Source organism: Gymnodraco acuticeps, unplaced genomic scaffold (genome assembly GCF_902827175.1).
Source record: "Gymnodraco acuticeps unplaced genomic scaffold, fGymAcu1.1, whole genome shotgun sequence".
Lineage (NCBI taxonomy): Eukaryota > Metazoa > Chordata > Actinopteri > Perciformes > Bathydraconidae > Gymnodraco > Gymnodraco acuticeps.
Window position 1 is genome coordinate 1385134 of NW_022990027.1, and position 144179 is coordinate 1529312.

A 144179-nucleotide genomic window follows, 5' to 3' on the forward strand; every position below is an offset into this window, starting at 1 on the left:
CAAGGGAGTAGCCAAACAGTAAATTGCTTTTCTCCCCGAAAGCTAAAGGGTAGGAAACAAGGCAGTGCCTGGGAACAACTGACTCATGATACAAGTGGTTACCAAATGTATCTTTGTAAACCAGTCAGCCTGTGTGGAAATCTCTGTGAAAGGCGAGCATTGATGGGTCGAATCCAGGTATGCCTCCTGTGTCCTATTTTATTTGGTAGCAGGAAATGAGCAGAATAGTGACAGTTGTTTCTGTCCTCCCGATCCAGTTTGGTGATCATCAACTTGTTTACTAGTGGAAAAAGGCAACACCTTTCCCTTGAAAGGACACAAGGCATTCCAGAAAGCAAGCTGTGGAAGTCTATATAAACAGAATGCTAGAAAGCAGGCAAGCAATCAATGGATCTTAGGCTAGAAAGCCCTCATGTTTTCAAGAGGGGCTGGATTCAAATGAAGCACTCTTCTACAGCGACCAATGACTCTCTCAGGCAAGAGTGGTCAACCGAAGGGAGGGCTCCAAGAATGAGGGATTACCTTCAGCTTCTTTGGTGTTGCCCAGTAACGGAGCCTACACACGGCGGCGTGCGTTGCCGCTTGGCGGTGGGCGTGTCTTGAGCTTGGGGAGTTAACGCGAGCAACGCGACCAACAACCAATCACATGAATGTCCCGCCCCGGACATACAAAGCAAAGCATTCATGCTACATCCATGCTGGCTAAATATACTGTCTATGCTTGCTAGCTGTCCATTCAAACGAAGTACACTGGATATAAACTCCCCAAACAGGCGAAAACCTACCAGTTTCACCCACTGTCTCTGCCACCTCCCCCCATGCCTGGCTCCTCCGGTTTGTATCCCTGTATGTAAAGAGGGACTGGTCATATAGTACCGGGTGAATCCCTACCGCCCGTCATTTTCTCCTCCATTTTTTGACATATGGGAAATAACTGCGGTCTGGCTCTCCCAACATACACACGGTTTGATTGGCTAGCGCTTGTACTGTCAGATTTGCATACGCAGGATTTGATTGGCTGACGCCTCTGTCGAGGCGGCAAAAGTAGAACATTGCTCTACTTTTGCAGCGAGCACCGCGAGAGAAGCTACGCTTTGCTCCCACAATGCAGTTCGGCGAATCGTGACGTCACCCCATTCAAAGTGAATGGGCAGAAGCGTTGAAGCGGCAACGCACGCCGCCGTGTGTAGGGGCCGTAAGATATGCAAGAAAGGCTTTCGACAGGTGAAATGAGCCCTATGGTGGATAGAGGAAGCCAGTACAGTATATGCACACTTCAGGAACTTTTGTCTGTAAAGCCCCTGACACACCAACCCGATTTTGGGAGTCAGAGGCCGTCAGAGGCAGTCGCCCTACTCAGGTTGGTGTGTCCCGCACCGTCGTCTCTCTACGGCACATTTTCACACCTCCCACGGCCGATTCAACATGTTGAATCGGTAAACAGTCAGCCTAAGAAAGTCGGCCAAAGAAATCACTCTGATTGGCTGTTCAGCTTAGCGAATCAGTGCATGAGAAGCGAAGCGGAAGTGAGGGACCAAAACAAACGATTAAGAAGGCACACACAGACGGCTAATCTTTATCATTTTCTTCCCACCCGGACGCAAGAGTTTCTTTTTTATGTTTACATGTTTTCGATCGACGAGAGAGAGTGAAAATGGAACCCAGACACTATTTGTTGTTTGTTTATATTACACGGTCTGTTCTTCTTCTCTCGGTGTATAGTCTGTCTTCCGGTTGTTGCCTCTTTTGAATGACGAATACACACTACCGCTGCCTGCTGGTAAGAACAGTTATTGCCACTCGTCGACTGAAGTCTTTGCTGTGTGTTCGTAGGCGGGCGGCGTAGGCGGGCGGCGTAGGCGGGCAGCGTAGCCGACGCAGGCGACATAGCGGACGTAAAAGTCGGGACGCCTTCGGTACGCGTTCTTTGGTCTCAGGTTGGTGTGTAGCGGCCTCACAAGAAAGGAGCACTTGAATGAATTATCTTTAGGCAGTGATTTTGGTGAACATTCCTGCATTTGTTTCCTAGCTGGCAAAATTAACCAATAAGTACTAAGGCAGAAAAACTATCTGACATGATTCCCATTATAGAATTCATAATCCGGCTAAGTATCAGCCTCATTACTTTCTGTTTACCAACAAACGATTAAGAGAGCCATGCATATTTTATAGGGTGAGAATCTTAAGCCAGGAGTGCTGCAAAGGCAGGATACAAATGCAATTACTATTTACCCAAAAAAATAACAAGGGTCCTCTGCGGATAGCACAATCTAGACCGAAAACATCTCACATAGTAAGACACTACATTATCATTACCAAGACAGTTGGTAATAAGTTGCCAATACTGTACAATTTACCTCCCGCTCTGACGGTGTACACCCCACTAGCAGGGCCGTATCCAGGATTTCCTAAATACCGAGATCCAAACATGCTAGGGGGTTCGGCGGATACCCCCCGAGATTTTGGGGATTTTCATGATCTAGTTAGGTGCTTTTGAAGTCCTGTGCAGGGTCACACATTGGATAATATATTGATTTCAACCCATGTCAGTGAGCTGACAATGTCAGCATCAATAATTTTTGAAAGTGTAATGCATAAGAATCAGTTGATTGTTACTATTAATGATCTGGACATGCAGAAGAGGCTAAAATGATCACAACACATTGTCAACATTCACTTTCCATGTCTCTCTCCTTTCCATAACCTGCAGCCTCTCTTCCATCTTCTTGAGTCTCTCTGTCTTCTTCCTGTTCATTACTCTCTCTATCCTCTACTCTTTCTCTTTGTTCAATCTCTCCCTCGTTGTTCACTTTTTGCTCCTCCTCACTTGTCGCTCCTGCCAGTGAATTAAAAGCAATTCAAACATTTAGTTTATTTCACTTGTTTGTTTGCATTCTTTTTTTAATTTAAATCTGTTTTGTTTGATTCTCAAAAGAGAACAAATATGTAAGAAAATGGTGTTTTATACAATTGTATGTTATTATGACATCATAACTGCAATAGATGTATGTTGTTTTAAAATGATGCCTATTGTAAATGAACACTATTGTTATAGATGTATAGATAGATAAATAGATAGATAAATAGATGGGGTTATTAAGCGTACATTATTTTTGTTATGTTTCTCTCTCTCTCTCTCTCTCTCTCTCTCTCTCTCTCTCTCTCTCTCTCTCTCTCTCTCTCTTCTCTCTCCTCTCCTCTCTCTCTCTCCTTCTCATCTCTCTCTCTCTCCTCTCCGCTCATCTCTCCTCTCTCTCTCTCTCTCTCTCTCTCTCTCTCCTCTCTCTCTCTCCTCCTCCTCACTCTCTCTCTCTCTCTCTCGATCTCGCTCTCTATCTCTCTCTGATGGTTTGGGATTGGACCGGTGAGTAATACGCGAGAGCGAATCGTTTAAAGTTTTAAAACAACTTTTCAAACGCATTGTTACAATTCATTTTCTCTGGGGATAGTGTAATGTCTTTGTGGCATCACTTCACCACTGTTTTATTTTTTTTTTTGTTTTTTTGTTTTTTTTTTTTTGTTTTTGGTGGTGTTGGTTTGGTTGCACTGGTGAATTGTTTGTCTAATTGTTTATCTAGGCGGCTGCAGGCTGCAGTCAACGCCGCCCGGAATGGGCTGTTCCGTGGCAAGCGGCGCTGTGTTAGAGAAGCGGACTCGCCAACACGCCATCAAGCTCTCTCCACCTGTCGATGTGTCGGTGGAGGAGTGTGGTCTGGCTGTGGGGGCTGTGGTGGGATATGGCAGAGTTAAATCTGCCTCCCGCATGAACGGTTATTTTTTTAGACTGCACGGAGAAAGCTAACCAGCTGGTGGAGAGCGGGCTAGTGATTAAAGGGACGCTGTTACCCGTGCTACCCCTGGTCACTCCAGCTAAAAAAGTAATCATCTCTAATGTACCCCCGTTTCTGAGAAACGAGTTGTTGGAGAGAGAGCTAGCTCGACACGGGCAGCTTGCGTCTCCCATTAAGTTGATCCCCCTGGGCTGCAAATCCCCGCACCTCAAGCACGTTGTGTCTTTTAGGAGACAGGTGCTTATGGTCCTGAAAAAGGATGAAGGGGAACTAAATCTGGCTCTCAAGTTTAAAATTGATGATTTTGTGTATACTGTCCATGTTACGTCTGACATTTTGAAATGTTATGGTTGTGGAGCGGCAGGACACCTGATTCGCGCGTGCCCGGAGAGGGCGGGTGACGCGCCCGTGGTGTCCGCGCTCGCAGCCGGCCCCGACGGTGCCCGCGGCGGAGCCGCTACCGGTTGCCTTGTCCACGGCTGGGCCGCCGGTGCAGGGGTCCGCGCCCGCGGCGGGGCCGCTGCCGGGTGCTTTGTCCACGGCCGGGCCTGCGCCTGCAGCGGAAACGCCGGTGGTGGAACCGCAGGTCAGTCGGTCCGTGGCAGAGCCAACGGTTCCACGCGTGGAAAGCACACAGGCAGCCGGTACACACAGTATCACACACACAGACACTCAGGTCACACAGAAAGCAGATAGTGAGCACACTGCAGCGAGAGTGGCTGAGTCTGTTCTGGAGGATGTGGTAATGGATGAGGATTTGTTAAGGTTACCTGTTAAAAGGAAAAACGAACAAGTGAGCAAAGGAAGTGTGGCTCAGAAAGGGAAGGTGTCAAAGAAGGAGTCGATGTGTTCCTCCTCTCAGCCAGAGGGAGTCTCAGAGGACTCAGAGGACAGTGACAGCGAGTCATTCTTTGACATCGTTGAGGTAGCAAAGGGAGAGGAGTATTCTTTCCAGAGGATCAGATCCTTTCTGGCGGAAACTAAGGGGTGGAGGGGGGTGAAGTTAGATGACTTTTTTGCAGATTTGCAGATCTTCCACAATACTGCCAGGGTTCTCATGCGGCGCAAAGAAGCCTTAGGGGAACCTTTCTTTCAGCGGCCCAGAGAAGGCTCGGTTAAAGAAGATACTTCAGAGGATTAGAGAGGAAACTGCAAAGAATGATGAATAAGTACATCTTGGTTTTATTTTTTATTTTTTATTTTTCTTCAGCCAGGTTTTTGATTTTGTTAGGATGCAACTATAATTTCATTATGAGTGACATAAAGCTGGGCTCTTTAAACATTAACGGTGCTCGAGGGGATGCTAAGAGAGCATCTTTATTTACTTTATTAGGGAACAAGAGTTTAAATGTAACGTTTCTCCAGGAAACTCACAGCACTGCTGAGAACGAGAGTGACTGGAGGAGGGAATGGGGGGGGGAGGGCTTCTTCAGCCATAAGCGCAGCAATAGTGGAGGGGTTGCCATTCTCTTTGCGAGGGGCTTTACACCCTTCTCCTGTACGGTCGATGAGGTCATCCCAGGACACTTGCTCAAAATAATGCTGAATTTGAAAAAGTTAAAATATGTTTTATAAATATTTATGCTCCCAGTGTGGGCGCGGAGAGGCTTTTGTTTTTTGATAAACTAAAACACACTCTTAGCACCTGTGATAGTGGGGAGTATCTGTTCCTGGGGGGGTGACTTCAACTGCACAGAGAACCCTGTGCTGGATAGGAACCACCAGGAACCACATGCGGCCTCGAAGAGTGCCTTAATGAGACTAACAGAAAGCTTTGAGCTGTGTGATGTTTGGAGGCACTTCCATCCGGGCCAGCGGCAGTACACGTGGGTGCACTCTAGGGATAACCTGTTGTCTCTGGCTAGGCTGGATCGTGTCTATGTTTTTAATCATCACATTAATGTAAGCAGAAGCTGCTCCATCAGTCCAGTGGGAATCTCTGACCATTCCCTTGTACAAGTCTCAGTTTTTATTAATCATGTTAAGTGTAATAGTGCGTATTGGCACTTTAATGCTTCTCTGTTGGCCGACAACCATTTAAAAAATGTTTTTAAATTCTTTTGGGAAAACTACCGTTTATCTAAGAGAGAGTACAATTCTCTTCAGCAGTGGTGGGATGTAGGTAAAGTGAAGATCAAGCAGCTTTGCCAACAGTACACTTTCAATGTCACAAAGGACATGGCTAGATCTCTGAGAGCTCTGGAGAGAGAAGTGGTGGAGCTGCAGGGATTGGCAGACTCCACAGGAGAGCGAGAACATGTTGAAGTTTTCAAAAGTAAAAGCTCAGCTCTGTCTGACCTGCTGGGGTTTTTCTGCTCAGGGTGCTCTGGTCAGATCCCGGTTTTCAGAACATCGTGAAAATGGATGCTCCCTCTCACTTGTTCTTTGGTCTCGAGCGTAAGAATGGTCAGAGGAGGCTGATGCACTCCCTGCGATCCAATGCTGGGCAGCTGCTTCAGGAGTCCGCCGACATTCGTCAGTGTGCTGTGGAGTTCTACAAAGAGCTCTACAGAACAGAGTTCCAGGCCGAGCCAGAGGTGGCGCAGTCGTTCTATGGGGGCCTTCCTAACGTCCCTGAGGAGGACCATGCTGAGCTGGAGGCGGAGCTCTCTGCCCAGGAGTTGCAGGAGGCCCTGCAGAGCATGCAGAGTGGGAAGGCTCCTGGCATAGACGGCCTGCCTGCAGACTTCTATAAGGCTCTCTGGCCAGTTATAGGTGACGACCTGCTGAGTGTGCTCAGAGACAGTCTAAGTAACGGGAGGTTGCCTCTGAGTTGCAGGAGAGCTGTGCTCACTCTCCTCCCTAAGAAAGGAGACCTGCAGGAGATTAAGAACTGGCGTCCTGTGTCTCTACTCTGTACCGACTACAAGCTGCTTTCCAAAGTGTTAGCGACGAGGCTGAGGAAAGTGATGGAGCATGTCATTCACGTAGACCAGACATACTGTGTACCCAGCAGGTTGATAACTGACAACGTGACTTTAATTCGAGATGTTTTGGACCTCTCCGGTTCATTGGGCTGTGAGCTTGGTCTGATTTCTCTAGACCAAGAAAAGGCTTTTGACCGAGTTGAACACCAGTACTTGTGGCAGACGCTGGAAGCTTTTGGGTTCAGCTCTGGTCTCATAGCCAAGATCCAGGTCTTGTACAGGGACATTGAGAGTGTACTGAAGATAAACGGTAGTTTGTGTGCTCCTTTTGAAGCTCAGAGAGGAGTCCGACAGGGCTGCTCTTTGTCCGGGATGCTCTACTCCCTGGCCATAGAGCCTTTTTTACACCGGTTAAGGTCAAAGTTACAGGGTTTCTCTTTTCCTGGCTGTAGGGATGTTTTTAAATTGTCTGCGTATGCGGATGACATAATGGTCTTTGTTAAAAAAACAAGATGACATCAATGTTTTAACTGAAACTGTGAGCAATTTTTGCAAAATCTCATCTGCTCGAGTCAACTGGGGGAAAAGTGAGGCCTTAGCAGTAGGAGAGGGCAGTATTGACAGCTTGGTGTTACCTGGGGGCTTTGGTTGGAAAAGGGCAGGGTTAAAGTACCTGGGTATTTATCTTGGTGATGACACATTTTGTTTGAAGAACTGGGACGGGCTTATAGAGAAAGTGGAAGGCCGGTTAAAGAAGTGGAAGTGGATCCTTCCCAAACTTTCTTTTAAAGGGAGAATCCTTATTTTAAACAACCTTGTTTCCTCCATGCTGGCTCACCGGCTGGCGTGCACCGACCCACCCGTAAACCTGCTGTCCAGGGTGCAGGCTCTCATGGTGGACTTCTTCTGGGACCGCATGCACTGGGTCCCTCAGAGCGTCCTGTTCCTGCCAAAGGAGGAGGGGGGACATGGCCTGGTTCACCTGGCAAGCAGAGGGGCGGCCTTCAGGCTCCGGTTCGTCCAGAGGTTCCTGACTGGACCTGCTGACCTGGTCTGGAGACCCGTAGCTCGGGCCTTATTGGAGCGCTGTGGTGGGCTGGGTCTGGCTGAGTCGCTGTTCCTAATGGACCTGAAGGATTACGCCTGAACAATCTCTCGGGTTTCTATGGAGGTCTCTTCAAGGTGTGGGGACTACTCAAAAAAGAGAGACCAGAGTGCCGTGGCTCACTGTTCTGGCTCCTCAGAGAGCCGGTGGTCCGTGGATCTCGTTTTGTGTGTGGAGTAGGGCCTTCTCTACAACAGAGACTCTGTGAGGAGAGGATCCTCACGCTGGGCCAGGTGGTGGAGGTGTGTGGCCCCGGTCTGGACAACGCTGCAGGCCTGGCCTCACATCTGAGCCTCAGGTCAGTCCGGGTGGTCGGCCTCCTGCTGCAGAGCTGGAAACAGCAGCTCAGCCAGTCAGAGCTGGCGCTGATCGCTGCTCACTGTAACGGACTGAAGTCTCCAAATGACAATGACTCTTTTCCAGAGATGCAATGTTTTCCTGATCTCAGTTGTGAGGGTTTTTTGTTAAAGTTGGACAATGTTACTGATTTTAAGTTTAGCACCATGTCCAACAAAACATTTTATTATTTGGTGACAAAGGTTCTGAATCAGAGCAGACTCCAAGAGCGAGTGGACACCCGGTGGAGAGCCCACCTGGGCCTGACGGAGGCTCAGAGGCCTGAGTGGAGAGCGCTCTACAAGCCTCCGCTGACTAAGAGGGGTGGGGACCTCCAGTGGAGGATTCTCCACGCTGCGGTAGCTGTTAATGCGTTTGTTTCTGTGATCAACCCTACAGTGTCTGACGCCTGTCCTTTCTGTGAACAGAGGGAAACCATTTTTCATTGTTTTACAGAATGTGGTCGACTCCTTTGTCTTTTTCAGTTACTCACTCAGATGTTGATTTTGTTTAATGTGGTTTTTTTCTAAGTCAATGTTCATTTTGGGTTGGAGGTACAGCCAGAAGCAAAAGTGCAAAAGTCAGCTTTTGAATTTGTTGTTGGGGCAGGCTAAAATGGCCATCTACCTCAGCAGGAGGAATAAAGTTGCGGGATCATTGGATACCGATGCAGTTTCGATTTTCAAGCGGATGGTTAAAGCAAGACTGAAAGCGGACTACAGTTACTTTTGTTTAACAAAAAATGTGGGAGAATTTGAGGCCATGTGGTGCTTTAAAAATGCTTTGTGTTCTGTGGAGAATGAGGATCTTATTTTCAGTCGTTGTCTGAACTGACAATGTGTCTGTTTGGTTATTTGCTTTGTGAATAAAAGTGGTTTGAAAAATCAAAAAAAAAAAAAAAATCTCTCTCTCTCTCTCTCTCTCTCTCGTCTCTTGTCTCTTCCTTACCAAAGCTGAGCTTCGACAAACGTAGTCTTTTCATTATATCTGAGTCAGTGTAAAAAGAAAACAACACAATGTTATATCTTCAATGTTTTACTCAAATTGAAATGAAAGAAAACCATTAAAATGTTTGTTAAAAGGTAATCCTTCTGACATTGGATGAACGTAATTAACTTTAGCTCTCTAGCTAGTTTATTCACGCAATTTAAACCAAAGTATAGCCTATAGCTGCAATATAAGTTAGTGTGCATGTTGTCGGACGTCCACTGACTAACATAGAACGTTCACACAGGATCTGCTGGTCATATGACGTCCTGATGAACAGAAACACAAGCAGCCGCTGGACTCAGATCTCTAGATACCTCATCACTCCTTCGTTGCTCCGGTTCAAGTCCGGGCTGCGATGGTTTGTTGATTCATGTCGTCTTCTTCTGTTTGCTTTAACAGAGGCTACGTAGTTATGCAGCGCCCCCATGGTCAGTAAATGGAAGTACTACAAAGAACCCCGTTTAGTGCAATTATTTCACAAGTTTTGTATACACAGCTCGGAAGATATTACCGAGGTCCGGACCTCGGTGACCTCAATGGTAGATACGGCCGTGCCCACTAGGCATTTTAATTTGAAAAAAAAATATTGCTTCAGAGCTTTAGGGGGAATATTATAATTAAACTGACATTACTCACAATGAATTAGTCACTTCTGAAGATGAACAACACTGTGAGTGTGATGTATACGGCATACACAGGAGATATTTGACATTCATGCAGCAAAGCAAGCAACCCAACTCTGAGGCACTGTGAAATAAAAAGTCAGTGCAGAATAAAAGCTTTGTGTTTTCCTCCTGTTTTTTTTATCAATCAAGCCCAAATTACCACCAAACTTTCATCCATCACTTTAGGGGGCAGCTGCATAACAACAAATGCTTGTGGCAGAGAAATGAAAGAAACACATACAATAATAAACTTCAGAGAGGCAATAAAACAAGAATCCATAAAATCTGCTCTTACAAACCCACTATAATAACACCTCCGGACTATTATCACGAAACACAGAGTGAAGCAAACAGTTTTATTGCAGTGTTTTTGGTAGCTTCAAGATAAAACCAATAATAGATTCCTAGATAATTATACAACTGTTCGCCCCTTGCTTTGCTGTATACAAGCAGCTGAATCAAGAAGGTAAAGATACAATATTTTAATTGGCTTGTCACCAAAATGAGAATAGCTGGTCCACCTTAAAAGTAAGCCGTTATTGTTACTAGTTTTGGGTGTAACTCCTTAATTTAAACAGCAAAAAGCAAGGATGCATGATGTCTTAATTTTTGCAATGAAGCTCATCTTTACATCAGAAGCGCCCTATTTTAAATGTACAGCCATCATGTCTTAAGTGGAGATCGATTATACAGTTTTGTTTTCTGAAAAGAAGCATGGCTTGATTACGATGGGCCGAACAGGCAAACACAAAGATGAGTTTAGGGGAGAATAGGAGCTAAGGAAAGGCATTAAGGAGTAGAGGGGGAGACAAATGAACGTTCATGAGGAAAAGAGAAAGACGGTGGGCAGGTGGCGAGACAAAGAAGTACATCTTTAGCTGGTACACCTTTTAAGGTGAGCATATGAAGTAAGTCTGAGTGAAATTGTTGCTAGCTATGGGCTTACTATTTCACTTCAAGCTACAAAAAGCAAGGATAACACCGGAGGCTTGGGTCTTGAGGCGTACATTTAACCACCGACAACTAAACTGTAGGCACACGCTACAATGCCACGTTCACAGCCATCTGATGAGCCATCTTTTGTATTTGGAAGAACACTTAAGACAAAATACCCCTAAACAAGGGCAAAGGCCTCAATTTTTTTGCTAACCTGGAAATGCCCATCAACTGTAGTCACCATCTTTCTGCGCTCTGATGCATATTCCACCAGTAGAGACCAAAAGATCCCATCACTACAGCATCTGTATTTTTGACTGGACTGAAAATCATACCGTCTGTCTGGGTATCTAAATACTTCAGTGTTCATCCAAACCAGGGGTGCCCAATACGTCGATCGCAAAGGTAGTGTGGGTAGATCGCATGGCATTGAAAAAAAAATAAAAAAGAAATATATGTTTTAAGTTAGCCATCCTTACTATGGCATTTGCCACTTGATTGACGTACAGGTAAGCCAGTCTGAGATCTCATCTTTTCTAACACGCAGTTCACCACGCATGGGCTGCAAATCACCGACGATATTACCTAGTTCACCTAGTACTGAGTTGTATTGTGCCATACGGGTTCATGCAATTATGAGGGGGCCTCACCTCCTCATCTGAAGCGCAAATGCAGCGCACTATTAAGCGCTTATGCAGTGCAATTAGTGTAGTTTATCCGCCGTTTAGTCCACTAGCACCCCCTCCAGCTCGCGACACAGATTGGGCAGGCCCTGTTGGTAGATCACATGGGCTCGGTCATTTTACCATTTTAAAATAGCTCCCAAGCTGAAAAAGTGTGGGCATCCCTGACAAACCATACATGTAGCGGTGGCACCAACCCCAAGAGAAAAGGTGATGAAACATCCCCCCAGAGCTGCAGTTCTCTTAAAAGAGAACTGCAGTTTCCATAGGAACAGATCTAAAATAAATTAGATATAACGAGCCGAAGGATGCTTGATGAGCCATCATTCAGGAATGGCCCTCGAAATTCCAACAAGACGCGCCAAATCCTCTCGAAGGCTCCCTCTTTCTCATTTCCTTTTCTTGAATTGCTTGTGTTTCCTCCTGCATCTCTCTATTCTCCTCTTCCCCAGATGCTGGTTTAAAGTAGACTTTTTGCAATGAAACTCATCTTTACAACATAAGGGCCCTATTTATCTTCTGATCAGCCAGCATGTCTGAAGTGAAGATCGATGATACAGTCTCGCCTTCTGAGAAGTAGAATGGAATAATTAGGACGGGCCGAAGAAGCAGACACAAAGATGAGTTTAAGGGAGCTTAGGAAATAAGGGAAGGCGTAGGGGAGAACATTAAAGAGATGAAGGGAAGGTGAGGACACAGACAAATTGAACATTCAGGGGGAAAAGAGAAAGACGGTGGGCAGACCGGGAGACGAAGAGATGGAGGAGGGAAATGTTTTGATCGGTGACCCTGCCTGGAGGCTCTAGTCCACACACCATTAAGGCTAATTTGCATAATGTTCCTCCTGGCCTCATTAAAGATGAGCAGAGGTGCTAGCAACATTCTGCCAGGTAATACATGTGATGGCATCTCCTCCTCTTTCCCTCACCCCCTCCCTCCCCTTATTCCATCATCACGCTTCATCTTCACTCCTCAGCCCTCCCACCCTCCGCTCCGACCTTCGCTCACTCTGCGTATCAAAAACGCATAAGAGAGATATCAGGAAACATCTGACAGTCTGCAACCCGGTCCACCTCTCATCCATCATACATAAATGCTCCTCACCCCCGCCATCTCCGAGCCTCCACCCCCCCACTCATTTGTTGGTATATGTTCTGCCTCTCTTCCTCTCCCCTCTGGCGTATATCTGCTTGCTCTGAGCTAAGGCATGACTGCACGTCAGCAGCAGTTCAGCAAAGTACACATATTTCAAGCAGGAAATGAATGGATTTACCTTGCTCTCCACCTCTCCTTAGAATCAACGGAGAATGACAGCAGCTTTGTCGCCAGTGTAAAATGCAACTGAATGAATAGCATGCGGATAAATTAAGGTTTTTTCCTGTAAAAATGAATTTTAGACACCAGATGTGAGCACCAAGCCATACAAATCAATGGTCCCCAGGAGGAGGAATTCAAAGTCACATCAAATACCATCAATCACACCCCCTTCCTTTATTTGCTTTAGTCTCTTGACTTAGAGAATAATACCTGCTGTGGCAATCAATATATTTCTTCACAACTAATGTCACTCCCTGTTCTGCTCTTACCCACACTCCTCCTCACTTGTTGAAAGGCTAGATAGCACAGCAGCGTTTCTTTCTTATTTTCTGTTCACACACTCCATTTGTTTTTACATCTTTGTATCATTCTTCATCTCTGGTCCCTTTTTGCTTCCCCCTCTCTTCTTGTTCTTTCTGCCTCCCTCTATGTCTCTGACAGCTGTTGTTGCTTTGCTGTATGTAGCCTACGCCTTGTCTCGGCATGAATTCATTTAGCTGCCATTGGATGCCTCTCCACAGCCCCTGCCCAGAGCTCATCTAAAGGAGGGAACCCATTAAACGGCATAATTCATAACACAGAAAGCAGCTGTACAGATGGAGGAGTAATGTGCTTTAATGTTGTCAACTGTGAGTAGACAAATAGCTGGTCATTAACATCCATATCAATGCAAGGGGAAAAAGTAGATGCTCCAGTCTTTTAATTTACATAGGATATGTTACAGTAAGCGCCGCGTTTTTGACATCAAAATATTCCCTGTAAAAAACGACACATTCTGTGGGATTTATGCTGCAATGTAGGGTCTTATTTTGCTCCCACTGCCTACGTATGCAAATTCTACTCAACTTTTAAACCTTTTATCCAACTTCCCTGGATTCTCTGGCTCTCATGCTTTCCATCAGCATATTTCAGGAGTCACCTATCCAGCTTTGTGTGCCATATGTTCTGAAATCTGCATGGCTGTTTTTAGAATCAATCCTGCTTTCTCCTCCACCATTTTCTCTCCATTTCCCATGCTTTTTTTCCTTCCTTACAACATAATACTGGACAGACTGGAAAACTGGTCAGTCCTTTTTATGGCATAGTGATGAACCAGTTTGAAGCCAAATTAGATAACAGGAACTACTTTTATTGTATTTAACATTACATTTAAAAACATAAAAATATGAACTCTGTAATTTCGCAATGGAGGGTATACGTTTTACATAGTGGGGTTCCTCAAGGCTCTGTCCTCAGGCCTCTTCTGTTTAACATCTACATGCTCCCATTATAAAAAAATAAAAAAATATTGTTATTCAGACGTGGGTACCATATAATGTACATACACATCACCTAGTGACTGTGAAAAATGTGTCATGTGTCAACATGTTAGTGTCCACTCTTAGCACTCTCTATGTGTCTATATTCATTGGGCTACTGTAACATTGTCTTCACAGATTGTTTACAAAAATGTTGATCAAATGGCTGCAGCTGATTCAGAATGCTATTTCAAATAGTCCTCAAGACCTGAAATGTAATCACAGGTCTTGAAGACTATTTGAAATAACATTCTTTTCAGATAAATTGGATCAAAATACTACTCTTTACACGTATAAAGCACCAAAGCATGTTACAGCATAGAGTCAAAATGTAACTTTGAGAAGCCTTCAGTTTTTAAGCACCAGAAGTCCGTAACTAACACAAAACTCAATAGGGTCCTCTCCAACCCATATTCCTTTAAAATTAAGACTTTTCTGTTGGCCACTACAGTTTATTAAAATAAATTTCGGACGATTTAAGTCTTGCACTATACCTTTATAGCTTTTCCTAATGCCTTTTTATGTCTCAAGTAAGGCACTTGGAATAGCCTTGTTGCTGAAAGGCTCTGAACAAATAAACTTGCCTAGCATTGCCTTTGTCCTTGCTCTGCCGTATTGGTGGTGCGAGCATTAATAGTATGGTCACTTCCTCTCCAAGCCAAGTCATCAGATAATGTGTCTTCATATCCTCTCTCTCATACAGGTCCACTCATACATATTAATTGGAAATCAAATTGGAGAAGCTCCTCCATCCCCCCGTCACTGTTGCGGTGGTATTAATGGAAAGCCATTAACCTGTTAACGACCATACTTTAATGTTCAATTAAGTTATATTATATATGCATTTATTCTATTTGAGTCGCAGAGTTTAAACATCACAGCAAAACACAAAAAGAGAGGCCTCAAACATGCAGAAAATGCAGATAATGTTAATGGTACGTTTTTCTCTTGGGTGTGTATACGCAGCAGTGTGTGATGCATTAGTGTAGTGCTTCCCAAAGCCAAACACTACTTTTTCCATCCTGCAGGCTGAAAGTAAATGAAGCCATTCTCAGATGAGATTTGTCCCTAGCTGCTGTTGTCATCGCTTCAAACTGCTGGGTCATTACTGCACCACAAGCAGCTTGGCTTAATGTATTTTGACTTAACACTAATGACTGACTGCATCTGTCCCTGCGGGGTCGAGAGCGGCCGAGAGCACTAGGAAAAGTCTCTCTAAGTCTTATTTGCAACAATTAAGGCGGAAATTCTCTTCTTATCCGTTTTGTTAAAGTATTTTCAGAAGGATGTTGGGGTTTCATATGAGCGTTACAAAGAAAAGAGAGACACAGAGATAGGAGCCTCCTCGCTTTTCTTCCTTTCTTCCATGCACCTCCCTTCCTCTTTCACCCCACTTTTTGCCCACTATATGCACTGTTTTGGATAACCCATGCATATTTAACATAGCAGCATCTTCAAAGCTATGAACTTATTCATTAGCATTTAGAGTGCTAATGAAAGCATGCAGAGTGCTAGCACCCTTGCTGTTTCCTTACACCTCCTCTTTACTCCTCTCATCCAACCACACGCTTCACATAACACTTTTTTTACAGCATCGCTACCCCCAACCAGTCTGAGCCCCACCTGCCTCCCCTTTTTAGTGTATTCGGCCCAGGATTTATTTACAAAAGAAGACCTAAAACAGATGAATGTATTGGAGACCTATCAGTTCTTTTTTTCTTCTCTTCATTGACAACCACTTTCAACCAAAGGTTGCTCTATCAATATGTCACCCTTCTCTTTCTTTATTAAATGATTTTTTCTCTCATCTTATGATAGCCTGACTAGAGGGAGGGGGTTGCATAGAGTTCCCAAGGGTCATGAAGGTGTGTTGTTCAATCCTTCACATGACCTCATTCTCTGTATCTCGCTGAAATCACTCCCTCTTAACTTCAAGCTACACACTCACAGAATAGACAGGAAGCAGATAGATGTCCGGCTAATTGGACGGAAAACATTGTCTCCCTCTCCCATTCAGTTAATGAATGAAGCGAAAAGAGGGCTCCTTTTTCTCACATTGGCCTTTTCCTAGCCTATGGCCTCCGTTTTGGTCCATCCCCTTATACAGTCTCTCCTGTGATGGCCGTTTCTGAAGAGGAAAGATTTTGATGCCGAGGCTATATGCATTCAACAGGGTTCGGATCCACCTTGGTCACAGATGTATCGCTCTCCCACACAAATATACAAGAGCCCATGCAGCTACCCTGATTGACAGAGAGCAAGAGAGAGAAAGAGAAGCAATAAGGGAGAAACTGGAGGAAGTGATGAGGGAGGAGGAGGAGGAGGAGGAGGAGGAGGAGGAGGAGGAGGAGGAGGAGGAGGAGGAGGAGGAGGAGGAGGAGGAGGAGGAGGAGGAGGAGGAGGAGGAGGAGGGAGAAAAGAGAAAAGACAGACGCTGGAGATAGTGGGTATTTTGGAGAAAAGAGGGGTCTGGAATGAGAGAGTTAATCTGCAGAGGAACAGATTGGCTTCCTATCCTTCCATCCCTGTCCTTCAAAGCAAAGCACAAATTCAGCACTCTGAGACACACATGCTGTCTCGCTACACACACATGCACACACACAATACTAAAAAAGTCCACCCCACACTCAAGCAGGCAGTGCATACCGTGCACATGCAAAATTTACACGGAGACTAATAGCAAATGAAGGTAATCCAATTCCATCACACGCATGAACAGGTATGGTTGTATAGGCTGCAAGCTGCTCTACTTCATTCAATGGCCCATTGCTGCTCTCAATATTTGCCACTAAGACACTTGGGGTGACCAGGGAATGGGGTTGGCGACTTAAAAGATATGGGTCAATAAAACACAAGGGACATTTTAGTTCAATAGGAAATTGATTTCCCGGCAGCCAGAATGTGCTTTGACCTTCACAAACCTTCACAGACCCTTTTCCCGTGACTTTATGGGGAATGGACAACATTTCGTCTCTTGTTGGTTCCACACAAATCCCACTGCTGCAGCCATGACCTCTCAGCATTTCACAGTACATTAGTCACTAATCTGGACTCATCACCAAATGGAAGAGCTCAATTGGTTTCACTGTAGTGAAAACTATGGGAATGTGTGTGAGTCCCATGGACACGTTTTTTTTAAGCAACTTGTTTTTAATATACAGTATCTGCATTCAATACTAACTTCATTGTAAGTGGTCAGCCATTCCTTCACTAGATTTGAATGAACTTCACAGGAAACAATGTTGCATTTGCAAGTTTCTGCAAATGCAAAGTAAATATTTCTGCTGCTTCAGATTAAAATTGCTCCCTCGGGATCGATTTATAGTGATGCAGCAAGAGGAAAGTATTTTTTAATTATGTGATTATATCTCATTATACGAAGGCAATCTTCAAAATGCTTACATAAAAAAAGTTATTTTCTGCATTTTCACATCAATGGATTTTTGTTTGCAACGGAACAATGTAAAAAGGAGGAGAAGACATTATTTTTGAGAAAGTACTTTATCAAATCGACATTGAATGTTTGGCTTCAATGTAAACTGTTTTTGTTGTGTTTCTGATAAAGTTATTGTTCAAGGAGTGTTTTCTATAGTATGGCAATTACCACCAGTTACCAGAGGTGTTAACTTGTTAAGCCCTGAGCCTATTTTTCCAACACATCCTCACTCCCAGGTCGGCCTATGTTGACGTTATGTCAAGTTCCCTGTGTCGGCTTTTTCCAACGCAAGGGGCGGCGGCCGTGTCTGCTTTTTCCAACGCAAGGGGGGGGGGCCCTTACCTTACATTTTCAACTTTCCGGGATGTCCATAGGCTTCTATATAGCTCTCTAAACGTATGTTGTAGACGACTTGAGATCGCGAGCAAATGCTACCCGTAGATCCATTCTCACAGCGTTTATCAACCTTTTTCTTACTCCATATCAAGCCACACTTATTGTTTTTATTTCTTTATTTTAATTGAATAATGTAGGACTTTTGTTGCCGTCAGTTATGGGGAGAGTAGGGGCTCAGAATACTGAAATCTGTATTGTTTAATCGTTTTTTCCTTCAGAGGACTTGACATAACGTCAACATAGGCCGACCTGGGAGTGAGGATGTGTTGGTTTTTCAGGTCTCAGGCTCGAAAATGACATTCCCGTCCAAAACAATAAAATTACTTATAGTGAAAACCACCCTTGAATAATGGGATAGTAGACTAAAAGCTTTAGGAATCCAAACTACAACATATAATAAGTACCCTGTATCAAGATTGATGCAAAACAAGTGAAGTTTGACCTTTTTAGAGAGATTTAGAAAAATAAACCCACTTTTGGGGTCATTTGGGTGCATTTTCCATATCTCTGGCCCCCCTCGTTCGATTTTGATGATTGACATCTCTTTTTAAACCGTTAGAGCCAATAGAATCGAGGGGAAGTTCCTAAAATCCATCTAAACATTACCCATTGGTGAATGAGTGCTGCGCTGCCAGAATGCCCTGGAACCGGAAGCAGTGATACACTCTGATGTCTATCATGAGCAGCTAATATGAAATCTCCGTTTTTGACATAAAAATGGAATGATGGATTATCAATATTTTTTTCAAAGTGACAGACACATTGGATTAACCTATGGATTAACCTTCAGCAGCGTTTTTATCGTTTTAATGCCATTGAACACAACTTTTGATCAGAATAACAGCTAAAGTGAGACGATCTCCCGTGAATGCTCCGTAAAACTACGTGTTGTGATGTCTGTGTTTGCTTCTCCTGTCACGAGTCCTGATCATTCAGTGATGATACTAACACATATAGAATCTGTGGAATCTCAGCTTTAATCCGATATCTTGTATGTGCAGTTACGATAAGTAATAAGGGTATTTTTACCTTGAGTTCTGTGCTATGTGCGTTAGCATTATTTCGCTCAGGGGTCATTTAGATGCTTCTTATGAGACTTGTGTTTTGTTTTGGTAAAAATGGTTCGTATTGTCAGTTCGGTGAGATTCTTCCCGTAGGACACATTAATAGTTTTTAAAATATTAAGAAGCCCTGAGACACAGTTTCGTGAAGAAAAACAAACCCGCAACCCCCTCTACCGGGGGCTCTCAGGCTTAAAGCTGGAGCCGGTGTTACCGTTTAACTGGTATCACTGGGAACTGGTGATATTCTATAACGATAGGAAGATGTGTCAGGGGCGTGTACTTTGAGGAGCCATTGTCGAATAACCAGGAAATACACATTTTTATCGCTTCTTCTGTCGTTTACATTCATCTTTTGGTATTTGAACACTTTGATGATGCACATTCAGTAGGCCTACCAGTGAGTGTGTGAGGTTGTGGTTGCGATGCCGATATCCGGACGCGTAGCGAGGACTACAAAATGACAATGAGGTGACTGGGGATGTCTGTTCAAAAACATTGCAAGCTTGAATAAATTATTTAAACCAGTTATTTTTGCCAGACTTATTACTGAATATCGTTCTTAATGTGATACCAAGTCCATCTGAGACCTGTGTACACCTTCAGACAGCCTACAAGTGAAGCACACGTTGTTTACTCACAGTTTTGAAAGCAGCGTGGAGAAGTCTTCAGCTGTGAAGCTGTGATCCGCCCAGTTTAAACTGTGATACAACTTATGTGGCTATCTACCAGCGATTGTGTTTAATATGAAAGACTACACACATGTATCCCTTATCAAAACGGTATTCTACACTTTGCCGCACTTATCCAGATAAGATGTGACTATTTACTAGTTTTGCAAAGATACATAGCAGCAGACATGTCATTGCTGCATCCAGGGATATTTAGACTTTAAAATGCTGCTTGGTCATTAACTTTGGTCTCCGCAAACAATATTATGAATCCTCTATTCAAAAATATAATTCAGTGTCCATCGACATGAAAATAACAAAAAAGTTCATGCTGGACTCAAACCCGAGTCCCAACAGCAAAAATCACTCGAGTCCTGCGCATTGTGAGTGAGCCACAAATCAATACGACATAGTAGACCACCACAGCTAAATTTCTTTCCTTAACATTGTTAAAGGATTCCGAAAAATACAACCCTGTCATTTATAATGTGAGCGAATTAATGTACACTTTAAGCCATATAATATAAATATGATAGAAGGCATATTTGCTTTTAAATAGTATACTGACTGAGGTCTGTATCAAGCCTCATTAAGACCCACCAAGATCAGATATCCTAGTTTATCAGCCTTCGAGCCTACATTATGTTGTGATAAGTGGTCATTTTACATATAAATGTATTCCAGTGCACACATTAAGTTATATAAATATAAAATATGCAAATCAGGCCATGTGTTTCGTTATGTAGTATAATCATCACCGACAGATGGAAAGACAACAATAACAAGGAATTCATATTAATATTACCAAGTTACACAGAAATAGATACAAAAGATAAGAAAAAAGACCACAAAGATAAAAGCATAAACGTTAAGATAGAAACGAAAACATGTTCACAGCAGAATAACAATTATGAATATGTGTTTGTAGTTCTCAACATATGTGAGTATCCTCGTCATTCGGTTTGTGTCGCTGCATAAGTCACATCTTATCTGGATAAGTGCTGCAAAGTGCAGAATACCGTTTTGATAAGGGATACATGTGTGTAGTCTTTAATATTAAACATGATCGCTGGTAGATAGCCACATAAGTATCACAGTTTAAACTGGGCGGATCACAGCTCCACAGCTGAAGACTTCTCCACGCTGCTTTCAAAATGTGAGTAAACAACGTGTGCTTCACTTGTAGGCTGTCTGAAGGTATACACAGGTCTCAGATGGACTTTATCACATTAAGAACGATATTCAGTAATAAGGCAGGCAAAAATAACTGCTTTAAATTATTTATTCAAGCGTGCAATGTTTTGAACAGACATCCCCAGTCACCTCGTTGTCATTTTGTAGTCCTCGCTGTACGCGTCCGGATATCGGCATCGCAACCACAACCTCACACACTCACTGGTAAATGACAGAAGAAGCGATCAAAATGTGTATTTACTGGTTATTCGACAATGGCTCCTCAAAGTACACGCCCCTGACACATCTTCCTACCGTTATAGAATATCACCAGTTCCCAGTGACACCAGTTAAACGGTAACACCGGCAGCATGTTAGCTTAGCATAGCATGAACTGAAAACAGTTGGGAAAATGCAGTGGCGAACCGTGTCTATCACAACTGGACCCTTCTGTAGACACACACACCCGCCTCCGCCGCAACCCAAATGCTCATCTGGCTCTCTCCAATGTTTTCAAAACTACAATCATTGCACAAGCTCAATATCTTAACACGTTGGGTAACATATTTTCTCGTGGCTCGTCTATTTGCATGTATTTTCTTCGGGCTGGTCATATATTCCGGACCACTTTCTCCTTAGTTTGTATTCAGAAAGATAAAGGATATGTCCAGCAGCAGTACGCTACAGCATTCGTCAGTTGGAACAGGTAGGCTATGTGAAATGGACTTCCCATTGTGTGTGTATTTGTAAATGCAGTATGTGCACTTGTTTCTGACCTAGTAGCGGTGGGCATGTCCACCAGTATTACAACCCAGTCTCACGGCATTTCGTGTTATAGTCACAACATTGAATCTATTGATTCGTTTTCACCGACATGATTTTCCCCTTTTTTTCGTGTCACACAGAACGATTTAAAAAGTAATGTATTTCTATTGGTAGTGTGTTTCGTGCCTTCAGCACGTCTTTTTGTCCGGTTGGGTCTTGGAAGACCGGAAGCTGTGGGGTTCATAAAAACATTTTCTTACTCAATATCAAGCCACGATTATTATTATTATTATTATTTTAAATCTTATAATGTCGGACTTTTTTTGCCGTCCGTGAGGAAAAGAAATGGGGCTCAGAGCCTCAGAATACTGAAATCTGTATTTTTTAAATATGTTTTTCCTTCTAATTTGTTATTATTTTCTAAATAACACAGTTATTTACTCAACAATAACACACAATTATCCTTGTTTTTATTTATTTGTTTAATTCTATAATCTCGGGCTTTTTTGGCATCCGTCAGGAACTGAATTTCAAAATAAAATAACCGGAAACAGATACACACCCACTGAACTGATTACCCAAGATCCTCAGCTATGGTTTGAGCTCGGCGATTCGATTGTTTAGCCGCAATGCACGTTGGTGTTAATGTGATATGAAAACTGAAATTATTATTTTTTTAAAAAATGCTTTATTTATAATACCTGGAGGGAGAATGCCGTTTTGAGTGTTGCTGTAAACAGTTCTGCCATATGATCGAAGCAGAGAGATGTGTGCAACAGAAGAAGACAAGCATGAGGTTTCACTGGCGAGCAAGTGTGAATTTTGCTTGTGATTTGACTAGGAGTCATGTTCCGGTGAATGATGAAGTGTTTTTTGTCCTGCTTACTCGAAATGTTTGTTGTGAATGGGCACTTGTTGGTGAGACTTCATACTTGCACCTTTTATTGACTTTCGCTCTTTCTCCTTTTGTCTCTTATTCAATCACCTTTCCATCATTTTCTCTCTCTCCCGCTTTCCTGTACTTCCACTGCAGGTATCGAGTCAGTCTGACTGCACCAGGCGCCGATTGAGATCATTAGAGCTGTTGATTTAATGAGCTCATAGCACCCAGTGCAGCTGCGGCAGTAAAGGTTTGGGCTGCCGACAACACACACACACACACACACACACACACACACACACACACACACACACACACACACACACACACACACACACACACACACACACAAGCGGACGTCTAAATTGATTGGACCAGCGCTGATTTCCCTAGGCAAATATGCCATGCGTGGTTGCTTTCATGGGAAGAAGCTGTCAACTCCATCCCCTGCAATGTATACGGCAAGACATGAGCCGTGATATTGAACCCTATGTGTGTGCGAGTGAGTGTAACGGGGAGAGAGGAATAAAGGGGCAGAGAGGTTTTTCAAACTAGCCTCACAGGTTTCGGAGGGATTTCATGATTAGAAAATGTAATTACTTTGCAACCAATTTCTTTTTTCTTAATGAAGTTTTCCTCTGCTGGGTGTACACTCCTCTCTCAGGTCACTGTATAATAATTAGTCCACTGTCTAAAATGTTGAAGTCAACAATTTCAACGCTGTATTTTTATTCTCATTCCCCTTAACTTTTACCAAAAATACTACCCCCATATTCAGCTTAAACTTTTAATTTGAAAGGATTTTAATGAAAGTGATTTACCGAGGGACAATGGTCAGTAAGATTGACAGCTCAAGGTTCTGTTAATCATTTATTTCCCTTTACCGTTTGTTAGCTTGTCTGATCTCATTTGGGCTGACCCTGTTAGCCGTGCAGAACGTTAATTTGCTTTGATTGATCCTAAACGCTTGTTAGCAAAGGCAGAACATTAATACAGATACGACAGGCTTGATATTCAAAAGGATGAGTTGTGTGAGGCAGTTGGTAACGTATCAATTATCAGTTGTTGTTAAAACATTTTTACTAGAAATGTTCAGCTTCTATAATGAAGGAATGTCAAATAAAATATACTAAATAAAAAAAATACTAATTGTTATGTTCCTTGTAATAGCAGATGGTGGAGAGACTAAAAGGTTTTATGTAAATAAGAAGACGTGTTTATCCTCTTCAGTAAAGCAATTAGGAATACACACTGCTCATTTGTTTATCGTAATTAAACCAAGGTGTCATAATTAATGACCACAGAATAAACACAGTAGAGAATGCAGTTTCTAGTGAATGGGTTGTGAAGTGCAGGCACATTGATGTTTCACAGGTTTCGAATAGGTCTTCCTCACAGAGGACATTTTGACATATCACGGTAGCAAAAGAACACGTGTTAATAATATAATACGTGAGCTGTTTTGGGGTCCTATTGTGCATGCATTTCCACTGTCATGGCTCACTGGGACATTTAAACAGAATAAAGACAGTATCCATGTTTTAAGTAATGCCTGGGCCTTTACTAATATGACAAGTTAAAATGTATGTGGAAAATGTCATTGATGCAGTTGCATAAGGGCTTATTTAGTGTGTCTCAGTTTAATGTGTATGTCTCTGTATGTATGACATAAGCAAATGAGCTAACCAGTGAGAACAATAACTTACAGATTTTTATTTTACAACTGTAGTTAATGATATTATTTCTCAAATGAGCTAAAGAAAAATAGATGTAATGCTTATTTAAAAACAAGAACCATGAAAGCAGTTATTACATAAGAAATGCTTACAAGTATGAATTCATAATGTATCACTTTGGACCTGGCAGTCATTGCACCCCTGAAATATTAACTACAGAAATGTATATCGTGGCATTGTTACGTAAATTAGCTGCATTAACCTTGTATTAACAATAGCCAACACCAATAGCACATGATCTTGTGATCATATGTCTTCATATGATTCCTTAAATTTATAAAATGGCCCGTTAACAAAAAGTCACAAACCAGTAATCTTTAGAAAAAACGGTTTTATCCATACAAGTTTTCTATAGTTAGATTTATTTATTACACAATATGTTATTTTTTCATGACTTCTTATAATGAAAAACATCAGCGCAGTGAGCCTTAGTAACAGTAACGTATTAGGTTTGAACTGACAGGAGACAGATACTTTGGTTTTAACATTGAGACACTGAATTACCACTTCCTCAGTGACTTCCTATAAATCAGGAAGTGAGCAGTTAAAACACTTTTTAAGGATTCTACCACTGTTTGATGAATTCTCAATCCTGTCACACAAAACAATCTATTTAGAAAGTTGGCTGATTTATCTTTTAATTCCCTTTCATGCATTGTTAGGCAACCCTAGCTATGCATTTCCTCTCCGTCATCCTTCTCTTGTATGTGTGCAGCTAGACAATGGATACAAAAGCCCCCTGAATGTGGTCGTATTGTACAACTCTGTGTCCTCTATGAGTTCACAGGTATTCACAATATTTCCATTTCCCTAGAGGGAATTAATCAGGCCATTATAATTTGTTCCCAGAAATGTGTCATGTCTGTGTGCGCCGATGCTCGATGTTCTGGAACTGCTGCACAAGTATCGACTCCATCAATCAGTATTACCACGGTAACGTTGTGAGAGCTCCACTTCCCCCGCGGCCAGTGGAGGGGAAAGGCAAGGTAGGATATGAGGGAGAGGGAGGTAGAGACAGAGACAGAAAAAGAGAGAGAGAGCACCTGAATGGCAACAAAAAGGATGAAGGAAGCATGTTAATTCACCACACCACTAATGTTTTATGTTCGTACAATGCATATTGGATAATTGGAATTATCTGATTGAGTAAGTTCACCCTGCGTTAAAGGCCCTGTCACACTGTCCCGAAATTGACACCCGATGGACACACGATAAAGGAAATGTTCAAATTCGGCTGTGATCGTAGCAACATCGGGCCATTCGTGAGGGCATCTAAGCCATCGTATGACCGCCGGTGGAGTTTCTCAGGCTCCGGCAGCAACGTCGTGAGCGGCAACTTCGTAAGGCACTCGTGAGGGCATCTTGTCAAATCGTGTCATCTTCGTGTTATCATCGGTGCATTCACCCTCACTCTGATCGGGGTGAATGCCCGATGGCACCGATGATAACAAGATGCCCTCACGATGGCCTTACGAAGGGCAAAATTGACACACGAATTCAACACGAAAATTAACCTTCGCAAGGTCCTTCGGCAATTTTTTGGCATGCCAAAGATTTTGCCACCGCTCACGAAGTTGCTGCCGGAGCCTGAGAAACTCCACCAGCGATCATACGAAGGCTTAAGATGCCCTCACGAATGGCCCGATGTTGCTACGATCACAGCCGAATTTGAACATTTCCTTTATCGTGTGTCCATCGGGTTGTTTTATTGCACAACAAAATCATGTAAATATATTATGTAAATAACCCAATTTGTGTTCTGTGAAACTAAAAAGGATATAATATATTATTTTGAAGGACAGTTGACAGGAAGTTGTTGTTGTTATGGAAACAACATTACGGAGAGAACGTAATATTTTCTACATATAACGACGGATAAAGTAAAGAACAAAGTCTGAAGATATCAGTACAGTATCATAGTACTGTAACATAATTGTTTTTGGTACTTTCATTGCAGTTGTATGTCTAAAATGTAATGTAAATGTTGCCTTCGTGTGTGGTTCGGGGTCATCTTCGTGCGAAATTCACAATTCCATATTCGTGTGTCCATCGGGTGTCAATTTCGGGACAGTGTGACAGGGCCTTAACAGCCTGCTTGGGTGTACGCAGCTGAATGATATAAATATTAAACGTGACCAACTGCAATGCTTTAACAGAATCTGGTAACTGCCAATGGTTGTTTCCATGGTGTAGTTCACTGACAACCATACAATAGTGCTGTAGCTTTTTGAGGCTTTCCTCATACCAGGGGCGGTTCTGGGGGGGGGGCTAACACTGACTTTGGCCCTGAAAATGAAAAGTTTATGATTAAACGATTTCTTGGCTGACGGAATAGGCGGAACTAACGTTATTTGTCATTCTAGTCGGACTCATTAGAGTGTAAAAACAGTAACTATACTGTAAGTACGCTGACGATACCCAATTAATGCTGTCCTTTCCCCGCTCAGAGACCCAGGTCGTCCCATGCATCTCTGCTTGTCTCGCTGACATCTCTCAGTGGATGTCTGCTCACCACCTCAAGCTCAACCTTGACAAGACTGAACTGCTTTTCCTTTTGTTCCTTTTGATTGTCCCACTCTTGACCTAACAATCAACATCGGCCCCTCTTATATACTAATAAAGGACTGGCTTATCTAAAGCCAGTTGAGTAGTACTTGAAATGTTTGGCTCTATGAAACCTGATGTACTTATATGATTCTGTTTTCTTCAAGGTTGTATCTTCCTGGTCGAATGCACTTATTGTAAGTTGCTTTGGATAAAAGCGTCAGCTAAATGCAATATAATGTATATGAAATAAATATGTGTATCAATAACTGTATTGCATTGTTTTCTTATGCGCAATTACTTCATACTGTCTTTGTCTTTTTCGTCCTGCATTTATTGTGCCCCTCTTAGAAAATAACTGGCCCCAGCCTGGCCCCCCCAGTCAAATTGGTCTAGAACCGCCACTGCCTAATACACATTTATTTCAATATAGTTTCAATATAAAAACTAGAAGGGAAATCAAACACACTCTCCATTTTCCTTTGATTTATTTACAATTATTTCTACCCTTTATTAAAGATGTATGTCTGATGATGATTGAGGAGATTCAAAGCAGGGCGAAATGTTTCCTTATAGGACTAAGAATACCTTCTCTTCTTCTTCTAAATACAATGTAAAATCTATTTTTAAAAGGCACTCCTCTTCTCTGCCAGACCTGCTAAACCAATTATTTGGGAAAATAATTAGACCACATGTCAATACCTCATCCCAATTAAGGTAGAGTAGGAATCAGACATGCACCGAGTCCGGACTGCGGTGCTTCCTATTGATTCTCCACTAATGCCAGGCATTTGTCTGAGGCTGGTGTACTTCCACTGTCTGTCACTCCGTCAACAAGTGCTGTAATCAAGTGTGCAGATAGAGCCAGAAACAAGCCACGAACATCACAAACAATTACTTTTTTCTGTGTGTGACATGAAGATTGATCACTTCTGCACAAGAAAGATTGCATGGAAGGAGATGGGAGGACCATTTTCATATCCAGCAATTGTCTTTGTCGCTGAAGAATAGGACATAAGCATGCCCAATTGGTCTGGTGTGGTTTTTTCTTTTTATAGTTAAGTGTTTCAAAAGGCTAATGGACTGAAAAATCCCATTGGGGAAATGTTTAATACAAATCAGAGTCTTACTTTCTCTACATAGTTTTAAGAGGACAGACTAGCCAAACAGAAAATAAAATTCACTACTGTTATATTGTCAATTACCCAAAAAATATGATTACACTTGTCTAACTTGTCTAGTCGAGCTGTAACTACTATTAACGACACAGAGGCCATATCCTTTTATTTATTTAAAAGGCTAACACCAATATAAATCTGATTTTAACTTTACTTCTTGATTTGTAACTATTAAACTAATATATAACTATTTTCAGGCAAAAAAAACACAAGAAATGCTAAAATATTAAATCCGGCTGACTTGCCAAATTAATATAAACATAGTGTTACACTTTTTTAAAGTAATTAACTATTGAAATACATTTTCTTTCTTATATACAATGAATTCAACTTTGTGTTGCCCCTAGGGGGCCGAACAATATCATAATAAACTGACAATACAAAACAAACTCCACAAAGCTACCTTACATGTATGAGTTTGATGCAGCTAATTTCCCATCTAGCAGACAATGAGCAACATTTGAAGTACCATTTGTATAAAAAATCTATAAGCCTAATATTTATTGACCGTTTAGATATTTCTTGGTCTCAGTCATTGTTTGAAATATCTGGCTCTTTTTGTGGATTTGTGCACATATGTGTTCAAGGACTTGAACCATAGGGTTGCCGGTTCAAGTCCCCGAACAGACCTAATTATGGAGTGTGGACTGCCACTTGCAGCTTCAGGTTCCGCAGGCCGACTCGGCTCAGGCTAGCACCTTCTTCAGGCATAACCCTCCCTGTCACTCCCACTGTTCCTCCTTCAGAGGAGTACCTGAGGGAGCTCCATGCATGCTGGAGAGACACCAGGGCCCTCTCCCACTCTGCTGCCATGCAGGATCCGGCGAGGGTGGGCCTGGGTTGCTTGCCATCCATTGAGCCTGCCATCGCCTCCCCGATTCTGGCTCCTGATGCCCTCGGCCTCAGTGCAGGGTCACAGACGAGCTGCTCTGTAAGGCCTACGACACAGCGGCACGCACAGGTCGTAACGGGAACTCCCTCTCCCATCTGATGCTGGCTGTCTCTACCTCTCTGCAGCAGGCTCCGGCTGAGCCTTCTTTGCTGGGTCTCAGTGATGCATCACTGTAACGGCCCGTCCACACGGCGGCGTGCGCCCCCCCCCCCCCCCCCCACACACACACACACACACACACACACACACACACACACACACACACACACACACACACACACACACACACACACACACACACACACACACACACACACTTCTCCCTGGACACTGTGCAATAGCTGCCCTACTCCTAGTACTATGGGTTATTGCTGTGCTGTGCATCTACATGTGTATGATAAATAAAGAGGGTTTATAATTCTAATATCCAACAACATCCTCTTACGTTTTACTGTCAATCAGGTTTTCCCTAGAGAGCTATCTAAGGCAGGTTGACAATACCCTGCTTTTCCACAGTTTGACATATTTTGTTTCTTTGTCACCTCGGAAACAACATGGTTTTTGTAGTTTTGCCTCCAGCAGAATCACATACACAAGTACTTGACAACCTAGTGGCTCAAATATAGGAGTAACACACTGAGCTTTACTATTTCTTCTTTCTCCTCACTCAAACTGGAGTGGAACCAACAGATATTGATGTTATAGCCTCATTATACTCTTAACATTGACTTCTATTAAAAACCCACAGACAGAAACATCACGTTATGACCTATGACTATGACATATTTAAGAATAGAAAGTGAGGAAAAAGCATATTTCCTTCTTTCTGTTATATGGCGTCCGTCTGATGATTAGGATATTTTAAAACTCAAACAACAAGCTTTGTGATTGTTATTCCTCCTCTAAGCACCATAGACTACTTAGCCATTGTTACTAAAGCTATTCTGAGACTCATTTGCATTAATCAGGAGTTTAAAAAAGATTGCATGGCACTTATTACACATGGGGCACTGCAGGCAAACACTCACAAAGCACACACAAACACTGAATACTCTATGATATAAGCTGGTAAAATATGCAAAAATCTAACGCGGTCTTGCACACAGAGAATGCAAATCCAAAAAGATGGTTAAAAACTGAAGTGTTGTAATGAAAGCCTGACCAACCATTTATTTTTTAGCTAACCCTTATCATTTTCAACAAAGCTGAGGAACATTTACCATTCTGCATTTAGACATCCATCATTCATGGGTTGTATAACCTTTTACTTCCTACAGTTCTATAAGTGTGTTGAGTGCTTCAGCCAGTCGTCTTTTTGTCTCAGAAATGTTTCTGCTCAATTGGAATCACCGGAAATGTAATTTACCATAAGCTCGTAATCTTCAACAATTCATTTTAAGTCAGAAATGTGTTACAGGCTCCCTTCATGTGGTGGAATCAATAAGTAGGGAAAGAGATTTTCACTAAAGAAATAACCTTACCTTGGTCTAATAAATGAGCTTAACCCTAATCCATGATTGTGTCAATGGCAGGATTTACCACTTAGTTTCTAAACAAGCACTTGGACAACACTCCGTGTGTGGTTTGCAATGAATCTTCTGTAAATATCACCAGTGCTGATTAATTCCTTAGTGTGTACAAAAGCATGGGGGCTTGTACCTTTTCTTCAGGAAATAATTGGCTGTAGCTGTCTGTAAATACATGGTTTAAATCATAACCCTCCTTATCAGCTGTTTGCCAGTCCTGCACTGTGTGAGAGGAAGGGGGAGCATGCAAAGCTAAAGCCTTTTTTCACATTGAAAATGATAAATGTCATAACAAACCTAGACACTTTAAAGAGTAAATCCTGGTAATAATTGTAGTGGAAATGTATTCGCCCATTATCTAGAGTGTACACCCGTTCTAAAACTCAAAAAATGTTGCTTGAGATACAAATGGCCATTAGCTTCCAGCTCCCAGGGATATCAAAGCGCTGTAATCCTCGGTGGAGATGTGTCCATCTGTTAATTGTTTTTATTTTACTATCCTGTGTTACTGGATAAGCAAAGGCAACCCGTAATCATCTAATCAGTCTTTGAACCAGGATAAAACAATAGGAATTGGAAGCAAAAACTGATTTTTTTAACACAGGAAAATTATATTAGTTTTTTTCTTTAGTACTCACTCATCTGATCTAATGTACTACAATAAATATGTATTAGTGCCTCTCAATCCCCACAGCTTTTGGCAAGTCCATTTGGATATAATAAGGATGTAAATAATTGTATAAACAGTAAGCCTCCCTTGATGCTGGAATTGCCATATAGACATGTTTTTCAAAATTAAGCAGACGGACATGTGTTTTATTGAATATAAATCACCTCACTTCTGAGATTAGAGCTGGTTCTTTTTGCATAACATTGAGGTTCACAGTTTGCTATTTTTGATTTTTCAGTCATATCAAATGGCTTTCATCATCAGTTTGAGATAACCCCCTTGTCAGTCGTGGAATTGCCCATGTTCAAATGTCCTTTTTGTCATGCATATATGCTTATAAAGGTTTGAAAGTGTGTCTATGACCTTGGGAAGTTTTGGTATTTCGATTGGAAAATGAATTGGTTTCAGATCATAAGGAAATGTTGGAATTAACAAATTTGCACCGCTGCTGTGTCCAATGGTTGGTTACCATTTATTTTAGTCACATGGTTTAAACTGGTTTGATTTTCACTATACATGCAGACATTTAAAAAAAACGTTAATTTACCTCCATATGTTCCCTATAATGCTTAAAATCACATCTGGGTAATTATGTCCCTTTTACAATAAATTCAAGATGAAGAATAGACCTATACGCAAAACGTTGACATTTTATTTTATCTTGAAGTGTTTCGAAAAATATTTACAGAATAAAAGAAGATTATAAATGGTTGTTTTTAGTAATATGGACACGTTTGCAGTGCAGGAAAGTGAATGGATATCCATGAAATCCCGTGCGTCTCCTGAGGGACCTGTGGGTGCGCTCTGAGGGTGTACACTGCAAAAAACGTTCACCCTTGCAAGGCAATTAATGCAGTATTGAGTGTGAACAGTGTTAGTATGTTGAATTATTAAGAAGTGAACACATCCTTCATTAGGTTACAAAACTGTCACTTCTCTTCTGTGCAAAAATACTAAGACGTTTGTCATTGTTGTCGATGTGTCATTTCCTTTCAAAGGAATCTGCTCAGGTATATGGTTAGGTAGGCTATAACCTGATGCATAAAGACGTTTTTATTAAAGAACCAAAATGTACCTGCAAACAGTGAATAAGTTAGATATATTGCCGCATTGTGGAAGAAAAATATGCTGTTTTGAGATAAACAACAAAATAAATAGACTTTGAGGCTCAACAGTTTTGCAACACGATCATATTTTTTGTAGTGTGGCTACTGCTGAAGTCATTCTCCGTCTGATACAACAGCAGCCAAGGACAAGGAGCATCAGCAGAGAGAGGAAACAGAGGAGAGAGAAAGGTGCCTCCTCTTGCCATTGCGATCACTGTATCGGTGTTGAATCCATGTCGGTGTGCATGCTGCTCTAATAGGAGGCTTTAGGAGTGGCGGGGAAGCGTTGGATTTAACTTCACACACGGACAAATCTATGCTTGGATTTCGGCTCTTTTTTCCTTCGCCAATGCAAAAGGAAATATGCAGCGAAGCTTCACCATTCTCTACACCAGTTTACTGGGGCTGTGCTTTGCATCAAGCTCAAGTTTTCCAAGTAACATCAATATAGGTGAGAATGGCGCACACGTCTCAGCTCTGAAACCTCTGTTTACCCCGTGTCTCTTGTTGTATTGTGTCCAAAATTAACTCCTGCTTCTTTCCTGCTCAACAGGAGGATTGTTCCCAACCGAATCACACGAATATGAGGTTTTTCGGTTCGCCCTCTCTCACCACCAGGACATCCCCAAACTGGTGCCGCAGGTGGATATGGTCTTGTTGGGGAATAGCTTCTCCATGACATATGCCTGTAAGTATTAAGGCTCCCTCACGTGAAGAAGATTACATTTGTTGGCATGTTCAATATGCTGTGTGTTCAGCCTGTTGTTCCGTCCCCTCAATCTGTGTATCGAGTTCGTAAAGAGCGCTTGGAACTCCATGGTTTAAAACCATGCGCATAATATAAACGCATACATTATAGATCTGCACAGATTTGCGTGTGTTATGAGGTTATGATCTTAGTAACTGTTGCGTGCCCACAACATGACTTATTTCCACTGCTTTCCTTTGCATGGTTGCAGCGTGATTTTGAGCGCTTGAGAATCCAAGGGGGTTTAAAACCAACCTCTGCAGCATCAGCATAGATCCTACAGTCATATAACATCAGGTTTTATATGAATTTAAAAAAAGGTTGAAAGTGATCCCTGTGCGCATTTCCTTCTAACCCCCGAGGTAGAAAACAGAGCATGAGCGCAGATCAGGGCTCTCAGGCGATGTGAACAAAGAGGAAAAAAATACTCTAAGTGCATTTTTAATTAGCCACGGATCACAATCTCTTTTTATGGCTAAACATACAATATGAAACCCTGTCTCCCTTAACAAAGATATTCGCACAGGCTTGCACATATTTAATCTTATCTTTCCGATTTGGTATAGCCTATGTATGAATCAGCTCATGACAGACAGATCTGAGTGACCTTAATAAATAATTATGAGTAATTTCAAATGAAATGTATGCCATTCTTGCAGTTGGATGCAATATTACGCTCAACAAGGAAGAAAAACAAAATCATGGCTCTGAGTCCTTGGTCAGAGAGTATACTGTTCTCCTGTGGTTGATAATGTGTGCCATTATGCCAGCCAAACAAAAAGTCCAAGTCAGCTTGACAAAATAAATGCCAGTCGTAATTGTTTCTTCTTTGTTAACCCTGCACTTATCCTTCCTTTGTATTCTGACAAGATTTTGTCCACCTGGAGGCTTTTCAGATCATTTTTCTCAATCCACACTCAACTGAATTTGCCTGTGGCTCATTCACACTCACTATTTTGAAGAAGCACACTTTCAAGAGATACCCTTTGACGACCGTGCTGTCCTGACACTGCCCGGTGTGCGCCTCAGTTATTTGATTGCTCTTTCAGACATTGATTTTAGCAGTGCTTCTTTACAGTTTTCCTGGATTTAAAAACAGGTCTTTATTCCATTTCCACTGGCTTGAATGCATGCAGCTGCAAAGCTGAATAGCTCAAAGAACACACGCAGTTATCTGACACAAAATACAGAAAAAAGGACATTCTGACTCTGACGTAAGAAAAGTCTTAGAACTCATAACCTTTCTTATTCGTCTGGTTTGGTATCTTGAATAATCGCATCTGGTTAGGGACCATAATTAAACATTCATAAAGGTTATTGAATACAGTCACCACACCAGTCAATGCACTCGACTAGTGCACCTCTTTCAAATATTTTAGCCCTAATAGTAAGCAAATACCTAATGTGTATCTACATAATGGCTAAATAAACACAATCATCAGCATATTAATAACATTTGGAACCTAAAGCCACAGGGTAGGTTGTATGGCTTACTGATTATAGGCACTGCAGATGGCTCCCCGATAAATGTGGGTCTATTTGGCCACCAACTTGTAATTGACAGCTCGACAAGTGCTGTCATCCGCGGGGTTGATATTTGTATCTATGTGGTCCTCATGATTTGTCAGTTGCTGGATTTTGCCCACGTTGGTGCCAACAAAACACCTTATTAGTCAGACTATGAAGCCAAGTAAAGATCAGAGGCCTCATTTATAAACAGTGCGTACGCACAAAAGATGGCGTACGCCAGTTTCTACGCACTGTTTGCGATTTATAAAAAACTAACTTGACGGGAAAATGCGCGGTCCTCCACGCAAACTCTGACCCATGCGTACGCACTAAGCACAACAACGGGAGGGAGGAGAAACTGTGACACCGTTGGCAGAAGGAAGAATGGAGAGAAATATGTGGAAATAATACCATAAATAGAATGTTACTTCTCATTTATCATATATGAAGAATTCATTTTCACAAATTGATTAAAGCCAATCTTAAAATGATTTAACGAACGCCTGTTTGAGACTCCTCAGTGCACACAAAAACATAACTTGGAGAAATAAATAAATACGGAAATGTTATTGATCACCCCTCGATTATGTTCTCTTGTTAAGAAATGTATTCTCATAAATGATGCGGTAAACAGGAGGACATAATTACTTTAAACTGACGCCGTTTTGCATTTCTATAGATTGTATAGATACGAGCATGGTTTATACTATCATGTCTAATCATGTTTTATGCCGTTCGCCAATAGCCTACTTGATAAGTCGCTCGTAAAACACAGGAGGTATGGAAACTAAGAACACCATATGTGGTAAATTGTACAGCTAATATAACACAACACATTAGTTGTATTTCCTTTAACTGGTGGATTATGGATATATAGTTGCTGATCGACAGCTGGAACACAAACCACCAAATACAAAAACATAATTCAGATCCAGTCGTCATGACTCCACTCCGGAGGGATTCCCCGATCATTTCTTACAGTTTCTCATCAAGGGGGTGTCTCCTGTCCCCGGTACAAACACACTGCCTGAGGAAGGTTATGTGTATTGTTTTTGTCATTAACCTTTTTCGGACCACTTATTTATTTATTTTGGTGACGATCCGACCTCCATGCTGCTACTCTGGTTCAAACGGCATCCACCAAACAATATGATTTATCTCCACCTCCCCAAAATAACCCAAATCTGACATGGTGTGAGATGTCTTTTTTAGCTGTTCTGTCGTCATTTCCTGCGATCTTCTTCAAAAAGTCAGTCAGAATGAATGAATGGGCGTTTCTTTGACTATTTATAGGCAAATATGGGCGTTACGTGAAGCCCGCAAAAGCTGCGCCGCATTTAGAGTTGATTGTGATTTATAAAGGGAAACAGGCGTAGGATGTGCCGTACGCAAGTCCTGTGCCGGTACGCAATCTTTTTTGAATTGGAAAATGTCTGTGTGTATTTATTTGCTTTGTCCTACGTAAGCAACCTTCCCACGCCAATCCTACGCAAGGCTTTATAAATGAGGCCCCAGAGCTGTCTTCATTACCTGAGCTAACTGGATGTGAGTAAAAGCAGCACATAGTTATAGATGTGGGATTGACTGGTGCTTTTTTGTGCAACCCTGGGTCTTCCTGCAAGGACTTTAATCCATCCATCATGGTGCTCTGTGACCAGATAAAGCTGAGGAGTACAAACCCTCTGCTGCAATGCAAAATACACTAAAGTCTCTTGTTCTTGACGTGTCAATGTTTAGGTTGAAACAGCATTGTGGCAGAAAACTCTACTTCACGGTCTGTTATGCATGTAATAGGTTTTCAGGAAGCCTTAGATCATCCCACAGGCATTGAATCAAGATCGTATCTTGGGTGGTAAAGGGGACAATGTACTCTACAGGGTAAGAAGAGCTAGTTAAAACATTGTAAATACTCTGTTTGGGGATCACGGTGTAATCAGTGTGGCAGTGCTGTTTAAGATAACATATACCGGTATAATATATATAATACAAGGTGAGTGAGAATTCATAGATATCTGTTTGTCAATGATTGATCTAAAGGTCAATCAAGCGCAGGTAGTTCTGGCATCTGCAGGAGGAAGGTTAGTTACAGATGGGTTATTGCTCAGCCACAGCTGTAGTTAGGAGATTGTGAAACCTTAGCACCAGGGATTGGGCCTCCTCTTCTAAACCAAAGTTCTAGAGATGGTTCTCCACATAAAAGTCATTAACGTCTTCTCCTGATTGGCTGTGATCACAAATATGCTTCAGTTGCACAACATCGGCTGCAAGTGGTACAAAATATATCCTTTATTAGATTCATTGTAACTGTCTGCAATATACCTATTTCGGATATTTGGTCTTGGACCGTGATCACATCTTCAGACCCATCTAGATTATGCTGATTAATAGGAAAAACCTTACTGACTCTACAACTTCCGAATGTCCTGGTACCATATCTTCAAAACTCAATAGGACTTTCATTGAATCAAGTCAACCCAACAGCACCAGAATAACAGACAATCAAAGCCATTCAAATATTTAATCTATGGTTAATGAACCATACACAACAGCAACAACAGAGAGTTCCAAAAATCCTCCAAAAACGGTACAAAACAAAAGGTTTTGCTCTTATCTCTTTGAGTGGACAGATATCCATATACTTTACACAAATTGCCCCTCACTTCATATTACTCTCCTACCTGTTAATAAAAAACACATTCAAGAAATTCAACCTGGCTTCATAGCGTGCGTCTTTTTTGCGGAGATGCATTTAAAAGCCACCAAGAGCTGCAGTAAAACATTTGGAAACCCTGACAGTCCCCCAGGCAACCCCACCACCAGCCCCATCCCCATCCCCTCCCTTCCCTCCCCTTCCCCTCAGCCATTTAGGTGCGGGTAGCCAGGCAGAGCTGTGTAATGAAATGTAAACACACCCAAGATGCCCTCATTAATGAGATGGTCCTTTGCTCAGAAGGGAATGTGATGTGAATTTGAGGGTGAGGCTGCGGCTTACGTTTCCAGGGAGGTTGCCGGCGGAAAAAAACATGGCGCAAATAAGCAGGAAGGGATGGGGGGGGGGGAAGGTGGTACATAATAATGTCACTGTCATGCACCTAATGGTGGGACAGAAGCATACATACAACTGGAACAATATGGTGATTTTGACTCAATTGGCTTAAAAGCACCATCCGTTAACTGCTTTTTGTCTTTTATTCAGTCTATTGGTATGGTTGCTAAAACAACTGTTTTAATTACCCACAAAGATATAATACCCATACTTCTGGAAACGTGAGATTGATTGTTTTATCAAGGATCAATGCCGATATTCTGGTTTTACTAGAGCTTAACTGGATCTATCCGCTGTCAGCACTACAGAATACCAAAGGGTTTTCCCAACACCCAGTCACCCCTCCCAGTGTTCTGCACGATGCCATCAAATCTGACATATTTTCTTCAATGTGTCATGCATATCCCTGCTATCCATGGGTATGACGGTGGGCTGTTGGAACAAGCATGTCAGAAAGATTCACAGCTGAGGGAGACGGCAAAAATGAAAGTGACACCTCTTCCTGCTCTGTGTCACTCGATCTGAAAGAGTTTTGTGGATGTGGAGGATATAGAGATTTGTTTCTAAGGGAGAAAAGGGCTCCAGGGCATGCTTATAATGAATCAGATGAGAAAAACAGCCTATTCCTGAGTATCTATTTAGTATACCTGTGCGGAGGAGTGTGTATGTGTGTGTGTGTTTGCATCTGGGTGCCTTTGCTTGCAATTGTGTAGGATGTCTTGAGGGAGTGACAGCTCACCTCCGTAAGCGTGCAGCAGTGTGGGAACGTGCCCGGGGCATTCGGGTCCACAAGTGTGAAAAGCAGCGGGTGAATGGGTCCTTGTGCACGGGGTGAATGGAGCTCCGGATGAGGGTGAAACTCATCAGCTGGCTCTTATGACTAGCAACTTCCTCCAAAAGCAAGCCCTCACACACACACACACACACACACACACACACACACACACACACACACACACACACACACACACACACACACACACACACACACACACACACACACACACACACACACACACACACACACACACACACACACACACACACACACACACACACACACACACACTTGCTGGCACCTGTCTAAAAAGCAGGATAAAAGGGGCAAGAGGTTGAGGGGGTTGATGGACTAGGGCAAAAGTGAAACAGAAAAACAGAGAGGTGAGAAAGGAAAACATAATGGAAAGAGACATTGAATGTTTCATTTTATTTGCCGTCTGCGGAGTCATTGGGGAAGTAATGACGATGGCAGCACTGTCGGCATAATGTGAGACAGGATACTGGAGCTAATTTGCATTTCTCTGTCTTCTTTCTTCCCTTCACATACACAAACCAAGCAATAAACACCTGTATTTTTAGCATTCATCAACATGGATTGTGGCATTTCTTCTATAAGTGTCTTTGTTTTCACATTATCACAGAAAGGCTTGCTGGACTGGCTCCTTTTATGTGTTTCCAGTGGTTAAAAATAACTGCCAGTTTGGAGAATTGTATTCAATGTTCCCCTCAGTTAGATAACCCATTACCATAATCTGGTATTGACTTGGTTTGTAATAGGGACGTCACTGAATCGCTAGCTTCATGTCAAATCCCCCGCAAGCTCACGCCTATATTATCTACTTCTCTCTTTGATATTATACTTGTGTGTGGCAAGATTTAGGCTAAGCTTTAGCTATTTTGGGATATAAATGTGTATTCAGGAAAGTGCACCCAGGAACAAAATATAACATTTCAAACTGGAATTTTAGTACATGTCAGAATGTACAGTATATATGTAAAAAACTGGCATTTGGCTTTGTTTCCAGTTCAGATATGGTGATAATAAACCTTTCACTATAAAAAATTAGTGTAAAAAAGACAATTTTGAATGTCACTGCAGTGTAGGCACAAGTGTTTTCCCGCGTCATGGAGGGTCAATTAAATAAGATTGGAAGACAATCTATGAGGCAGCCATGATCAATTAACTGAGCAGCGAAAAGATGCCTGCTGAGCCAATCAATACAACACAGATGGGAGGAAGGGGGGGCGGCTGGCTTCCCTTTGGCAGACATACGGGACAGATATGAATCACTGTTAAGTGACGGAACAAATGATCGGTGTCCGCAGCACAGAAAGTGTACATGGGACTATTATATAATAAACTCACTGTCAATAATGAGTGTAAACATAACAGCTATAACTATATAAGTATGGCATTGTTATTATTTGATGTAGCCAGGAATATATGCTGATCAAAGTAGTGCTACAGTTCGGTCTGATAGTCTAATCATTTAAATAAATTATTGAGAGTAGTAGAATAAATCCCTGATCAAAACAACATTGGGACCAAAAGATGGGTGTTTGAATATGTTTACTTAGTTTCATTTAGCATTGCAAATCTCAGGTGAAAGTTTATATTGTTATTTTGTTCACTAGCAGGGGCTTCAAGGCATAGTACTGAGACAGACATTGAATATTCAAAGGCAGGTGCAGTGGTTTCTCAACATAATTCCAGGGTATTACAATTACATTTTTGTAGTTTTGTTTTTCAGCAAATTAATTGCTAGTGGAATATTTTTGCCTGCAATCATTTTTTAAAAGTCTCGTAATTCAAACCAAAGATTAAAGTATTAGAGATGGAGTCCGTCTACTGCAAAACCACCTGACTTAAGTTTTCTCATCAGGGTAGTTTCTTGCTCTGAATACTAAATATAAATGTGTATGAGCTAGCGAGACTGCTTTGTAAAGTTCTGCGGTCACACACTTGCACACATACAATAGCTAACAATAAACAGAGCTCGAGTAGATGCATTTAATGTATTATTCAATGCAGCACATCTAATGCTATCACTTCACACAGTAATGAGCAGAAATATGCAATAAAGCTTCGCAGGGGAAAATAAGAAGACAATTGAACTGACTGTGTTTAGCATCGCAATACTTAAAAATACCCAGCCCTCTTTAGGATCTGCCAGAAGAAACCAACAAATAAATATCAGTCCCCTGGAGACTTTACTTTTTTATTACTTATAGTCACCTTTTTTCTTCAAATCATTTACCCCTTCAGGGGCAAACAACACCCGAGAAAGGTGACTCAGCTGGGATGGATGTGTTAAGAAGAAGGTGGTCGGGGGGGTGTAGGTTAAGCTGTAATTTCAGACCCGATGGCTGGTGTCACTGAGGCTCAGGGGTGTTGTATTTTATTGTGTAGCTACCGTGTCAGTTATTGAGGTACAGCAGTGGTGACTGGCTTCCTCAGTGCACGTGTGTTCAGAGGGATTACCGAGTGTCAATGTGTTATTGGAAAAGGCGGACAAATAGCAGATCAGCGCTCCCTCCTGAATCTTCTGGACATGACAGTTATTTGTCGAGGAGGAAACAAAGAGAATGGTGGCCGGAGAAACAAAAAAGACTTGAAACTGACGGTTGTTCTCTAGAGCTACAGGCTGGCAGGTGCTAGTTTGATGAATGAGAAGGCTTGGATTTTCTTTTTCCTCCGGAGCACCAAGGCTAGAGAATGGCCCATAGCATTCAATGTAGATCAGCCAAAACTGCTCCCCAAGCAGCAGGGTGAAAGCGTGTGGGGCAGAAGGGGGATGGACATTGTTTCTGTTTTTTGTGTGCCTTTGTTGCTCTGCAAAAGAAAGGAAGAGGGAATGTGGCAAGGAGTGCAAAAGAAAAACAGCTTATGAAGGAGAAAATATGCAACCTGTCATTTAATCTCCTCTACCTCTAAAACTGTTCATTTGTTACCCCAATGGTGATTTAGTGCCTAGAGGTTCGAATTATTTAGTGTTGGCAAGATAGTCTTTATCACACTTACACTTCTTGCCACATAAACACTACACTTTCCTGATGACACTTTTCCATGTTTCAGCTTGTTCTCCTCATTGTCTTTCTAAGCCTGCTCCAGATCCTTCTCTGTATTCATACAAGCTTACCAAGTATTTTAAACAAATCTGTCGTCGATGGGTTTAATGGCAGCTGGGACGTGGAGGTCTGAGCTGAGACATGTGGGGCTGGCAATTAGAAAACAATGTGTTTGGGGATGAGGACCAGGATTTGTGCTGCGGGGTGGAGGGACGAGCGTCGGATGATGGCAGCTGTCATGTTTTTGCAGAAAAGACAGAAGCTAGTCTCGCTTTTTTTCAGAGCCTATCTCAGGAGCCTCTGTTTACTTTAATGAGGAACAAAGCCTACAAGCATATTTAACACAGAGAAAAAGTGTAACTGCCATTACAGTGACAGCACAAAAACGCTGTTGTGCGTAAATGTTTGTTCTACTAAGCGACTGCCATGACACGAGGCCTGCAACAGTTGTTGAATGTTTTAGCACACTAGAGATGTCTTTGTTTATATCAGGCATCATTGGTAGACAATAAGAAATTGAAAACCATTGGACGTTTAAAGACATTTTTACCACTCATTTCATCATACAGTTCATACTATTGTATCCCTTTATATGTAAGATATTCTTGCTTAACTACGGTCCAAAGGTGGGCAGTAGTAGGCTTTTTATTTATAGATTGTGACTAACCTTTTTCCTTCCTGAGTGCAAGCATATTTTCTTGTCTAGCTGCTCTTTAGTTTAAATCTGTAATTGACTTGATTGTTTTTCAAGGAGAAACCATCTGAAATTCCACTTTGCTTAGAAAAGAACACTACATTCGGTCACTTGCTAAATTGCCTTCGTGTTTTGGAGAGGCTTAAAAGCGACAACACATAGATTTTGCTCCTAAACCCCATGGTTTTTATTTCAACATGAGGCAAAATGGGGGCGTAGTAATCAGCAGCGAATCGCTTCAACACGTGTATTTCGGTGTATTCACGGCATTCATTTCGTTATTATACTGTATTGTTGTTTTATAGCTATTTGTTAATGTATACAACCCAATTTGTGTTCTTTGAAATTGAAAAGGATATTGCATTGTGTGTGTTACTTTCGTTGCAGTTGTATATGTCTTAAGTGTAATTTGGCTTGGCTTCCTATTTTGTATGGACATGCTTTTATTTTGAAGGAGAGTTAGCGCTATTGACAGGAAGTTGTTGTTGCTATGGAAACAATGTGACGGAGATTAACGGAGAAAAGTAATATCTACATATAAAGACGGAGAAAGTAAACGATAACGTTTATGGTTAAGTGTTAGCATCCCCCGAAGAGGCACAAGCTCTTACGTTGATATTGGAGATTTCAATAAATTCAATTAAAAAAAACGGGGGGAAAAAAACGAATATCCAGATAACGAAATTGAAACCCGAATAGTACTCCAACGAAGGAATACTCGGATATTCGGGTACAGCCCTAGAGCACACCAACCCAGTCTCACAAAAAAACGTGTAATAACTACGTTGGTCCACAACTTGGGACGGAGTATTTCTACAAAAACGCCTCTGAAATTGTAAGATCCCTATGTTTTTTTTCACCATTCATTCCAATGGCTGGCGTCTATGTCACGTGATCTTCAAATCTCTCCCTGCAGAAAAAAAAAACATGGCCGAACTTCGTTTTATTCTCGGTGGAAAATGCCTATTTTAAGGTTAGTTTGGCCATTAAAATGCGTTTTGATGTCATTTGATGCGAGAAATATGAGTTGTTATTTCAGATTATGTGTGCAGTGGATGTACATGATCTTTAGTTTGCTAGTTATTACGAAGATTACTTCAGGAAATTGTGTCTACAACGTTTTCATTGTTACCAAGGTGGTTGCTAGGGACGCTGCTATCGATATTATTTCTGTTACGTTGTGTAACTGTTTAATGGTGTTATCTTTATTGCTACCCCCTTCCCCGTCAATGTATAGTGTTGGTCCACAGCGCAAACGTATTAGTTTAACAAAATCTGCATCTAAAATTGTGGCAAAGATACGTTATTTTCCCCTGTGCAATTCTCCATTTACTCAACAATAACACATAATTATCCTTGTGTTTATTTATTTGTTTGATTAATAAACACAAGTTGGAGTCTGTCAGGACCGAGGGTCGGAGCAGCTAATTTGCTTTAGAGAATATTACACCCGGAAGTAAGTATTCTCTCCGCTTCGCTTTACAAACCCCGTGATAGTCCTCAAGCTCTGTGATTGGAGAGTGTGCTCCGAGGGTTATGCCGAGCGTCGAACAGCACTTGAAATGGGATGGAACCACGGCAGACTGTCCAAAACTGGATTTGAACGGGTCCACCCCGTCCCCCCCTCCCCCACCCCGTCCCCAGAACTACACATGCTGGCTATTGTGTTTCGCAACATGTTCTCTATGGCACGTCTCTACTGGGAGTTGTAGTTTTAAAAGACGTTTTCGTATTTCCCATAATAAGAAGTTGCCAGTATTAAACTGTGTACATCCCTGGAGGTTTAGGGAATAGGAACACTCAAATTTAAAACATATAATTAATAAATGGGTGAAAATTGCTTGTGCCCATAATGGGCAGCATTAATATATATACACACATGCCAGCTAAGGTCAGAAGAGCTTTATTTAACAGCTGGTCTTATGTCTGTGACCCCTCCTGTTGTTAATTAATGAGCCTGAAACATGCACTTGTCAAGGTTCAGAGGCACATTTTGCAAATATGGCAGTAGCCATCGATCAGCTTAAGATAAGCTATACTTTATTGATCCCAAGCTGGAAACATTTGCGTTACATCAGCATGTATAACAGTTGTAAATATGCAGTGGTGTTTATTTGTAAATCATTTAGTATAATCACACAAATTCTGTGTTTTATATTTAACAATTCTGTGTTCTTTATTTATTGATTGTTCAATACCTGACAAGGCCGGAGATGAAAAACTTGGGTCGCAGGTTCCTCAACAGTGCATTACAAGACATCTATCAATATGTGTGTATACCACCACCATTAAACTGTCGTATTCTGCACATTTCTTATACTATCTACATACATCTTATAAGAGTATAATACATATGTATAATATCAGTTAAAATAAGTGCTTCAACATAGTTAACATTGCTGGAGGTATGCACAAATATTGATAGATGTCTTGTAATGCACTGTTGAGGAACCTGCGAGTTTTTCATTCATTGCATAACTGCTTAGTTTGTGTATATGATATGTCAATAAACCTTAGAACATTTTGAAAGGGATGTGCAAAATAGTCATTATATACAGTCTTTAATTAACTATTAGTAGAGAATAACGAGTAATGAATATACTTTATAGGGATCCTATTAATATCTAATAATAAAAATAATGAAATTCAATAACATGCTTTAACCACTAGGTGTCCCTTTATATCAGCTGTGCACCTTTATGGTGTAAATACAGCCTATCTACCAATTGGATCAAATATAAAAGTCAGCCGAATTAGTGTTGATACTGCAAGGAGACGTATTGTGTGAAAATAAATGTAAGATGTTGTTTAATTGCTGATATATTTATGATCCACGTCACGTTTTCAGTTTTGGCGGCAGTTCCTCATGTTTGTCTAGAAGTCTTCTCATCAGGGCTCTATAAGAACTACGGCAGATATGTAATATATAATGCAGCCGAACCGTGTATTACAATGCCGTTATGTGATGACTTTCAAAGAGAAAAGCAAGCACACTCGGAATAAAGTATTATTTTATTTTTAAAAAATGTTTTCGGTCTGTTTCCGGTATTTGTTTATGACGATGTGATGTGAGATGTGAGACTGGGTTGGAGAATTGCACAGGGGAAAATAACGTATCTTTGCCACAATTTTAGATGCAGATTTTGTTAAACTAATACGTTGGTGCTGTGGACCAACACTATAAATTGACGGGGAAGGGGGTAGCAATAAAGATAACACCATTAAACAGTTACACAACATAACATAAATAATATCGATAGCAGCGTCCCTAGCAACCACCTTGGTAACAATGAAAACGTTGTATAGACACAATTTCCTGAAGTAATCTTCATAATAACTAGCAAACTAAAGATCATGTGCATCCACTGCACACATAATCTGAAATAACAACTCATATTTCTCGCATCAAATGAGATCAAAACGCATTTTAATGGCCAAACAAACCTTAAAATAGGCATTTGCCACCGAGAATAAAACGAAGTTCGGCCATGTTTCTTTTTTCTGCAGGGAGAAATTTGAAGATCACGTGACATAGACGCCAGGCATTGGAATGAATGGTGAAAAAAAACTTAGGGATCTTACAATTTCAGAGGTGAAATTGCCCACCAGGCTGCGGGTGTGTGTGTGTGCTCCGGCCGAGCTCGGGCCGGGCCTCGCCGTGTCCCGTCGTCCCGCAGACCCCACACAGCAACCAGGAAACAACACCTGCATGCCAGCTCACACTGTGCGCTCCAGCAGCGAGCCTCGCAACGTCCCGCCAACACGGCACCCAGACCCCACACAGCATTCTCATCTGTTTGTCAATACTGGTTTCATGGTTGCTAACGCCATTCGTAACACATAATCACTGATGTTCCGCTGTAACGGTGGTGGACTCATCAGAACAGAGTGGGCGAGCTGACCAATCAGAGCACACTGGGCTCACAGGGAGGGGGGGGGTATTCAGGACAGAGAGTGAATACAAATATCAGTGACCATCAACTGGCGGCCCGCGGGCCACATCCGGCCCGCCAGACATTCTCATCCGGCCCGCAGGACGGGGGTGACTGTGGCGTTAGTGCGTTCACCCCAAGCCCCCAGGAAGTGCGCCGGAGTCTGATGAGAATATTCGTGCTGGTCAAACGGCGGTACTACACTTCCTTTAGGTTGCTGGGCCCGGAAACACTTTTTCCCATTGACTTACATTGGGAAAGAGTGGTCTGTAACTCGTTGGATCATTTTTTTTAAACTAAATAAACTACCCAGTATGAACACTTGTATAGCCCTTATTAAAAACATTCGTTCCTCAAGTTGTAAAAATGTGCTAATAACGTTATTCTGAGAGTTATTTCCCTCGGCATTATGAACGCGCATCTAACCCACGGGACCGCGCTGCCCGGCACGTTCATGTTACGTGTTCGGGGTTGCGTTCCAATAGTCCATTTAGCTTAGGAACCTTCCTAACGGAGTGAAATGACCCGGAAGTACGTCACTGGCAGCCATGATAAGTGCCGTTCCAATTCTCTAAATGAAAGGAAAGGAGGTTTCAAACTTCCTTTATAACCTCCTTTAGCTTAGGAACCACTGGACCTCTCTAACCGAAAGGAGAGGAGAAAATGCTGCCCCACAATGCATTGCAGCCGCAGCATTCACCGTCACTCAACAGTCGGCTGTTCACGGAAACAACCGATTATGACCGAGAAATTATATCATGAAAGTTACGGTGCTTATTAAGCATTTTAAAACGTATGTGGTAAGTTGCCAAAGTGCTTTGTTTTGAACGTTCATCAGTATTATAATCAAAAAGAGAAATATGAACGTTAGTTTTTACTGAAATGATCAAATAAAGTCAACATTTCACAGTGTTTACTGAGCTGTGTGGAGTTTGTTCAACTTTTAAAATATGTTTGAATGGTGATATGCACAGTGATAGATGTTAAGGACTAACGTTTATAATAAATACATTTTTATTGGTTTTAAGATCTTTTCATAGTTCATACAATCATACGTATTGGGATCATTTGTATTAATGTGGACCGGAAGGAGAGGGTGACGAGCATAAGTTTCACTTTCCTTTTTTATTTCAATTCCAACTTTGGTCATGAAGAATATGTTTCTCTGTTGTCCCCGTTCATAAAGCATAAAGCAACAGCGTCAGAGCAGTGCAGAGTCTCTAGATGAGTTTACAGTAGTCCCTCATTCTTATTAAACATCCATGTTGTAGTCCGCTGTATAGAAAACTGTAGTTTCCATAGTTTCCCCACAGCAGCAGACGCACATTCATGACGTCCGCTGGCGCATCATAAACACGTCGGATAGTGAAAGTGCATTCGGATTCTCTAAAGAACCGCAGTCTCTTCTCCTAAGTCCTTTTGAATTTTGAATATCCACTATCCCTTAACCCCGTGACGTTTCACTCAGAGGTCAAGGAATAGGAGATAAGGTTGGAATTTAGGAGCTGATTTTTGGATAATCGGAACGCAACCCAGTACTACATGAGTTTCTCTTTACCCATGGATGCACAATAACAACGGACCACCGCCTTACTGCCAGCCCACGGAGCTCTAATAATGGATATATTGCACATGTTTGCTGTAATTCATCATTTGTAAAATATTATACTACATGGGCTGTATGATGTAAATCTTGTACCGTAAATGTTGTATTAAATAAAGTTAATATTACCGACGTAGATTAACGTCCCTGTAGCTTCTTATTGCACTTGCAATTGTTTTAGTTACTTGTGGGCTACTTAACATGAATAATCACAGTTACTATCCTTTTACTCCATCACATTTCAAAAAGAAATAGGCTATTGTTATTTTAACTCCACCACAGTAATCCATCATCAGCTTTGCTTTTTAGATACAGTTTTAACTCACTATTGATCATAACAGGCGTCAACATATACATTTGTATATATTACTAAGTGGTTTCATGTACAACCCACACAAGTATCATGCTAAATGAAGCTCTGTTGCTTGGATATCACTAGATCCTGATGTCAGCGTAATATAAAAGTACATAACGATTGATGTGTAACTTAGCATAATTTACTAGCTAGCCGCTAGCTGCTAACTGCCGCCTCGTTAATATAAATCCAGTACCATGCTGTCATGAACGCGCGGTGCTGTTACGTGTACGCAAATGCACGTGCTTAATGTGAACGAGCCTTTTGGGCGGCGTGGTCAAAGTTGCGCATGCTCTATGAGTGCACATACGGGTACTTCTCAGGCATGCCGGGTAATCTGTGACGTTTCGCTCTCTCAAAAGTTGGGCCATTTTGTCATCATGCGCCATTGAGCAACTCTCATAGGAATGAATGAGGCCCCGCCTCCCACGCTGTATCCAGTTCTTATTATACATCCATGGTTCACCTCCCACTAATTTTTTTTATACAACGTCTCGTGAGTAATGTGCAGTACCGGAGTCCAACAGAGAGGCAGCAGCTGCGGGACAGTAGACTGCGTACTGCGTAGCCTTCCCTGCCCTGAAGAAGAAGTGTTCCGTTGTGAAGAGTCTGCTTTATGCGCTCCGCAGCACAGCAGTAGCCCCGCTGCGACAGAGTCCAACAGAGAGGCAGGAGCTGCGGGACAGTAGCCTCGAAGTGATCCTTCGTTTGCGTGAATAGTCTGCTAAGCTTTATGCGCTCCGCAGTACCTGAGCGTGCTCCACTAGCACCCCCCCCCCCCCCCCCCAGTTAACAACTTCAAAATTCAGGTTTGTGTAAAAATCGATGGCCAGCGAAAGTGTCTATTGGACAAATGTAGTTGGTGATCCCTGCTACAGTATACATGGATGCTGTATGAGAAACCAATGTGAGTTTGGAAAACTGCACTATATAAATCTATTCTAGTAGACCTTAACAATGGAATTATGATCAGTAGAAATGGCCATGACATGGGACCTCTAATGTTGAAATAGTAATCATTATTTTCATTTGTAACAAAAAGTGCCAAGTTAAGGATTTTCAAATGAACGGATGTGCTGCTTTTATTTAAAGATGTCACCATTGAGAATTTTCTGGAGAAGAATAAACATATTATCAGCATTAACATGAATTGCACTTGCAGCTGTATTGCTGTAGGATAAGTAATGCAACATATCTGGTTGTACTCATAGATTCTGCTCAGGTATTGTTATGAACGCTTCATTTCCCACTGGCTCGGCAGCAATGTGTTAAAGCCAATTGTTAATTTATTCATCAGTATATCTAATGAATTAGAATGCAGGCTGTGTGTTTGCCTCTTCGTGCTCCTCATATCCACCTCCATCACTTGCAGCTGTCAGAGAATAAATGTGTGAGAGGGACCGTCCCTCTGCACCTGTCGACACTGATACCCAGATGGGCAGATAATTGCAAAGGGATGATTGTTAAGGAGATAATTGGAGTTTCCATACCCCCTGACAGGAGTTGGTCTGGGCTGGGTTTCTGACCCACTGCCCAGGTAAGCATTTATTCAGCAGGCGGCGGGGCAACGTATCAAACCAGATTAGAAATGTGGCGAGGAACAGCGAGGAGGAGAGATAATGGCCTAGTGTGAAAGGGTAAGAGAGTAAGAAGAGAGAAATGTGCTCGGCGCTGAGGGGAGTGCTCTTACACCCTCGATTACCCATTTAATGAGGCGATGCCGTGCCATTGTTTTATTACTTAGAGGAAATAGGAGGAATCTAGATTTCGCCGTGTGGTCCCACGGTTTCCCACTGATAGGCTGGCATCTGTTCCCTTTGTTCTCAGCAGTCCCCCTATCATCTCCTCTTACATACACTAATGCTTCTGTTTCTTCTCCTCTCCAGAAAACAAGCTTTGCCTTCTGTCTGCCCTCACCTACATTTTCAAGACACGCTTGCTTTTTGGCTCATCCTTATTAACCTCCCATTACCCCCGCTTCGACTAATGTAATCTCTCATGAGTATCCAATGCTTCCGACATTAATCTAAAATCTGTTTGGCTGGTCAACTGCTCTGATCGCTGCTATTCCCAGCAGTGGGAGTTTAAGAGATTAGAGCCTTCCTGTCTGCCATCTAACTCTTTTTGCTAGTTTTTTTCTTCTTTGTATCTTCACCTCCCTGTCTGTCTTTTTTCTCCCTTTGTTGTGTTATTGTCTCACGCACACACAGTGACATAAACACAATTGTGTTGCTCTTGCACAGTAAATCTCCCTTAAGCTTGAGGAGCTCAAGCTGTTTATACCGGGGAATGTACCTCCCTGGAGAGCAACACTCCATGGAGCATACGGATACTCTAGAGAGGCAGAAAGGCAGTGAAGCAAGGCTCACCTCCTCCTAATAACCTCTCAAACCTGTTTTGCATTGCTTCACTCGGTCGACTACCCCAGATGAAAAAATGTCTTTGCCGTAGATTGACACATTATCATGCAATGACTGCTTTTCAGATCAGATTTAGTTTGTAGGAGATCCCAGATAAACGTGTCCTCACACTAAAACCCTCCTACTCAATTTGGGGAACAGCTCAGTGTGTGGTCGTGCGCGAAATTAGCAGTAAAGTTGTCAAGTGGGAGTTAATGTACAGTGTAGGTTTCAGTTTGTCTATGAAGAAATGCTGCAGCTCCTCAAGGCCCAGACATAATCATTTTAAATGTAACAATGACATATGACGTGACATATTAAATGTTGATATCATGTTGAAAATACACATATGATAATAGCTTACTAATATGTATACTATTACTGCTTCTTCTTCAAAAACGTCTCAATTGTAATATATAAACCATAAAAGGTAACATTTGAGATTCACCTTTTCCTTTCACACCAGTCCTGTGCTTTGTTATTCAACTTGTGACGGGTGTATAACATGATGACCAGGCTTAAACTTGATTTATTTTAACTGCAAACTATTTTGCATTTGCAATACAGGTTTAAATAGTGTTTTCTCTTGTAAGGATGTTACTAGAATCAATACATTGTCACAAAGTGGATGCTAAAAGTCCCAAAATAAGACGGTACTCGTATATCAGTCTGGCCGATGCTTGTATAAAATGTGGTTGTTTAAAGGAGATGGTTCCCTCAGCAATAGAAACTAGAAAAAGAGAAATAATGACGACGTGTTTATCTTCATAACAATAATCCTGCGCAAGCGGTTATATGGGAGTGCATGAGATGTATTGTTTTGTTTTTATAGTTCGTAGAATTTCCCTGGTATTGTTTGCGACTTCTTCATTGTTGGTGTCCTGACATCCCTCTTCTCCTGTCAGCCAGACAGTTTTTGTTTGTCTCAATGGATGCAAATGTGACAGGGTGTGACTCGGATATCAACTTCTTTTGCCCAGCCTCTCATTAACGAAGCTGATTAGCTCTCTGGAAGATGGATGGGACCAGAGGGACCACAACATGCTCTCTGTTTTTATTACACACATCATCTGACAGTTATTAGCCATGGGTGGCTGGGTGGTGGATGGTTGTGTGCGTCTTCTAGTGTCTGGTGTCAGATGTGTTTATCTCCCCTCAAAGTGCTCTGTGGTTGATTGAGTGACCCTTCACCCTTGTGGAGGTGGTGTATATTACCGCCTGATGTGACAGCACCCTCCCTGCTCCTCTCAGCCCTCCCATCTTTCAACGGGAAACTTTAAACTAAATATTAAAAAGATAGTATAGCCTCTGTTAAGCCTTTATTTGAAGGCTGACAGTATCAGATGACGGGAAATGAGGATAGAGGGAGATGGGGGGTGACTCACAACGAAGGTGCCAAACCAGACACATCGAGGGACTCTACAGTTTCACAGACAGCTCCGTAACCATGAGACATGCTAACTGACCACAAGACAGGCAGTTAGTATAAAGTATTTATAGTATTTGTCATGTTGAGCTTTATTCTGAAATCCTCTACTGGTGTAATAACAAAACATCTTTAATATTAAATATTCATCAATAGAATATTCTATTTTCCTCAATAAAACATGGCTGAAACAACTGATTCATGTTTTAAGAATGTGTTCAATAGATTTTTATATCTTAATTATAAAGCATCAAGACTAATTGTCCACAGCCATGTTAGCAGCTCTCTTAGGCTGTACTGCAAGAACAATGCTAAAATGTTGTGATTAACGGGTTCAGTTTATAGTCTTCTATTTACGTACATCACAAGTACAGCTAAGGCTGATGGGGAAGTCATTCGTTTTCACATATTTGACGATGATGAGTGGACATTTTAAACTGCTGACGGTAGGAGTTGGCGATTTAGCCAAAATGTTCTATCATGGTATATGTAAATTGTGAAAGGGATGCCTCTCCCTGCTTCACTTCACTGTCTTCTCCTCCATGTCTGCCTACATCACATCACCTTTTGGGGCAGCCAGATTTGCAAAAGTGTGAAATCACACAAGATGATTTACTGTCTCATGATGATGAGGTCTTTCTGCTTTGCAATGGTGTTCAGAACTGCTTTAAAGTACCTCTTTTTCAGACATTTTTCATTTGATTTTATTGATTCAGTTTTTACTTGAGTTTAAAGAAAATGGATATACTGATGATTTAAAATAATTGATAGCTTCAGAACAGTTGTATTGTGTTCTTTTTGCTACCAGTTTTGACTGAAAAGAAAAAACAAATGTGACCTCCTCAGGCACTCACGTCTGAAATCTGCGGTCTGGTGGTTTAGAGGTGACATTGGATGGACAACATAAACCCTGGTGTAGTAGAGGGATTGAGTCTCACCGAATGAAGGTGGTGTGTGACGTTGGGAGTCAAACTGGCAGGGTTATGCTTAGGTGGGAAAATATCAGAGCTGCATTCAGCTGCTTATCCTTTCTTTACCCAGCCTTGTTCTTCGCTGCCTGAGGGGAAAAAACTACATTTTTGCTTTGTAGTGTCACAGTAACTATACAGAATAGTAAATAGATGAGCTACTTAATTGAATGTTCTTTTTTTGTGGAATCCCTTGATTCCTCAGTAGTTATTCCCTTCAAAAAAAGACTACATTGACCATATTAAAATGTATTATGTTTGTATCTGTTTGATCCTGTAAAGCAGGGGTTCTCAAACTTTTTGTTTATGCGGACCACTATTTATTATCAAGGATTTTCGCGGACCACCTCATATGCAAACCGTAAAAATAAGTACATATATAAACGTAGTGTTAAAACGCCGATATGTTTTTTATATTTAATTATAGTCAATCAAAAGTCATTTGAAGCCTATCTCATACTTTTGTCGCACGTGTGACCGGTGTCTGTCTGCGTTGTGTATGTTTCTCAAAGAGGACGGCGGACAACTTATTTCTTTCTTTTGGTCCTTGACCATATATTCAAATCTGTAGCATACAATCATAGAACACAACGTTTCCTTTTCAAAGGATTTGCGTAATAAAATAGTTTTTCGGGGTTCGGGTATTTGGTTAGATTTTAAATAAACAAAGTCTTGGCTTTCAGAATATGAAACTTTTATTTCCAAATTCACACGATAAATATATTTTTGAAGCTTGTAAAGGCCCTGTCACACTGTCCCAAAATTGACACCCGATGGACACACGATAAAGGAAATGTTAAAATTCGGCTGTGATCGTAGCAACATCGGGCCATTCGTGAGGGCATCTTAAGCCATCATATGACCGCCGGTGGAGTTTCTCAGGCTCCAGCAGCAACTTAGTGAGCGGCAACTTCGTAAGGCACTCGTGAGGGCATCTTGTCAAATCGTGTCATCTTCGTGTTATCATCGGTGCATTCACCCTCACTCTGATCGGGGCGAATGCCCGATGGCACCGATGATAACAAGATGCCCTCACGATGGCCTTACGAAGGGCACAATTGACACACGAATTCAACACGAAAATGAACCTTCGCAAGCTCCTTCGGCAATTTTTTGGCATGCCAAAGATTTTGCCACCGCTCACGAAGTTGCTGCCGGAGCCTGAGAAACTCCACCGGCGGTCATACGATGGCTTAAGATGCCCTCACGAATGGCCCGATGTTGCTACGATCACAGCCGAATTTTAACATTTCCTTTACCGTGTGTCCATCGGGTTGTTTTATTGCACAACAAAATCATGTAAATATATTATGTAAATAACCCAATTTGTGTTCTGTGAAACTAAAAAGGATATAATATATTATGTTGAAGGACAGTTGACAGGAAGTTGTTGTTGTTATGGAAACAACATTACGGAGAAAACGTAATATTTTCTACATATAACGACGGATAAAGTAAAGAACAAAGTCTGAAGATATCAGTACAGTATCATAGTACTGTAACATAATTGTTTTTGGTACTTTCATTGCAGTTGTATGTCTTAAATGTAATGTAAATGTTGCCTTCGTGTGTGGTTCGGGGCCATCTTCGTGCGAAATTCACAATTCCATATTCGTGTGTCCATCGGGAGTCAATTTCGGGACAGTGTGACAGGGCCTTAAAGGGAAGATGACAGGCACCTCCCACTCGCACTCTGCTCTGCTCTTCCGCAGCGCCACTCCCCCTCCCTCCCGCTGATATTATGAATGTAAGGCATGCCATATAGTAATCATAGGCAGGGGCGCTGCCAGGGATTTTGGGCCCCATGAAAAGACCACGCGGTGGTTTTGAAATGCTCCCGATTTCTGAGGTCTCAAGGTTGGCAATATGCTCATCGACCATACCCACCTTTTCTCTTGAAAAACTAGGTCACATACTGTCACCCTTTAGTCCCTCTCTGTTTTCTTTCTCTCCTTTCTTTTCTTTTTGAAAGCCTGACATTGTTAGTCTTTGAGAAATCGTACACACGTAAGTAATAGTATCCCTCCTCACATGCTCTCACTCTCTGCTAGAAAGTGCCGTTTGGAGGCAGAGGCGGGACCAAACCATTACATGTAAATAGAAGGGTGTACAGAGGCTTTGGATAATTAACTTTTGGAAGAAAATAAGTTAAATAAATCATACGTTTAGTGTACATTATCAATATAACATTCTATTAATGTTAATTATTGATGAATGATGAAAGGTTACTTAAACATTTTTTTCTTAATGTTCTAAAATAGTCTGCATTTTTTGCTTAATATTTGGAGTACAAAAACAATGTTGATATCATTAGAAAGCTAGGAATATCCTCTTTCCAACAGTGTATACAACTCAAAATCTATCTTCGGGTCAATGCGACTGATTTCGATAGAGCAAGTCACATATGAGGTGGTCCCCGAAAATCCTTTTTTCCACGGACCACCTGCGCGGACCACAGTTTGAGAACCGCTGCTGTAAAGCACTTTGAATTGCATCACTGTATGAATTGTGCTATACAAATAAATTGCCTTGCCTACATGGTTGAACATGAGCCCTCCAATCAGTGCATTCTCTCCAGCTGAACCCATCTTCCTGCTGCTGTGAAATTCCTTCTGTACCACTGACCTTAATGTTGCACAGGATAATAGCATGCAATTCCTATGGGAAGAACATAGTAGAAGCCTTGTGTTGCTTCTGTGTGTGTTTGTGGAGGCGTATGATGTATATCACATCCTTATTGGAATTGGTGGTTTTCATGCGGTCACAGTAAACCCATGAGTCCGGGTCACATGTGCTTACTGAGCCAACATGCTTTCCTCATATTGATTCTCACAGAACTGGTTGTTGCTTCCCCCAAAAATACATTTGAGAAATTGTTTTGCGTCCACCCGGTACATTTTAATTCGACAGTATTGATTTTTTTTTTGACATAGAAAGCAATGCAGAGCTATTTAAAAATAATCACACACACCCACCCAAAGGAGCTGCTCTAATACCACAGACACAGGTTAGTGTGTGTAGCTCTGGTGGAGCAGCTGGGAGGCAGGTACAGTACCATGCACACAAGGGCACCTTGAAACATTTTACTGATCATTTTTCCATTCAAAATTAAACCTGGTTTTACATAGTTAAGGTGCCCATTCCAATTTTAAATCAGGATAATTGCACTGTCAACAACTCAAGACATCTGTTTGTGCTTGTTTAAACGTTTTTAGATTCCATCATTGTTAAAAACAACAAATATATTTTTTACAGATTCATTATGAATGCTGTCATAAAATCAAAGTCCCTTAAAGAGTGAGCCAGTAATGGTTCAGTGGTATCATGTGAGGTTTTGCCTAGATAGAGAATGAAGGATGCAGCATTAGCTTTGCCCCCCCTCCCCCCGCCCTCCCTTTGGCATCCCCCCTTCCCTCCATCCACAACTTCAGATGCAGGAACAACTGTCACTAACACGCCCTCTTTGTGCAGCCGGCACAGACACGTCTGTCATTCGATATTTGGCTCATGCTAAGCAGAGGAACAGCTGCGGGGCGCAGGAAACAGCGAACAGGGAAAACAGTAGCCGCGTGAGTTGTTTCTGACAGCTCCTCCTGTTGTGCGAGTAAGTGTCCCTTTAGGATTTGGGCTTTTTCTCTGTGGTCCAAAACTATTTGACCAGTTAAAATGCTCAAATCAACTCATAGGAGAAGTTTAAACAGGGTGAAAATGTAATGTTTAAAGGTCCCCTATTATACAAAAGTGCTGATTCTCTGTCTGTTACTTTAGATGAAAATACGGAGCCACTCCCCACGCCCCTCTGAGAGATATTTGGTTAAAAAGAATACAATGGTGCTCTAGGAGGAGATTCTGGTGATAAGGTGCGGGGGGGGGGGGGGGGGTTACCTTGGTTGGTGATTGGCTAATGGTTACACTAGCCAAATAAATCGTTATGACATCATAAAGTGGCCAAAATCTGATCAACTCATCGTTTTTATTTAAATGGATCAGGACAAAAAAGTGAATATTTTTGCCTGAAACTTTCAGAATCTCTTTACACAGACGGGACACATGTTTATGTATACAATACATGAAAAAGTGGATTTTGCACAATAGGTGAAGTTTAAAAGACACTTCTTTCATCATCTGTATGCTAAAGAGTTTTGTTGACTGTTGGAAATAATGATGTTTGTTTTGAGTTCAAATTCAAATGTCCACGGCGTGGAACTGTGCCCCAAATCTCCCATTATTTAAGAAGTTATCTGAGGATTTTGCAAAGCAATGTCAATTTTCAAATTTGCTAAATCCTCGAGGGGCAACCTAATTATGACAAAATGTCCAAACACTCACATTTCCCACTTCATCTTCCAAAAGTCCTTTAGCAGCTCTGAGCTACTGTTATCCCTGCCAGGGAAACAGACCGTTGCCCAGGCAACCTCAGTTCTGCCGCCATGGCAGCAGTAACTGTGGCAAAGGGGACGCGGAGTGCCAGGGTGGACAGGTGTTACCGGGGTCTTCGGGATCACCAAGGGTCTCCTAGGCCATCCTCCTACGTCGTTACACATGTGGAGCAGCGCTAACAAGCCCCTCGCACACCAACACACTCCTCCTCTGCACTGCCATCAGAACTAGACCTGAGACCACTGAGTTACACTAATATTCTGTGTCATGCTCTTGTCGAATTAGACGTGCACATGGTTCTCTTGCCAGCTCGGAGCAGGAGGTCCGTGCCACATGGCTGCATGTTTCTTTTTTTGCTTTTTTCGTCGGATACACATACTGTAGGTATGAGAAATGACTCAGGTTCAGTGAGACATGGTAACCTGCTGCAAGGCAGAGTAATGGGACACTGCACAAAAAGTCAAACAAGCTCTCATTACCTTTCATCCAGGCAGAACATGGAGGCCAGCGCCCAGAAAAAAAAAACCGTGTGCTAGTGGAAAGCAATAGCTGAGAGTGTCGATTTAATAGCAACAGCGTGTGCAGACCATGAAGGAAAGATAGTTCTGTTACTGAGTCAGTGTGGCAAGGCTCGAAAATGTCTATTTTCAGGGCTTGCTTTAAGTAGGGTGAGTCACCAGGCTTTTGGAGCACGAGAGACTGCGTGTGTGCGTGTGTGCGTGTGTGTGTGTGTGTGTGTGTGTGTGTGGTGTGTGTGTGTGTGTGTGTGTGTGTGTGTGTGTGTGTGTGTGTATTTGTATGCACATGTATGTGATACCGCTCCCCCTCTATCTCCGTCACACACACGCAAACAGACACACACATGTGCCTGCCCGCCGGGTGCAGGTCTGTGACGGGTTAGGCGTTTTGGGTGAGGGCCATCCTTCTCTCTGTCTTCCCCTCGGCTCTTAGCAGTGAGCTGGCCCTCGCGCAGGGACAGGCAGCAGCTTCAATCTGTTCGGTAAATACTGAGATAAGTAAGGCCCACCCATTGCCGTGGCAGAAAATAACTCACGCCAGACCTGCAAGGGCAAAGATAGCCTGCGCTTTAGAAAGTGTGGAGAGGGCATACCTTCTGAAGAGAAAACTGTGTACATAAATTAGCTATTTTAAGATATTTGGGGGTGGGAAGGAAGGCAGAGTGACAAACAGACAATGAGACAAAGGGAAATGGGAAGAAAAGCAAATGAGAGATGCAAACCTCCTCCTGCTGCCAGTGGAATGTCAATGGAACCCTGGGGATGCATTGATTAACCTCTCTACTCCTAATCTGCCTGCAGCCTCTGCTCCAATCACTGAAGGCAAACACACAGACTGGTGCTCTACAGATGGACAATAGGGCCAGATCGGCATAAACAGGCCAAGGACTGGTTTAAAAGAGGCAAGGCTGCCAAAGCTATTTTTGAACTGAAAATTCAAAAGCACTTTGGGATGACTCATGTTTTAATTGAAAGAGTTAACAAAGTCTGACCAATGACAGTTCCTCATTTTAGTCTCCCTTTGTTAGATGTATTTTTCCTTTTAACATCAGAGACAGCTTATTCTCTTAGATTTAGGATAGAAGACAATGAAACAAAAGCACGATGAAAACGATTGAAGAGTCGTTTGGTCTGAAAACGATTAAAAAAAGTAAAAACATATTTACAAGAGGCGAAGGGGATGACTTTCATGTTTGATCAAAAGTCTCAAACTTAAAAATGTTTGCACTGATTGTAATTCAATACCATAAAAAGCAGAACATCTTCAACTCGGAAAACGCCGGAATCGACCATTTTACAGATTATTAGACGAATCAATACAGCCTTAAAGGTAGGGTAGGGAATTCGCTTCAGAAACACTTTTTGTTATATTCCATGGAATGCTCTTAACATCCCGATAGCAATGAATACATTAAATGCTTTGACAATAAATATATACAAACATTTCATCTGTGGAAGCCGTGGTGCTGTAAAAAGAAAGTCCAATTATCTGCCGCGTTCGTGTGTGTTGGAGGAGGGGCTCTGTAAGGAAGTCTGAAGGAAGGGGCAGATTATTTTCGGCTGTGTACTTTCAAATTCTAGTTGACTTGAGCTGGTTTCTCCATTCTTACCTACCCTACCTTTAATCCAATGTGCTTTTGTCTCTCCCACAAGAGGCAATCATTTCAGATTGGTTTATGTGTCTGTCTGTTTGTCAGCAGCTTTCTGAAAAATAAAAAAAGAATGGCCTGAATTTCATGAAACTTGGCTTCATGAAGCACCACCTCTTACATTTTGGAGCGGATCCAAAACATGGGTCAACTGCACTGATTATTCTTCACTTTCAACAATAGAGCATTGACTTGGCAGAGGTTAGCACCCTGAAAGTCCCCTTTTAGTTATAAGTATAATCATTAAAAGCCAACATAGAATATATATTATTTAAATCAGCTGTATGAAGCTCTGTATGAACACTTAGATTCTTATAACATTTGTGTTGTACTAAAGTACAGTAGCAATTGTTGATAAGGTGGTATTCATTCAATTGTGTTGAACAGGAGTTGATACTTATATTTCATAGTCCTCTCCAGAGACTAACTTCCCCCTGTATTTTCTTTTCTCCGGCAGTTTGCTCCCAGTTCTCCAAAGGTGTGTACGCCATCATCGGCCTGTATGACAGGAAGACGGTCAACATGCTCATGTCCTTCTGCGGAGCACTGCACGTCTGCTTCGTCACGCCGTCGTTCCCCATCGAGACGGCCAACCAGTTTGTCATCCAGCTGAGGCCCGAGCTCCAGGACGCTCTGGTGGGAGTGATCGACCACTACGGGTGGAACAAGTTTGTCTACATGTACAGTTCAGACTCAGGTAGGAAATCATTTTATTTCACATCACATCATACTGTAATTTTAAACGAGACATTTGAATGGAAACCTTTATGTTGTTGTTGGTTTTTTTCAATATATATTTTTGGGATTTTCAGGTGAGACAATACAAAAAACATTAGGGACAACACATAATAAAACCCACAAAACAATAACGACCATCAATGACAAAAACAGGCAAACAGCAACAGTAGCAACCTAGTACTCATGTGTGAGCACTTATCATGTTATATTTACTCCCACAATTATAACACTTGACCATTCTTCCTTCATGTACGGTGCAATTGGGGACCAGTTTCTAACAAACTCATCCAGAGTTCCTCGCAGCATGTGTGACAGCCGCTCCAATGGCAAGATTGACATCAGTTTTTGAAACCATAACAAAAGATTAGGCGGATCTTCATCCAACCATTTCTGGAGGATTGTGAGTCGTGCTGCATACAGAGCAATACCAATAATATGCCTATGTCTACGTTCGTAATTGAAATCTGATCCGAGGACACATTTATATAAGTTAAAAGGTATATCTATGCCACTTTTCTGATCTTAGTTTGTACTGACTCCCAGAAATATACAATTTTAGGGCACGACCACATGAGATGACTTTAATCCTTTATGTTTGATTAAAATATCCTTTAAGCTTCTCCTAACAATATGAAAAGGAAATGACCCTGATGTGGGCAACTTGTACCGTCAAATATTTCATATGAAGGTTTTCAATTGTATGATGATCTTCAATCATGTCTGAATATCGACAGTTTTCCTTCCGGCATTTCGTTCTTTGAAAGTAATTCCAAGCACACGCACAAGAACACGGTCACAGGCGAAACCGGTCATTATACCATCCACCATTAGCCGTCTTCATATTGCCATGGCGACAGCAATGGGGTCAATCGTAGCCATTGTGCAGCAATGAGCCGCCACCATCAGAACATGTAATTCAGACCACCATCTCTGTGCAGGCGGAGAACACAGAAAAGAAACATTGACCCGCACTGACTGGCAGATCAATCACACAATGGAACAAAAGACTGAGCTCCTCGTCGACAAGTCCTCGGCTCTGTTGCTACGGTCACAAAAAAAAGTGCTGTAGCGTACAATCTTTCGCAGAAATAAACCAGCACACATGTCAGCCTCGTCCTCGCCTTCCCCTCTCGAGCCAATCAGCCATACCCTTCCCATAATGCCTTGCCATCTGTCCCAGGTGTTGTGGGTTTCAGAGCATGACTGTGGAAGGTGTTTTGTGCACCCTAAAGCATTCTGCTGTCTGAACACTTTGCACAACTTTGATCCACTCCCACGATTTTGACTTGGGAGACATAAGCAGGCTTAAGTCAGCTTTAAAAGACAGAATCCACCATGTCACTCTGCAGAGATCAAGCAGTGACAGGGGAGATTTCACAGCGGTCTCGTCCTATTGATTCATGACGGCCGGAGCGTAACACATGTCCCGCCGATTTATTTTCTCTTCTGTGATCCCTTCATTACCCACTCACTTACTGTGTGTGTGTGTGTGTGTGTGTGTGTGTGTGTGTGTGTGTGTGTGTGTGTGTGTGTGTGTGTGTGTGTGTGTGTGTGTGTGTGTGTGTGTGTGTGTGTGTGTGTGTGTGTGTGTGTGTGTGTGTGTGTGTGTGTGTGTGTGTGTGTGTGTGTGTGTGTGTGTGTAGGGTCACCCCTGTGTGATTGAGTGGTGGGATGGAGCCAGTGGAATCCTTATCAGTAGTCTTCTGTTGCCTGGATACTACGATGTAGTCACCAGTCAGTCGGGTTATTTTAAGCCGTTAAGAAAAATCATGTTTGTCTGTTGTATACAGTATGTTTGTTTCTGCTTCTTCCAAATATTTTCTAACTATTTTAGTATCAAATGTCCAGCCCTTTCTAGTATCTGGTCTAATACAGTTTTATTAGATATGTTTTATAAATATGCCATATGCAGGGTCACTTTCCTAATACTTGATAATGTTTCATATTTCCCCACTTCTTATCTTTTAACATCTGTCCTGCTATCTTACCGCTCAGCATCCGCTAATAAAAGTTCTCCTCGTTTTTATTTTCAAAAGCCAAGGACAGGAAAACAAATTTGATAGCCCATTAAACATACCATAAACAATATTCAGGAAATGTTTTCCTGAAAGTGTTATGTTATCTACTTTCATTTGCCTCGTGCCCAGGTCTCTGTGTATTGCCTCCGGCCAGAAAGGGTGCTTATGACAGGCAGATTCCATTATATCATTTCCTTCCAGGATTCCTTCAGAGGACCATTTTTACCCGGGTCAGTCTCACGAGCCACACTGTCAGGTTGGCTCTGATTTATAGGAGGGCATCTGCAGATAGGTACATTGGAAAAGAGGATATTCAATGCAAACACAGTGAGAATGAAACTGTGAAGAATGCAAGCAAGGCATGGAGAATAGATGCAAGATAAGCAAAGATAAGAAATGTAATAGTCCAGCCACACTGATAACATTGTGCTGAACATTTTTAGCTGGAAGCATTAATGAGATTCAAGAATTAATTTTAGATTGTCTTGCTCACAGGCCGGAACATTATGTACATAATGCAGATTAACAAATAAATACCCACACAAAGACTTCAGGAGACGCAAGATAATTACAAAAGTGAGAAGAGATAAGGAAGTGAATTGCTTCAGTGGCAAATAGTTTTCTTTCCAAACTGTTGGCTCAGATTTTAGAGCAAGGTGCTGTCCATGGTCCTGAAGCCTATACTCACGCTCCATTTGAAGACAGTTGTCTATTCTCCTCAGGACACAATCAGCTCCAAGGTCTACACTTATTCTCTCGTATGATTTTTTTTTTTTGATATACTTTATTAATCCCTGTGGGGAAATTGTTTCTCTGCATTTGACCCATCCTGTGTTAGGAGCAGTGTGCAGCCATTTTGAACGGTGTAGGGAACGGTGTCTTGCTCAGGGACACCTCGGTAGCACTTGGTCTTGCCGGGACTTGAACTGGTGACCTTCCAGTTGCCAAGCTAAGTCCCTATCGACTTCGCCACCACCGCCCCATGCAACAGTGATTGGATAGAGACACCATGAAAGGGGCTATTCGTCTCAATTCCCATTTGTATACATCATTCGTTATGGTTGTCTAATGTATGTACATGTACCGTATAGCTGTCATATGTGGAGGTGAAACAACTCCCATTTTTTATATCTCTTAATGACCTGGTGTCAAATAGGCAGCGCAAATTGCCTGGAGAGCAGCTGGTGTGCATTTTACAGTAATAAGGCCAGGCAATCATCTTTCAGGGGCTGACTGCCTGTCTCATTCTTCTTTTGACAGGCTCTGTGTCACTGTGGATAAGCCATATTTACATTTACTCAATGTGCATAAAACGCCTGTATGAACATGAACAAACAAACATGGAGGATGCACAAAACACATTTTGTGTAGGCCCACGATGGCTTTTACAGCATTTGCCAGATTAGTGGTGGAAAAACAAATACAGCTACATCATGTGTTAGTTTTTGTAATTGCTGCAATTCATTTGGGTAACGTGTGCCAGTCTGCTGCGGGTGGCATTACTTTATTTACTCTGTGGAAACACTTAGCTGCCAGCTTGAGAGGAATCTGATTGGTCCACCGCCAGCAGCAAAGGAGTACAACACTGACTCAGATTGTAAATCAGAGCTCAAGATCAATGTGTTCCCTAATCGCCTTTTATTTGCTGTCTTAACATAAGCCTATAGCTCATTGGCTGCTCTACACCAGCCTCTATGATGCTAGAGTGTCTCCGCAATGACATTACTGAGTAACACCACCTGTAATTGGTGCTTGAAGGATGTGAAGATGGCTGTGAGTGTGTTTTCTGCAATGATGCACGGGCTGATTATTGGTTAGTGTGAAAAAGGTGATTATTAATTGTAAGAACTGGAAAATCCCACCTGTACGTGTCAGCGTGCTTAATGGACTGTCCCGCTCGTTATACTTTATCACCGAGGCTACAGGGGAGGTTCTGATGGATACGCTTATTAAGCAGTTCTTCACAACTTCTGTTTTACTCCAACATTTTTTTAATTCATCATTCAACTCATAATACAATCTGCACACTGTATGAGATTAACCTGCACATAATTGATACTTATGGATCCCTCTCGGTGGAATACAAACTAGTCATTCATCACTTTATTCATCTTGGCCGTTATTTGCAGAACCTTTGCTAATAAAGCACTCACGATTCAGCGTTCTCTCCTCTTCTTATAGGACTGTCTGTGCTGCAGAAGGTTCTGGACACAGCAGCGGAGAGGAACTGGCTTGTGACCTCGGTCAATGTGGAGACCATGACAGAGGCCTCCTTTTTGAAAGTTTTCCAGGATTTGGACAAGAGGAAGGAGGGCCAGATTATCATCGATTGTGAAACCGAGAGGCTCACTGGCATCCTCAAAGAGGTAAAAAGCTTGTTTCTGTTTTGCCATCAGAGTGGATTATGTAATTGTATGCAATGCGTAACGCAATTCTAGTTGAAATGCTGCAACCTCATAAAATAATAAAATCATACTGCATGCAAGCATTAGACACAAATAGACATTTTAAACCGTCAGTGAATTGTCTTTTTGCACACATATCAAGCCTCTTATAAACTGTGTAATGACCTTCAATGTTGAATGGCAACAACATGTTATGCACATTTAAAATATACACTTCAGAGGGTTGCATGTTTCAATCAGATGAACAAAGGAGGGAGGCAGAAGGGGAAAGAAGGGTATATAAATGGAAAGTGGGGTTAGGTTGGTGGTCTGCCGTGGTCTTTAGTCTCCTGGAGCTTCAAGGACAGGATAAATAAATAACATAGCTTTGGCATTTAGAGTCGGCAGTTCCTCTGTGATAGGATCATCACTTACTCAACTCAGCGTGGTTGAAAGGAAATGGATCTTGGCATCACAACTGACTATCCGCTAAACCTCGCCCTCAATCAGAGATTACCCAATCACAGTTTAGCAACCGTAACTGTGCATAGCAGGTGTGTCAGGCTTTAGAGGATCCTACACATTGAAGCAATGTGGCTCTCATAACAATAATAATCAGCATGTACATATTTGGGAGGACATTGTATTTTTGCAGCCTTTCCAAAACCAAAAGTTATCATTTATGAATTGATTAAACAATGTCTGTCTGCTCTGATGTGTGCTGAAATCGTTAGCATGTCTGGCAACCAGCTTAGTTCCCACGAAACTACCTTCGTAATCATGTTTTCTTTGACGGCAAATCCATAACTCCATAGTCTAATAGTCTATACAAATCCACAATGTGTGGAAGCGGGCCTGGAAACTATTAAAGTTAAGAGCAAAGTTAGCAATCCCACCCAGACTTACATATACATATATATAGTATAAAAAAATAATATTGTTCATGTGAAATTAGAACCTGTTGTTTGAAAATACAACACATATAGCTACAAAGCCAAATGGGGCACAACAAAATAACAGCTTTCATACTGTATGGCGAGGCTGACTTTTTTTTCTCCAGAGATAGGCTACGTAGCTTTAGCCTTAGTCTTTATACACAATATCTTGCATGCAGTCAACCAGCTAACAAACCTCTCTTAGGTTCAGTTGTTGGAACGAGTCAGCTGAAGTATTACAAGTCAACCTTACACCTTAATAAGCTAGCTAGCTCAAAAAATATAAACTGCTGGGGACACTTGACTTTCCAGCTGTATGGGAAGCCTGTATTTATCCTCCTTCTATCTGAAACCAGTTGTTTCAGGAATATTCGGCGTAAATGTTCTATTGGGATTATAGATCTTTTCCTGGCATGCTATGGCTGGAAACGCACAGCTGTAATTAATAAAGCATACATTTTGGTGCTTGTTTCAGGCCTCTTATGCATGTTGGCTCACTGCCTTTGCTAACTGGGACAATCAACTATCAAGAAACAGTGTGCTTCTCCTGCTTTCACAGGTTCAACATGTCTGCTGCTGTGTGCAAACAGGCAATTGTATCCCCAGAAATATCTTCACATTTGTCATATTTGCATTGTTTTGCTGGTTGGTGTCACTCGTATAATATACGACTGATCACTGAGATTTTTCTTCCGTTTCACTACATTGTTTTTCACAAGTAAAGAAACACAAACACATACTCTTTAATGATGCTCATAGCACACACACAAGCACACACACAGTCCCCATCTGTGTGTGTAGGCTGTGTGTGAATGTTATTGATGGCCCGGTGTCTACAGTTAAGGTTATTGCATCAGTTCTCACCAGTTTACAGGTGCTGAGCCTGAGAAGCTCTCCATTCAGACGTCCACCATCAATCACCCAAATCTGCTCTCTGCCTCCACACTCCTTCTATTGAGGAACACACACACACACAGCACGTCTGCCTCTTATCCTGCCCTTTATACTCCCATCTGTGTTCATCTCATTCATCTCATACAGTACACAGATTCTCCTACGATAATGTCACTGACAGTTTCCTCAGGGTGGCTCCTCACATAAACGGAATGTTGATGTAGCCTCCTTAGAGAACATTCATCGTGACAGAAGAGCTACCTCGAAAACGTTTAGTGTGTTTTCCAACACGGAGACAAAAAAAATGGACCCATTCTCTTGGGGCTGAACTTTGAATGACTCTTCAAATCTGCATGTATAATTAAAAAGCTCCTTCCTTCCAAAACATTTCTGTGTGACGGTCCACTGTGGCAGTAATGTGTGTTTTCCCCCGGTGTCGAGTGTATTGGTGTCACCGCGGGTGTGTGTCTCTTCCCCTTCCTTTCAGTTTTCTTTCCTTGCCCGGGGCTCGGCCGCAGGGCCCATCTTGTGCTGGGGTCACCATTAATAACAAATGCCACCTTCTGTCGTGACCTACAGCATCATTAGACACACACATAACACACAAACAAATGAGTACACTTCCCCCAAGTATAGGCGAGGGAAAATGCTCACAGAGAAGGAGAGGAGTGAAAAATGTGTGAGGTCAAGCATGATGCCTGAACAGAGACGGTGGAATGAGCTCCTTATCCACTGTCCCAAGGCTGTTAGTTGGATGGTGCGTGGCTTTGAATAAGTGCTGCTCACTCTGCCTCGTTTTCCGTGGCTGCCCTGTATGCTGTGATTACACATAAACACACACCGGCATGTGTCTCACAGTACAGCCAGCTCTTTATTTAGGCACAGGCCAGCTACACAGTTGCACCAGCAGATTTCTTTTTTTCTAATCTCACGCCACATGTTTGTACCCATTTTGTGTACTATAAACCCCTTCTGGCACTAAAGTACACACCTATCACTGTGATCTTCAAAGTGCCCTGACCTCCAGAGCTGACCTGAGACGCCTGAGGTCAGAGAATGACAGCAGCATGGGCAGAGGAGAGATGTAGGCACAGTTCAGCAATGACAGACTTAAACATTTATAGATATTATTGTATGGTGGAAAATATTCAAAACAGATGGAGGAGGAGGAGGGAAGCTAATATGGTACATAATAGAGCATTATACTTCAAATGAATGACTGTTTTATGTTACGTATAGCCTAGAGGATGTGAAGTGTAATGTGCACTTTACGTTCATTAAAGAGTTGAATATTCATGCATTTATTCATTGCTTTAAACTCCTTTTTTAAAGTCATTTGAACTGTATTTTCTTGCTTTTCAAGTTGTCAGCGCAGTTTTGTTTTGCTGTGCAAATCGCCTTTATTTGTGATCACACATGTTACATATGGGAGGCTGTGGCTCAGGGGATAGTGTGCTGGACTTGGAATCAGGGGATAGCAAGTTCGAGTCCCACTGCAGTCAGCATGTCATTGTGTCCCTGAGACACTTCACCCCAAAGTGCTCCTGTGGGGATTGTCCACAGTACTGAATGTATGTAAGTCGCTTTGGATAAAAGCGTCTAACAAGTGAATGTAATGTGCTGTAATATTTTAAATGGCTTCCTCTTCTTTGCCTCCCATTTGCTCTATTGCCCGGTAATGTTTCCACAGTGAACATTTCTCAAGTTGTTCTGCTACCTGGGGGTTTCTACAGTAAGCTATTTGTCGAGTAGCCTCTTAGCTGAATGCTTTTTACTAAGAAATGATGGAGTGTATGTCTGGGGCTTTTATTGTGAAAGATACGAACAGAAGGAGTCTAGTGCGCTGCTATAGTGGGAGCAATAAAGAGTTTGTCCTTATGGATCAAACTACAAAGCCTCAGTGTTATTATTTCATTACCTTCATTTGTATAGTTACTGAAGAGAGGAACGAGGGGGGAATTAAGAGCAGAGAGGAGGAAACAAGGGACCATAAAAGAGAAGGGAATGGGGGGAGAGAAAGGAAATGAGGGGAGAGGAAAAGAGGAATGAAAGAATTAAGAGAAGAGTTGAAAGGAAGGAGGAGAGGAAAGGGCGTTACTTTTGTTTCATTGTTGTTTTATATAACAAACTTCAGAACCCTTAATCTACCTCTATCACTTGTATTATATGGAGTATGTTGTGTGAACCTTTTATCTCATAGATTGAAGCTGATCTTTAATAAATTGCTCACCTTTTATTCTATCCGAGGTGAAGCGTTTTAGTGTATTTTCCATGATGTATTGTGCACTCATACTTTCTGTCCATCCTTGACAAAGTTAAAAACTGCACTCAAACAGGAATTCTTTTGAGACACTGTCAAAGCCCCTCTCTCTCAGTTATACACACATACTGTACCAACAGTGTTTTTGTTGTGTGTGTGACAGGCATTTCATTCTCTGGATCTCCTCTGACCTTGCCTTTCAGATCGTCGAACAAGGCAAGAATGCAAAGAGCTACCACTACATCCTGGCTAACCTGGTAAGAAATCATCATTATATCGCATTTCTTTTTTAAATGTTTGAAAATGTTCTACCTTCTTTCATGCCTCAATGAATAAACTTGCCTTGCTATTAAATGTGGCCTTTAAAAGTTCTTTATCACCGCTTTAATATACTTGGATGTGCCCAATAATTTAGCCTAAAACAATGTGGTTTTATGTCGTTTTTCTTATCCCATTTTCCTCTTCAGCTATTTCATATATTCTTTTCATTGGGCCGTCAATCCTTGCAGACATAACTGCAGCAGAGTAGAAGACTAGCGTAAAGCACAACGGTGTGACAGTCAGGAATCTATGCGTCTTCCTCACACTGACAGACAAAGGTCAGGCAGTGAATGTATGCAAGCTTATATCCATTAGCTCTTTTTGTCTGCTGCCATTTTCTCAGGGCAAATGGTGCGTAGACCCAGTCAGCACTGCTCAGGCTCACTAAATGCAACCAAATGAAGCGAAAATTGACATCACCCGGAGCTGTAGAATGATCAGCATTAATATGCAGCTGCTGTCTTGAACAATTTCTCACTGCTGGAATTTTAGATTGGCTCAATCTCTCTTGTCTGGCCAGTTTGCCAGATTTAATTTTGAGCGATAAGGCTCTGACGGTGATAACAGCTGATACGCAAAGTGGCCACAGTCTTTTCTAATGGGCCCATTCAAATGTTTGTCCTTACGCTTTTTCGGGAATTCTTCCTAATATACTTCCTTGTGTCTGCAGCTGCGTTTCTCTGAAAAGCAAAGAATGATAGAGAAATACAGAAAGGAAAATGCTGATAAAATATTTGTCAGAAATACCCCTACGCAATATCCAGTGTTGGCAAAAGCTAGTTTCTATAGTAACCTCTTCAGCTCGCTACACTGCATTAGCTCATACATGGAGCAGACAAAAGACACTAGTCTGTCTGCTCAGCTGAGAACATATCGACGTATGGCAACACACAGGGAGATTAGCGTTGGTGAGTAGATGGGGGGGGGGGGGACATCGTCATTGCTTGCGTTTGTCTCCTGTAGCCTGAGACCATGTCCAAAACCAAAAGGGCATGAAACAAAATGATCTTTATGCTTCAGTCGACCACTTCTCTTAGACTTGGTGTGTTTGTGTGGATGTGAAGGTCAGAGAAAGTAAACAAGCTAGAGTTTGAGAGAGAAATATGGCCAAGAGAGAGGCGAAGCTTTAAGTGACATGAAAAATGAGAACAAAGTAGAAAAAGAAACAATGGTAAGTTATGTTTTTGTCAGACAGAAGCCTGGTGAGCAGGAGTAACACCTAAGAGACACCTTCTCCTTTCATCAGTCAGAAACGTTGCTGTAAAATCACCGACAAATCTCCCCCTCGCTGCTCTGTTCTCTCCTCCCACCCCGCCCAGCTCCCTCTCGCCTGCCTCGTCTTCTCCCCACGCTGACAGGCAGCCTGCTGAGAGACCGATCCTGCCTTTCTCCCGCTCTGAAAAACAGCTTTCTTCCACATAATGGTCAGGGGGGAAATACATGTAGGAGATACCATTACAGCAAATCGCTTCTTTCTCCTGTGTGCTCTGCCCCGGCACTGCCCTACATTGTTCCCATAGCATATAAGGTTTTTTTGATTGTGCCATTTCCATCAGCAGCATATGAAGACTCAGTCTTTCAAAGATTAGCTCCGGACTGAACACAGCCATGAAATGAGGTTCTCTATTTTCTGTCTCCTGCCCCTCAGGAAAGACAGGGTGGAGGTATACTCGATTGGATAACCTCTCTAAGTGGAAAAGAATAATTTGCCGTTTTCATTATGCCATTAACCATTGATGGTAGACTGAAAATCACGAACTACGATGTTTATGCATTCTGCAGAGTTACCCTCTTATGCCAGTGCACCTAGACCACTGGTTCTCAACCTCTTCCTGCCTTGTAAAATGAAGCATCACCATAGGATTGCACATTTTCTTTCAATTTGAAAATGATTGTGCAGTTAAAGTCAACCACAGTTCACAAAAACATCAAATGTCAAAGTGAGGTCTGCAAAAGAAAAGCAGCATAAATATGTTTTTTTTCCTCAGATCCCATCCGTTCTCCATTGGTTCATTAGGAAATGTCGGTAACGGTTTGCAAACACAATATTCAAACCTTGCCCCTCCTCCTCGACTCAATTCAATCCCAGACTCATTCTCCTTTTATGGACAAGCTTTGTCCGCTTGCCGTTTCTTCAGCACTGTGGCTGCCATTTTGTCTTAGTAACATGTTTACGCTGTGACACCTGATCAATATGTTTTTTAGAGAGGTTGATGCCCAGAATTGTTGCATACAGCATAATAATAAGGCTGTATTGGTTTCAGTGAATCCAGACCCACCACACACTTCTAGTTGAGCTTTACATTGGTTTTAAGGTACACTTAATGTGCCTTTGAATACATAGGAAGAAGATCAAACAGATTTCTGACACACAAATGGTGAGGTATTTGTACACGGCAGCAAGAAGCTGTTCATTTAATAATTTCATTTCAAACCTTTATTTAACCAGATTGGTCCCTTGAGGTCATAGATCTCTTTTTCAAGGGAGACCTTAATTGACAGCTTAGGTCTAAAAAAGGTTTGGAACTACTGACTTAGTGACATATTTGGTAACGTTCAATGTCCACTGCTTTAGTTAGATCCTCTAAATATGTTTTTGCCGACTAACAAGCTAATTTTCTTAACATATACCTTAATCTCTTTTCCCACCTGTTTGTTCATATTTGACCTTCTATCCTGTGCACTTCCTGTCCCAGGGTTTCCTGGACATCGACCTGACTGACCTGAGGAAAGGCGGGGCGAATATCACAGGCTTCCAGCTGGTCAACAACTCCGAGCCCACCATCAGCCGTGTGGTCCAGCAGTGGCAGGAGTTTGACAACAAAGACTCCAAAATGCGCAAGAGTGGACTCAAAGTACTACTGCTCTCTTATCTGTCCTTGATTTATTTACCTTTGTTTGTCTCAGAAGCTTTTGTATAGGAAGTAGTAATGTAGCACAAGATGGCAGGTTGAAGGAAAAATAAATCATGATGGTCTTTTATTAAGAGCTGAATGATTAAGTTTTCTTAGTGAAGTTATGGTTACCTTGGACAATGACTTGTTATTTCCCCTGTCAGTTAGTTTGTTTGTGACACTCAGCAGTGTATTGCAAAAGCTGTGAAAACATTTCTATTACATTTGGATGGACAGATAACCCTTGATCCTGTCTGAGTAAGGCTGCTAAGTGATTATTGATTTTCAACCATAACAACTGTCCAACCAGCTGAGATAGAGGATTGAATCCAACTGCCTGTGTGTGGTTTTTTTTCAATTATAAAAAGACAGGAAAAAATAGCAATGAAGTCCTTTGGTGTAAAAGCATAGCTTGGTGAAACTCAATTTGTGAAATAATTTTCTTCAGCGAGTCTTTATAAATGCTTTCGTTTCATTCGCCTGCTCTCTCTTTGCAGTACACGGGCGCTCTAACATATGACGGCGTGAAAGTCATGTCCACGGCCTTCCAGAACCTGCGGAGACAGAGGATAGACATCTCTCGCCGGGGCAACGCTGGAGAGTGTCTTGCCAACCCACCAGCTCCCTGGGGACAGGGCATAGACATCCAGAGAGCCTTGCAGCAGGTCTGTGTGCATACATAGGAATGCAATAATGCGTGCACACACATGCACAGACATAAACTCACACACACTTGTGCAAATTCCTGAGTGGCACGTTGGCTAACGGCTCCTGAGTTGGGGCTGGCTGAACAAATGAGGTCTCATTCTGTCGTGTAAAGTTCACATTAAGTCATAGCAGAGCTCTGCAGTATCAAATGTGACATCATGGCTAGTAAACAAAACCTGCAGGCAATAACACTCAGCCGTGATCATCATGGAATATGACACCAGCAATTGAGTTTAGAAATGTAATTTTTGGCGACGGAAATAGAAATGTTGGGCTGGCCTTGAGACTTTGTGTTGTCTCATTGAGACACTCATGCATATCGAGGAACAAGGACCATTATTATTTTATTATATTTTAAATAGCATTTTTTAAAAGCCTATGCAGGAATGAAGTTGCCAATTAAAAACACAATGAAGTATGTTGTTTACGTGCTCCAGAAGACCATTTATATGTATAATAAATGCATGTGTGTGAGGGCATATGTGTTAGTGTGCTGTGTGCGTGTGTGCAGCCCGAGGCTCAGTCTGCAGTGGCTGCGCGGTGGCCTCCTCAGTGTCAATCTAGCCATCTGCCTGCGGACGGACTGGAGATTGAAGCCGTGTTCGCTCAATTAACTCCATCACACAGCCAAGACAAACACACTGCACTGTAAACATACACGCACACCGTCTGTCATTCCCCTGGGAGTGGGAGCTGTAGACTTTCACAATGAATACTATACAAACACAGGCGAGCTATGCTTAACATGCATCGCATGTAAGCGTGATGTGCAAAGTGTTGCTGCCTGCGTAGACAAGGAGAAAATGAAGTGAGCGAATATCATGCTTCACGGCAGCCATTATTCACCCATCTGCCGGGAAAGCCTATGTGTATAACGTATTCAATATGTGTGATTGTATTGCAGGTGCGTATAGATGGATTGACCGGTCACATTCAGTTCAATGAGAAAGGCCGCAGAACCAACTACACTGTTAGCGTCATGGAACTGGCCCCCTCTGGACCAAAGAAGGTAAGTCTGTAGCCAAAATGTCAATTAAGCATTATTATTGCTACTCAAGGACTCTGTTAGAACCTGCAAGTGTATTAGTGGAATAAGTCTGTGGTTCATTTAAGGTCCTTACAGTAGTATTCAATAGCCTTTTTCTGAAAGACAATTTATGAGTAAAACGTTCTTTAGTGGCAGATATTTAGGCATTTATTAGGAGACTTACTCCTATACACATTGAAGTGAAATTGTACCTTTTTTGTACAAAAAAAGTGCACGCAGTCACACTCAATTGTCCCTCCACAACTCCTTTACAGTCAAGATGGCGTCAAAGATAACAAAAAGCAGGGATTTTGTTCAATTCTATTGGTGTTACTCAAGAAGAGGGTATGGGATTGAAGAGGGTATGGAATTGAAGAGGGTATGGAATTGAAGAGGGTATGGAATTGATCTGCAGATGCTTCTGTTCAAAATGAGACCAACGTTTTCTGTGGTTGTCAGTTTTTTAGACATAACAAAGGCCAAATGGTTGTTTTTAGCCTTTTTGCTGTGAATGCCTTTTTCTACTGTAGCAGTTGGTTAACACTTACAGTCCGTACCGGCTGGTTAAAAGCAGTGAGGAGTCAGCAGTAAATGACTGTATAAAAACAGACAGATAACACACATAACAGAACAGATGATCCCCCCTAGGCTTAAGTCTGGCGGTGATAATGATCATATCATTAATCCTATTTATGCTTGAAGCTGAAAACAGAGACATGAATTTATGCTACTTCCCTTAAAATATATTTAGATACACTTTCATGTCTTAGAAGGTTTGTTCTAAGTGTGTCAAATCTCTTAAGAAATTATACTAAAAGCTTTTATACGTACGTTTTTGATTAGGAGCCATATTGAATAACTTTTATTTTTATCCTATTGGTCCATTTCTGACATTTTGACATCATCCTTTGTCTCAGGTTGGCTACTGGAATGAAGATGAGAAGTATGTGACTACCGCCAGCTTTGTGAGAGGCAGCAACGAAACGTACGGCCTGCAGAACAGGACTTACATAGTCACCACGATCCTGGTAAGCAAAATAGAGACCTTGAGGGATTATGGGGAGGATGGGGCTGGTAAAATGGCTCAGTCCCAAACGGAGAAAGGCATGGTAACATTTTTCATTTTCTTTAATGATAGAGTTCCTTAAGGTTCATGCCCCTGAGAGAATTGGGCTGACATCTCTGATTGTATATTCCTCCCTTCCTTCCCTTGCCAACTATTATCTCCTAACTTCTTTCTGTCTGACTTGTTTCTGCACAGAATCACAATTACATCAATTTCCAAGTAACACAATAATCTTATCTTGAGGACACTGGCTTACAGACTTGCAGTGTTTGCCTGTACATATTTAAGATATGTTCAAATGTGCCATATCATGCTTATTTGGGTTTTTGTGCATTTAGAGGCAAGGCAAGTTTATTTATTTAGCACTTTTCAACACAAGGCAATTCAAAGTGCTTAACAAGAATGAAAGACATTAAGAGCATAAAGCACACTAGAAACATTACAAATAAATGATAAGAAAACATGATTTCTGGTTTGTTCCAGATATCTGACAATATCCCTAACTGAATTCTCACATTCCTCTACCCCTAGTCCTCCTGTGAAATTATAGTTATTTTGACAGTTTTCTAACCTATATTCCATTCATCCATGTTGCATCCCCAGACAACACATTTCCCCCTGTTGTACTGTTACCCGAACCCATCTTTGACCTTTAAACTACTTTTCTTTTCATTTCCCCAGATTTAGGATATTTAAACCTGTTTTAAGACTTCCCTCATGAATCTTTGGCCTTTAAACCACTTTTTAGAGGAACAACATCTGATTATCACATCTGAAAATGAGCATGATAGAGCCCCCTTTAAATGTGTTCAGTGTCCACTCAACATTGTGATAGTAGTTAAACAATACTAATTATCAACTAGGAACACTTATTTCTGAGGCTATGAAGTGTCAACATACCCATCATTGTTTAGCCCCCCATGTTATTATGTTATTTTTAATTGTATTTGGCTCAGCTTTCCCCATTGGCAGGTTGTGTTTACTGTCCTCACCTACATTGCAGACATAGAGCCTCAGGGGTCTGTGATGGCTCCTACACACGGCGGCGTGCGTTGATGCTTCAACGCTTATGCCCATTCACTTTGAATGGGGTGACGTCACGCTTCGCCAAACTGCATTGTGGGAGCAAAGCGTAGCGTATCATATGCCAGTACAAGCTCTAGCCAATCAAACCGCTGCTTGTGTGTCCGGGGCGGGAGATTCAGGTGATTGGTTGTTGGTCTAGCTTCAGACATGCCCGCCGGCAAGCGTCAACGCACGCTGCCGTGTGTAGGGGCCGTTAATAAGGTAAGATTTGAGAATAGGGCAGCACAGATTCAATCAGACCAGCTCCTATAGCAGCTAGGTGAACATGACATTTTCTCAAAAGATAGGAACATACCTGGCAATACCTTCCTCGTATGCAATAGGGGATAATACAGATTGTATGCAGGTACAGGATGTTCTCAGAGCATATTGCTGTATGTGAAGTCTGGAGCTCAGCGCTACGCTTTTTTTGTGCTCCCGGTATTTTTTCAAGTGGAAATGTCTTTTATCTCTTCGGATCATGTTATTTGTGGGACTTGAGGCAGATGTGCAATGCATGAATGAAATATGTAAAAAGAATTGGAATTCTGCAACAGGCTCCAGGTCTAGCAGGCGATGTGTGTGCGGCTGATCTCCACTGGCTAAACCATTTCAACTATGTGCTTCCCTTAAGAACAAATTCACAGCTCTCCGGATAAAGGTCTGTGGGAGGTGATGGAGCTGAAACGGCATGTAGAGTATTAATAAGGAGAGATGCGCATATCGACAATATATTGTGACAAAGAGAATCATCTGGCAATGCTGTGTTCATGTCATACCAAACACACTGTTAATACAAGCACCCAAGTGGAACAAAATATATAACCCTCATTTTATTTCAGACGTAGGGGAAAAACAATGCACAAGTGTGAACGAATTGGAGCTAAAATGGCTGCAGTAGTAATTAAGCATTATTATTTTTGAATTTGGGCTAATTAAAGATGAGCTACATAGTTTCCACTCGTTCGATAATACCTGATTTAACTAAATTATAAAAGTCTAAAAATGTGTTTAGGAAATGTACATACATCATTTGTATAATAATACTCGCAGGACAAACCATTTTGCCAGGATGAATAAGTTCTTATGCAAATAGTACTTCAAAAGGCCATCTTTTAGAAAGGTTAAGTTATTCATAAATGATCATAAATAATCCACACATATGTACTAGCTATTGCATAGAAAATGGTTTGCTAACCAGGAGAGAGGTTAAAACAAATAATAATAAATAATTAAATTAAACGGATTTAATAAAGACCAGTTTAACATGATTTGAAATACAGACTAACACCTGGGGAACAACAGCTAGTGTTGATGAAGGAGTACTCCAGGAATAAATATGTAAAGTGCAGATGTATAGCATTGGGTGTACTTTGCTAAACTTGACATGTAGTCTTTTGGCATCTAATTAAAACAAATGTGAACATCCTCATTTACACCCGAAGATTGCGGTCTTCATAAAGAACGGACCTAAAATAACTCTGACATAATCTCCTATCAGTGTCCCCTTCTCAAGGAAGATACATTGGTTCCCAGTCTTGGAAGCTAAGAGAAGAGATAAGGTGTGAACAGTTATTTGGCAGCAGAAGAGTTTTTACACCGTATAACTTTTGTACTCGCTGATGCGTTGCTTCAGGGACCGTGTTGTTTTGCCAATTCGAAGGTCTCACTTTGTGCTTTCCCAGAATCCTTGCTGTCCCAGCCTGTGCACACAGTCCAGGCCGGTGTTACCAGGAGATCTGGAGGAGTGAAGCAGAGCATGTTTAATGGAGCACTGGAGCTTAGTGTCTCCACCATCATGGCTTTACACTAAAACCAGGCCATGGCTGGAATTTCAAGATTTAGTGTTAGCATGCAAGTAGTTGGTTATTATATGCATACTCGCCATGTGCAGATACTACAAATACGTGCAGGTATTGTAAAATGCTTTCAGCAAGGAGTAGTAGCATTTATAAGCAAATTACGTAATGTTCGCGTTCTCGTACTGTATGTTGTTTAAAATGGGTCTCAGAGGAATGATATAGGTTTACATTTTAAATGTTTCCAACGGCAAACAAAAATAATTTGTTGGTCTGTTTGGCTATCAGCATGATCACGGAAAAACTACAAGCACGATATTCATGAATCTTGGCGGCATGGTGTTGCATGGGCCAGTGAAGGACCCATTACATGTTGATGTGTATCCAAACAACGGGACAGATATGTGCATCATGTTTCACATTCGTTATTATTTCGAAACAGGATTTGTGCTGCGTTTATGTAGTGACGAAATAATTGGAAAAGGCTATCCTGAATATGAATATTCACATGGACATGTCAGAAAAACAACTTTAAACAGACATCCAACATTTGGTAAGCCTCTCTAACCAATAAAATAATACTTAATGAATTTGTAACGTCAAAGCTCATCAAATCGAAATAACAACTTTCCAACTCGGGAAATTGGACCATCCGAGGTGTAGGTGAATGCTTTGGCAGTGGTCTGATTTTATATAATTTTGTGTCTATTTAGATTTGTAATGTGTGTCTGTTTTATATCCACCATGGTTGAGTAACAGCAGATCTCAGCGGTACTGTGCGGACCAATGAGAATGAGTCCTGGAGGACCTTCTATGCCATGTCACGCATCTATGTGTGTGTGTTGAAGTGCGGGTAATTGAGAGAGTGCATACGTATGTGTATCTGACTTAGTCTGTGGCTGCCAGTGCAAGTGCATACCCTGTCAAAAGCGCTGCACACCAGCCTTTCCCACCACCGTCTCCCTGGGGTGCCATTTCCCTGCCAATGGGCCTCAGGTTTCCATGTGTAACAATGATTACCTTCCCCTCAACCATAAAGAGCAGGAGAACCCAGATAACTGTAAAACACAGAGGAACCCCGACCCACCCCCACATCTCTAGACCCTGATAAAATCTTACGGCAGGATTTGCTCGGCTCAGCACAGCCTTAGCTAAGAGCAGGCACACATAACAACTTGTTGGAATTGAGGCCTATCAGAGTGCAAGTAGATTGAGTTGACTGGTATTCTATATGAAATAGATTTTTCTTAAAATAAAGCGGGGCCCCAGGTGTTATGTCGGCGGGAAGACACCCAATCAGTGTGAGATGTACAGATGAAGGATGTGACAGGAAGAACAGCCTGGCCCTGGAGCAGAGGTCAAAAATGTCTTCTTCACCACATTGCTCAAACACACACACACACACACACACACACACACACACACACACACACACACACACACACACACACACACACACACACACACACACACACACACACACACACACACACACACACACACACCCACACACACACACACACACACACACACACACTTCTTGTTCTCAGATGCTTTGTCTTTTCAGCTTTAATAACACCCTACAATTCCCCCGTATCCTCACAACCGGCTTCATATTATCAACCCTCCTTTCAATGAGGCAATGACGCCGTAATCATACTTACCACCTTTTGTATTTCAATTATACACCATACCTTTATGAACAAAGACACAAATAATACCTTGTGATTCCATGTAATTATCTTTGAACCTTTCACAGAGAGATTTATTATCCAAAGCCTCCGTTATGAGCAAGGGGTAAAGAGATAAGTGATGCATTGAATTCATCCATAAACCTTCCCGCATTTTTAAATATTCATATAAAGCTTAACTACATGCTGAAGCTTTATTATCAGCCATAAAACTGTCTCTGCTTTAATTAGCTTAACAAACTGCCCTGCTGTAAAAGTTATGATACAGGCTTATGTCAAGAAATGATACATATCAGTGTTCATTTTGTTTTAACATCATCGAAAATTGCAATTATTTCAGTAACCGTTCATTGATTTCATGTATGTTATTTCTGACACCTGGTGTAATTGAGTTACAGTTAATGATTGCATGGTTGCCCTTTCATCCAACAGGAGTCTCCGTATGTGATGATGAAGAAGAACCATGAGCAGCTTGTGGGGAATGACAAATATGAGGGCTACATTGTGGAGCTGGCTGCAGAGATAGCCAAACATGTCGGCTACCAGTACAAACTGAAGGTGGTTTCAGATGGCAAATATGGAGCAAGAGACCCAGAGAATAAGATGTGGAACGGCATGGTGGGAGAACTGGTGTATGGGGTGAGTGGACTGTTTTGTGTTGGATATTATTCCCAGTTTAAAGGTGAAATATACTACTAAAAGTCAAATGTGAATGCTGTTTAGCCAATCAATTAACGTGCAGCTCAATTCTAACTTTATTTGAGCAGTCTGCCTTGATCGTTTTGCAGTATTTAAACCTTGTGCCTCACATTTCACATTTTCCTGTCAATTTGGCTGTGTTAATGCATTTGTCGTACATCCTGGCAAGGGTATGAGTTTAGTAAAGTTGTAACTCTTATAAAAAGTGAACAATTATCTATGAAGGCCACCAGACACTCCCTTAATTAAGGACCAAAATATTTCCATTTAAAACCAGTAAAACCACAGTTACATTTTTTATTTATTTCTGATCCTACAGCCATTACAGCATAAACTCATGCTTTCTATTAGATCAAACGTTTAATAACATGTTTTATACAAATTGAACTTTTTTATACCAGATTAAGCCATATTGTTATCTTCCCTATTACGTGCCATTTGAAGGTTTACTTTCACACAAAAAAAGCTTTTAAATATATGTTGTTGGTGATCTTTCACATATCCCAGACTCTGACTACGCCCCAGCATTTACTATGAAAATAACGTTATGTTTGTGTTGTTTTTCCTTAAATATAAAACAACAACTAAAAAAGTTAAGAGTTAAAAATAACAGATATCTGATACTGAAGATCAGGTTTGAATTTGGTTAGTAGACTTGACAAAGGAAAGAGGAAAACAATATTTAAAAATTACATTGTGTCTTTGACATTGGCAAAACAGTAATTAGCACAAACACACAATATAGATGATACCCCCTGGTTAAATGACATTGGTGACATTTTTAGAGCATAGCTTGTAGAGATGCTTAAACATTTATCATCGTGGATTCACTACAGTATTTGACGTGGGTCTTCTGATAAAGAAACTATTGTGCTTTTCCCATTAACAAACACATATGTTAGAACATGAAAAGACATATTCTTGCCACTGTGTACGTCTGGTCACATGCCTGTCTCTTTTTGTCTCCCTCAGAAAGCAGACGTGGCTGTGGCCCCTCTGACCATCACCCTGGTGCGTGAAGAAGTGATCGACTTCTCTAAGCCCTTCATGTCCCTTGGCATCTCCATCATGATCAAGAAACCCACCAAATCCAAACCTGGCGTGTTTTCCTTCCTGGACCCGCTAGCTTACGAGATCTGGATGTGCATTGTGTTTGCCTACATCGGCGTGAGCGTGGTTCTGTTCCTTGTCAGTCGGTTCAGCCCGTACGAGTGGCACGCTGAGGACTACGAGGAGGGCGCTGAGCCGCAGTCGCCCACCCAAGCTTCAGCCAACGGGGTGCAGCAGGGCCAGGCCCCCCCGCAACAGAACAACCAGCAGAGTCTAGAGCAGACCAATGAGTTTGGCATTTTCAACTCCCTTTGGTTCTCACTGGGGGCCTTCATGCAGCAGGGCTGCGATATCTCACCACGGTAAGGCCTACATTTCTTTAGTGTTTTGAGTCCACTGTGCTTTGAGTCTCTGCTTTTGTTTGTTGTTACAAAAAGAGACACTAAGTGCCTCCTACGTACAAAATATTTCGGTCTTCCACACCGACTCTCCAACAGGCAGTGTGGCTTTCTAGTTCAACTCTTTTGGGCTTTGTTTATTGAGAGATGTTGTTCTTTGTCACTTGTCATACAAAGCAAAGATACAAGTTTGATGAAGAGCAGCAGAGAGAGTTTAAGCTGTGGTCATGTTGCAGAGTATTGTGTTTCACAGAAACCTTCTGTGGTGGTATACTGTACACATGGCAGAAACTTCTTGGACTATACATTCTTGTGGAGCTCCTTCCAATGATATAACATATGTAATTGTATCTACAAGTGTGTTGGTCAAACCATAGGCAAAAGTAAATATTGGACCCTTCAGAGATTGTTAAGCAGGATCCTGGCGTGAGTGGTACGTGTTGGCTTCCCCTCGAGGGCTCTCATGAGCTTTGGTGTGAAACCATTCTCAAAAGGTCACCAATTAAAAATCTCATTAAGTGTCTGAAATTAGAGACACTGAGGTCGACTTTCTGAGCTTTCCAGAGGGACCAACCAGAGGAGATGAGAAGATAACGTCAGTATTATCACCGATAGCTGTGAACCAGCAGAGACAGGGTAGGTCATGGATCGACACAGAGCTCCGTATCTCTTTAAACATTCAAATACATACATTATGTATACATGTAGTGTGGTGCTGCACCTATACATAATACATCTATACTGCAGTTTCTGGATGGAGAGGTCGATGCTGGCTTCAAATAAATATTGTAAGGGTTCGTGGTTGATGCTATTCTTGCCCAGGCTTTGAGGTATCCACCTCAAGGACTTCGCCTTCAACCCACACAATGGAGGTGAATGCCATATGGTTTGTTGTTGACTGAAAATCCTTTTTTATAAAGATGTATAAGCTAATGTTTCCAGAAACAATGCCCGACTTAGCACTTTTTCACAAGGTTCATAACTATTATAGAGGAATAGTCATTATAAAAATGGTAACAAGTAATTCCAATGGAAACTGCTAACAGTAACATTTGACACATATCCTAATTGTTTTTGACGTCATATGGCTGTTGAATTAAATTTGTATTTTTGTATTCAATGTAACGAGCACCACAAATGACATTTCACCACCATTGTATGAGGGAATATCTCAAAGCTGTTATCTTGAAGCTTGAGCAAATAAAAACAAAACGATCTGCATGGCTAGATACAATTCCAGGTAGGTAAGAAAACATTGCTTGTCTTTATTTAGAGGAGTGTTACTAAGAAACAGCAGCCTTCCATGATTGAGTGGCTGAAGGTTGAAGGAATTACAGCATGTGTAACGGTCCATTTTTATCTTGGCTTCCATCTTGTGACATTTACAAAATGTATTTTCACTTTGCTCTTACCTTGCAATAATATCAGAAGGGAGAAATCTCTGCACCTTGCATGCTGCAGGTGCTCAGCTGTACATGATGTAGATACTGAATCCCTCCCCCCACGGGCCCCTCACCTGACATTTACCACGTTCTGCCTGGAGCCTCGGCTGCGCCTCTTGCAGGATGAAGCCTATTGTCCGAGCGTTCTTCTCTTGCAGCCAGAAAATGCATCTTCAATAACTATTGATTTCCTCGTACGCCTCACAGAGAAAGAGAATGTCACCACGCATCCGCAAATTGTCCGTTCCCTGTGGTCTGTCTTTGTGTACGCACACACACTTATTTCTGTGTGTTTGTGTGCATTGGTGTGTATGTCTCTGTGTGTGTGCTTGACCCACACATGGGTTCAAACATATTTGCACAGTATTTGCATTTGTTTTGCTTTGGGAGATAGCGAGCTCTGCTGATGCAAGACGTTTCAAAGACTGTTTAAAAAAAGGACCAAACCGCTGTAGTAAGTAACAGATTGTTTCTTCACTTGGAGCCATTTTGCTGATGACACCTCTGAATGCAAATTAACCAGATGTAAAATATGTGTATTTCATCACAAGTTGTGAAAACTGAAACAAGACTGTTGGCCTCGAGTTTCATTTAAGTATTCAAAGATTCAAGGATTATGACATCATGCAACACAGGGTAGCACAACAAGAGGCAGTTATAACGTAGTCTTTTATAATACACAAGAAAAACAGGTCACAACAAGTAGTGCATTCCTGTAATTCATTTTTTGTATTTGCATCGGAAGGTATGTAAAAGCAGCAACAAAACAATGGTGTATCCTCTTGGGAGATAGCCTACATCCATAATATATCAAATCGGACATCAGGGAAATATTGTCTATCAACTTTGAGCACCAAGCATCATTAACGTAGACATAGAGCCTGTCCTTCTGGAGTCCTGCTTTCTGTCCTGCAGTTCTCCCGTCAGTAGCATGATGCTGGAGGCCTCTAAGGAGCATGGTCTCGTTGCTAGGTTAGCCTGAGTCTAATTTCATTTTTGTTATTTTCCTGCAACATCGGCCAGAAGCAGGCTGGGTATAGTCGAGTAGCCTTTGGGTGCTAAATGTGTTAGCTTAGCTGCCATTTTGGCTCTACTCCTGGGGACGTCTTCCTGTGTTTAACGGTGTATCGCTCGCTGGCTTGAGGTTAGATAGATGCCATGGGTTAAAATGTCTCAAGGTCCACTGCTCTATAGCCACGTTTCTTTTACAGACATTGATGAGTATCTTTGACACATGCCATAAATGTTCCAGCAAAAAAAATGTTCTCATTGAAATAGGTTTCAGGTACAAGAGAAGATTTCCTTGGTGTGAGGGTGAGAGCTTTAGGGCTTGTATCCTCCAAGGACTTGAGTCAAATGTCTTTCTTACAATGTTCTTCCAAGGTGACCCACTGTCTTGTTTCAGAAAAAACTGTAAGCGGCATTTAAAAATAAAAAAGAACACAAGTTGTTTAGCATATGCAGCAGTCCACGCTGTAGTAATCAGCATAGTGGAGTCTGATGGTATCTTAAAAACCAACACAGTGAATGTTTCACCCCGCTGAATACTGCCCTGAAGGAAACATCTTCTCCTTGAATATTTGGGTGACCTAGTTGCTCTGATTAGCACAGCCCGTTCTCACACACGGAGCAGCGTGTGGAAGGATCTCCTGAAGCATTATGAGCTCCTGCTAAATTTAAAAGGACATGTTATGTTACTGCTAGTGTTTTGTCAGATAGAAGTGATAATACTTGTAACCTCACACATTCTGTTTCACATGAACACTGTGTACCAATGCATTTGGTCCATTGGGAATTGAGATAATTATTCTTTCATACTGCAAGGCTTTTATGGGAACATTTTTGTTCCTGTATGCTTGGGAGAGTGTGCATTTTTCTTTAGATTTGTTTGCCTAAAGCTAATTTTCAACATGCATTTAAGCACTTTCTTTTAATCCATTTCCAAGTATGTAATTAGCCTCATATAATTATAGTATCAAGTTTGGTGTGTTTTTGTAGAACCTAGTTCTATTTATTTTGTCTTACATTCATTCTTAATTAACTTATGTTCAGAAATGTTTAGCAACAACATGAGATTAATGTTGTTTTTTTGCAGTGACAAAATAATCGGAGAACATCTTAGAAGTATTTAGAATATTAAGTGAAACCAATGCCACTTGCCATTAAAGGGACCCTATTTTGCTTTTGGGGGTTTTCCCATACCTGTAGTGTTATATAGTTTTTCATGCATGCAAATGCAAAGGCTTAAATTATTTGATTATTTCTTTAACATAGTGACATCACTCACACTTATGCTTCTATTGGATAGTGCTTCAACACATTGTACGTGATAGGCTTAGAGTTGGTACATCTCTAAGCAGTTGACTAATCACAACAGAGCAGGCCAGCTAACCAATCAGAGCAGACTGGGCTCTGGTTTCAGACAGAGGGTGAAAAGAGGAGCTGCAGCACAGGGAGTGTGAGAAAAAGAAAGACCTTTCTAAAATCGAGGATATCTCATTTCATATTTTCTTTTTGTATTGAAACCTTTGAGGCGTCATACTTTGAGCCACTTATATGCATTACTGTCTAATTATTATAAAAGAGCAAAACATATAAAAAAACATTCTGTCAATGATTTTTCTGACATTTCTGAGCAATGTGCTTGTAACCTCTCATCACTGTGCCTTTGTCACTAATGGGTGAGAACAGAATGTTCCGGAGGTGCATTCAGCCTGGAAGTAGACAGCTCAAAGCACCTCACTCTTGATGCTTCTCCATTTAATCAGAGACAAAAGGCCAAGGAACAACGCTGACGATCCACTCTGTCCTGGATTCATCAGTAGGCGTGTTTAATTTCCCTGTGTGTGTGTGTGTGTGTGTGTGTGTGTGTGTGTGTGTGTGTGTGTGTGTGTGTGTGTGTGTGTGTGTGTGTGTGTGTGTGTGTGTGTGTGTGTGTGTGTGTGTGTGTGTGTGGGCCGGTTCTATTAAAAGCAAGCCCTTATTGCCATCCTCTTTATCTGCTGCCTAACACTATCTGATTGGACCCTTCTGAAGGTATCTCAAGGTGTCTCTGTGTGAGTGCGTGCATGTGCTTTAGTAGTGTGTGTTTACATGCTCGTAGGCATGCATTCATACATCGATGTGATGCATTAATGTGTACAGTACGTGTGTGTGTGTGTATTAGCCCCCCTGTTCCCACTGCTATTTATTCAGTGTGAGATCTTGTTTACCGTGCTCTTTCCAAATGTCAGCACTGTCAGTCAGGCCCTCCCATAAGCCCCAGTCCGTGCTGTTGGGCCCTCCCTGTGTTTATCTCTGCAGACAGGTGGACTCTGAGAGTGATCCCCCCCCCCCCCCCGCCACAACACTGCATCCGTCCGTCCACCCCATTTACTTCCTCTCCTATCGCCTCTTTTCAGTCTTCCTCATCTGCTCTTTTCCCGTCCTTTAGTGCCTCTTCCAGTGATTGGTTAAGAGTTCATCTTGTGTGGCCTTTTCCCTCTCACATCATATTCTACAGCTGCTTCCTGTTTCACCCTCACACCTCCAGTCTGATTTGAACTTTTGAACAGTAATAACATCATGTGTTTTCTATTTAACTTTGCTAAGTTGTCATTGTTTGATTTTGGGATCACATCCGTAAAGATTTGAACATGCCTGAAAAAGGTCATGAGCCAACCCGGTCTCCTACGAAATAATGTATTTTTACCCGGATTAGAATAACCATTTTAAACATGTGGCTGACATCGTAAATCGAAACAAAGCAGAATTTGTTTTCAACAAAACAACTTTGATGGGACACAAACAGTGGTCCTACAGTATATGTAAGATAAGAAGCTTTTGTTTTTTTAGACTCCAAAATCTGGTAGGACATCTGTTTGTGAAAGCACCAATGTTATGGTTACACTGTGAAGCAGCAGCAGGACAGAAATGGTGTAATCCAGGTGTTTTAAACATTGATAGTGAGGCATTTACTCCCACACAGCACCAACAAAAAAATGGCAACGGGTAGAATATCAGAAAACGGACTTCTTTACTGTATGTTAGCTGAAGGTGAGACAGAATAACGTTATAATAACAGAGGCAGCATATACGTTCAGCAGAACCTGTGTTTTTTTACCTTGTGGATTTAAACATAGCTTGGCTTTCTGTGTAAAGCTTGTCGACTGGGAGCTATTTCATAGAGGAGAACTTGTACAGAAGGGCGCAGATTCATGATGTTCCTCCGGCGAATATGTTTTGAAAAGTTTTTGTCTGTGTATGATATCTGTTTGTGTGTGAGTGCGCCTAGGTGTGTATCTGTGTTACCTACGGCCATGTGGAGTTGTCTCCTCTCCTCAGCGCCTATGTGCTCTCATTGCTGAAATAAATCAGCTCTGTCACTCACAGCCCTGCCTGCCACAGCAGCAATTTCTCAGCCGGGCGGTCAGAATCATTCAATAGTGGATGGAGCCCGTGGTGCATTATGGTAACCCTGGGGGGTGTCAGTATTTCTCTAACTGAGTTTTTTTTCCAGTGATGTTTGTTGCTTTTTTGTCAATATGTGCTTGTTGTAATCCTATTCTGAACATATGTTGTTTTAAAAAAAATATTTTTCATAGTGTAAAATGGTTCCTGTGTTCAGCTAGCAAGCTATTAGCGTTAGTGATGTGTAAAAGTAGAGCTGACAAAATAAGAAAGACATCAAAATGCTCACTGTGGGGCAGTATCTGTCACAAAATGTTTCCAGTTCTCTTCAACTTGATATTCATTGTGCACTCAAGGGGACGGAACAACTATGGGCTATCTGAATAGTGGCAAATCTACAAAATTGTCAGTCGAGCATGACAGATTTTATTGGGATAAAATAAGCAAAATCATGCATGTTGTCCCATAATTTGGCACTACTGTTTCTATATTAATATGTTTGCATATTTGTCTTATTGATCCTGTACTTTACATACTGTACATCTGGAAAACATTCTCATACATTGATAATTCAGCTTTGCAAAGCTGATGTAAAGTTATGCATTTGATGTTGTCTTGTATCTTGTATGGTCTAATGCAAGAGGCAGTTGCTAAAAAGTCCTAAGGGAGGACCCAAGAGATTTGTTGTTGTTGTTGATGAAGGGAATAATTGATTCCATAGTATTATTTATCAATTTCCGCTATTGTTGATATTTTTATCATTAACGAAAAATAAATTAGATGATGTTGCGAGCCACTGAGTTACATAATTGTGTTGTTAGTGAGTTGCTGTCAAAGCAGTTGGGGAAGACGTGGTAGGAGGAAATGATTTATTCATGAGGAGACGGTTCAGTTTAGTTCATGGCATCGCTTATGTTTTATTAATCTGGACTGGAGATTGCATGAAGGCAACTTTTGATCATACATGCATGCCTGCTCACTCGCAAAAAAAGTAGGGGACACTCACACGCGTTCACCCCCAGAGAATCTCACTGGGGTATCACACTTTGTAGACTGACAGAGACACCATCTCCTCAGAGGCACACACACTGTCAAATCTGCATTTAAAAACAGTCCCCCACATATGTTTCCTACAGCGGGGGGGGGGGGGGCGTTATCAAGCTGTGCAACAGTGTATGTCTTTCCTGCAGCCATGAATTATACACAAGGCTCGAGGCCACTTGGGAAATCTACCTGGACTAAAGTAAACATTGTCGATAGTTTGACAGGCCAGATGTGCGCTGTGCTTAGAGGCTTATCAGTCAAACCCCGTGTTTGCTACACTGTATATTGCATGGAGCCCTAATGAGAGCTTTCTATCTGTAACAGCAGATCCATCCTACTATAGGGGTGGTTGCCCTTATGGAGAGAAATGCAGGGAGAGGGAGGGTATGCTCATATGGTATGAGCAGCGGGATGACTAAAATCTGTTTGGAGTGCAGAGTGTGCTGCCATGGCAACCGTAAAGAGACACAGATTTTTCTGTCAGAGCGGCGCAGCTTCAAGTGTCTCCGCTCCATGGAACTGCACATCAGTGCACATGCATGTCACCTCTTTGTGTTTTCACGCTTCACATTACAGCACCATAGGTCAGTTTGTTTACGGCATTGATTTTCAGCTGCGATGTATCCGTGTTTTGATTCCTGTTCTTTCTGGTCCGAGTGACTAAGAGGCTGTGCGTATGTGTGTGGGCGAGTATAGTGAGTGCTCTCACAGCTCGCCAGCACTGACTTATCTCAGGTTACACGCCGCTAAGACACAATCCATGATATCACTAAGCGACCCGTGAGCAGCCGCGGATACAATGATTACAGTCATATCTCAATCACATCGATCCCTCTGCACCATCGCCTGGGAAACGGCTCGGAGCTCAATTGTTTGTTTCCATGCACCATCACTCAAGCGAGACGTAGGCTACTGCATGTTGCCAAGTGGCATTTAACTCCGCTGCTTCTTACAGGCATTTAACACTTAAACAGCATTCTGAGTCATAATGCTGTTTCTCAAATATTCCATTGCATACAGAAATTAGTGTAATTATAGGCTATGGTGAGGTTGCTGCAGGCTTGTAACAAAATTAACATAATATTCAGTTTTCATCTCAATGGCATGGTAATACTGACCTTTAGTGGGAGATTGGGGGGGGGGAGATAATTTATTTAATACATCTTTTTTTTTTGCCCCCTGGTTAAAGCTTGCATGTTAGTTTGGCCTTGAAGTTAAAAGCGCTCTGAAATATTTAACAATCATGCGGCTATGAAACCAAAAGCAAACAAAAATCTGATAAAAACGCACCACTCGGTTACAATATTCGCCATAACACACCCGCCAGAGCCTCATCGAGAAAAAGCGAGACGGAGAGAGACAGAATAAGGACACTGAGTGTGAGTTACTGTAAGTGCATTTCAAAACGTGTCTTAGGGTCCAGGTGACCACAAAAGCATTGTGTTTTGCACATCAAACCAATATGGCGTGTGTGCTCAGAGATACATTTTGAAGCCCCAGCAGAGGAACACATTTTGGCTTTTACTTGTGTTTTCAGGAAGCACTGGGACCTATATGGTTGCAGAGTTGCATAAAAAGGTAATCACGTTCTTAAATACTTTATTCAGGTTAATTATCCAGACATGCCCACATTACTATGCATGTTTATAACAGGCTGTTTTTCATTGAGGAGGCTATGGGGAATCGAGAGCTTAATACAACTTTTATCTACTCATAACATTTACAAGCAGCTAAGGCTCAGTTAAGGAAACGCTAATTACCAAAAGCCCTGTGATATAACTCAGTGGATTGAAAGGGCTGTTAGACCAGAAGAATGCAGCTAAGATGTATGGGCCATACAACAATTAATGTTTTGTTGCTATACACAAATGATATGCAGAGAGCAAAATGTATGTCTGCTGTATTTGTTTCCTTAATTATCATAGCCCTTAGATATAGGATAGAATATACTGTAGACACTGTGTAAACACAACTAAGGAAAACATAGCTTTGTATATCCCTATCCGACATGTTCACTTCATCTCAGCAGCTCCATTTGCAACAACAACACAGACAAAATAAAAAGGTATTAAAATCCCAAAACAAGGACACATACATTTGTTAACTTTACAAAAGAGAATTTATTCAAGATCCTTCAACCTACATTTGATCTTCAATTAAAATGCATATTTAATTGTAGGGCTGACAGGTCCATGACTAGAATGTTTCATTCTTACCTTTTAAGATTGTTAAACCAACTAATCTACAATATGATGGTAACAATTTGTATTCACTGTTTGGGGTCAGAAACAATGCTGTTGGGCCTGTATTTATTTATGTGAGTAAACCTCCCTGGTGTATCAGGTTTAACTTTAAAGTGGTGAATAGACATGTGTGCCTTGTAGTGTTATAGTACTTGTTGTGTAGGTTTGTGTGCATGTAAATGGTCTGCAAAGGCTAAAATCCCAAAGTTCAACCCTGAGAGGGAGTTTCTCTCCCACACACACACCCCCGCCGGCCAGCTAACCGATCAGAGCAGACAGAGGGTGAAAAGAGGTGTTGCAGCACAGGCAGTGTGAGAAAAGACCTTTTTAACAATAAAGCTCTGAAACAATGTGTAGAGACACAGAGTACAAATACAAACCTGAACATTTGAATAATAGGACCCCTTTAATCATAGAAATAAAAACAAAAATAATATTTTAACTATTCACACCCAAATTCCTATGGTGGAAAATAAAAAAATAATGTTGTCCTTTTGGAAACAAATTCAATGGGGTCTATCATTTCATGTCATTAAATATGTATATGTAAATACCTGCAGTGTATTCAACCAATGTAACTAAGCCCTTGACTTTATATAGCACCTTTCAGCACCAGGCAATTCAAGGTGCTTTACAAAAATGAAAGACATTCAGACAAAGGCATTTAAAAACAGTAAAAGATAATAAAAGAAACATTAAAAGAAAAACAAAAAATGAAAGACATTAAGAAAATGGCATTTAAAATCAGTCATTAAAAAGAAAAGCTAATAAAATAAACATTAAAAGGTAAAAGTTACAGTGCAGTCTAAGATATGAATAGCTCAATTCTTTCGGTTCTTGATTTTTTATTTATTCACAGAACCTCCCTTTGGAAATCCGAACATTTCCGTCCCGATTGTTAATTTAGACTGATTGTTTTCACCATGTTATGCTCGCATGAAATCCCCAATCGGACCCTCAGGAGGGTGTACTAGCCCCCTACTCTGCTTTGCGTTCCATAACAAAGTCTTTAAGTGTTACCTGAACACCCCGTGTTACCAAAACACTATTTTTCACCCGTCGGTGATGTGATACTTGTTCCTCAGTACAAATCACCCAAAAACTGATCGTAAACCCTGGCTACGACGGATATCCCAAATATCCTACTTTCGAGCAGTCCCTCTCATAAATGTCATGGAGTTTAATTACGTTTAAATTTAAAACATTAAAAGAAAAAATACATGGATAAAAGTTACAGTGCAGTCAAAGATATGAATAGTTCAATTAAAAGCAGCGACAAAAAGAAAAGTATTTAGTCTGGATTTAAAAGTAGTCAGAGTTGCAGCGGACCTGCAGGTTTCTGGGAGTTTGTTCCAGATATTTGGAGCATAATAACTGAATGCTGCTTCTCCATGTTTAGTTCTGACTCTGGGGACAGAAAGCTGACCAGTCCCTGAAGACCTGAGAGATCTGGATGGTTCATAATTTAGCAGGAGGTCAGAAATGTATTTTGGGCCCAAACCATTCAGTGCTTTATAAACCAGCAGCAGTATTTTGAAATCTATTCTTTGACACACAGGAAGCCAGTGTAAAGACTTCAGAACAGGAGTGATGTGATCCACTTTCTTAGTGTTAGTGAGGACTCGAGCAGCAGCGTTCTGAATCAGCTGCAGCTTCCTAATAGATTTTTTAGTGAGACCTGTGAAGACACCATTGCAGTAGTCGAGTCTACTGAAGATAAAAGCATGGACAAGTTTTTCCAAATCCTGCTTTGACATTAGTCTTTTAATCCTAGATATATTCTTTAGGTGATAGTAGGCTGATTTAGTAACTGTTTTAATGTGACTGTTGAAACTCAGGTCAGAGTCCATGACTACACCTAGATTTCTGGCTCTATCTGTTGTTTTGAACATTGCAGACTGAAGCTCAGTGCTAACTTTTATACGTTCTGACTTGGCTCCAAAAACCATTACCTCAGTTTTATCTTTGTTTAATTGGAGAAAGTTCTGACACATCCAGTCATTGATTTGTTCAATGCACTTACTCAGTGTTTGAATTGGAGCATAGTCTCCTGGTGAAATTGTTACGTAGATTTGTGTGTCATCTGCATAGCTATGGTAACTTATTTTGTTGTTCTTCATTATCTGAGCCAGTGGTAGCATGTAGATGTTAAAGAGAAGAGGCCCCAAGATGGAGCCTTGAGGAACCCCACATGTCATATTTGTCAACTCAGATGTGTATTTACCTATAGAAACAAAGTTGTTTCTGTCCTTTAAGTAGGATTCAAACCAATTTAGAACTGTTTCCGAAAGTCCCACCCAGTTTTCCAGTCGGTCGAGTAATATGTTGTGGTCAACAGTGTCAAACGCAGCACTGAGATCTAATAATACTAACACTGAAGTTCTGCCACTGTCTGTGTTTAAGTGGATGTCATTAAAGACCTTTACAAGAGCAGTCTCAGTGCTGTGGTTTGGACGAAAGCCTGACTGGAACACATCAAAACAGTTATTTAAATGCAAGAAATTAGTGGAAGATGATCACTGATGCTGATGTAGTTTTGACATAAACAATGCTCTTAAGTTATGGGTCTTTTTTTCATCTAGTTTGGTTGATAAGACATTTCCTGCATCTCACCACAGTGTTGGCCAATTAGTCAGCACAAATGTACTGAATGTACTAATATAGACTCCGTGTCTATGTATGTTAACAGCTCTGTCTGCTGCATTTGGAGGTTTTTCTACAGCTTGCTTTTTATTTGTAGGCTCCACTTCACCATTCTGAGACTCTCATTCTGTCTCTTGCACAAGTCTCGTCCATCCATACAAGATATCGGAAGTGGCCAGGCCTAGTAAAAAAAACAAAACGTATAGCTGTCTCGCTAATTCTTTTAAGAAGCAAAAAAAGCAGTGTAGCAGTAAACTCCTTTTCCATCCTTGATTTGTCTTAGAATCACATCATAATTAGAGACCATTTTCTTTCTCATTTAAACCTCTGTAATTCCTAATCCATTGTAACGTGACCATTAATGGCTCGTTTTTTACACTTGCTAAAGTCATTAGTCATTGCTAATTACCATATCGAATAGAGGAGGCCAGCCGGGGGATTTCTAATGAGAGTTTAGTACAGCAGATTCTCTGGGAGCTGTGGGTGGAGATCAGGATCTGACATACTGTAAAGAGATGTTCCAATTTGTTCTGCTGTCCATCATAACAGACACACATGAAGAGTTGAGAGTTGGTCTCTCTTATTCACTTCTTGTAATGGCTACAATTTGGAGAAACACGCACACACGCAAGAGGAAAACATACCTGGATTCATATCTACTGTGTGACTATGTGTGTAGAAAGCAGTCACACTGTGTCAGAGCCCCATAATCTGCAAATGTATTTCAGCTATAAAGGGTTTTAGCGTCTTTCAGTTAATTGTTTTGGTTTTTCTTTCGGCTCCCAACTTCAATGTTTATTTATTTAGTCTCACCAGTCAAGTTAACCCCAGTTCCAGACTTAACATCAGCTGTTTTATTTTTACATTACACATGTTGATGTTTAACTATTGATAAAAACCCTTATAGTGAAACATCTCACTCTTGCAACTGTAAGCACTTGAGTTACATAAGTAACCTAAATGTTCGGCAGAAAAACACCCCCCCCCCAATCATAAACTATCTGCAGACGGCACATTTTATAGCATTACATGTATATAAGAACATGTTTGCTACCACATAATGACACGATGATATGTATGCACTTGCTCAATATGGCCCAAAAAATGCTTATCTTTGTTCCGAAGTCGTGATCTCTCATAGTCACTCCACATGTTAAATATGCGGTTATTTCTAACTTGTGTTAGTTGAAACTGTTAATAGCTAGACTAACATTTGGATTTAGTACTGGATGTAAGTGTAAGGACATACTATCAGGTCTGAATTAGATTGAAAATCAACAAAAATATTTTTGATTAATCATTATAGCATTTGTTTTTTCTCAGAGCCTATAATTATGTTTTGAAATGTTATTCTGAACGAAATAAAACACACAGGCCTATTTTCTAGTTAAAGTTCCTTATTAAATGACCCTATCAATTAATACATTCCAAAAATTCAGCTCTCCATTGAGACTCAGTTGTTCTGCATTCCTCCATCACTATACTACGAGTGCATTTGCTGCTCTCATTTCTATTCATTTTTATTCCTTTTGCAATAAAATGGGCAGACTGAATAATTGATTAATCATTGCCTTAACAAGACTATGAAATGACAGTGCTACTTGGCAAGATTTCGCGTGCTGTAGTTAACGTTTTACTGATGCACCAAAGTCGGTTGTGCAATAATGTATGAGGAGCGGGAAGGAGGCTCAGAAGGAAGCGAGAGTTCAAAAAGAGACAAACAGGTCTGTGTTTGCCAGTCGCTCTGCTCGACTAGGGAGGACTGCTGCAGGAGAATCAAGACACACACACACACACGCTCACACACATGTACGCACACATTTCCCTTTCTCTCAGTCAGTAAATGGTGACCTGGTTGTATTTTTGCTCAGACAAACTCACACATTGTCTTCAGGAAGAAATAGTATGAGTGTGTATGTGTGTGTGTTTTTGCTCATGCATAGCTGAATGCGTCAGTGTCAGTGCCAAGGTGTAGGCCATTGTTGTCTGGCCCAAAACAAGCGCCTGTCAGCCCCCCCAGCATGAATAGACAGGCAGGGAGCACAGCCGAGACGTAGGGTGGATGCAGGGGAAAGGAGAGAAGAAAGGAGAGGAAGAGAGAGCCATAGAAAGGGAAAAAGGGACGATTGAAGGAGAAGGATTAGACAGCTGTTTACTGCCAGCAGCAGTCAAAGCTAAGGAGTTTGTCAGCCTCTGGTGGTACTACCCAGTTTACTTTTCATCTACGCCATTTACCCCTCTCCCTCCATCTCACTTGAATAGCTGGATCAGCCTAACAAACTGTCTCTCCACCCTCCCTTATGTTAGAGCAGATCTTAGTTTGTTAAAGTGTCCCTCATCATGCTTTCTTACAGTACCTATGATTTTCTAGATACATAACATAAGCCCAAAGGTCTCATTAGCATTTCTCATTCAGTGTGATGCTGTGATATGGTGTCAAGCGATACGGATAATGTTTTTTTTAAATTTAAATTAATTGTATTTCCGGGGAAAAATGCACTTTCAGTGAAAAAAGTTTTGCAGATGTCACCCTGGACTTTTTTTGTTGTCATCTTTTTACAACTTGATCTTAAGATAATATTGACCTGTATTTATTCCATACTAATAGTACGGATTTTCATGACCTTATAATACTTTTGCCACTTTATGAAAATACTACGACGTTGAAATCCTTGATTAACCCTTTTACATTTAAACTCCCAATAGTTATTTCCACTTAATTTGGTCATCTTGTGACCCTGTATTTTCTTTGTGATTTCTCCCTCTTTATGGAAGTAGTTGATATTATTTCTACATGTAGACATTTCTTGATTCACAGTTTATCAGTTTATCATAAAACGTTTTGATGCTGAGGGGAATTGTTTTGCAGCAGTTGCAGGTAAATGCAGGAAAGAGTGGCAACATAAATGTGTGATGAAGAGCTCAGCATGGGGTTTACAATGATCAGAGCTCATTGACCTCCATTGACTTGGACGCTGATACAGTAGGTGCTGCGGGCGCCTATGGATTGATGGGTTCTTCTTAAACTATGTTCACATGAATATGTATACATTTAATCTGTCAAAGAAAGATGTGGTAAACTTTAGAGTATAAGTATGTCAGTGTGTGGAATGTTTTACTTCTATAACTATGCAGAGCTGACACGGAGAGTTATGACACAAGAAAATTGTGAATTATTTACTGCAACACTAAATATGCACAAAGGTATCTGAAAGAGCATGTTGCTTTTCTCACTGCGCAGAAAAGCTTAACCGTACCCACTCCCTTTTGAACAGTGATCAGTGAACAAGTCAGAAACAACACACACACACACACACACACACACACACACACACACACACACACACACACACACACACACTGCAGACAGCTCTGCGTTCTCCCAACTGATTTTCAAAGGCTCTGCATCCATCCTGTGTTTGCTCTGCGCTCGCTCCCTGACTGCTCTCTCATCATCCGCCCGTCATCTGAAAAGCATCTTAAATGATAACGTCTTAGCTTCTCCCTTCCTTTTTTTTCATACTTAATCTCGCCTTCATGTTCACGCTCCATTTGGCTTGACGGCACAAAGGTGAATCATGAAAGCCTTTTTTGTTTCAGATTTGTGACATGTTCATTGCTTAAGCTCCCCTGCTCTGTGCCTCGGCTCTGTTAGCGGGGACCCGGCGTGCTACGCAACATGATTTCTGCTGTCGCTGTTGTTCGAGCTGACTCCTCTTGGGGTGAGGATACACGCACAAAGAGATAGAGAGAGAGAAGACACCGCAATTTTACTCATGGGATTTTGCTCCTAAATCCCCCAGTTGTTGTTTTTTCGTTGTTTTTTTTAATAAATGCAATTAGAGAATTGGCTAAGTGTTCCCCTCGGCCTATTAATTTCCAACAATTAAAGTGCGTGGTTCAACAAAACATATTGGCAACTTTCTTAAAGTGAGATTAATTTGGCAGACAGAAAGCTGAGTGGGCCTTGTGGATCTGGTTATCTTTCCTTAGCACATGGGTCTAAGCTCTCCAAGCCTGGTGGAACGAAGATGTGTGAGTGCAGACCGAGTGTGAGGCTATGTAGGTCATTTGGATGGTGTCTACATCACAAGGTATTTAGATTACTTTTCTTGATTGCGTGCAAAACTGTCGAGAAAAAGACAGTGTTGCTATTTGTCTTCCATGGCACTGCTTTAACATGTAATTGACTCCTGATTGTCTCCAATCTATTTGTGACTAACCAAAGGTCCTGCCCTTCTTTTTTTAGCTCTCTGTCGGGCCGCATTGTTGGAGGCGTGTGGTGGTTCTTCACCCTCATCATCATCTCCTCCTATACTGCCAACTTGGCTGCCTTTCTGACAGTGGAGAGGATGGTGTCTCCTATAGAGAGCGCTGAGGATTTGGCCAAGCAGACGGAGATCGCCTATGGAACGCTGGATGCCGGCTCCACCAAAGAATTCTTCAGGGTGAGGAACCGAGATTGAAACATTCATTCAGACCATCAATGTCTACCTGTGTGACAGATACACAGCATTCCTGCTACTGCTTCACAATGAAATCAACCCTGTGGTTGGCAGCCAGTTGGACGCTTTTAATGTGAAGAAGCATCAGAAGTTATTTTAGGAGTTACAGCAAACAGTAAGGCTCACATCCACAAGATAAAATTACTCACGGTAATACTGGATATCATGCATCCTTCATTTCCCGTTGAATCCAGAATAGGAATGGCCTGCTATGCCGCTAAAATGAAAATTACTAGATGGTTAGCTAACTACAAAATGTACATACATTAAATTGCTATTGAAAACAAATGCCAACCATAGAAAGTATTTCAAAATGATAAAATGGAACATTTGAAGTATTATAACAATAACACTAGAGATGCCTGATGGCAATTTTCTTCTTCAAATTTCAAAATCTGATTTTTGCTGGATCGATTTATTTACTCTCTGAGAACTAAAATTGACAGTGTTCAGTAACCTTTAAATTTAAAATGTTCAAAGAATTGTTTAAATCTTGAACAGGTTGGGCGGTATTCTTGTTGTCAAACCCTTGTTAGGTTTAATCTTGATTTCTTCTTCATTCTTCACGGAAATGTAAAACTGATAGGCCGGTCACCAGTCGAGGCAGGTTCAAATTAATATTATTAAAATCTAATTATTGTATGAAAATGTAAATAATTATAGCTTCAAAACAGCATCATATATCTTTAACTTAGAGTATTCACACTGACATTGTCTCTTTCTCTGTCTTCCCATCTCTTTCTTCAACAATTCAGAGGTCGAAGATCGCCGTGTTTGAGAAGATGTGGTCGTACATGAAGTCGGCCGACCCGCCTGTGTTTGTCAAGACGACAGACGAGGGCGTGATGAGAGTCAGGAAGTCTAAGGGCAAGTATGCCTACCTGTTGGAGTCCACAATGAACGAGTACATAGAGCAGAGGAAACCGTGCGACACTATGAAGGTGGGAGGAAACCTTGACTCTAAAGGTTATGGCATCGCCACACCAAAGGGCTCCCCTCTCAGGTAAGCCCCTGCCACTGCAGTATGGCTATCTAGAGCCTATGAGAGCTTTTAGTGGAGCTTGTGCATGAGCCTCATCCGTGACCTGTTGATTTGTCCATTGACCTTAGTTATTGAAGCCTTTATGCATACTTTTTTATCATAATACAACAACATTTCAGTATTAGTATCCTGTTTTGTGCTCAGAAATATAACGCATGGCATCCATTTGTACAGCTTCATTTAACTTAGCCTTTTTTTTGCACACTGTCACATTTACATCTTCATTACTCCAATGTTCAACACTACCAACCATCTTTAATTGTGCTTGCATATGAATGTATGCAGATAGCCTATTCATAGCTGACTTGTGAGCAGTAGCAGGAGTGTAAAGTAGGACTATGAGATGCACCATCCTGTTTAAGCAGCACTTGTTTTCCTGCTGCCATATAATTACATTCTAAACCTTGATGAGCATGTGTTGTGGCTGGTGACTGCTTTGAACCTGAAGTGTCCCCTTCAACACAAAGAAACTCGTACAAAATTTAAATGCACCTCTCACGAACCAACAAGGCCTTTAAAAGCAGGATAACCATTTATGGAGGGCTTCAATCCATATGGCTACTTTTCCACTTACGCCAAGGCTCACACTTCAAATGTGATGTCAGCGGAGATGAATTTATATTTGACACATTCAATGTGATAATGAATGTAATGAACAATTATTCATACTTGATGTGCTACCTTTTCATATTACATTAACACCCTAAACTAAGTTCCCATTTATATGTGTCTTGGAACTACAGAGAGAGCGCTGGAGCTGGTGGCATCTGAAGCTTTTAATCTATCTTTATTAAGCCTCATTCAATGAAAACAGCCATATGGGGAGATTTTATTCAAACTTACTAAAGATACATTCAGGCTTTCCACCTTGTTTGACAGCCCCAAGAAAGAGCCCGCTGTCTAGAGATGTCATTAACGTCTTATTCGAGGCTCCATTTAAATTTTCATTAAAAACACAGTTCAAGCAGCAACTAAGTGTTGTATTAGTGACAATATAACTGGTGAGAGTAATCTGCTCACAGGTCATTTCAGATTGGTCCAAACCTATAATGTAGCAATGTGCTGCTGTGTTGATCAGCTGAGGATGTCCCCATTATCTCTTTCTCTCTCTGTTAATGTGATATTTTATATTCTGTGGACATTCGCATATGTCTGATACTGAGTTTTGGCCACATATGACAAACATTCATGACTGATTATGTTCCTAATAATTCATACATGTTAATGGTTAAAGGAGAACTTGACTACTTGTCACCTGGGGTCAGACATCAGGGGATGTCCACTGAATTCAAAGAGTTGGGTTCAATGATACCTGCAATGCATTGTTAATGCAACGATTTGCAATTGATTTGACTTTTTCTCTCTTTAAAACCTTTAACTCAGGGTCTGGTTATTATTTTAAATACATACCGTACAGTAACATACACAGTTTACGATATTTGATTACTGGTGATGTGTATGGTTAGAGGGCTTACAAACAGCACAAATATTAGTCTGTCCATCCAACTTTTCAACAACTTTTCACTAAGTTATAATGACACTGTCAGTATATTAAAAGCTTACGAATGTTTTCACAAGTGTAGAGTAACAGTAGTACCTTAACACATCAAAGTAAGCTCACTGCAGCACATAAACAAAGCAGAAAAGAAAATGTGTAATATGATACTCAATCTGCTTATTAAGGTCAGTATTGGGGCTGTTCTGACCTGACAGATCTGAGCCACTGGATATATGACAATACATATGCATTCTAACATGCGTATTGCAGTGCAGGTCTAATTGAAAGTAGCACTTTGAAAATAAAGATACTAAAATGACCTAACTCTTCATTTTACAGGATGTACTGACGACCTGTCTTCAAACTACACGTCTGTGAAATGTTCTGTATATATTCCCCCTGCTTCATTTGTACACGTATGATTTCCAGCCACCACCATGCCTGCCTGACTGTTAAACTCATCCCACCTTACATGCAGTACAGTAGCCTGACTGACATGTCTGCTCACTTCAAACGTAACAAGTGACCTGCAGGTCTCCATGTTCACTCACTTTGACTTCTTTTATTCTGCCTGCTTACTCTGGGCTGAGAAAGAATTCAGAGGTTTTACCAGCTCCGAGGATACCTGTGTTCCCTACAGCTGTGTTGTTTATTAGGGTTAGGGGGGAAAGACTCTTCTGCGTCTGTTGGGGAGAAAGGCACAATACCAAACTCAAATTTCACTCCACAGAAGAATTTACACTGATTTGAGAGAAAAAACAATCTGGTAACGGCTGTAATCTTCACTTCTTTTATGCAAATTCTGATTGCAGAGTGTGCCTTTCTGTGATTTGTGGATGGAGAGAGTCTTTGTCCGTGGCCCTTCAGTCAGCTATAGGAAATACACACACACGCTCACCAGAGACAGAGAGCAAGCCTTGGGGAGATGCTTTGGATGAGCTGCTTCATATAGATTCACGATCAGGACTCCGTCTACAGTTGGCCACACAGTTTCCTTTCAGCCTGATTAGGAAACAGCTTGATGTGGAATTGAACCTGGCAGTTAAAACATTGAAAACCTCAGTCTGCATTTGTATCTTCTTACAGTTCAAAATGAATCAAGACAGGCTTCTATTCACTGAGAAGCACTTGTGGTTTGAATATTGATGTGTTAGTTACCATAGCAATCTGTATGCTGGAGCCACTGAAAGGAAATTACCATCTGTAGACCGACTTCCGCATCCAAGGCATCTCCATTCACAGTCTGTGCTCTGCCTCCTTCTGAGGCCCCTGATGGTAAAACCTGACTCTGCTACTGTATGGGCACTCTTCAGCCCATTGCAGATACACAACTAACATGCATCTAAAGACAGCACTCCTGCTCCATATCAGTAGTCACATGCAGGAGTTTCAATGTCAATCTTTTCATAATCACCACCACCATGCGACCAATCTCTTTATATCTGTCCCATAGAGTGTCTCCTAATGGTTATCGTTTTATCATATTTTCAAGAAACCCAGTAAACCTGGCAGTGTTAAAACTGAACGAGCAGGGCCTCTTGGACAAATTGAAAAACAAGTGGTGGTACGACAAGGGAGAGTGCGGCAGCGGGGGCGGGGACTCCAAGGTCAGAGCCAGTTTGATAAACCCTGCGGGTAACCCACCACCACTGGGAGTGGGAGGTTGTGGGGAGGGGGGCAACCGGCAGGCCCACACTGCACTGCCACTCTAGCAACACTTAATCTCTCTGTGGTGTAGCGAAAGGGCAAAGAAAACGTGCGAAGGGGGGTGATTATTTGGCCAGCGGTGGCTATATTTGCAAACCACAGAGAGGGACATTTTGTATCATGTCCCCTGCTTCAACTAAACCAGCATTGATGATTTTATAAAGTGATCAGTGTTTATTAATTAAACCATCTGCATCCCTGGTGCTCAATCGTGTTTTAAGAGCCCATGCTTCTATTTCAAAGTAGATGTTAACTTTAGCAAATTACGCCTTTCACAAAAGATGCAATTGGGACCTCTGTGTTGCTTAAGTGACGTTCGCAGTGTGCCGGTTACCCCGAAGTGATATAGTAATACACATCTAGTGTCTCAGGGAGCCACCAACCAAGCTAGATGGAGTATTAATGCATATCACTTTAACTCTGATGTTTATAATGATGTTTCTGCTTTATATACATGTGTGTGTGGTGTGTGTGAAAAGGTGTTGTTTTTTACATTTTAAGCAAGCATTAACGTGTGTATATAATTGCTGCTCTGTGTCTCTGAATCAATAACATAAAATAACATGGTATAATATGTTATTTATGTTATTTTCTTATGGTTGGAAGAATCCCAGTAAACCTAGCGGTGTTGAAATTCAATGAGCAAGCCGTCTTAGACAAACTGAAAAACAAATGGTGGTACGATAAAGGGGAGTGTGGCAGCAAGGACTCCGGAAGAAAGGTTAGTCTCCGACCCAAAACCTGTCCCCTCACACCACCTCCAAGCACTACCCCTGATCCTAGACCAGCCCCCAAGTCCAGCCCTCAGCCTCTATTACACTGAGCAGTACCCCCCATGTGGTTCTAGCAGTACTGCTGTATTGGCCCGAACATAAGGCAAACTCCCATGTACCAGTTTTGGGATAGACTTAAACATCGGCTGAACACTATACAGAACAATATACAGTAGGCAGATACACTGTGCTTAACATATATTGTGTTAGATAATCAATATTTAAATCTGCTAAAATAAATTACTGAATTAAATCCTCTTGATTTAATTAAAAAAAATGTTTTAGTTTGAAAGTCCTACTGCTGAGAATAAATGATACATACGTGTAATGCCGTGATCAGCAAGCACTTTTAAACGTGGGAATTTGTTTAATTGGGTTTGACATTTTTCTAGAATGACAGTCCAGTCCATTTGTGCTGTAACATTAACATGTGGCAGCAGAACCGTTCCTTAAGTTAAACAGAGTCTGCCTGATTTGTAACTGGCCAATGCCAATAAAAAGACCATAGTTAATGCCAAAGCAAAGTTTAACAGTAGTAGAAATAGAGCGGGTTCATAAAGTCAGCAGACTGACTCAGTTATGTCAGTTGAACCACAATATCTTTCTGGGGTAGGGCTGCTCGATTATGGCAAAAATCATAATCTCGATTATTTGGATCAATAATCAAAAAAACGATTATCCATTTACTTTGAAAACATCAATTTATTGGAGAAAACAAATTTGAACAGTATGTTTTTAACAGTTGATTACCCTGAACTTTAAGTATAATTCAGCTGAAAAACCAATACAAAAAAAATAATTAAAAAAGAAAAGTAATAATAATAATACAAAAATAATCGTTTTATTTCTTTTACGTTGTTTTCGTAATCGTTGCAAGCCATAATCGTAATTGCGATTACAATTCTGGGGTAGGCAAACATTAGCCATCAAAAGCTAAAATCATTGTCTTATATTCGGGCCATTACTCCCGTGTTTCTCTTGTGTCTTTTTTTCCTGCTGAGTTTGTTTTTTTCAGATATTTAATGTTCATTGACAGTGTGTAAATAGATATTGTGTGGTGGAGATTAGTTAGGATTGTAAAACATTTTACTAATCCACCACAACATGTTTTACTAAAAAAATATTTATTTTAAATATATAACCTCTGCAGTCACCTGCAAGTAAAAAGTGGTATGAGTAATTTGTATTCCACTTCGAGTCCCCTTAAAAATGCATTTCCAACCTCTCCAACATACAGATCAAGTGTGATGATAACCTTGAGTTTGTACTGTAGATTGAATATGAATCAGTTTAAACGCAATCTGCAATTCCTTCCCAAGGAGAAAGACTTAGAGAGAAGGACGTGAGGGGGACAGATGATGACATTAGGCATTTGACTTTGCTTAACCTTTCAAACATGTTGAGCTGTAACCTTTTGCGTTCTGGTCCTTATAATAATCCTGCCCCTAGCGCTCTGCACTGTGTCCATGTGTGGATGCAAACCCTGGCAATCTGCTAGAACGACCCTGAGTCACACCAAGTCTGCCACTGTGCTCATACATTATCAGTTAATGCTGTCTTCTGTTTCAAACAGTAGTTTTCCCTGACAGAAAAGCTTGAATGTGTTTGCCAGCTGGCCTTCTGAACCTGTCAACACAGTACAAGTGCCAACCTTTTTGTCATCCTTTTCCTTACATTTGGATACTCAAGGACAGGGGTGTGAAATGATGTGCCATGACGGGCTGAAGAAATTGAGATTTATCTAAGAATGTATCATAGAGTTCCATTTAAGGAGAGATTTTGTAGCATAATAGAGTTTTGCTAGTCTACAGTCACATCTATATGTAAATGTACTCCGCAATGACATTTGAAATCCCTTATAGTAAAGATGTATTCATTTTGCAACATACATTGACTTGTAAGTTATCATTTGACAGTTTGGGAAATGGTCTTGTTGCTTTGGAGCAGAAAGTTATATAATATGATTCATACCACTGAATACCGCTAACTACCTGAATGTAGCTAACAACAGCCAACAGCTAAAGTTAGCTTAGGCTAGCAGAAGGATAATCATGGAAAAGCTATGCTATCTCTATCCCAACGGGACCAATTCTGCCTACCAGCACCTCTAACGCTAACTGATTAGCCAGGTAAACCTCATATATAAAAACAAAAAAAATGTCCAAATGTCCCTAGCTGTTTACACATGTTGAAGTCTTTATGCTAACATAAGCTTACTTAAAGGCCAGTGCTGTTGATCTTTTTATCTATCACTCTGCAAGAAGGGAAAAAGCTATTCTTTAAATATTTAGTCAGCATTCACAACCTGAATAATGTGATAGATTTGACTGTCAGTAGTATCCCCATCTGCTTAAAAAACTCACAAGTTTTCCCAAACTACTCCAACTCACTACCCTAAATTACGCAAATAGCTTTATGAAGGGCTTAGACTAGAGACTTAATAAGTACTTTGGGTGGTATAATTTTAGTTTTTTTGTTTGGACACACATTGTATTTTAATTTTTTTTTAAGGAATTGGTGCATAGGACCGACTCCAGGAAGTTTAGCAATTATAGCTCCCAGGGATAAACAAAAATGTAGCAGAAGAGAATTAAATGGTCATTCAAATGAAGTGTAGTCCATGTGTGATGCAAAAAGCTGCAATCTCTCAGTCCTCCATAGCACATAGTTTGACACATATTCCCTGGTATAAAATGTATTTTCATAATTCTACTGACTCACAGGGTATCCACTTTATCGTCGGTCAAAATGTAGATTTAATGTAATTGAAATGATCATTTTCCCATAGGCTTAAAAACGTTTGGTTTAAGTGAATAGAACAAATAAAAGCCCAAATGTAGAGGTAGAGTTCAGAGGCATAATAAAGTGTTTTCATGTTCTATTAATCTCCTCAAGTGACACAAATATATTCCAAAAATTGATTTACATAAAACAACATCCTCATTAGACCCCATTGTTTCACGAGAGCCCTTTAGGTTGACTCATTTAAGTCTTAATGGTTCCCTTTGATAGTAGACTATAAATAGGCATAAATGTGAGTTAAGTGCAATAGAGAATAATGACCTATAAAACCAAGATTTGTTTGTGCTGTTGCTGCATGAATGCATGTGTTGTGGAGTGCATTTTTACTTTACCCCTATCCCCTTAAAAAAATGTGTTTCAGTATTTGACTTTAAATGTTAATATATGTTTTGTTTAAAAAGATTAGTATTGTATAAATAAGTAATATAAATTCCAGACCAGTATTTATTGTCATCTTCTGGGGCCTGTCTCACAAAGCGAGTGCAATACAGTCAGCTTTTAAGATATGCCTCAATAATATGGCTCCCACGTGAATATGCTAGGTAGCCTGAAACAGGGAATACGTGTCTTCTTTATCAATTGAAAGGTTTCAATATATTTGCTTGTGATCAGGATTTTGATTTCCCAAATTAAAACAAATACTTGATAAATGCCTTTGACTAAAATGTACATTGAATAAATCACTGGGAGATCATTTTGGGTGTCCTTTTTTAAATCAACAAAGTTGATGTCTACAATGCATACGATATGCAGAAGTGGATTTCACTATTTGCTTTTTTCAACTATACAATGGTTTCACTGTTTCTTAAGAAGCCATTGAGAGCAGCATTGACTACACTACACAACTGAAATATATTTATTGACAACAATTACACTCATTGTACCAGTTTGTGTAGAGTTATGTTGAGATGTTAAAACCTCTACTTTAGCTATTTTGTGAAACTAAAATAGCCAATTTTGAGCCAATATTGTATCTTAAGTTATCCAGCATACACATGCAATCTTACTTTGTGAGACAAGCCTCCAAAATATGGTTCCGTTAAAGATGTGTGTGTGTGTGTGTGTGTGTGTGTGTGTGTGTGTGTGTGTGTGTGTGTGTGTGTGTGTGTGTGTGTGTGTGTGTGTGTGTGTGTGTGTGTGTGTGTGTGTGTGTGTGTGTGTGTGTGTGTGTGTTGTCCTCTGGTCTTTTACTATACATGTTATTTGTATATTATATGTGCTGTATGTTGTCTCTATGTGGGCCTAGTTCGTCTTCAGGGTCATCTGTATAAAATGTGTGTACTCTTAAGTGTGTATGGGTTTGTGTATATGTATGTGTTCCTATGCTGTAATGTATTTAAGTTCAACAAATGTTTGTCTATAATTAAGTGTGTATGAATCAGTGTTTTAGTCCTGTGTGTTTAAAGCTGTTTTGTTGCCACTATCTTTCCTCACCCCTTGGCTCTGCCCTCTTCCCTCCTTCCCTCCCTCCAGGACAAGACAAGCGCTCTGAGCCTCAGCAATGTGGCGGGGGTCTTCTACATCCTGATCGGCGGCCTGGGCCTGGCCATGCTGGTGGCGCTGGTGGAGTTCTGCTACAAGTCCAGGACCGAGTCGCGCCGAATGAAGGTGTCCACCGCGCGAGCCGCTGCCGCCTCAGCCGCTCAGGCCTTTCACTGCTCAGCCTTAGACAGTGGTGCTAGCGCCCCCTACACAGAGCTGCAGAGCTACGGCCTGTACGCCAACAACACTGTTAAGATATAAGGGCAGAGCACAGCCATGGGGTAGGAAACGCTGTGATTCAAACCATGATGATGATGACATCCGCCTCTTCACCCTTCCGCCCATCTAACCGTGATCACAGTAGGGCCTCTGTTGGCTTCCACCGCAGTGCAAACGCTGTCCTGTACCTCTCTCTAACTCTGCCGCTACCTCGCTCAGTCTTTACGTCCCTGATCTACTGCAATGTTGTTGAATCACTTAATTCTAAAATTGCCATTATGCCTGTTTTTTTATTTGTAGCACTTTAGCTGATATTACAGAACTACAGAGCCAAGAGAGAAACAATACTGTAAAGATCATCTTTTTAAAAAAAATTGGGGGTAATCTTTCTGAAATTCATAATTATTTTTGTTCATCCAAAACAGGAAGGGAAACGATATTTGCTAGGTTAAAACATGTAATTGTTGTTGTAATACAAATGTTCGCCACTACAGACTAAAAGTGCACCACTACCCCACGTTTTCCCTTAAGATGTAATATTTCTGTGCACTTCAAACACATATACTTACATTGTGTTAAGTACTTTTTACTGCTAATTTACCGTAAGGTAAAAGTCAAGTTCTTTAAGTCTTCTTATTTAAAGGGGTAGTGGTGCACTTCAGCCTCTTGTGGCAGACATGAGTATTACAACAACAAACTGAATAAAATAAATGTATTTAAATCTAACTTAGAAAACGTTTTTTCTTTTTCTAACATGCCTCTCAGGGCAGTTAGTTTTGCAGGGTTGAACTCATCTTGAGAAAAGGTTGTCTTTAAATGTACCTTTTGCTCTCATCCCCTTTACAGTATTATATTGACAATGTGTTTCTATAAAGATTTGATTTATATGAGTTACTCACTGAGTTTGATTATATGAAATCCTAAACTAATTAAATGCACATAAAAAAAATGCAAATTCTAGTTAAATCCCATTACTCTGCTCATTTATATAATCTCACAAATTAATATGTTTCACTACTTTTACAGCACAGGTATAAAGGCAATTTGAATTACAGTGGTACATCTATCTACCTCTGTCGCTCTGAGCAAATCTCTCCTTTGCTCCTTCTTCTCTTTTTGCTGACTGTCTCGCAAACGCAGGGCCCATTGTGGTGAACATCCTTTATATGTATACCATAAGGCAGGCCTGGTACATGTGTGTTATCACTGCTCTAACCTCAAACAGTCTAACTCAAACTGTTGTCTGTCCAAAAACTAAAAGGAAGGACTTGTTGCTTGTTATATTTTATCGGGAAATGTGAGATTTCTCCTGACAGCAGTGGTATTGTAGCTTTTAGTCTTCTGCTTCATGGATCAATTTGCAACAAACAACCTTTGTTTTATTCTTTCAACATCAAAGGCCCCGCTGATATACTCTCTGTGTAAACAGCGAAAAAGACAAGACAGGCCCAAGACAAGGACTGATTTTCAACATGAGTCTCTTACGTGTTAATCAGCCCACAAAGAGGCTCCTGGTCAGTATGCTGATGAGATTTGCGAGCAGCCTATTAGTGCAGAAGTGCCTTTATGCTGTTTGGCTTGAAAGAAACAACAACGGCGTTCCAATTAGAGGCTGGTGTGAATCTCCAAACCCCATGCAGCACTCACCAGTTCCTCTAGATCTCACTCGCTTTGCCCAATTGAATCCACTATAGGGGGTGCAGGAAAACACTAAAGACACACACACATGTGTATCACACATCATTAGGTTGGCTTTCAGGCTCAGTGGCTTTTATGACGCTAGAATGGGGAATTAAGCTATTAAACCAATGAGTGAAGCCTCAACCCCCTTCTTACTGCCCACACTTTGCTCTGCTCCTCCTGTTGCAGAGTGGGACATTGATCGGCCGGCACCACGGTTTACCACCCGTGAATATCACTCAGACCCACATTAAGAGGGTGAAAACCGGCACCCGGTGACTCCTAACAGCTACATCTGCTCCTAAATTTCTTGGCGGGCCAGCAACACATTTAGATAGACATAAAAAGCTGATTAAATTCATCTTATAAAGAAAGATAAACTGCATAACCTATCTTTATTGTCCTATATTTTAAAGTCCTTTTATAGTAATTGTCTGCGCTGCTACCTCTAACTGTTGCATTAACTCTGCTCTGATTAGGATATAATGCATGCATGTGTGTAAGAGTGAGATATGTGGACTAACTATAATTTATGTTTCTGTCTTCAGCAATCCATCAACGACGCCATGCGCTGCTCCACCCTGACCCGAATGAGTGGCAACGGAAGCGGCGGAGAGAACGGACGAATCCTCACCCACGACTTCCCCAAGACCGTTCAGACGCTGCCCTGTATGAGCCACACCGCCAGCATGGGACTGGGTGCCTCCGGCATGTGATCCTCACATGACTGTGCTGGCGGCGAGGAATAGGCAGGGTGAGGCAGAACAAGAGCACAAGACTCTAAATCTCAAAAATCATGGCTGTTTGGTTTGACCCATCTTTCCTCCAGGCTGTCAACATGCCCGACTTGAACAAGACTTTACCTACTGCCAAAATGCACTCTCGAACCGCTCATTACAAAACTGAGACTCGCAACATTTTTTTTAATAAGTGGATGTTTGAAAAAACAGACACTGAGGAAAAAAAAAAAGGGATTTGTGCTGCAATAAAGAAGCCGTCAACGGGGCGTGTTTTTGGAATTTTTTACAGTGTTAATTTTTGTGGTAAGAAAATAACTTTATTGTTTAGTGTGACGCCTGCGCTGTGCCATTTCGATGGAGCTGTTGACGTCAGTCTGCTTGTGCAATATCTTCACTTCCACTGCTGACCTTGTACTACCTAGATGCTTTCTGATGGCTGATGGAACATGTCTTTGCACAGATGTGGCAGGGGTGGACAAACACTTGTGACTGCTACGATGATTTCATATTGTTTTGGGACACTCCTGCTCTCTTTCCCTCTCACATTTACACGCCATTTTGGGAGGACAAAGTGCTCTGCGGAGCAAAGACAGATTTTAAGATAAAGTATATGGTTTTACAAAACTGTAATAGCGCAAAGATATTTGTCACAAGGTTGATTCGATGTATCCGCAACTGAAGGTGAACACCGTTTAGATCAGCAGTTGACCAGGCCACAACAAACATGCATTGCTGCTACACCTCATTTAACACAACATGCCTTGTCTTTGTGCCATATGACCATTCTCACACATACACACAGATACACACTTGTTTCTCCTGGGTAAGAGATCATATTTAGTCAGAGATTCATCACTTGACCTAACAAAGGCTATAAAACAGGAACAAAACAAAACACTGACACATTACTCCATGGCTTTGTACAGTACTGAGTGACCTTACACTGTATTCTACTGTTGTGACATTCATAGCATATCCATGGATATACTGGGGAGTCTATTTGCAGCAAACATTGAAGAACAATGATTGACAGATTCAGATATAATCTGCAGAAAATATTCTTCAAACTATTGTTAGAGCTGCATAATTCCCTCCCTCCTGTGATGTATTTTCAGCTGTATTCAGTTTTTATTGATATGGGCAGTGAAGCCACTCAATTCATCCCGTGCAGATCGTGCGCGACCTATAAAGGGGAAATTGGCCTCCTCTAGCTAGCTTAGAATTGAAACATGCGATGTGACTGGCAGACTCACCTTCACATTTGTCCGTGTTTATTAACAGTCAAGGTTTCCGTTTGTCTCATACTGCCTGGCTGTAGAGTTCTTCCTTTTTCAGATGTCATGTAAACAGAATTAGAGCGGCGGGTCCTGAACAGCAGAGGGCAGAGATGACAAAGGGCAGACTGCCTCGGTTTGGCATGTTAAACCAACATTCCACCATTTCAATACTTCTAACACAAAATGACTATTGGTGATGTGCTTTGCATTTCTAGGGTCGTTATGTCCGTTAGTGGTACACACAGCAGAAAACGGACTTGGGGTCATAACAGGCAATTTAAATGAAAGAAAAGAATAAGGCTGGCATAATTATATATTTTCTTTTTGTCAACAAATATTGTGAAAACACACAACAACAGGATGTCATCTATTTGGAGGATTAAGCAATATATGCCACAATAAGTGAGGACATTTTCAGTTTGCCATCCAACGAATCGGATGAAACAGCACCCACGTAATCCCAACAAAGCTGATTACTTTTCAGTGTTAAACTATTAATGAACTTAACAAGTTTTTATGACTTTTGACTTTGCATGTCTTAATGAATGTGTAATGTTTTGATGGAATTTAAAACTTCTTAACTCCTTACCCCGTTTGTGTCTACAGAAGGCGTACATATTAAAAACATCATACAAATGTAATGTTTTAAATTTAAAGAATGCTTGGTATTTTTGCTTAAACAACCGACTTGGTTATGTAGTTTTATGAAAATGTTACTTAAACAGAAATACATAGAGCATATACTATACTATACTATAATTCAGTGACGGATTAATACACAATTGATGCACTGGTATACTATATGAAGTATATATAACAGCCAGGAAGTGTGGTACTAAACTACAGTGCCCTTATTTATAAGTTAATAAAAGAATATTTCAGCCAGAAGCTGTGGATCATTCATATGTTTTTAAATAAAATACAATAGCAAACAATTAAGTACACAGGCGATACTTGATTGTAAGATTACTTTATTGTCAGTTGTAGTCTTTTCATAGGAAATGTTGACAACAAGAAGAATATTGAATTTGGACAGCCTCATCCTTTAAACTTTAAATCTTGTAGGTGAAAACTGCCATAGCTGGAATAAAACTTGTAATAATGCTTCACAGCCCGAGGTTATATAAAGGGTACATTCCGTGCCTTCTTCCAAAACAAGCATCTGCTCCTCTTACCTTTCCACCTACACAAATCTTCCACTCTCATTTCGGGTAGATGAAAGATGAGGAATAATGTATAAGAAATCGTAAAACTGCAGTAATTCATCACAACATAAGCCCTGAAATGCACTGAACATCATCATCTCCACTCACGGTCGACATCAGACAGTGTCCAAAGGTGCGGTTTTTACTTTAAGGTGAAACTGGAAGGTTGTTGCTTGAAATGGGATTTTCGCTGCTGCTGGATGCCAGAGGTCAGCTGTAGATTATGTACGGCACAGTCTTGCTGACCTCTAATTTCACAGCAGAGGCCAAGCGCCTGTACAAAGGCGGCACTCCCCTGCTTCCACTGCTGCCCGCATATTATTTTTCTTCTCCTCTGAGTTTCTGCTTTAAAAAATATAGTACCAAATCCAATGTATGACGTCTCTCTTTGTCTAGATTGTCATACAAGCAAGAAAAATAGGCAGTCAGAGTTTACTGAAATCATACATATCTCCACCTATTATGTATATAAAAGGCTTTTCTCTCCCCCCAGTGAAATGTTTGTTCTGCTCCCATCATGCCTCAGCGTACCCGAATTAGTTACCTACCGCGTGAGTACTTTTCCTTTACTTCCCCATCTATGCGTCTTCTTTTGCTGATGTTGTATTAATTAGAACGCGGCACAGCTCTCTCCAACGGAGGCTTTACCTTCAGACAGATGTTTTATATGCCATAAAAGATTTGTAAAAAAAACAAATAATAATAAAAAAAGACACTCAATGTTTGTATTATAAAGGAGAGTTGGGTGCCGGGAAAGTGTTATACACTTTAACGAGTGTAAAAAATAAAACATATGATGTTGAGTAATCTGTAGACGCTAATGTTGTTTTAAGCCAGTTTTGAGTTCATTTCATCTTATTTTGTTGCAATTTCAAAAAGAATTTCCTGTTGGTGTTTTGTGCTTGAAATTTAACACCATTTGAATATTCTTTGTCGTTTTCCTTTTTCACAGTATTTTACTACTGGAATCTAATCACCAGAAACATAGTTGTTTTTTTAAACTTTGGAAAGGGTTGTACGGTTTTAAAATCAAAACGTTGATCAATAAATGGTTTCACAGTTTAAAAGAAAAAGAAAAGTAAAATAATTCAACTATTAGCAATCAGACTTTTGAGAAATAACTTTTTTTTTCTAACCAAAGTGTCCTGGAAGGAAGTCATCATGCTTTTGTAACTGAATAAAGGAATAAACTATGAATATTTGTTCAGTTTTATTTCAACGGGATTCGTATAAATCACTCCTTGCCTCGGGCAAATGGCATGACATGACTTTAGATATTACACGCAGAGAAAAAGAAAGTGCTGCCTGGGTCAGGGAAGAGTGCTGTGATCCAAAAAAAGCATGTGTGAATAACAAAAGGAAATAGCCTCTGTTACATGATCTGCAAGGTATAGAATAGAATAGTTTAATGTCATAAAAGGTCATTCGAAATAAACAATTGCTGTCGTCTTGATAGTCCTCATTTTTTATAGGGAATATAGACTATAATCCAACAACAACCAAACATATGTAAACATAATTTACATGTTAATTACTAAGTAAATAGAATCAATATGACAAAAAGAAGAAAACTGTATTTAGTGTATTATTTCGGAATATTTGTTTTCCATTATTGAATGGCAGAGTGAGACAGAGATAATAAATGTGGGGGGACTGAGCGAGGGAGGGAGGCTTATGCATGCAAAAAAAGACTCATGGGCGGGTTCAATTTGGGGGCATTGATGCTAAGGTAACAAAAGGCCATCACATACTGTAGACTGTATAAAAGCAGTGGATATATTCACACAACCCAGTCTCACCGCATTTCGTGTTATAGTCACGAAATGTATTTAATCTATTGATTCATTTTCGCATTTGTTTCGTGTCACACAGAACGATTTTTAAAGCAATGTATTTCTATTGGTAGTATGTTTCGTGCCTGCACCACGTCTTTTTGTCCAGTCGAGTCTTGGAAGACCGGAAGCTGTGTGGTTCATAAAAACATGTTCTTACTCAATATCTTACCCTAACCCTATCCCTTTTATTTTAAATTGTATAATGTCTAAGTTTTTTTGCCGCCCGTGAGGAAAAGAAATGGGGCTCAGAGCCTCAGAATACTGAAATCTGTATTTTTTGTCATCTTTTTTTCCTTCTAATTTGTTAATATTTGGTGCAGGCAAGAAACATATACCAATAGAAATACATTGCTTCTAAAATCGTTCTGTGTCAGAATACTGAAATCTGTATTTTTTTAAAATCATTTTTTACTTCTAATTTGTTATTATTGCTTTTAAAATCGTTCTGTGTGACAGGAAAAAAAATGGCGAAATCGTGTTGGTGAACACGAATCAATAGATTAATTTCTTGACTATAACACGAAATGCCGTGAGACTGTGTTGATTCACGTTGACAAAACCCACTAGTTCTGCTGTTATGAAGCTTCGAGTTTGGCATTTTAGCCTTCACCATTTTGTCTATCTTGAACCAGAAGGAAGAACAAGAGGACGAGGGAGCTCAGGAGCAGCGAGGCCTAACAGGGCTATAGGTGCGGTTAGAATAGAACATGCTTAGTTAGCACTAGCTAGCTAACTTGGTAAGGTGCTTTATTATTCACCTTAACTCAATAAGGTGTCAATTCTGCGTGGGTTGGTCAGTATTACCAATACACTTGTAATGTTTCTTTTAAGACAACACATCATTATGTTAACAAAAATATCTGTTGCCTTTACAACTCTGTTTGACACAATATGTGTGCTCAGCTGTGACAGATGAATTAATTTAACCTTCTGAACTTCGCTGATTGGCTGGGAGAAAACCACATGCTTCTCGACCTCACTGAGTCGCGGGGGGGGGGGACCAATATGGTTCCTCGCCCGATAAAGGGATAATTCAATCCTGTCATTCATTTGAGATAGATTATTATGTAAGTCTTGAATATTTACACTATTCATTTTTGGGAACTACTCTGTCCTCATCACACCCAGCAAGGAACAGCAAGCTGAGCCCAGCAGGGAGTGGGGGGGGGTGATGATAATCACTTCCCCCCCCTGGGTGTATGTAAAACTCAGAGCCTACAGCTATGCTGGTGGAGGTGAGGCGGAGACATTTTAGAATATAGATGTTAAAGACTTGAAGAACGATTACCTTGTCAAATGTAGCCAGTTATATCGACAGTCATTTGGAGTTTGACAACTGCAAAGCTTTTTCCCAATCTTTGTCCTGTTCATTATGAAACATCTGTGACATGACTTTTTTAAATGAATTCAACGGAACGTTATTAACATAAACATACTGTGACATGTCAATTACTATCTGGTGTTTGTTGACAGATTCTCTGCATACCTATATGTGCAAGATTATACATCTCTGCATGATGAATATTTAATAGGTTTAGTTTTTGTTCTCACTTTGATTGCATACATTTAGCTATGTTGTATGCTATAATTATGGCTATTATGATGGAGATACAAATATAGAATGTGTCATTGTTTGATGAAATGCTTTTTGTGTACATTTATATTTGTGTGCATTACAAATACTGTATAGCAGGGTGGCATGCTGTGTCACAGCCTGTGATTAGTGACATCAGCTCCTTCTCACTCTGACAGCCGAAGGCCTGCTGTATAATTAACATCTCTCTTTCTCTGTCCAGCTAGGTGTTTCAACCGGGGATTTACATTTGTCTTTTCTCACTCAACTACAGATATTCCTGTTTATAACTTTTTTTTAAAGTTGTTGGAAGAGACTTGTAATACACTGTGATTTCCAGCACCCACTTAGTTGAATGACAACAGACACTGTACTAACTTCCTGTCCTTGCTATAGGATTGGTATATGATTTTCCAGGGTCTACCCACATTCATCACAAAACATGGTAGCTCTGAGCTAACACCTCAGATTACATTTTATCTTGGGAGAATTAAATCATGTCCTCAGGTTTGAATTAATCAGTCCTTATCTCAAATTAAATCTGGATGTGTCACCTGCCCTGGATCATTTGAGGACCAGTAAATCATCTTTAATTACGATGTCCTTCAAAACTGTAATGTCTTCAGGAGTACAATAAAAAAAGTCGATATAATGAAAAGTCTCAAAGACACCCAGAGGTGTAGCCTGCACTGATGATGGTGAAGGCAGTACATGTAGGAGTGAAGAATACATCTTGTAAAAAACCTAAAAGCATAAAAACAAAGAGGTGTGAAGTACAGGGCCAGTCATAGAAAGTGTATGCAGGTTAATTTGGTCCAGGTGCAGATGTCTCACACTTTCTGTCTCTCATTAGAGGATATTTGATGATAAGTGGACACACACATATACTAATAATCATATCTGCTGAATGGGAGAGTTTATTAGCACCTGGGATATTCTCCAAGAGACCTCGACATACACAGGTGTTGACTCACTCACCTGTTCACTTGTGGATTTGCTATAGTTTATTCACACAAAGTAAAATATATACTTTACCCAAAATGTAACATTTATTAATTGCCTATTAGTTACTATGGCTACACTTGTCAACATCTAATTATAAAAAAAAGACTTCAAACAGATAGATAAAAGGAAACTTCTTTCTTACACTCTCAAAAGATGTCAACCAGCAGATTCCAGTCGCTATCTAACCCTTTAATAAACTTCAAATACAAACTTAATGGCTACATGCAATAATGATAGTATTAAACTTTGTACATCCCTGGAGGTTTAGGGGATAGGAAACACTCAAATTTAAAACATATAATTAATAAATGGGTGAAAATTGCTTGTGCCCATAATGGGCAGCATTAATATATATACCCACATGCCAGCTAAGGTCAGAAGAGCTTTATTTAACAGCTGGTCTTATGTCTGTGACCCCTGTTGTTAATTGATAACATTACATTACATTACATTAATTGATGAGCCTGAAACATGCCCTTGTCAAGGTTCAGAGGCACATTTTGCAAATATGGCAGTAGCCATCGATCAGCTTAAGATAAGCTATACTTTATTGATCCCAAGTTGGAACATTTGCGTTACATCAGCATGTGTAACAGTTGTAAATATGCAGTGGTGTTTATTTGTAAATCATTTAGTATAATCACACAAATTCTGTGTTTTATATTTAACAATTCTGTGTTCTTTATTTATTGATTGTTCAATACCTGACAAGGCCGGAGATTAAATATCTACATACATCTTATAAGAGTATAATACATATGTATAATATCAGTTAAAATAAGTGCTTCAACATAGTTAACATTGCTGGAGGTATGCACAAATATTGATAGATGTCTTGTAATGCACTGTTGAGGAACCTGCGACCCAAGTTTTTCATTCAATGCATAACTACACCGTCTGTGAATATGATATGTCAATAAACCTTAGAAAATCTTGAAATCTTGAAAGGGATGTGCAAAATAGTCATTATATACAGTCTTTAATTAACTATTAGTAGAGAATAACGAGTAATGAATATAGCCTACTTTATAGGGATCCTATTAATATCTAATAATAAAAATAATACATTTCAATAACATGCTTTAACCACTAGGTGTCCCTTTATATCAGCTGTGCACCTTTATGGTGTAAATACAGCCTATCTACCAATTGGATCAAATATAAAAGTCAGCCGAATTAGTGTTGATACTGCAAGGAGACGTATTGTGTGAAAAATAAATGTAAGATGTTGTTTAATGGCTGATATATTTATGATCCACGTCACGTTTTCAGTTCCTCATGTTTGTCTAGAAGTCTTCTCATCAGGGCTCTATAAATACAGAACTACGGCAGATATGTAATATTTAATGCAGCCGAACAGTGTATTACAATGCCGTTATGTGATGACTTTCAAAGAGAAAAGCAAGCACACTCGGAATAAAGTATTATTATTTTTTAAATGTTTTCGGTCTGTTTCCGGTATTTGTTAATGACGATGTCCTGTGAGATGTGAGACTGGAATTGCACAGGGGAAAATAACGTATCTTTAGATGCGGATTTTGTTAAACTAATTCGTTGCGCTGTGGACCAACACTATACATTGACGGGGAAGGGGGTAGCAATAAAGATAACACCATTAAACAGTTACACAACATAACAGACATAATATCGATAGCAGCGTCCCTAGCAACCACCTTGGTAACAATGAAAACGTTCTATGGACGCAATTTCCTGAAGTAATCTTCGTAATAACTAGCAAACTAAAGATCATGTACATCCACTGCACACATAATCTGAAATAACAGATTAGGCCTATATATTTCTCGCATCAAATGACATTAAAACGCATTTTAATGGCCAAACTAACTTTAAAATAGGCATTTTCCACCGAGAATAAAACGAAGTTCGGCCATGTTTTTTTTTTCTACAGGGAGAAATTTGAAGATAACGTGACATAAGAGGCTTCTCAATACTCAAATTTCCCCTCCTCGACTCCCCTCCTCGGTTCCCCTCCTCGAGACTTAGACCCGCCCACGGGAGATGCGAGCGGAGGACCGAGGAGGGGAACCGAGGAGAGAGGAGGGGAAGCAGCAGACGTTTAAAGAAATGAGAACTCCTCTCCTCTGAGCGGTCATTTTAAAGAGACGTCCGTTCATTATTACTTGGCAACAGCTGCATCAGCTGTCGAGTGTTTTGTCATAGCGCTGTATCTCTGTAGATCAGCTGAACATTGTTCCCCCACATATTTACTTTGAATTCATTGAGAGTGCGGTATAATGAGACAATAACAGGCTACAGATGCGGACACACACACACAAATATATTTATATAAATATATACAATTTAAAGTATGAGAGCACTCTCATAATAACACAATCAGAGACTGGATATATCCCCCCCCCCCCCCCCCCCCCCCCGGTCGCTGAAATGGGGAATTGAAATTACGGGCCAAAAGTTGTATTTACAAGTATTAAAAGTAAGCAGAGGACACCAAACCAACTGAGACCCGTCTGTCCGCCGCATTTACGCACTGTACAACACACACCTACACACTGTACCACACACACCTACAGCTCCTAAAGCATAAGCCGTTGTGTATTTTATTATGTGAAGCAATGGTCTTAGAAAAATATCGACTCTTTGTTTGTAGATATCTACTAAACTAAAGCAAATAAAGAGAGTAGGCCTGTTATACTGAGTGATATTATACACACTGCTCTGCTTTCTGCATGGACCTTACAGCTGTTCTCTCTGGAAACATCGCGACGCGATGAAAGCAGTTTCTAAAATAATATCCAGGGGATGCATGCATAGCTGTCATTGGCTGAGATAAGTCCGGCCGTGCGTCACGCCTCCACCGTTCCCGGAAATGCATCCGTGGAGGAGCCGTGGAGGAACCATCAGTGTATCCTCGGTTAGAGCTCCTCCAGAGAGCCTCCTCGACGCTCGATCCTCGGTCCTCGGTGTGCATTTAGAGAAATGAGATGTCCTTCAAAATGGCGCGCTGAAATTCATTTCCGGGTCACTACGGAGGACCGAGGAGTCGAGGAGGGGATATTTGAGTATTGAGAAGCCTCTATTGACGCCAGCCATTGGAATGAATGGTGAAAAAAACGGGGTTTGTCAAACAGAGAACATGCTGTAGTCCTAAAGGATAGCTGGGGATTCTGGGTAGTGTAGTGTCTTCTGCCATCCTTTACTCCGAAAAAATATGTGTTTCTCCGAATCGAAGGGGAAAAATACAAAAGCATTGCACACAATTTAAACCAATCAATGTTGTGTAATTAACAAGGGTAATCTGGTGTTTTTTAGTCGATGAGTAGTGCAGATATCACTGTAAAATCAATCGACAGTAAGGGGAATACTTACTTCCGGGTGTACAATTCTCCGTTATCCAATGGGAATGGACTCTCACATTGCCTTTAAAGGCAGCCGACACAAACGAATGCCGTGCTTCCATGAGCGTCAAATCCCGCCGCAGATGAGAATACATTGCCATTTGAAAGCTATTTGCGTCCCTTTCTGAAGCTGAAGGAGCCTAGGAGCGTCACAACTGCACGCCACGGGACCCTGACCGAACGTCGCTCCTGGACGATTATGGAGTGAGAGTGTGTTGTCAATTTCTGCTGCATACACCCACAAGCAGCTGCAGGCAGTGGCTGCACATTTCTGTGTGGGAGTTTTTATATCCCGCAAGTAAACACGAGCAACGACATAGACACAGTCATGGACATGGGTGCACATAAGCCCAAGCACATATTCTCCGCCCACGGAGATGCTGCAAGACTGAGTTCAATGGTATGCAGCACCCGTCTTCTCTCATCCATCCAGCCCGAGGCCCTATCTCTACGTCACAGCAGGATGAGATCTGAAGACTATCTAACGGCACATTGGCTACACACAGAAATTGCCTCAGGACAGTCTTAGTTCTTGCTTGATTTACAAGAACACTGGTATATGCATGTGCATGCCTCTTTCATCGCGCGCACACACAGACACACACACACACACACACACACACACACACACACACACACACACTTGACGTATCAATTGGACAAACAAAACAACAATTCTGAAATTGACATAATTCATAATTTTTAAATGTGAAATCCTTACCCTTATTACGGAAAAGATTAGTTCAAAAGTTAGCGCCAAAAGACAAAATGATCATATTTGAATTGTGCCATGAATGGTAAGGCAGTTTGTTGTTAAACTGTCTACCTAAACATTTGAAAGACTATAAACACCCAAAAGTCTGGAAAGTGATTTCATAACTTTCTCTCTTTCTGAGTGTTTCATCCTTGGATGTACTCATGTGGGCAAGGGTCAACTCTTGCTAATGTTCTGCTTTATGTCAAATATAAAGTCCACCAGATCTCGATAAAATGCGTCAGATAAGATAACACTATTATGCACACATTATGTAATTCATTGAGTGGTTTACCATAAACTAAATTGTCATATGACCAACTGCAATTTGTTGACTTGCTAAATAAGGTCCCAATAGGCACTCTGAAATGGAGAGACTTTGCCTCTCTATGCTGGATTTAAGTTGTGTTAATAACTATTTTCTGTCTAGTTGGGTATGAGTAAAACGAGCCACACTGTTAATCTGATGTGGATGTGAAAAGCTTAAAATTCAAGCTATAAATCAGTTATAAATTAATTTTAATTATTTCAATGAATATTCCTTGTGCTGTAATACATAGCAAACACAATAATTAAAAAAATAGGTACTTTCTGACTAAAATAAAGAGGTGGGTGAACAAAGATACTACACTGGCCGAGGCAGGACAATCAATGTTAAATATTGCTTTAACACTTCAGTGGTCAGTACACACATCAAGGTTTGCAGTTTCAAGCTTCACGTATCCCATTAGCAGCTGATTTATAACTCATAATACGAGCAAATTATTTTGCTCTCTGTATTAAAACGTCTGAGTTTATGATGAGTTATTATTCAGTAGAAGCCTTATTGGTCCTCCCGCGTCTCTGTGGTGTTGAGGGTCACCCCGGGACCGCTTGAAATGGACGGTCAATCACCAAACAGAGCCTTTTAGTGCTATGCGCTCAAGATTAACTGTCCCTGTTTGAGATATGTGCTTCCTCGTTGTTGGGCGAACAGAAAAGTTGCTCTGCTGCCAGACCTCCTGAAGTTGAAGGAAAGCTGGCACACTGAACCCAACTCCTCTTCCTCCGTTTCCCATCTGTCTATCTCGGCCGACGGAGGCAGACGACGGCCTTGAGGGGAAGATGGATGGCGGTAGTAAACGGACGCTGGGTACAAAAAGAACAGGAAAGGGAGTGAGGGAGAGATGTATGGCAGCCCACATCGCCTCAGACAGAATGACAGATGAGGGGATTATGGAGCAGGGCTGCTTTCCACAGTGATCAAAGTTAGGGAGGCTCCCCGCACAACACAGGTAGACTCCGAGCCAATCACTCTGGTGGATAGGGTCGAAATCCAAGCAACAGGAAATACCCTCCATTGCAATGTAATATTTCACTCAATAGGCCAGAAATCCCTACTTAAATCTCCTCAACACAAAGCAATGTTTCAATTGTATTTTCCATTTGTTGAAAAGGAACAGTTTTTGGAGAATAGGAGACATTTCTCATTCTACCAGTCAGTGCATGGTGGTGTATGAGCTGTGAGTGGGATATCTGATTGAGTTTAAGCGGACATTTTTTCTGTTCTCAAAGCCAGAGTTCACTTGAAAGAAACTCACATCTCTATAGAAACATTCTCAACTCAAAAACTTCACTTAAACTTAAATTCCAGCTTTCTCCTTCGATAACCAATGTATATTTAGTAGGTGCACAATTCAAATCGGCCAGGACAGTCACATTACCTAAAAAGCATTCCAAGTAATGCATTTACCTGTGTCTGTATTTGAATGCCCGTCTGAGGGAGCGTGCATATATGCATATGCATAGTTAAATGCATGTGCAGGTTTGTGAAGCGTGCAGGTGTGATTGTTATTTTCGGTAAACAAACGGTGTGAAGTACATCCCATTTAATGGATTCAGCCTCAGTAAGAGTAATCAGTGAACCCTGAGCTCAGCCTATTGAAGTTTAATAACATTCTGAATGTCAGAACACATGACAGCAGAGAAACATAATCCCCTGTCCCTGTAGAGACAGACCGCAAACTAGCTCTACCCTTCTCTTTCCATCGCTCTCTCTCTCTCGCTCTCTGTCACAAACTGCGCACACCAACACTGGCAAAGCCTTTCAGATTAACTGGTGTGATTTAAACAGAATTTAATGAGCGGTAAATAAGGGAGGGTTCCAGTTGAGCAGAGTTCACATATCCCTATCCCCTCCCCATGGAGATATGTTTGTTAGGATAAAAGTAACAACGCTCTCTGTAGCATCTTTGTGTTTGGGCTCTGTGGCTTGTATGTTAATCTGCAGAATCACGACTTGTTTATAACCAAATCCTCAAAATAACTGTCATGTTTCTGCTCACATCTACAAGTCGATGCTAAACTAATATGGGAGAATTATATTAATGACAGATCATAATTCATACGAAGTGAGGTGGAATTAGTAAAAGGACTCAGGCATGGTGATGGAGGTGTTACTATATATACCAGCAGAAGCTCTCAGACATCTCTTGAACTTTCCCTCCCTCACACACACGGTAATCACATCATAATATACTCGCACACTTCATCCCACACAAGCTCTTCACATGAAGTGGTGAGGTGGGTTTTTTGAGGATGTAGAGAACGGGATTTTTGTTTATTTTTGATTTTGGACTGTCATTCGAGAACTTCGGCCAACCCTTTTTTCCAAGAGTACAACAAGATGATTGCTGGAAAACTCTGTGACTATATCAACATGAAATATGGATACGAAAAAAAAGGCAAAAATGTGGTTAAAAAAGGAGATAAATTATCAACCATTGTTTCTGCAATTGAAACTTAAGTTAAAGTTCAAAACAGTATGTCAGAAACAAGGTAATTTGTACTATATTGACTGATTTATTTGATATAATAAAGTGTGCAGCCGAATGAACAACGCTGTTGCATCACAGTCAGTTCTCTTTTTTTGTATCACAGGTCTTATAAATGTCACATTAGCATGTGACATTTATAGAAAATAGTGATGCTCCTCTCGCTCCCAAGAAACTTAAAATAAAGAGACCAATGGAGTCTCTGGCATAAGGTTCAAATGGGTACTTTAATTAAGTAACATGGTAATAGGACAAGCAGAAGGTAAAGAAGAGACAAAAGCCGGTGTTGTCTTGGTGTGGCAGCTGCGGAGGAAGAAGAGGCCCGAGCTGCTGCTGGTGCCTCCTGATATGCTCTCGTGCTGTGATGAAAGGGGGGGGCCGCCTTATTCTTCAATGTCAGACATCGCGTCAAACAGAGGATTTCGACATTTTACATTCATTGCTTACATCCACACGCCTTTTCTCCTCCTTATCTCTTTCATAACTTTTTATTTAATACTTTATAACGGCTTCAATAGCCACTTGTAGCCCCGGATGTCGTCATGAAGGATTTCCAGAATAAAAGCTTGGCATTAAGATTGTGCGAGAACTTCCGGGTTTTTTTCAGAATAAAATAGTTTTTAAGCTGACGGTACGTCCAAACCAGCGCCATATAGATAGAAGAGTTACGACAACGGAAGTCCAAAAACGGTTATCGTCACGTGGTTCATGTAGACAAGGATCGTTCCCCGGAAGTTCATGGCGAGCAATGTGAATGCATTGATAACAGGAGATAGAACTATGATTTTTGGTAATTATTAGTGAATAAAGGTTTTGATTTGCAATATTTATACAACAAATCGATATGTGTATGTATTTACATCAATATGTTTTAAAAAATAAAATAGAATTTGCTAATATTAAGTGATAATATTAGGATTAGTGTGAACAACTAGTTTACATGTTAGGCTAACAGTGCCTTGGTTAAAGAGCCTGTTGCTGTTTATTTATAGCTTTGAATTCTTTAAAACCAATATTATCTTCTTAAACTTGTATGGTAGTCAGGAGCATCACTTTCTAATGTTTATTGATATATTTAGAGGGAGGGGATCTAAAGTAATGCTTTAAAATTCAGATTAGATTCATGTCTACCATTTTCTTAAATTCATGGTAGTTTCAGTAACCATGGTAATTGAGGACACAAGTAATCTAAATGACTAATGTCATCTTTATGGCTTTCAGAAAGGACAGGAGACCGACAGGTGACTATCAAAGGACTAGCAGCAGCAGCAGCAGCATGATGATGATGATGATGTTAAATGTGTTGTTTTAGGAACATCCATTGCAAATACATGGAATTCAATAAACATTGAATAGCATATCATGCAGTTTGTCTGTGCCTTTTCCTCCGTGTTGTCCTGGTTTGCTGTGTTGCCTCCTAGTCGCCACCATGGTTTGCTGTGCTGCCTGGGGATGCTCCAATCGCTCCGAGAAAGGAGTACGAATGTACGGCTTCCCCACTGACACAGAGCGGAGGAAAAAATGGCTGGCTCAAGACAGCAGGAGCAATTTCACGACCAACAGCAAAAAAATATGTGAGGTAATTATATACAAACACTGCATTTGCACTTTTTCACAAAACGAAAACCACACCATTGGGAAAGCTTAATGTTTTGTTTAATACAAAAAAAAACAGGGAAAGGCTTGAAAAACACTGAGAGTTGAGACTCAGGGTGCAGGGTGAGGGTCTCAGTGCAGGTATTCAGGCTCCATTGAATCCCCCTCTGGTTCTTGTGCTGAAAGAGGGAGTAACAGACAGGAGAAAGGGTTATACACATATATAGCACACCTATTGGATGGGAAATTGCCTTGGGGAGATAAGGTGTGGTCTTTGTTCCCAACTGAAGTTATGGAACTTTATTATTTGTGAGTTTAACAAAGTATGACAAATGGCATCAGTAACAGATGTGATATGAATTTCTATAAAGTTGTCTCACATTCTTGGTCATATTTTATATACAGTATGTAATGAGTATAACATGTCCAGTAAGTATAAAGTGTTTCCTAATACTGTGTATTCAACCACTATGGAATATGTATGTGAGCAGACAAAACTGAGTTGTTCTGTGTGTGAAGTAACCTCAAGTCACTCCGCAGGCACATTTTGATGCAGACCAGTTTGTCAAGACAAAAAAGGGCAAGACTAGGCTGAGAGCAGAGGCTATACCACCATCTTCGTGCATCGCCCTGTGGTCAAAAAGAAAAGGGCCCCTGCACCACGATTCACCCCGGGACCTGTATCTACAAAGCCCATAGCTCATGATCACAGCTATAGTGTGAAAGGTGACACAGGTATAATAAGTATGAACTCTTAGTAACAAAAGTAATATTTCTTATTTTTAAGTGGTATAATATTTTAAATGTTCGAACATTTACAGTGCCATTTCTTCTACTTACATTAGTCTCAAAGATTGAGGGAAGAAGGGAAGGGATCACTGCCCTCCACCTGCCAGAGGAGCGCAAACAACAAAAACAAGCAAGGTGTCCCGTCATGTACCTGGAAGTTTGGGTTGGCAAAATGGAGTAAGAGAGGGACTTGAAAAACCTTGGTGGCTCTCTACTCATGTTGTTACAGTTGTCTTGGTTACAGCTCTCATGTTTTTTTGTGTGCCATTTCCACATCTTTAGAAAATATGAAATAAAAAATTGAAGTGAAATCAACCTCTTCTCTGGAGAACAAACTTTGATTTCTCTGTCTTGTGAGTTTGCAATCTTGCAGTTTTGCTCCTCCACCTGTAACATCACTGCCCCTCCACCTGCCATACAGTAGGTTACTAACAATATAATACAGTGATAGAGTACATGTTTAGTATGCTTACTTATATAAAACAGTAGTATTAAACTTACCTTGTGTTTTCACTCTCACTTAAGTCCCTCTCCCTTTGCCATCAATCCAAAATCAGCTGAGCTGCAACATTATACAGACAGGTAATAATCAACATAATCACAAGGACACAATATGGCTCTGCTAAAAACACTCACTCTTACACGCACCAAAGTTATATTTATCTAATATTTAACTCCCTCCACCCCCGCATACAATCCCGTTTAGAAGCCCCTCTTCTCTAATTCAACAACGTTGGACCAAATGACATTAAGAGAACGGAATTTACAAATAAAAGGCTGTTCAACGTCTGTTGCTAACTTGCTTCGGTATCCTAGCTTAATCTGTTATCTGTAAACGTTCCCTAAATCTACTAATTTAGGGATAATCCACTGACATCCTTTAATACACATGTTAATTTGAATCAGATGTACTGATAATATCCGCAATATAAATCTTTAAATTTCTTCTTACCTTTAAAAGTCCGTCACGAACGGTCTATTATGCTGCAACTCTACAGCTCTGCTAGCCTTGGCGCTAACTTCCGGGGAACGATTGAGAGGCTCCACGATCGCTCTCCACGATAACTCTCTGTCTATATGGCGCTGGTCCAAACCAGCGCCATATAGACAGTTACGTCATCTCCGGGTGGAGGGAGTTAACTATTAGATAAATATAACTTTGGTGCGAGTAAGAGTGAGTGTTTTTAGCAGAGACATATTGTGTCCTTGTGATTATGTTGATTATTACCTGTCTGTATAATGTTGCAGCTCAGCTGATTTTGGATTGATGGCAAAGGGAGAGGGACTTAAGTGAGAGTGAAAACACAAGGTAAGTTTAATACTACTGTTTTATATAAGAAAACACCTTATCTCCCCAAGGCAATTTCCCATCCAATAGGTGTGCTATATTTAGATGTGTATAACCCTTTCTCCTGTCTGTTACTCCCTCTTTCAGCACAAGAACCAGAGGGGGATTCAATGGAGCCTGAATACCTGCACTGAGACCCTCACCCTGCACCCTGAGTCTCAACTCTCAGTGTTTTTCAAGCCTTTCCCTGTTTTTTTGTATTAAACTAAACATTAAGCTTTCCCAATGGTGTGGTTTTCGTTTTGTGAAAAAGTGCAAATGCAGTGTTTGTATATAATTACATCACATATTTGTTTGCTGTTGGTCGTGAAATTGCTCCAGCTGACTTGAGCCAGCCATTTTTTCCTCCGCTCTGTGTCAGTGGGGAAGCCGTACATTCGTACTTCTTTCTCGGAGCGATTTGAGCATCCCCAGGCAGCACAGCAAACCATGGTGGCGACTAGGAGGCAGCACAGCAAACCAGGACAACACGGAGGAAAAGGCACAGACAAACTGCATGATATGCTATTCAATGTTTATTGAATTCCATGTATTTGCAATGGATGTTCCTAAAACAACACATTTAACATCATCATCATCATGCTGCTGCTGCTAGTCCTTTGATAGTCACCTGTCGGTCTCCTGTCCTTTCTGAAAGCCATAAAGATGACATTAGTCATTTAGATAACTTGTGTCCTCAATTACCATGGGATTACTGAAGCTACCATGAATTTAAGAAAATGGTAGAAATTAATCTAATCTGAATTTTAAAGCATTACTTTAGATCCCCTCCCTCTAAATATATCAATAAACATTAGAAAGTGATGCTCCTGACTACCATACAAGTTTAAGAAGATAATATTGGTTTTAAAGAATTCAAAGCTATAAATAAACAGCAACAGGCTCTTTAACCAAGGCACTGTTAGCCTACCATGTAAACTAGTTGTTCACACTAATCCTAATATTATCACTTAATATTAGCAAATTCTATTTTATTTTTTAAAACATATTGATGTAAATACATACACATCGATTTGTTGTATAAATATTGCAAATCAAAACCTTTATTCACTAATAATTACCAAAAATCGTAGTTCTATCTCCTGTTATCAATGCATTCACATTGCCCGCCATGAACTTCCGGGGAATGATCCTCGTCTACATGAACCACGTGACGATAACCGTTTTTGGACTTCCGTTGTCGTAACTCTTCTATCTATATGGCGCTGGTCCATGGTCCAAACCAAGTCATGCCATAAAACATTGATTTTAATTTCTAACAGTAACCTAAATAAAAAACATATTTATACCACTCACTCTGGTGATTTCCATAATGCAACGCCAGTAGCTGATTGTTGACATTAAATAGGGAATGTGTAAATAAGTGTGCACGGAAAGTCAGGAATACTGAAATCAGGGTGGCTAATGATTCTGCTTGTATTTGAATGCCTCATTATCATGAGTTTGCATTAATTTAGTACTTGAATGCCTCTTTATCTCTCTCCATCTCTCCCTCTGTCTCTCTGTATGTGCCCCCTCGCTCATCTATCTCATCTTCTTTCCACACTACCCCCCAACTTCATGTTTTCTCACTGCCACCCCCCTCCCTCTCTAATCTGTAAAACCGCACGTTTGGCTCAGTACAGAGAGTGATGATGAGAGAAAATGTCACATTCTTACGCAGGCCGCAGACTATCACACTGGAATGTCAATTGACCGACTGTTGTCAGGGTGGAGGGATGGAGAGACGAGGGGATGAATGGGCGGAGGAGTGGAGGATGACAGGAGTGGCCCTGTTCCATTGTGTGTTTTTTAAAGACATTTTTTTTGATGATTATTCTAATCCCACGAGGTCCTCTCAGCCTGAACGGGGTGCCTTATCTCCCCTCCGCAGTCATTCTCTCATTAAAACACAATCACAGGCCACCAACTCTAATAAACTTTCAACTTCCTCTTTGAAAAAAGGATGGAGGAGGGTGGTGGGGAAAATGCAGATTACAGTAGGTCCTTCTGCCAGTCCCTCTGTACGTGACCTCTGGAACAGGAATGCTGTTTCTAATCACTTCTGGTGCAAAAAGTCTATTTAAAAATCATTGGATTCCGTGACTTTTTTGTGTTAAATCCTCGTTGAGAAAGGTCAATCTTTAATAAAGGCTTTGGGGATTATAAAACGCCTAGTGGGATTTAGTGATGGGTGTACCTTGTTTTTGGTTCCCTGGGAGAAGTGACTTGGAACACACTTCTGAAGTCATTGCATTTGATGGAAGTCGTCCAAAGTTAGCAATCAAGCAAAACACTGGAAGGCGTTGATGCTGCAGCATGCAATCCTTTATGACTACCGTGTCCAACCTTCTTGTCCTGACACACACCCACACACACACACTGCAGATAGGATTTTAAACCATCTTAAATCATGAGCTCAAATTAATATTTCAACCCCTGCAGCATGGCTTAAATTGCAAACTTGGTGCAGTGGAGTGGGACAGTTTTTCGTCTCCCCACTAGCTTTTGTGTGTATTTATGTATGTTTGTACATTTTTTTTATTTTCAAAAGACTCTCAAAGAAGCTTTAGTTAATGTATTTTTAACCACATAATAGTTCAACTAATGATATATCCTCGGACATTGAGCCAAAGTCAGGTCAAGTAGTTTAGAATCTGTCTGAAATGAATCAAGATAACCAAATATTAACCGGCATGCAATATATGCATATCCTTTGCTCAAATAAAGTTAATAAAACATGTCTAATGTAATAAAAAGCACAATACTGTCCTCAGGAATGTATTGGAGTGGAAATGGATAGAAAAGTTATTTTAAAAGGTCAATATATTATAGGTCTCAGATATATACAAAACATGTCTCTGAAGTGTTTGGCTCCAAACAGATCATTGCAGCATCCCATAATCCCCTCTGTTTCAGCCCTGTTTCAAAAGTGCTGATTCTCTGTCTGTTACTTTAGATGAAAATAAGGAGCCACTCCCCACGCCCCTCTGAGAGATATTTGGTTAAAAAGAACACAATGGTGCTCTAGGAGGAGATTCAGGTGATAGGGGGGGGGCGGGGGGGTTACCTTGGTTGGTGATTGGCTAATGGTTACAAGCAAAACAATCGTTATGACATCATAAAGTGGCCAAAATCTGATCAGCTCATTTTCAGACAGGTTTTCATATAAATGGATCAGGACAAAAAGTGAGCGAATCTTTTTTCTTGAAACTTTCAGAATCTCTTTACACATACATGTTGATGTATGAAAGACATGAACAACTGGATTTTGCATAATAGGTGACCTTTAATAGTGTCATTTAATCCAACTTAATCATTATCAATTAATGTACAATTACTTCAAAAAACCGCATGGGTTGTAATTACAACTGAACCTGGAAGTGATCACAGGAAATATAAGGCGCATTACCTTAGCTGGCCAAAAAATGCTGTGATTATCATACAAACATAAATAATGACTCGGCACAACTGTAGTAAAAGCTTTATTTTTAATCAGGTGACAATGATGGAGTAACAATGATAAGGCTTGATCAGTAAAACATATGGAGTTCAGACAGCATCTGCTTCTTTAAAAGTTTAAGCACAGCTCTGATTTATAGCTTTTTTTTTTTTTTAAACTGGACCTCTGTGATACAGCAGCCGTTTTTAAAGCACTTTCCTCCAGTTTTTTGTTCCTTCTCCCCTGCAGACATGTTCTCCTCCTCTTCTGAAATCAACAAGTCTACTAATCACCATCCCCCAATTATCTCTGACGGGACATTGCAAATCAATAAAAGGCTCATGATCTAACTCTGATCCTCTACAGTAACTTTGTGATGGTAATCATTTCCGGTCTACTGTAGGTCATCCACGAATCCTTTTTTGGCCATGGAGTTTAGCCACTTTGCGCCAGGTCACACCCCTTACTCGTGTGTTAGACATCCTCAACTTTTCTCTTTGCATCTGGACAGAGCTCAGACATGTAAGGAGAGGAATTTATGGAAATAATATGCATTAAAAAAGATGAGAAAAGAGGCAAAGTCAGAGCAGGCAGCTGTCATTGGTAGTGATTCAGAGGTCTATGAGGCCTCTCACTTTGTTCCTAAATTATTCATGCAATCTGTCAATGCTGCTGTCTAGGCAGGCTCTTCTCCCCATGTGTTCAATGATGACAGAAATCCTGCGCTATCTCCTGCAAATCCCCCACAGGAGACGCACGTCGCACTGGCAAAGCTACAGCACATGTAACTGTGTGTGAGAGTGCATGTGAGAGTGTATACTTCCACTCATATGATATATATATAAATATATATTGCTACATTATGCTCTAATGTGTCACCCTGTGTTTTTCAATAGCTTTAGAGTCATTATGCATCTTTGTCATGCGCTTTAAAGTCTCTGTGAGTGTTGTCATATGTCTCTGTAAGTGCTCCCTCATGCAGATACAAAACACTCAGCTGCATATGAATATTCAGACACTAATGTGCACGCACACACACACACACACACACACACACACACACACACACACACACACACACACACACACACACACACACACACACACACACACACACACACACACACACACACACACACACACACACACACACACACCACACACACACACACACACACACACACACACACACACACACACACACACACACACACACACAACCATACAGCGTTTGCTTCCTCTTTCTCTCACATCCCAGTGAGAAGTAGCTTTGCTGCAGTTCTACTTCTCTTTGTGGGGGACCATAAAGGACAAATATTCCTCAGATGTTGGAAAGCATGTATAATTGAAAATCTGGCTCAGAATAGCCTCATACAGTTCCCTCCACCACCTAATAAAACTCTCAATATCAAAGAAAAAAAAAGAAATACTATGAGATAAACTTCCTCAAATGAACATTAGCGCTTAGTGCACTGTGGCGTCTTGTTGGGTCGTGTTGATCTAATGAAGTGTTTCTTGCCAGCTAACTTTATGCTTGCTGTGTTTTTGAGTGCAACCACACTACTTACGTAAAATGGGACAGATGTGACTGTTCGTCATGGTGATGTCACTCAGCATTAGGGCGAATTGGGTCTCATTTAACAAGGATGACCACATATTGCTTTGTACGGCCCTAGCACCGACACAATTCTGCTATCTGGAATTGAGTGTGTTTTATGGCATATCTTTGGCAATTTTCAGGCTTCATACTTCAATAAGCTCCTCCTATAGATGAAATCCGATCGACTTCAAATTGGTCAGTATCATCTTTAGACCATAAGGATCAAAAGTCCTCAAAAGCTTTTTATGCAAGGGGGGATCCTCATCTAAAAAAAAATGTTTCTATAAGGGGGACTTTTATCTGTAACGTTACATTTTTATATTAAAAAAAGTTCTTACGGCCATAACGTGGGACCCTTATCTAAAAAGTAAAAAAATGTATATAAGGGGGGGACCCTTATCTAAATGATTAGTTCCGGACATAAGAAGGGTCCCTTATTTAAATAATTAGTTCCGGACATAATGGAGGACCCTTATTTAAAAAGTTACATTTCTATATAAGGGGGGGACCCTTATCTAAAATATAAAAAAATGTTGTTCCGGGCATAAAATACCCTTTGTTCTTTTTGGCCAAGAGTGATAAACTTAGTATACTGATTTAGTTGTTTTGTTGTGGCAGCACTTAGTGCCGATTTAAGAAATGAGAGCACTGTTTGTTTTTCTCAAGATGCTGACTTCAAGTGTTTGTACAGCAGCCTCAGGCAGGCTCAGGGAGGATGTACGCTGAATACTCGCATGCACACATCTCTGAGTGGAGATATGCAGATGTAATGATAGACCTTAATGTATTTGCATGCAAACACAGCTTTAAATATTTGTATCTGAGAACACATGGTATCTGCATCCAGAGCTAAATTAAGAAATGCCCAGTGAGCAGATTATCAATCCAACAGTAACCAAGGCCTGTGGTTATGCCTCCATGACAACCAGAAATCCAAATCTGAGAAAGTCCCTGCGCTCATTGATGCCGAGAAGCTTCAAATCAAAGCAGTAAATCAGTGTTGGTGGTGTTATATTTCATGTTTCAGGGGGGGAAAACATGCTTAATTTATTTTGGTCTTTATTTGATCACATCCGTCTCTTTACTTCTTTGTGTTGCTGTGGGCTATATTGTTCAATTGTTACAGGAATATAGTGATAAGAACCAAAGGCTGCACAGTAAATGATATCATCCACAGCTTTGGCTCCTGCTGTTTATATTCACATGGGGCCTTATCTTCCAGAAACACCTTTGCTTTGCAACAAACTTAAATCCCAAACTCGCCTGAGGTGAGGCTTGGCACTCTCTCCTGTGAGAAAGCTGTGATGACTTGCCGCTGGGGAAATTACGACCCTAGGTGATGAGATGAAATAGACTGATATCACTGTATTTACTGATGTGTTCATATTTGTCAGATTGAGCTGGATTCTAAATTGCTGTTTTCTCTTATTTTGTTTTTCTCCCTGAATGACTTCATCGCACTTCTTCTGCATCCTCTCACTTTACCTCATACAACTTATTTCCTTCTTTCATAATTGTTATAGTGATCATTATCCTCTCTAATGTCTTGGAATGCGGAGATATGATCTTTCACAAGGTTTTTCATAATTTAGATATATTTCTGGACACTTGTGGCTGTTAGAACCCAAAACTAGAAAACAGCGTTTTTTCACATCCTGCAGCACAGAGCACGGTACCACTTTACAATACATTGCATTTAAGACTACCCTCTGCTTACTTTTTTATGCTGATTTTCCTATTTTCTTTTCTGAAAACTTTGAGCAGCGGCTCCTGGACATTAACTTATCACTGGGACAGTTATTCTTCATAAATAGATGGAGGGTTTCAGCCATATTTCAATATGTGTACGACGACCTCAGTCTTATAGTAGCGTGGCCTAGCAACAGCTAAAGCCTGGTAGGCTACTGCATGCTATTTAGCTTAAGCTAGTTAGCAGCAAAATGCCTCCGTTCTCTACAGATGACTTCCACAAACTTCTACAGAAGATGGCCGTGTTGGAAATGAAAATGCAACGGTTGGAAGTTAACGTGGAAGTGAATGGACTAGGTTGGAATGACACCACTTTACCAGTGTTGCAAATGAATGGACAAAGGCATGCTAACTCACAGCTAGTTAGCAGCTACAAGGATTCCAAGGAACAGGAGGGCTGTGTACCGGGTAATACATCTACAAGTGGTAGTCCTCCCTGGAACTCTCTGGGTGCAAAGCCTAAGAGTAAATCAGTTCCATTGGGATTTTGGAGGACGAATAACAGACAGAGCCCAGCGCTCTGAAATCTGTGATAAGACCGGCTGGCCTGCATTGTTATCACCCAGGAAGAGCGCCTCTTCAACCCCTCTTCAGACTTGGAAACAGCCGTGGACAGCTGCTTAAGGGAGAACTACAAACAATCCTCCTAAACCACCATGTGTGCCAATCCAGAACAGATACGCTCCGCTGACCCAGAACCGGAGATCTCTTTCTGATTACCTGGATAACCTGTCCTCTTCACAAAGTAGGGTAAGGACCAATAGCTACTCCAAAAGTAAAAGGCAAGAGGGAAAGCTAACGACTGGGCCTGAAACTCTGATTGTGGGTGACTCTGCTGTAAGAGATGTAAAAGGTCTGTGTAATAAGAACAACACCAAAGTATTCTGTTTTCCCAAGGATATGGTCTCTGACTTGGCTGAGAAGATCCTGCATATTGGGGCTGAACATCTGACTGTGAAAAATGTGGTACTGCACATTGGAACAAATGATGTTGTGAAACAACAGTCAGAAGTGCTTTTTTATGTGACTTTAAATGTCTGTTGGAAACTGTCAGCTCTATAAATGCGGAGGTGTTCATTGTTCATCAGTGGCCCTCTACCGCCAGTCAGAAGAGGAGTGGAGAGATTCAGCAGATTGTTTGCACTGAAGATGTGGCTTTCACATGACAATTTTAACTTTTTCTGGGACCGCAGACATCTTTTTAAGGCAGATGGTTTGCTTGAACAAGTCAGGAGTGAAATTGTTTATCTCCAACATATTCAACTGCCTGCTTCATTAATCTGTTCCCTCTGCCAAGGACAAGCAACACGACGAATCAAAACAAGAGAAAGACACAACACATCAATTCAAAACCTTTATTTATCCAGGTAAAATCCCATTGAGATCAATGATCTCTTTTTCAAGGGAGACCTGCAGCAGTAGGTTCCACAAGAAGACATAAAAACATAAACAACAAAAGGACATCATACAGCAAAATGTACAGGGATTACAATTTACATATTTAACCACAAGTACAGGTACCAACAGCATCTGATTGTGTAGCATCCAACCGAGCTTTAAAAACATGTAGTGGTACCAGCTTGGTAATTTTCCATTCTTTTTGCAGACTGTTCCATGTTAGTGGAGCTGCACATCTAAAAGCTTTCTTCCATAAGACAGTCCTAGCACTTGGCACATTTCATAAAACCACAGCATGCGATCTCAGGCAATAAGTACTTTCAATTCGCAGAGAGATCAGGGAGCAGATATAAGATGGTAGTTTATCCAACATGGCTTTGTAAATGAAAAAGTACCAGTGACTGAGCCTCCGTACAGTAAGTGATGGCATAACCGCCTTGGTATACAGGGTACAGTGATGCGTAAGTGCTTTACAATTTGTCAAAAATCTCAGTGCACTGTGATACGCAGCATCTAACTTGCTCAGGTAATTGGCAGGTGCATTCATATATAACAAATCACCATAGTCCAGCACAGGTAAAAAGGTCACAGTGACTAGCCTTTTCCTGGCCTCAAGCGAGAAACAGGACTTATTTATGTAAAAGAAACCTAGCCTAACCCTCAGCTTTTTAAGCAGGTTATTGACATGAAGTTTAAAAGTGACAGTCATCAAGCCAGATACCCAAGTATTTGTAACAGGTAACCACTTCAAGTTGTATTCCTTGCGTAGTTACAATATCCAAAGTAGTCTCTGGTGTATTTTTAGCTTTAGAAAAGTGCATTACCTTGGTTTTATCCACATTTAAAAGAAGCTTAAGCTCAGAGAGCTGAGCCTGAATAATGTTAAAAACAGCCTGTAATTTAACAACAGCCTCGTTAATCGAGGGACCTGCACAGTACATAACGGTATCGTCCGCATAAAAATGTAAGGTTGCTCCTTCGACATTTTCACCTAAACTATTAATATAGATAGAGAATAAAAGTGGACCTAAAACTGAACCTTGTGGTACAGGTACACCATTAGTGATATTTAACCACTCAGAAGACAGCCCATCAAACTGAACACATTGGGACCTTTCAGAGAGGTAGTTTACAAACCACCCTACTGCATGGCTGGCCATGCCTATACTGACCAGCCTTTGCTTCAAAATGCGATGATCGACAGTATCAAAAGCTTTGGATAGGTCAACAAATAGAGCTGCACAACTCTTGTGAAATTATGAATAATTGATGCTGGTGTATACAAGTCTGGCCTAAATCTTCTGTCAGAAAGATTGCAGCAATCCAGGGGGTGTAGATATCCAAACTTTAATTGTTCACAGGAGTTATGGTGTTACAGGATGTTCGTTTGTTATGTTGTGGTTATCTAAGAAATATAAATAAACAGAGTAGATCAAATTAGTGAATGACAATATGAATCCTAATAGTTACATTACGATTTCCTGCTAGGAACAATACATATACATAAATGCTGGAACTGTCAGCTTCATGATAAACAATAACAGAAATGCCCGCAAGAGGGCTCACTTGACCGCAACAAGCGCACATGTTTTAACACGTGATAATGGCGGCTTACAGGGGGATAACGTTTTACATGCGGTAATGGCGGCTGACAGAGGCATAGTTATACACAGCTCACCACAATAGCACAAGACTGGAAATATACGTCGATCGTACATACCAAAAGTAATTATATCGACAGTCACAGCGGACAGAAAGTTAAACTACTGAACAGTTAACAGGCAGCCAGTCACACTTACGGCAAACAAGTACTGTACACAGTATATATACACACTACGCCGATTATTGTCTGTAAACTGTTATTTAGATGCAAACATTGATACAAACAGGTGCCTATGCCACAGTAACAATACTCACAGTTTCATAAACGCACAACGTGGAACACACAACGACCCGTTCACTTGCTGAAAGTCTGTTTATAACTGGTCGCGCGCAGCACGTGACTAATGACGTTACAGTGACAGGTGCGTCCGGTAACTATCTCGGGACTGTCTGGGGGGCGTCCCAAAGCAGGGAAGTTTGCACAACTCTGCTTATTATCTAAAATACTCGTAATATCATTTACCACTTTCATTGTGGCAGTGATGGTGCTATGTTGCTTTCTGAAGCCTGACTGATGTTTAGACAGGATGTCATTGTTACATAAAAACACCTTTACCTGTTCACTCACTAGGCGTTCAAGAACCTTGGCCAGAACTGACAATTTAGAGATGGGTCTATAATTGTTTAATAAGGTGGCCTCCCCTCCTTTTAGTAGTGGCAGGACATAAGCTGACTTCCATACTTTTGGGATTTTGTTCGTGCTGAGAGAGAGGTTAAAAAGAGTAGTAAGAGGTGGAGCAATAACATCTGCAGCTTTCTTTAAAAAGAAAGGTTCTACGTTGTCCGGACCAGCCGGCTTTTTAGGATCTAGCTTGGTTAAGACTTCACGAACAACATCAACAGTAAAAGGAGTAAAACTGAAAGGGTTTTCCAGACCACATTGTTCTGAGTCACCGACTGTGGTGTTCACAGAAGCAGAATTAGAAACAGAATGAAACAGAGAGCCACAGGACACAAAATGCTCATTAAAACAATTTAGTATGGTGGCCCTATCCGATATAGTGCCAGATACTGTGGTAAGGCACGGAGGTAGCTCATTACGGATATCACCGGTGGATATCGATTTTATGGCTTTCCAGAATGTTCTAGGGTTGCTCAGGTTCTTTGTGGTAACTGACAGATAATACTTAGATTTAGCACTTTTGACATGTGAAGTGAAGCTATTCCTTAGCTGCCTAAAACGCAGCCATTCTACCTCTGAGCCTGAATTCCTAGCCTTTGCCCAGGCCTTGTTTCTCTCATGTAGGAGAATAGATAATTCAGCAGAAAACCAAGGATTGTCTCGTCCCTTCACTCTAAATTTACGCAGGGGTGCATGTCTATCTATAATTTCCATAAAACCAAGATCAAAATAAGACCATGCAGTCTCAACATCAGCACACAAATCGATTTTTCCCCAATCAAACCCAAACAGATCATGTACAAAACCCTGCTCCACAAAATGTTTTATGTCTCTCTTGATGATAATACGAGGTTTAACCTTTTGGACCTTAGTGTCCCTAATTGTGGCTACAACACAGTGGTCACTCAGATCATTCGCAAATACTCCCACAGCTGAGTATTTATAGGGAACATTAGTTAAAATGAGATCAATTAGGGAGGATTTATTTGGGGACTTAATATTAGGGCGAGTAGGACTGTCAACAATCTGAGTAACATTTAAAGAGATACAAAGGTTTTTAAAATCCTCTGACACTGCAGTTAACCAGTCCCAGTTAAAATCTCCAAGTAGCACTATTTCCTTGTAGTCTAGTTGCGATAAAAGATTTGCTAGCGAAGACAAGGAGTCTTGACAGCTGAGGGGGGTCTGTAACAGCCCACGACCATGACCTGTTGACCCTTTGCCACTTCTATATTTAAGGCTAAAAATTCAAATTGCTTACTGATAGATTTGGAAACTACTGCGGTTACACTGAACTTATTCTTAACATAAATGGCAACGCCACCACCTTTATTAGGCCGGTCGGTACGATACACATTAAAACCATTTAAGGCAATGTCAGAGGCCAAAATAGATTTGTTTAGCCATGTTTCGGATAAAACAATGACGTCAGCGTCAGTCGAGCTCGCCCAGATACGGACAAAATCTTGTTTACCTAACAGACTGCGCACATTCAAGTGGATGAAACCCAACCCAGACCTAGCTTTAAAATCAGCAGGAGTAGCGATCTGACTACTACTACTGGGCGGACCAGGGTTAGGTTGTACATTTCCTGACAGTAATAACAACAACAAAAACAGGCATCTTTTCCTCTTAAGCGACACACATACATTGTCATCTGCTTTAGAATCACCGGAAAAGTCTGTGAGAGTGTGATTTGAGCTTAAGAAGCAGTCCTGAAGAACCATCATCGCAGGAAAACAAAAAAGACAAACATATTTTGTCGAGCAGATTGACTGTGACAAGGCAACCGGTAATTGTTTGTGTAACACATCCGAACCTTTGCAGGGGATGCCCACTAAGGGTGGCAGAACAGACCTGAATCCAGTAGACTCCTCAGAATGACTAGAGATCTTCTCATAGTCCAAAATAGTTAACAGGCACAGCAGAATCCCGATATGGGCCATTTTCCCAGACCAGGGAACCGCGATGTTCCTGGAGCAAAATCAGCACAGCAGCAAAGGACAGGCGAAAGCAGCAGCGTGGTATCCCCGGGGTGAAAGCAGGCCTCTGCGACAGCAGAACCAGGACAGGTGGAAAGCAGGCCCCAGCCGTGGTAAAATCCTCCTCCGTACAGCAGCACACGCCCGGTGGAAGCAGGCCAAGCCCGAAGCGTGGATCCACTCCGTCTCTGGAGAGGTAAAAACCTCTCCAGTGCAGCCGTGCAGGTGGGATGGGAGCAGGCCTCCGTAGATCGCAGATCGCAGGCAGCAAACAGGTGGAGCCGCTCCGTCTCTTCGCGACGAGCAGGCCTCCGTAGATCGCAGATCGCAGATCGCAGGCAGCAACAGGTAGAGCTGCTCCGTCTCTCCGCTACGTCTCCGGGGTAAAAACCTCTCCAGTACAGCCGAACTCTACAGGTGGGAGCAGGCCTCCGTAGATCGCAGATCGCAGATCGCAGGCAGCAACAGGTGGAGCTGCTCCGTCTCTTTGCGACGAGCAGGCCTCCGTAAATCGCAGATCGCATGCAGCAACAGGTGGAGCCGCTCCGTCTCTTCGCGACGTATCCGGAGGAAAAACACCTCAGTACAGCCGTACTCACAGGTAGGCCTCCGCAGATCGCAGACAACTAAAACTACTAACTACATCGCGCAGAAAACCTTGAGGAAGTATCACTGCACCCGCCTGAGAAATGTCTTGATTATGGGAGACCTATGACACAAATGGAGGAGTCTCCACCGCCCTTCACCCTCCCTATCACCTTTGAGGATACTCTTCCTTCACCCCCCAGCTCTCTCTACTCTCCGTTCACCCTTTCACCCTCGCCTACCCTCCTGGAGTTCGACCACATGAAGGAGATACAGAGGGTTGGCACCAAGTCCTTCCTGGAGATCAATGACCGCATGAAGGCGATACGCAGGGTTGGCAGCATGTCCTTTACCCCCGCCCCTCAACGATGCCCACCACAATCACTGAAGCAGAGATGCGCACCATCTCCCCCATCTTCATCTCCATGTCTACGTCAACCAACTCCCCCCCCTTCAAGACAGCATCTGCGGTCTCCGAAGCCTGATAAGAATGTGTGTGTACAAAACGCAGCAAACTCTAACTGATATGTGCTGGGTCCAGGCTCAAGGGCGTATGCAGTGGTAACTGGCCATTAGGGGCAGGTGCACAGCCCCACCTAGTGTCAGCAGAAAGTATTAAAATAATGATTACAACAAAATGCAAAAAATAAATTAAAAAATATATAAAATATATTTTAAGGCGAGACACGGCAGGCAAAAACATCGTTTTTCAAGTACTGGTCAATTTTGAGATTTTGTGCTATTTTGATTCTATAACATGTTTTCTTTCAGGCTTTTGGAAGGAAAACGTACAAAATACACATATAAGTGTTTATTTTACTATAGTTTGTCTATTTGCGTCTGTAGATTTCTCCTAAATTCACCAAAAGTTAGCATTCTAACGTAACATAAAGTACCGTGACCGCTGTGTGCACCATATCAACAGAGATATCGCTGGAAAGCTCCGTCTCTCCTGCACAAGCTCATCAGATCCAAATATGGTCATTTCCTTTGTATCAGCAACCAATCGTGAAAGCACAAAGGGGTCTTAAACCAAGAAACGAAATCTCATTGGCTGGTGTCAATTTTTGACAACGTGATTCGTTCAGATGCGTCACGTGGTGTGCTAAAACACTTCCTGGTTAGCTTTCCGCTAGAAATTGAAATCTCAAAATGGCAAAAGAACGGCGAAAAAAACGTTCACAGAGAAGACGACAACAATTGTCACTTGCACGAAGCAAGGTTATACAAAAAACAAATGACCCCGAACATGAAATACCTTCACGGAGAGCGTTGATGCGCAAGCTATCATCCAAAGAACAGGAGGGTTTAGCTAGCGCCTCACTGCAATCTTTAAAGGTAGTTTTCTCAAAATGAGTTTTTTCTCCTACTCTGAGTTTGACATTTCAACTTCAGTAGCACGTACATACACCAAACCTTCCAGTTATATTCCTATCAATATTATGAAGGCTTTTACCGAAGGGTTTGTTCATATATCATTCATAGCCTGAATTATACAACATTGTATACCTAAAAACATGGCGAAAATTGATATTTTAGGGCTGTTGACAGTATTTTCTGATTTATGGAGTGCTAAAAAGAGATATCCAATATCCCTTCTGTAAAAGCCTTAGATACTAATATGACTACAAAATGAAATAAGAATTTTGAACCTGGCTTTATCCAAAGTTCAGATTTCCATTCCTGAAATGTGTTAAAATATGTGCATATTTAATTAGATAATGGATGATTTGCATATTTAAACATGTTATTTCAGAAAACTTGTAATACAAAAAAAATTGCCTTATTGTAAGTAATTAACTGGAGAAATATCTAGCTGATACTTTTAAGTTAAAAAAATTACCCTATTCACCTGGGGTGTCTCGCCTTAAGATCATGTTTAATCATCTGATTCGTCTGTACATTGCTGTTTTAGTATGTGTTCTTCTAATTAGTGTCTAGTGTGTGCCTATTGAGCTGTTTAGAGCCATGTGGGACAAAACCCGATCCTGCCCCTCCCTCTCACTGTCTAAGTGAACTGTGACTGTAAAAACTACACTGCGCATGCAGTATTTTCCTATTTAATGTGTGTGGCAAAAAATAATGACCATAGGGGCATAGAGCTGCCATCCCCATCATACGTCATCTCACATAATTCAGAGCTGATTGGCTGTAAGTACGTGTGCCGCGAAAAGTGTGGTGTGTGAAGAGGAGGAGAGAGACGCGTCCTAAAACCAGGAAGTAAGCTGCGCATGGCTTCCCTCCACAAAAAAGCAATGAGATTTCTCCATAGGATTTTAGAAAATAGCTCAAAATAAGATCTGTGGAAAACGTAGCTGTTAGATAAATGTACGTTTTGTTCAGCCGGATAATATCCACATGTCTACCCTACTTTGATCATTTTCGAATCATAAATCCATCATTTAGATTTATGATAGACTTTTGAAACTACAAGAAGATAAGGAGGACTTTTACAAAAAAGTAATAGAGATTTTTGTCCAGAAGGATAGGCAAATGGACTTCATCTTCAAGTCAAGGTAAGACCACCATTTTATTGAAAATGGGATCTTACTAAGAGAGAACAATTCAATATTTAAATGATAAAATTACATTTTTTGGGTATCCTTCTGTTGGACTGTCTGTTTAAAATTAATTGAAGCATCAGACTAAAAAAGCTTTTGAAAATAATATTATATTTTGATTTAGGTCAAAATATAATATGTGTAAACCTGAAGAGTCAGTGCCAGTGCCTCACCAGCCATGAACCTCACTGCAGAAGCTTATATATAGACATCTGAGTTTTTTGTGCCCCACCACTTTGTACATATAGAAACGCTACTGGGCGTATGGCACTCTCAACTCTTTCCAGGACAAGCCGCGGCCCTGCCTGCCAGTAGCTTTGCCGATATCTGTGTTGATATGTAATAGATTGAGAGCGGTGAATCAGCTTAGAAACAGGAAGCGCTCAAACGTTTGTGTGAGTTAATCACATTTAGCAGTGATTCCATGTCAGCCACAGCTTGTCACAAAAAATCTGACTGATAGTGTATTTAACAAACTTAAACTAGCTTTATTAAATGTCAGGTCTTTGGCAGGAAAAACGTTTTTAATCAATGATTTTATCACTGAGCACAATCTCGATTTTATGTTTTTAACGGAAACTTGGATTGAACAAAAATAACAGTGCAGCTGTTCTTATCAAATCAACACCTCCCAACTTCAATTTTATGAGTCAGGAAAGAATGCATAATAAAGGAGGTGGAGTTGCTATTTTCTTCAATGATTCCCTTCAATGCAGGAAGACATCTTATGGGAACTTTGCTTCTTTTGAATATGTGGCCCTTCAGCTGAAATGTTCCTCTCGATCTCTGTTCCTAAATATCTATAGACCACCCAAATACTGTGCAAGCTTTTTTGATGACTTTACTGAACTGCTGTCTATAGTGTGTATTGACTTTGACCGTTTAGTCATTGTTGGTGATTTTAACATCCATGTTGACAACCCCCAGGACAGAGGGGCTAAATAACTGTTTTGTGTTCTTGATAACTATGGACTGACTCAGCATGTGACGGAGCCCACGCACAATAAGGGGCACACTCTGGACTTCATTATCTCAAAGGGTCTGAATATCTCAAAGGTTGTGATGACTGATGTTTCACTCTCTGATCATTCCTGTGTTTTCTTTGAGAGCTCTATTTCTGTTCACAAATTGTTTCAAAAAGAGGTAACCAACCACAAAGCGATATTTAACTGAAGATATTAGGGAAATGTTTACTCAGAATTTTTCTTCCACACTTGCCCCTGCTAACATCTCAGTAAATGAGCTAGTAGATCATGTTAATTCAAAGATTAATAATGTTATAGATGCCATTGCTCCAACTAAGATAAAGGAAGTGACTGGCAAGAAAATATCTCCATGGAGAAAAGCCATGACCGTGAGCACAGAAAAAAGAGTGTCGAAAAATGCACGTGCCTTGTTTGCTACCGTTGACAGACTAACAAACCCCCCAGTGTCAGTAGCCTCTGAATTTCTATCCACCAGGGCCTGCAATGATTTTGCCTCCTTCTTCACTGACAACATTCAGAAAATTAGACAAGCAGTCAGTGCTTCTGTATCAGGTACAGAACATGTTTTGTCCCTGTGTCCACTTAAAATCAATTCAAACACCATGACAAAATTCCATCAGATTAATGATAAAAACCTAGAGGACATTATTCAACTTCTGAAATCCTCCTCCTGCTGCCCTGATATTATTCCAACAGGATTTTTCAAAAATGTTTTTCATTGCATGCAAATCTCTTCACTCAGGTGTTTTTCCACAGGCCCTAAAAACGGCAGTCATTAAACCGCTCT

At 41.0% G+C, this 144179-nt stretch overlaps 1 protein-coding gene across 5 annotated transcripts; it reads left to right on the top strand.

Annotated features, from left to right (window-relative positions):
• The first annotated feature begins 32151 nt into the window (after positions 1–32151).
• On the top strand, positions 32152–109592 carry gria1a (glutamate receptor, ionotropic, AMPA 1a). Of its 5 annotated transcripts, none has more exons than XM_034214908.1 (16): positions 32152–32473; positions 32576–32710; positions 59556–59795; positions 64036–64220; positions 68531–68584; positions 71345–71503; positions 72040–72207; positions 73155–73259; positions 74195–74305; positions 79331–79537; positions 80570–81009; positions 97056–97254; positions 98067–98314; positions 102165–102279; positions 106607–106741; positions 109063–109592. In XM_034214908.1, exons 1-16 carry the CDS (start codon positions 32386–32388, stop codon positions 109228–109230), a joined length of 2757 nt encoding a protein of 918 aa, XP_034070799.1. In that variant the 5' UTR covers positions 32152–32385; the 3' UTR covers positions 109231–109592. The 5 variants fall into 5 exon arrangements, 3 of the variants coding, with proteins under 3 accessions (XP_034070799.1, XP_034070798.1, XP_034070796.1); XM_034214907.1 differs by lacking the exon at positions 102165–102279 and adding an exon at positions 101344–101458 and having other exon boundaries at positions 32386–32473; positions 106607–106896; positions 109063–109591; XM_034214905.1 differs by lacking the exon at positions 102165–102279 and adding an exon at positions 101344–101458 and having other exon boundaries at positions 32386–32473; positions 109063–109591.
• The last annotated feature ends 34587 nt before the right edge of the window (positions 109593–144179 follow it).

What these genes read in the sequence shown, in the direction of transcription:
- gria1a (XM_034214908.1), top strand. Translation starts at nt 32,386, where the DNA reads ATGCAGCGAAGCTTCACCATTCTCTACACCAGTTTACTGGGGCTGTGC. An exon ending in CCACCAAAGAATTCTTCAGG is followed by an intron (nt 97,255 to 98,066) that starts GTGAGGAACCGA and finishes TCAACAATTCAG; the next exon opens with AGGTCGAAGATCGCCGTGTT. An exon ending in GCAAGGACTCCGGAAGAAAG is followed by an intron (nt 102,280 to 106,606) that starts GTTAGTCTCCGA and finishes CCCTCCCTCCAG; the next exon opens with GACAAGACAAGCGCTCTGAG.